The sequence below is a fragment of the Rutilus rutilus genome (genome assembly GCF_951802725.1).
Source record: "Rutilus rutilus genome assembly, chromosome: 16".
NCBI classification, from domain to species: Eukaryota; Metazoa; Chordata; class Actinopteri; order Cypriniformes; family Leuciscidae; genus Rutilus; species Rutilus rutilus.
Window position 1 is genome coordinate 18847802 of NC_140224.1, and position 138285 is coordinate 18986086.

A 138285-nucleotide genomic window follows, 5' to 3' on the forward strand; every position below is an offset into this window, starting at 1 on the left:
CACCTCTACCGACAACCGAGATAGAGAGCGTCCGAGCCGCTCACAGTTTCACTTTCATTCCCACCATCACGTCATCCGCACCCAGATAAATCACACCTCCAGGATACTGCAAACTTCCGTCATACTTCTCTCCCAGGCAGGTCAATTTCTCGTACCGAAGCACGATACTTCTGCACGTTCCCCGAACAAACAGCACCTTCCTCGAACCAGCAACACTTCACTTCCCCATTACCAGTTCACTTCCGCTCACAATTCCCCTCCTTAAATAGTTTGTCACACTGATCATCCTCCTCTGATTGGTTAAAAAAAAAAAAGAAAAAAAAAAAAGTGGCTAATGGATTCCGTTCTGCCACAGTACTTAAGTATCTTTTTGGCTACTTTGTACTGTACTGAGAATCAAATGTATTAGCAACTTTCACTCTATACTTGACTACATTTTTTAATAAGTATTTTGTACTCTTTACTCCAATACATTCATGATGAGTAATGCAATTAATGGTTACATTTTGCATGTCACCTTACTTTTTCTGCAGCAGTTTATTTCTATATTTTCACAGGGGAGAGACTAGTTGACACTTCAGGACTGCGTTGTCGTCGCGTCCAGGCGCAGGTCTTTCATCAGATCTGGATACAGCCTGGATCCGGAGGACTGCGGTAAAACAGAGAGACTAATATTAGCGTAGACACCATTCTTCTTATGATGTAACGAGTACATCAGGATTTATGGGAAGTGTTCCCATTTCCGGCTGACCTAATCTATGCAGCCTATCATTGAATTATAGAAGTCTATAATGTGTTATGTGTATGCCTACACATGTGGTATGCCACCACATAATGTGTTGACCTACAAAGAGAAGTGTTTTTAGTCTAGCTTTGAACTGACACAGTGTGTCTGCTTCCCGGACAATGTTAGGAAGATTGTTCCAAAGTTTTGGTGTTAAATAGGAAAAGGATCTACCGCCTGCAGTCGATTGTGATATTCTAGGTATTATCAACTGGCCGGAATTTTGAGATCGCAATAGACGTGAAGGACTATAATGCGTTAAGAGCTCACTCAAGTACTGCGGAGCTAAACCATTTAGTGCTTTGTAAGTAATCAGCAATATTTAAAAATGTATACAATGTTTAATAGGGAGCCAATGCAGTGTTGAGAGAGCTGGGCTAATATGGTCATACTTTCTGGTTCTGATAAGAACTCGAGCTGCTGCGTTTTGGACCAGTTGTTGTTTGTTTATTAAGCGTGCAGGGCAACCACCCATAAGAGCATTACAATAATCTAGCCTTGATGTCATAAACGCATGAACTAATTGTTCCGCATTTGTCAATGACAGTTGATATGACGCAATTTAGATATATTTTTAAGATGGAAAAATGCATTTTTACAGATACTAGACACGTGACTTTCAAATGAAAGATTGGTATCAAAGAGCACACCCAGGTTCCTAACCGACGACAAAGACTTGACAGAGCAGCCATCAAGTGTTACAGTATTCTAGATTATTACGTGAGGGAGTTTTTTGTCCAATAATTAGAATCTCTGTTTTTTCAGAGTTAAGTAGTAGGAAATTACTAGTCATCCAAATTTTTTTTATCACCTAGCCTATGCATTCTGTTAATTTTGTGAAATGTAAGTCTAGAGTAATACGTTTAGGTAAAAAGGAGCAGAGCTTATGGTTCTGTAGAAAAGCATCAGTGCCTTGAATTTGATGTGAGCGGCAATTGGCAACCAGTGCAATTTTGTGAGGAGAGGTGTGACGTGTGCTCTCTTCGGCTTGTTAAAGACCACTCTAACTGCAGCATTCTGGATCAGTTGCAGAGGTTTAACAGTGCAAGCTGGAAGATAGAATTACAATAGTCCAGTCTGGATAGAACAAGCATGCTCTAATAGGAAGGGCCTGATCCTCCTAATGTTGTATAAGGCAAATCTGCAGGACCGGGCAGTTCTAGCAATGTGGTCTGTGAAGTTCAATTGATCATCAATCACAACTCCAAGGTTCCTGGCTGACCTTGATGGAGTTATGGATGATGAACCTAGCTGAATGGAGAAGTTGTGGTGTAGTGTTGGGTTGGCCGGGACCACAAGCAGCTCTGTCTTCACAAGATTTAGTTGAAGGTGGTGGTCCTTCATCCAGCAAGAAATGTCTGTCAGGCAGGCTGAGATGCGAGCAGCTACCGACGGATCCTCTGGTTGGAATGAGAGGTAGAGTTGTGTGTCGTCAGCATAACAGTGATAGGAAAAACAATGACATGTAGATGGAGAAGAGAAGTGGTCCAAGCACTGAGCCCTGAGGCACCCCTGTGTCAAACGCTGCAGACATCTTGCAGGATGAGAACTAAGGATTTGGAAGCTGCTCTTGCCAGTCCCAGAGCTTCAATAACCGAGAGCAGGGCAGTCTCAGTTGAGTGTCCGCTTTTGAAACCAGACTGGTTGTTCTGTGTAAGAAAGCCAGAGATCTGGTTGAAATCAACTCGTTCAAGTGTTTTGCGACAAATGGAAGGGATACCGGTCTGTAATTTTCCAGATGTGCTGGATTTAAAATGGGTTTCTTAAGCAGTGGTGTTACCCGAGCCTGCTTAAATGCTGTGGGAAAGGTACCAGTGTGAAGAGAGGTGAGATGATGTGAGTGAGTGCCGGTACAACTGAGGAAGAAATGGCTTGAAGTAGATGAGTGGGAATAGGGACACGCGGACAGGTAGGGTGATTGGAAAGGATGAGTTTGGAGACTTCTGCCTCTGAGAGCCGAGAGAAGGAGGGGGGGATGTGTGTGTTAGCTGTTAAGATGTGTGTGTCAGTTTGTGGTGTGGCAAATTGGCCGCTGATGGTGGTTGTTTTATTTACGAAGAATGTGGCAAAATCGTCAGCTGTTAGGGTTGATGGAGGAGGAGGGCTGAGAAGAGAGGAGAAGGTTTTGAAAAGCGTGTGAGAGTCAGAAGAATTGTTAATTTTGTTGTGATAGTAAGTCATATAAGCAGTAGAGATAAAGACGGATCAGTTAGTCAGTAGGATCTTTCGATTTGCACCACCTCTCTGCAACCCTGAGTTTAGAACAATGTTCACGGAGAATATCAGATAACCAGGAGGCAGAGGGGGTGGCCTCCTGAATGAAAGGGGCCTGGATGAAAGAGGGCAGAAGTTGTCCAAGCACAATGTTAGAGTGGAAAAAAGAGTATCAGTTGTGCTGTTGGTATCTAGTGTTGAGAGCAGATTATGGGGAGGAAGTATGGATGAGACCAAAGAGGATAGGCGGGAGGGTGAGAGTGAGCATAGGTTTCGCTGAAAGTTGACCTATGGAGGAGTGTGTGTTGTGTTCTGAGGCAGGTTGAGGTTAAGAGTGAGGAGGAAGTGATCTGAGGTGTGCAGTGGAGTGACCATTTTGTGGTCAGTGGAGCAGTAGTGCGTGTAAAAAAGGTCCAATTGGTTACCTGATTTGTGAGTAGCCGCAGTAGATACTCATTTGAGGTCGAATGAGGCAAGCAGAGTGTGGAAATCAGCAACCTGAGGCTTTTCTAGGTGGATGTTGAAGTCTCCAAGAACTACGAGAGGAGTACCATCCTCAGGGAAGGATGAGAGTAGCACATCAAACTCCTCCAAGAACTGCCAAGCAGTCCCTTTTAATAGGACTGGTGATAGTAATTGAATGCAATTCAAATGAGCAGTTGTCACACAGAGATGGTAATGGATAACATTTCCAATCGTTGGAAATTAGCAGACCAGTACCTCCACCCCTTCGGGTCAGGTGAGAGGTGTGTGAGAAAGTGGAGAAACATCACTGAACTTACTTAAGCTGGACTGCGACGCCATTTTCTTCTGGAAACAAACTTTGTTGTATTATTTTCCTATTATCTCTGTAAAACTGCTTTGAAACAATCTGTATTGTAAAAAGTGCTATATAAATAAATGTGACTTGACTTGACTTGACTTGGCAGTGTCCTCTGGTGTGATCCAAGTCTCAGTCAGGGCCAATAGGCTGAGACCTGAATGACTAGAATTAGATGTAATGAAATCAGCTTTGTTCACAGCAGACTGGCAATTCCAGAGACCAATAGGAAAAGAGAGTAATGTACTAGAAGACGCAGGAAAAGTAAGCAGGTTGTCAGGTTGCTCCTACGTGTGACATTTGATTTACGTGTGTTAGTATTAGTAGGGATAAGCACATAGTGAAGAGAGGTCACAAACAGAAAGAAGAGAACAAGTTGTGTAGAAGAGGAAGGAAATAAGAAAATAATACTAAAGTGCCTTGTCGGTGTCTTTGCTCCGTGAGTCGCTGGTCTTTACACTCTTCGGTCTTCACACGAGGGCTGCTGAGGTTTACTACTTGATTTTATACTCACCTGAAATGTTATTGAATACAATACAATACAATACAATACAATTTTTATTTATAAAGCACAATTTAAAAACAACCGAAGTTGACCAAAGTGCCGTACACAAAAAAGAATAATAATAAATAAAAATAAAAAAGTAATAATAATAATCTAAGAATAAAACAGCTGGACATGCCTCACTACCGAAACTGTTTACCAACGTGAACAAACGTGAATAAACAAGACTTCACCAACGCGATTCTAGCACATGAGCACAGTAAACAATATCTCCTAGTAACTACAACTGCGCTAAAATCAAGGGGGGTAATCTTTCAGAAAAAGCTTCCCCAGGGGCCGCCATTGATTAGCAGACCATCACCTGCTGTTAGCATTCCATTGACTCCCATTCATTTTGGCATCACTTTGACAGCGAATAACTTTACATCTGAGGCGTTTAAAGACTCCATTTGTCCATTACTTATTTCTAAAGAAACACGAAAATGTATAAAAGGCTTCATTACCTTGTATCTTACGTTATGGCCCCGTAGAAGCAGTTTTTGTAAAAATAGGCTAACGATTGCGTCATAACCACGCGACTCTCTGTCGCACAGTAGAGAAATTACCGTATGGACAGGAGGAGAAGCTCGGGGGCAATCGGGGGGACGTGGAGGCAAAATGACAAAATAATTAATCAGAATACTTAGCAAAAGTTTCTCCTGCTCCTAGCTCATGGACACCTCCTACTCACACTCTCCGTCTCTGCAAGTTTCAGAAGGGAATGATTCAGATTTCTCTTGGCACAGCTACTAGAAGACAGACAGGTTGCACACGTCACATCTATGTCGTCAAGCTCAGTTTGAGTCTGCGCAGTACGGTCAGCCATCAGGAAGTGAGTGCTTCTAATTGACTTCACTTTTCTCCATTGAATCCAATGGGGGTCGCTGTGTCCATTTCTTTTACTGTCTATGGCTAAAATCAAACACTTACAGTTACTGTCACCTCCTGTTGCTTGACTGCTTCTTTCTACATTTCTGCAACTAAACAAGTGACATCGGCATCTACAGGGCATTGAAGGTTCTATATCTTGTGTGTTTTGCCCTCACCCACCCAAATTTGTCAACAACTTACTACTTTGAATGTGAGTGCATTAGCAGGTAGTTGCTGAATCACATGCGTTTCATATATGAGATGAGGACATGCAGCTGGTGATGAGGCCGAAACTTGCACGTCTAGTGCAAGTAGGCTTTGACTATTTAATTTTACTTCACTTTATTTGATCTATCCATTATATTGAACGATAATGGTTCACTTATGCACTTTTTGAGCACTTGAGCTCAACTGAGACGTTTAAGAGGTTGTTGCGTCTACCTTCATTTATTGCAATTTAGAGGTGTTACATTTTATTTCGATTTTAGAAAATAAACTTGATTGGTCTCAGAAATTCAACTGTTTCTTGTTTTTCACTTGTTTTTTTTACAAGTAAAATACTCAAGTATGATTTTCAGGTTCTCTTTACACCTCTGGTTAGGAACACCAGGTTTTTGTACTGTAAGTACACAACATTGTCCAGAATCAGGCGCTGCTGATCAGCTCCTGCCATATCACAGTGAGCATCATTAGAGGAGAGAGAGGAAGAGGACCAGTGGGGGGATGGTGATAGAGCAAGAGATTGAAGAGGGAGGGCTGAAGATTGTATGAGAGAGAGAGAGAGAGAGAGAGAGAGAGAGAGAGAGAGAGAGAGAGAGGAAGGAAGGAAGGGGGGAGGTAACGAAGAACCGAGACACACTAAGCCAGTGTAGAAGGAATCGCCACAGAGATGCCGAGGGTCTTTCCATGAAAGCGGAAATGCTCTCACACACACACGGGCGGTAAAAGGTAAGAGATACGGAGTACGGCATTCTCCCTTTTGCATGCTGGCTGTATAATCCGCTCTGCAGACAGAGTGAACAGCAGGGTGGAAGGATCCTGCACTTAAAAGGATCTCAGCATCCTGTGATGCATTTTTCACTGGCCACATTCCATGACAGACAGTTTTGGAGAGACTCTGGGATGCACGTCTGCTGGAATGAGGTAGAGGAATGTGGATTGTCCCTTAATTTTTCTCAGATTCTCTTTAGGTTGTCACATTAAATGCATTCAGAAAGCATTACTGAATTGAGTGAATTGAAAAAATAGTGATGTAAATGTTGTATTTTGTGTGTTTTCTATTTGTTCCTCCTGAGCTTCTGCTTTTATACTGTCTTGAGCCATCTTGAAGGTATTCCCTTGCACCTGTGATTTGTTGTCATGACTGTGTGTGTGTGTGGATCAGGTTTTACCAATATTGTGGGTATTAACCAGAACAATGTTTAAATAAACATACTAAATAATATCTTAGTGGCAATATAAAATGCAAACAAAGGTTTAAATGAGGTGTAGTAGATAGCAAATATAATTTGCTCTCTATAAGACCAATCTAACTTCTAATGCAGTTAGAAGTTAAAGTTGTGTGTGTGCACTGGCATGCATGATCATGTGCAAACTGTCAACTAATCTGCTTGTAACACATTTGCAGGTGCATATACAGTATTGTGACATGTTTTGATTTGATGGACAGGCTGTTTTCTGATCATTTGCTGAATTTGAATGAATTTGGCTCTATAGGGCTCAGTGACTCCTGCTGATGTCAATTGTGATAATCTTCTCCAAAGAGATTTAATTTGATGTCTTTGCTGCCCATGCTTGTGTCCATACAAGCTTTCATGTGCACAATGCACACACACACCAAGAGAGAGCCAGAACTGCCAACACTAATGGTGGCCTTTAGCAGTACGTGATAGTGAAAGGGACAGATGGTGCAGAAGACTGGCTGATTGACCTTGTCCCCCAGCAGGGCACGGTTTCAGACTTTCATGAATCATTCTGTAAGGGCGAAAACTGGGCAAAAGACCCCCTGTTCTTCTGGAGAAAGAGAGGATGATAAAAGGTCAGACAGAACAGGCCCAAGGTCTTCAGACTGCAAAACAAAAGGTGGTTTCACTGGGGAGAATAATTTGCAATTTGGCATTCATAACAATTAGGTTTTGTGTTTGGTGGTGTTGGGGTGGCATTTTGCATATGACACTTTCACCGATGGTATTTTCAAATGGTAAGCTGGGCTGCAAAGTACTAGCGAGATGACCCTGATCTGACCATATGTCTGGTGAGAATCCCCATAATGCAGCTGCAGCATGTGAGGAAGATGGAGAGACACACAGAGCAGCGTAATCTTTCCATCACGCACGTCATAATCAGAGCGAATGGGAAAGAGAAAGTCTTTTGAGAGAATCAGCACGGATTAGAGGGCTTAAAAAAAAAAAAAAAGTCTGTAGTAAGGTTTCAGCTGGTCTGGAACAAGCTGTACCAAAATTTTAAATCATGACACCCCTCAATATTTCATCCACTGTAGGGTTTCAGCTCCTTTTGTGAAATATTCAAAATTCAGAATGTCTCTCAGATCTAATCTTTCATTAGCACAACAAGGTTGTGATTTCTGAAACCATAGGCCTCTGTTTGTAATTTAAGCCATTTAATGCAGTCACTTTATATAAGAACTTTTTAAGGGCTTAATTTGTGTAAGGATGAATTAAGACCTGCAGAAACCCTGATATAGTGAAAAACGGTAAATGGTTTAACAGTGTATTATTTGTCATTTTACTGTAAAATACTGTTAAAGTAATGGTATTTGCAAGTAAAATCTATGAATTATCATATCATTTATAGTGAAAACCAGTAGGCCTACATTCCAGGAATTTATATTTTATTTATTTAAATAAATGTATTTATTTAATAGCGTTATTGATTTATTACTTATTTATTTAAATACATTTAAAAAAATCTGATTTTTGCTATCAGTAATGTACAATATGGTCTTTTGTGTTACATTTCCTGTTATTTAGTTAATGTTGATTGCATTATTTTAGTGTCACGTTTTCTATTGTACCAACTGTATTATAATGGTGGTTATCAGTACATTTTAAGGTACAAAGCAGATTTTGTTATTTTAAGTACTATTGGTATATTGGCATTATTTAACTTTTATATATGGTTTAATATTATGTTTAAATATATGGTTTTAAGTTGTACAATATACAGGCAACAATATGCCTGTCACAATTACGTTAGTTTGGACTCGTTATGTTTCGTCATCGTCTGCCTTCGTCCTTCATTTGTTGTCACAGACACTGTTCAGCTGTGCACTCATCAATCACCATCATTATCACCTGTATATGTTTAGTACTGTTTCAGTTCAGTGTCCGCCGGTGTCGTCAGTGTTATGGTTGTGTTTGCGTGCCTGTCTATGTTTGGATTTACCTGTGGATACTATTAAAGCCTGTCTTGGATCTTCATCTTCTTCGTTGTGTGCTTAAACAACCAACCTCATGACAGAACACCGGACCAAACAAAGTAAATAGTGACGTGTTTGAAAGTTTTCTTTTCTTTTTTTGTGTTCAGTGTTTTTTTCCATTGTCACCCCTTCTTGCACCATGGACTTTCCAGCAGTGAAACTTTTGTGCCTTGAGCAGGGAGAACGCTCCCATGAGAAAAAGAGTTTTTGGATCTCGCCCATCAAACCACATTCCTGGAAGACTGCCTGTGCATGTTCCTGCGTGTCGGTCTCAACGCTGCCACGCGTGCACGGTTGTCCGGGGAGGTATTTTGAGGAAGCTTCGCAACATATGTGGAGTGGGTGCTGGGGTCCTGCGGAGCAGCATTCACCGTCGAGGATGCTGCCAGCCCTACTTCCCATCCAAAACCACCCAGACGATAAGGATCGAAGGCCTGAGCCCACGGCAGATAGCGCAAAGGTGACCAACGCGACGTACGAGCAGGGCCCATCGCAGAGGGAGTGTTGGTGAGGAGTGAGCCCTGCCCACCCCGTCCGCTATTGAGAGTGAGTTTCTGTTGACTTTAAAGGACACTTGTTTTGCATTTGGAGAGGAGGATTCCCCGTCCCCTTTGATCCTGCCTGAATCAGAATCAGAATCTTCAGACCTGCTAGCCCCTCCCAGCCCCCCTCTTCCACCACCTCTCCAGACTATTTTGAATGCTCTATTAATTATTATTATTATTATTATTTTTTTTTGCATTGGTTTTCAGTCTCTTCCCCAGTCTTCAGCCATCTGTGCCACCCAGTTATCACAGTCTCCTTTAAGTCCCTTGGTACCACCTCTGCCTCCTCTCAGTAGCGTGGCACCACCTCGGACCTGTCGGGAGCCATCTCTTCCTGGGCATGAGGAGCCCTAGGCTCCACCTCTAGCCTCGGTGCACAACGCTATGTCTCGACCCGTCACCCTGGCTCCTGCGCTCCTTCCGCCCTCGACCTCAGCGTAGATCATCGGCCATTCTGCCCCTTTCCCTCGGCATGTTGGCTCCACCTGGGTCAGACATCGCTCTGTTTTCACTGCTCTCTGGTCCACCACCCCTTCGGCTGTGGCTTGCTCCACCCTACCTTAGGTTCCGCCTCCATCCTCGGTCGCTCCAACTAGCCCTCAGACCTCTGGATCCCCTCCTCTATCTCAAGAGATCGTCGCTGCAGCTCCGTCGTGGCCGCCATTGCCTTCGGTCATCCCCCATGGCAACCCTCATCAGTGTTCCTCCATGGCTTCTCCCTCCATCAACGCCACCGTGGAGCACTCCCCTGGCTGTGGCCTAGATGAAGAACCATCATACCCTGCTCAAGGTCATCCCCTGGCTCACTCCATCATCACCACCCTGAACTTGGTGGTTTGTCCTCCTCACGGTCGTCCGTCCACCTCCACAGCCTCCTCCTGCCTGTCTGTGCCATCCCTTCGCCAGCCCTCTTCACCATCCCTTCGCCAGGCCCCTTAACTATCTCTTCGCCAGGCCCCTTAACCATCCCCTCATCCTCTTCGCCGCCTTTTCTCCATGGCGCGAGGTCGCACCTACCCAGGAGGGGGCGTTCTCACAATCACATTCGTTTGGACTCGTTATGTTTTGTCATAGTCTGCCTTCGTCCCTCATTTGTTGTCACGGACACTAATTATGTTCAGCTGTGCACTCATCAATCACCATCATTATCATCTGTATATATATGTGAGTGACCCTAGATCACAAAACCAGTCCCAAGTCGCACGGGTATATTTGTGGCAATAGCCAACAATACATTGTATGGGTCAAAATTTTCGATTTATCTTTTATGCCAAAAATCATTAGGATATTAAGTAAAGATCATGTTCCATAAAGATATTTTGTAAATTTCCTTCCATAAATATATAAAACATATATTTTTTTGTGAGAGAATGCAGCACAATCGCGAACATAAATGGACAACTTTAAAGGTGATTTTTTTTTTTTCTTTTTTTTTTTTTTTTTGCACCCTCAAATTTCAGATTTATAAATAGTTGTATCTCGGCCAAATATTTTCCTATCAATGGAAAGCTTATTTATTCAGCTTCCAGATTATGTATAAATCTCAATTTAAAAAAATTGACCCATGTGACTGGTTTTGTGGTCCAAAGTCACATATGTTCTGTTTCAGTTTGGTGTCCGGTGTCATCAGTTATGCTTCTGTTTGCGTGCCTATGTTTGGATTTGCCTGTGGATACTATTAAAGCCTGTCTTGGATCTTAATTGTGTGTTTATACAACTAGCCCCGTGACATTGCCATTCCATAATACCAAATACCCGTCACCACTGTCACACATTTTAACTTAAAAAGGGTTCTCCAATGTGATCATGGGAACATAAAAGGATATTGTATGAGAAATGTTCTCATATGGAATCTGCATTGCATTCTCAAGAAATCCTGTTTTCGAGCACTACATTCACAGAAATGTTTAGGGCTGTTTTATTTGATTTGTAAATGGGCTAAATGATTTAACCATGCTTGCAGTAAAACCGAAAAGCATCAGTTTCAGACTCTGTTAACGAGACTTTAAAGTAGTGCAGCGTACACTGTTTCCTGTGATGTATCTCTGGATGAAAAGCAGTGATAAAGTATTGATTGTTGTTGCCATGGGGATTATTTCCCGGGGACTCGTTTTCAAGAGAAGTGATCATATTTCTACTTACTTCACTCATTTACAGGGATCTGTGTAGACCACCAGAATCTATATCCCCTCTGAAGAGAGATGCTTTTCTTCAGTTGACTCATCACAGCAAAATCCTATCCGGATTAAACTGAGATGACTAAGTGTAATTGAATTGAATGCCATGCCTAATGACTATTGTCACATCTTTCATTCTCCCCCTTTCCTCTCTTTTTTTCTCTTTGTTTGTGTTCCACCTTTCTATTTTGTCTCATCTTTTTTTTAAAGCAAAATTTCACCTAATGGTGGTTTGTTATACTTCATAACATAGCAAACCTCACCATGCAAACAGCAATGGCATTTAAAGCCAAAATGAAATGATCTAGTGAGCATAAAATATTATTACCCACTAATTGTCATTATTTTGGATTTGCCTCATTGATTTGATGTGCCACATAATTATTGATGTGCCATATAACAGCTATTTACCATGAAATCCACGAAAGGAACAATTAAAATGTTAACGTGCCAATTTTTTTTCTCTCTCTTAAGGTTTTGTGGATAACAGGCTTTTCAGATGAGCCTGCATTTTGAATGAGGAGGAGAACCCCTTTTCCTGTGTCTCTCTGTCCGTCTCATGAGCAGCCATGCCTGTTCTCTCACCTACCACAGGTACTTCATACAGCAACTGTGATGCTCTCATTCAATAAACTCACTTGATCATCATATTAAAAAAACACAAAAAATATTTATACATAAAGAAATGAATAGTGAAAGATTTTTTTTTTAAATCATGTAATTCACGTTTTATTTTACGTGGAAGCAACTGAATACTTTAATATTATAAAACATATTCTGAAATGGTATTAATGGTATTGGTGACTAATATTTTAAACATGGCTAGAGTATGTTTTCAATGGTATTGGTGACTAAAAATATTTGTTTTTGTGTGATGTTACAGTACAAACACTAATAGGTGTCAGTAATCCTGATGTATCGGTCAACGCAACAACTATTATATTATTCATTATTCAAACTCTTGCATGCTGCAGGTTTACATGAGATGCTAGCCCTCCTCACCTCCCAGCTGCATCCAGAAGCTAATCATAAGGAGGACCTGGTCTTCCTCAGGGAGGTCTTCAGTGAGAGGAGCCTCAGCTATCTTATGAAAGTGCGTAATGCTGGAGAAAATGTCTAATATCTTAATAGTGTTTCTGTGAATGATTATCAATCTGTACTGACCTGTCTTGTAGATTCATGTGCGACTGAGGCAGTTCCAGCTCCAGAGTCTGACCCCAGTGTTCCATAGCGCATCCTGCCTGGCCGAAGACGTACGTGTGTGTCATCTCTACCCTCATACTGCAATCAATCAAATCCTCATTATAACTAATATACATATGTCTTCATAAGATTTTATACAATATACACCCGTTCAAACAGATACTTGACTCAATAGTCAAAAGTATTATTGTAAAGGAGGTGTCGGGAAGGAGACCCAAACTTGTGACCTCTGAGAAGGACTGTACTTAGGGTTGATACAAAATCTTCAATCTCCCCAGGTTGTCCGGTCAGAACAATAATGATGACGAATTTAACACTCTCATGCCACTCTTTAATGAAACAGTTTGATATAGACAATGTGAGTTTTGTTCATGGTTTCTAAAACAAAACAGAAAAAAATGGACTCATGAGTAATAAGTATTCATACACAATTGTAGCAATAAATGCAGTTGAGGTATGAAAGAAGATTTCTAAATCACTACAATGAATATAATATAACAATAGACAATATATCTCAAAAGTGCAAAATATTATACAACTGGTACATATAATACTGTCTTGAAATTGCACAGACATAAATGATTAAACTGCCTGGTTGGCTGAAAACCACCAAAACTCAGTGTTATAACATTTGGCTGAGAAGGGGTTAAATCGCGCCACATCCGAAAACATGCAGAGAGTCACGCATGCTGGTGTCACGTGATCAGAGTTAAAGCCTAAAACACGGTGAAATCGCTCTAAACACCATCAAAGATATGGGAAAAGTGTGATACTATCATGTAACCTAAATTTTGGTTTGGTTATTTAGCTCCAGGAATGCACAAGTAGATAGGCAAAGTAAAGTGTAAGGAATCGTACACATACTACATTAATCTAAGCAAGGAACAGGTAACAATATTTACACAGACTTACGTTCTCATGGACGCATGAAGCAGAACTGAAGAATAAAGATATTTCCCCCTAGATATACCGGATCGGGGATGGAGCGAGTGTCTCCGATGAAAGTTACATGCATACTAACAACAGTCCGGAGATGCGCTAGTGGAGACTGTCTGATTGGTGGAGAAAAAAAAAGGGGGATTGCTGATTGGCCTAACTGTTGCTGGGCACGTGCAAAGTGGAAAGTGACACTACAGTAAACTAGATAATAACTTATAATAACACAAACACAAGATAAAGTCAGAACCTTATTAACAGCCGCCCCCAACTTTGGGCAGCAAAGTTGAACACGAGTCAGTCAGGAATGTCTCGAGGAAGTGCAGGCAGCTTGATGAGCTTGGCGACAGGTCTGGTGTAGGATTTGTCTTTGATCTGGATCTGAGCAATACGAATCCTGCCATCAGCTCCAGGGAAAACGTCTGTGACTTTGCTAACAAGCCACAAGGCACGCGGAAGCTGCTGGTCAACAACAAGAACAATGTCATCAATACAGATGTCCTCTTGGTCTTGTTGCCATTTGGAGCGGCTCTGGAGAGATGGTAAGTAGTTCCTAATAAAATGGATCCAAAACTGATCCGCTAAGACCTGGCAGTGTCGCCATCTGCGGCGATTGAGGAGCTCTGTACCTGAGTAAACAACCTGCGGAGTAGATGGGTCCAGCTGCCCCATCAGCAGCACATTTGGAGTGATTGGATCTGGGTCTGCCACATCAGAAGAGGTGTAACCAAGCGGTTTGGAGTTGATAATGCTCTCCACTTCTGTAAGGATGGTTCTGAGGACCTCCTCGGTGACCGTTTGTGATCCCAGTATGGCATGCAGCGCTGACTTGATGGTGCGGATTTCTCGCTCCCAGGAACCCCCAAAATGAGGAGCACTAGGTGGGTTGAAGCGGAAATGGATTTGCTGGCTAGCGAGTTGTGACTGCAGAGCGGGGGCAAGGGAGTTGAAGGCCTCTTGAAGTTCTGAGCTGCCACCTTTAAAGTTTGTACCTTGATCGGACAGCAATTCGTGAGGCTTTCCCCGTCTAGAGATGAAACGGCGTAGACTCATGAGGAACGAGTCAGTGTCCATGCTGGCCAGCAGATCTAGGTACACTGCATGTGTGGTGAGGCATTTGAATATTATGCCCCATCGCTTCTCATTGCGCCTCCCTATTTTAATGAAGAAAGGACCAAAACAGTCCATGCCAGTTGAGTAGAAAGCTGGATGGTGTAACCTTAGACTGGAAGGCGGGAGGTCGGCCATTTTGGGGATAATGGGTTGGCTGCGCCACTTGCGGCACTCTGGACAGTGGTGTTGCTGCTTGCGGACAGCCTCTCTGCCTCGCAAGATCCAGAACCTTCTGCGTAGCTCAGCGAAGACTCTCTCAGGGCCTGGATGTGCAAGCTTGCTGTCGTAATCAGCAATGATCAACTTTGTGATGGGATGATGAGGGTCTAAGACAAAGGGATGCAAAGTGTCTGAGCTGAGGGATTCACAGTGTCTTAGTCGACCCCCGACACGGATTAACTGAGTCTCTGGGTCGTATGCTGGGGCTAAAGTGATAAGCCTACTGCTGGATGGAATGGGCTTTTGTGAGGAGATGAGAGCAAACTCCTCTGGGAAACAGTCACTTTGCACTTGTCTGAAGAGAGAGAGTTCAGCTTGTCTGAAAGACTCAGCTGTGGGTTTAGAGTCTGTGGCCGCCCCGTGACATGCTCGAACTGTGGCTTCCAGTAGCTCTTGGAAGCTGTTAAACTGGCTAGTGTCAGGTAAAGGTGGATGAGGGGGAGTAGAGATGACGCCACAAAACTTGGCTTTGCGCAGCTCTGCTGAATCATCAGGGCATGTAATGTCTGGACAGGAAGACCAGGTTGACTCACTTTCATGAAGGAAGGCAGGTCCACATCTCCAGCGGCTGTGACTCTGGATCTGTGAGAGGGTCAGTCCACAAGTTATATCGTCAGCAGGATTCTCACTGGAGTGGACATAGCGCCATGAGCTGCTCTCAGTTAATTCCTGGATATCCGCAACTCTGGCACCGACGAACACCTTGTAGCGGCAGGAAGGAGACAGCAGCCAAGCCAACACGGTGGTGGAGTCGGTCCAGTAGGTGACGGAGAAGATGGAGACTGTGAGCTCTCGTTTCAGGACTGCACCAAGCTGGGTTCCGAGGTGGGCAGCGCAGAGTTCCAGCCTCGGGATGGACTGCTGGCGGACTGGAGCAACACGGGAACAGGCCGCTAGGAACGCTACATGGACATCATCATCGGCGCTGACAGTACGCAGGTAGGCGACCGATCCATAGGCCCTCTCTGAAGCATCTGAGAAAATGTGGATGCTCTGGGAGGCCGCTGAGAGGTCGGTATCTGAGTGGACATAACAACGATTAACAGTAACGTTAGGAAGTAATGGAAGTTCACTCACCCACGCCTGCCACAGCTGGAGCAGATCCTCGGGAAGATGAGGATCGTCCCAGTCCCGTTTCTTTCCCCAGAGGCTCTGCACCAGGATTTTGGCCCGAGTGGTGTAGGGAATGAGCAGCCCTAGAGGGTCATATTGTTGAGCTAGGACTCGGTAAATGTTGCGCATTCTGGGCTCAGATTGCTTTGTGTGGTGAAGGCGATAGGTGAGAGTATCTGTTCTGCAGTGCCAGTGCAGCCCGAGGGTCCGTTCTGGGGGATCTGCACCCTCCATTGATAGCCACAGATCTCTGCTCTCAGATTTGAGTTCAGGTGGCAGATGACTGATGATGTCTGGAACGTTGGTGGCCCATTGACGCAGCTCAAAGCCACCTGATTGAAGCAGAGTCTGAAGTTTGCGGATGAGCTGCTTTGCTTCTGAGATGGATGAGAAGCTTTGAAGAAGATTGTCCACATAAAAATAGTTCTCCACTGAAAGCCGAGTATCTTCATCAAGGCTGCTGTGGTCAATGACGTGCTTTTGGAGGGCAAAGGTCGCGCAGCAGGGACTGCAGGTGGTGCCGAAAGGGAGCACCTGCCACTGGTAGATGTCAGGCTTGTTGCTGCGGTTCATGTCCCTCCAGAGGAAGCGGAGGAAGGGCTGATCCTCAGACAGGAGGCGGACCTGATGAAACATGCCCTTAATGTCGCTGCTCACCGCAGTGGGATATTGCCTGAAATGGAGCAGGACACCGAGGAGACTGGAACCTAGGGTTGGCCCTGGAAGTAGATGTTCATTCAGGCTGGTGTTTTGGAAGGTGAATGAGCAGTTGAAGACGATGCGGTCTTTGCCATTGTGATGGACCATGTGATGTGGGATATACCATGATTGGCTGCTCTGGTCTTCAGGTGATGTGAGCTTCTTTATGTAACCCGAATCCACCAGTTTCTTGATTTCTTGGCTGTATGATGCAGCCTTGACTGGGTCTTTGGCGAGACGACTCTCTGTGCCTCGTAGGTGACTCAGGACAGCTTCCTTTGGGGCACTGAGAGGAGGAAGACCTTCCTTCCAGAGCAGTGGGGTGGCGTATCTCTGCACGTTGTCAATGTTAACTCTGACTGTCTTCTCCTCCAGAAGTTTGATGGCCGCCTTATCCTGTTTTGACCTGGTGATGAGCTTTTCGTTACGATAGGGAAGAATGTCCATCTCCCATAATCTGGACACGTGACTGAGAAGGTCAGTAGAGGAAGTGGGAGTGTTAATAAGGAGACACTGGGGGGTGGAGGTCTGGTGCAGCAGGACTTTGGCAGGACCTTGCAGAGTCCAGCCGAGACGAGTTTTCAATGCTGCGGGGCCCCCTGGTGGACCTAGGTGCACAGGCTCAACTGGAGAGAGAAGATGGGGGTAGTCTGAGCCAATGAGGAGAAGTGGCTGCGCTTGGCTGATTGAATGTAGCGGGAGGCCTCTGAGATGACGATACGTTTTCCGTAGGGCCTCGACAGGATGAGAATGCTTGGAAAGGCCAAGCTCTGCCGCAGTGAAGGCTTTGTGGATGCAAAATTGTTTCTGAGGATGGGCAGATGAGGATATGGAGAATGACACTGACTTTCCTGAAACAGTCTTCACATCTTGACGGATAGTTCTGAGCGCCAAGTCCTCACTCTGTCCCTTGAGATGTAGCTCTTGAGCGGCACTGTGAAGCAAGATGGTGCGTTCAGAGCCATCATCGAGGATGGCATAAGTCTCTAGTCTGTGTTTGCCATTGTGGAGAAGAACTTTGACCATCTTCAGCAATACACAGCTGCCCCTGAGGTCTGGATCGAGGTAGTAGGTAGCTGGTTGTCCAGTCGCTGCGGTTGGATGGGCTGATTTGGTTGCGGGAGTGTTTACCTCATGCAGTATATCAAGGTGTGTCTGATTACACTGCTGACACTTAGCCTTGAGATAGCATTGAGCAGCAAGGTGATTTCTGCCACATCTCCAGCAGCGCTTGCCAGTTTTGATCCATGACACTCTCTGATCAGTGGAAAACTTCTTAAACTCTGGACACTGATTGAAGTAATGTTGAATGTCATCACAAAAGGGGCAATACTTCTTAGGTTTCTCAAGTTTAGCGCTGACGTGAGGTCGAACTTGTGACGAAGACTCAGGTGACTTAGGAGAAGGATCAGAGCCGAGCAAAACTGTGGTAGGGCGTGCACTGGACTTCTGCAACTTGGGCTTGAAGCCCTTCTGGTGTTCGTCTCGTGGAGACCGTGAATGGTAAGGTTGATAGTCCTCATCCTGAACACGGACCTCGTATTCAAGCCAATTAGAGAAGTGCACCAAGGTAGGTATCGGAGTGCGGATGGGGTCTATGTAACGCTTGAATTGTGCTCTGAGTTCATGCGGCAACTTGGACAGAAGTTGTGAGGTGTGTGACCCGCAATCCAGCTCAGTCTTGCCCTCCTTGCCCAGTTGATCTAACATACCGACCAGAGCTCTGACTTTGAGGCCGAAGAGGCGAAAACTTCGACTGTCCCCACTTCTGATTGGAGACTCAGCCAGGACTTCATTGATGCGCTGCAGGGCTAGTTTGTGAGGTTGCCCATACATTTCAGTCAGTGAGGCCATTGTCTTCGAGTAGGGAGTTGGACTATTACTGTAGGAGTCTGCAATGAGGAGCGCGTCTTCGAACTTGAGGTGATCAACTAGTATTTGGTATTTGAACCGCTCAGTTGCATCTCTGGGCAAGAGGTTGTCAAGCGCTATCTTGAGGCGGGCAAATTGACGTGGATCATCATGTGTGAAACATGGAATGTCCGGCTTTGGCCCTCTGTATGTCGCCTCCACAGAGTATGTATTGTGAAGGAGAGTATACGGCTCTACATACGCTGGAGTGGACTGAATCCCTGCCTCATATGAAGGTAAATATGACACCGGAGGCGGCGGAGGAGGTAGCGGCACGTCAGCTGGAGGTGGAGGAGGTAGAGGCTCGCTCCAAGGAGGAATTGGTACAGCGTCAGGCCAGGGCGGAAGATCATCCACTACTGCTTGAAGATTGCGATTAGGAGTGGATGTTCTCTCAGGAAGATGATAAGGCATATATGAGGTGGCGCTGTCCTCAAACTGAGCAGAATGCCTGGGATCGAGGTGTTGAGGCTGAGGCGCTGATCTCAGGGAGAAAGAATTGAAGAGGCTTTGCATATCTCGCCTGAGCTGGTTGTTCTCCTCTTTCATCTCCTGCAAAGCTGACATGACTGCTTCGGAGCTGAGGTTATGAGGCGCAGGTCCAACTGGATCTGGAGTGATGACTGGAGCAGGAGGTTGAAAAGCTGCTCCCTCGTTGGAGTGGCCATGGAGTGTGAGAGAAGAAGGACGACGTGGCGGAATATTCACCAGGAAGTCATCGAGGTAGCGAGGCCGACGGACATCACGATGCGGACGATTGTGATCCATTGTAGAGCTGAGGAAACTGAAGATCCGGCTCGAAGGACCATGTAAAGGAGGTGTCGGGAAGGAGACCCAAACTTGTGACCTCTGAGAAGGACTGTACTTAGGGTTGATACAAAATCTTCAATCTCCCCAGGTTGTCCGGTCAGAACAATAATGATGACGAATTTAACACTCTCATGCCACTCTTTAATGAAACAGTTTGATATAGACATATAGATGTGAGTTTTGTTCATGGTTTCTAAAACAAAACAGAAAAAAATGGACTCATGAGTAATAAGTATTCATACACAATTGTAGCAATAAATGCAATTGAGGTATGAAAGAAGATTTCTAAATCACTACAATGAATATAATATAACAATAGACAATATATCTCAAAAGTGCAAAATATTATACAACTGGTACATATAATACTGTCTTGAAATTGCACAGACATAAATGATTAAACTGCCTGGTTGGCTGAAAACCACCAAAACTCAGTGTTATAACATTTGGCTGAGAAGGGGTTAAATCGCGCCACATCCGAAAACATGCAGAGAGTCACGCATGCTGGTGTCACGTGATCAGAGTTAAAGCCTAAAACACGGTGAAATCGCTCTAAACACCATCAAAGATATGGGAAAAGTGTGATACTATCATGTAACCTAAATTTTGGTTTGGTTATTTAGCTCCAGGAATGCACAAGTAGATAGGCAAAGTAAAGTGTAAGGAATCGTACACATACTACATTAATCTAAGCAAGGAACAGGTAACAATATTTACACAGACTTACGTTCTCATGGACGCATGAAGCAGAACTGAAGAATAAAGATATTTCCCCCTAGATATACCGGATCGGGGATGGAGCGAGTGTCTCCGATGAAAGTTACATGCATACTAACAACAGTCCGGAGATGCGCTAGTGGAGACTGTCTGATTGGTGGAGAAAAAAAAAGGGGGATTGCTGATTGGCCTAACTGTTGCTGGGCACGTGCAAAGTGGAAAGTGACACTACAGTAAACTAGATAATAACTTATAATAACACAAACACAAGATAAAGTCAGAACCTTATTAACAATTATTGATTTGACTGCACTTACACTATTGGATGAGAACTGAGCTGGACGATGACACTGTTTTCTGCAGAACTGCTTAAACGATGAAATTAACTTATTTAATAATTGATGATCTTTACAGTGGAACTGAATCAACACTGAACTTCAGCTGAACAATGCCACTATTTTCTTTTAAGTCAAGTCAAGTCAAAATTTATTTATATAGCACCATTTATACAGACAAGCTGACCAATGTGTTTTACAAAGCAATATAATATCACACAACAGACAGAGCAAGACAAATTAAAATACAAATTACAAGTTATTAAAAGCAATTGAATAAAAGTGTGTTTTCAAGCGTGACTTTTAAAGCTGCTGTACAGCCGAAAGGAATTCTGTTTGCATCACTGAATCATTTTCCTGTCATTTTCGCTGTAAAGCTGATTTGAAACAATCTGTATTATATAAAACACTATATAAATAAAGGTGACTTGACAAGATATTAATTAAATTAAAAAATTTAAAAAACAGCAAAACAGTAATATTAATTTTGTACTGTTTTCTATTTTAAAACGTTTTAAAATGTAACTTATTCCAGTGATTGCAAAGCTGATTTTTGATCAGTCATTACTCCAGTCATCAGTGTCAGTGATCCTCCAGAAATCATCGTAGTATGCTCATTTGGTGCTCATGAAACATTTATTATTATTATTATTATTAATTGGTAACAATCTTACTGAACCCAAACGTTTTAATGGTTGTGTGGCCTATGTAAAACAGCAACACATTTTTAAGCAATAAATTTATAAAATTGAGTATTTATTTTTTACTGGATAACACAATATGAATAAAACAAAAACAAAAACAGTTGCTTAATTCAGAACTATTTCTATGGCAGAAATAGTAATAGTATGCTAGTATGCATTTTCAAATTCAGCAAGTGATTAAGACATTTTTTTGTACAGGGGCGGATCTAGAAAATAATTTATTGAGTGGCAAGGTGGTGGCATGAGGACTGTGAGCGGTGGCAACACCAAAGCAAGCAAGCATTTAATTATCTACACTAAATCTATTGTCAGGGGGAATAACTAAACAGTTAAAAAGTTTAAGACAGCAAAAACAACACAAGAGAGTCAGGATGTCATGGGTGCAGATGTCAGATCCTCAGCAGCACCTGAGACTGCAATGGATGAGATGGAATAGAACCCAGGCAAAAAGTCCAGTGAATAAATCCACAACTGGCGAGGAAAGTATTCCAAGAACAGGCAGGAACTGGAACACAGGAAACAGGAGAAAAGAACTGCACAAGAAAAACAGGATGTGAGCACCACAATGATCCGACAAAGACAGAGTAAACACAGCAACTATAAATAGAGGAGCTGACGAACCACAGCTGACGCCGATAGCTCATCAGCGATAATGAGTTGTCCAGAAATGCAGGTAACGGACACACACACAAAACCTGACAGGATGAACTCACAGCTGTGATGAAATCTAGCGCAATATTGGACCAAGGTCTCAAAGGGACAGACAACGGCTGAAGGAGTCCCACCGGGGGCTGATTGGAAGTCTTACAACTAGCACAAACTGAGCAGGCCAAAACAAAACTACGAATGTCACGAGCCATAGACTGCCACTAGAACCACTGCTTAACCAGAAAAATCTTACGATTCACCCCTGGATGGAACAATGACCCCACCAGATGACATCAGACTGCAAACTCTCAGGCACAAACAAACGGCCCGGTGGGAAACCAGACAGAGGCTTTACCCCTTGTAAGGCATTACGAACCTTCGACTCGATCTCGCAGGTGACCGCAGAAACAATCAGTTTCTCTGGCACAATATAATCGGGAGAGGACGGACATTCGTAATGATCAAAAATGCGAGACAAAGCATCAGGCTTGATGTATTTAGAGCCCGGACAGTACGAAATGGAAAAATCAAAACGACCACAAAATAGAAACTTCCACTAAGCCTGCCTAGAGTTTAAGCGTTTAGCAGATCTAATGTACTCTAGATCAGTATGATCAGTCCAGACGATGTAAGGCACCCCCGAGCCTTCCAACCACTGACGCCACTCCTCCAAAGCCAGCTTGAATGCCAACAACTATGTTACCAATGTCGTAGTTACGTTCAGCGGGTGACAAACAATGGGAATAAAATGCGCAGAGAGAGTCAGAGAGGCGACCAGTTTGCTATAATTAAGAATAAAATGGCAGTAGAAATTGGCAAAGCCCAGAAACCTCTGTGGGTCTTTGCGGGAATCTGAGGTTGGCCAATCCACCAAAGACTGAATCTTGTCGGGATCCATGCGCACCCCCTCGGACAAGACGAAACCCCAAGAAAAGGACTGACTGTGCATGAAAAACGCATTTCTCCGCCTTGACAAAAAGCCCTTTCTCAAGCAGCCTCTAAAGCACCCACCTGACGTGCCTGAACGATGTTCCTGGAGAGATGCAGAAAATATCAATATGTCATCCAGGTAAACATATATGAACTGATCAACAATGTCTCTCATGTCTCTCTCCCAATAATTGCTTGGAAGACCGCAAGGGAGTTGGACAGCCCGAACAACATGACCAGATACTGGTGTCAAATACAGGTATTAAAAGCGGTCTTCCACTCATTCCCCTCCCTGATGCGGACCAAATGATACATGTTGCGGAGATCTAACTTTGTGAAAACGGAAGCCCCATGCAACAGCTCGAAGGCTGAAGTCATTAAAGGATATGTATTCTTTGCCGTGATGCTGTTCAAACCCCGATAGTCAATACAAAGGCGCAGGGAAGCATCCTTTTCCACAAAGAAGAATCCTGCACCTGCAGGGGAAGAAGAAGGGCGGATGAGTTTGGCTGCAAGAGAATCAGAAATATATTTCTCCATGGCCTCCATTCTGGAAAAGAAAGCGAATATAACCTGCCTTTAGGCGGAGACATACCTGGCAATAAATCTATAGCACAGTCATATGGACGATGTGGAGAAAGAGAAGCAGCCTGAGACTTACTGACTTACTTCCTTCAGGTCCAGGTACTCAACAAACAGCGATCTGTTGCCAATTTATGTGAGGGTTATGGAGGGAAAGCCAGGGGTGACCTAGTACTACTGGAATGAGAGGAGAATTGATTAACAGGAAACGTATTCAGTATGATTACCAGATGTGATGAGCTTCATCGAACCTGTAGAACGAGTGATGGATGGCAGAGCTTGACCAATGAGAGAGTTGACAGATATGGGATGAGAAAGTGTAACCACAGGAATCTTAAGCTGCTGAGCGAGAGTGACATATGAAATTACCAATGTCTCTAGAGTCCAACAATGCTTACCTGGTATGGGAAGTGGTGGCCCATTGCAGTCTGACCAGGAGGAGAGTGGCTAAAGAGGATTTTTCAAAAGTCACACCACCCGTCAGTAACCTCGGGACCACCTGCATGGGTTCCGGATCTAGACTGACCATAATACTGGAACACTTAGCTCCTGGAACAAAATACTGATGCACACGCTGATCACGCCGTTATAGACGGGCATCAACTCGAATAGCCAGCTTGATAAGTCCATCCTGATCAGTGGGTAAATCCAGTGCAAATCGATAGCATGGTCTGTAACCGAGCGGTTACCTTGATGTAAATCCACCAGCACCTGGGCTGTGAAGCGCTCAGTCAAACACCCTCTTCATCTCGTCGACGAAGGCCTGTAACGAGGAAAAGCCTGGATGTTGATTCTGCCAAACCTATGCTGTTGCAAGGTTGTTAATGAATGCTGGGAAAACGGATCACGCGACTCCTTTTTTTACTTTTTAGGATGGCTACCAGTACAATTTAGGATACAGTATAAGATTATGATGTATGTTTTTAAAGCACTTCACGGAATGGCGCCAGAATGCTTAGCTGAGGTTATTAAACCCTGTAGTCCAGGCGTAATACTAAGATCATCGAAAAAAGGTTCTTCTAACTATTCCATTTATTTCCATTCAAACTAGGGATGGAAACTGATATAAAAACATTAGGCTTAAAAGATTCCCTATCCTGTGGCTCCCTCTAATCGACAACATTAATCACAGCCTTCATATTTCAGTTTAAATGGCTGATAGTTTAGAATTTGCAGTTAGCATCATAAATTCATTAGGGGTTCAATTCACCTTTGTTGCTTGTACCCCTAATAACAAAATATCAATATCCAGGGCACCAAGTCACTGTCTATTAATCACTTCAACACATTCTAAAGTTCATTGTAGGTCTATCACTACTACATAAAGGAGAGTTTATTAATATTATGTGGGCTATGGATGACATAAAAATCTGAAGTTTTAGTGCCTCAAGTTTACAAGGCCATACAAATTTCTTTATGCATGCATAACATGTTGTAGAAGACTCCACAACAACATTAGGAAACTTTAAAATAGCATAATAGGGGTCCTTTAAATTAGTTAAATTAAGTCTTAAGGCAAAGACTTGTGAGAGAATGAGATGCGTGTGAGATCAGTGTCTCTTGTCAGCAGCGGCTGGTTTTAAAGGGCCCCTATTATGCTATTTAAAGTTTCCTAATGTTGTTGTGGAGTCTTCTACAACATGTTTGCATACATCAAAGGTAAAAAAACTGTTTAATTTCCTCATAATATACATTTGCCCATCATCACATTTTCAATGACTCTCAAACCACTCGTCAAATGAATCAAGCGATATTCTCTGCTCTGATTGGCCAGACAGCTCAGTCTGTTGTGATTGGCCTGCTGTGTACAGCGCGTCGAAAACAAAAACGCCCATTGCCACGTCAGCTCTGCTTGTCCTGAGGCTTCCTACACTGTAAACTAAACACAGTAACGAACAATGACGTCGATTTTACCATATCAATGCGAGCGCGAGTCCGATGATGAAACATTGGAAGAACTAGTTATTCAACCCGAACCTCCATCGAAAGGACGACTCGAGCAGGATGCTACTCAGTGATACACTACTGAGGTACACTATGAGATGTTGCAACTTTCCTCACCATCAGCATTAACAAGTGAATGTCCATCAACAAACCGATTATTTTACTTGTACTATTTTATTTACAGAGTATTTTTCTAATATATTGCGGTGAACACGTGGAAACTGTATCAATAACAGTGCATGTATACATAAGCTCAGCTCTAGCGTGAATGATCTGATGTAACATAAATGTTGGTAAAACAAATATTTCCTCAAAGTAGTGAGAACGACAGACAATCTGCATTAATAGACACAGTTTTAGGTAATAGTGGCCCACAACTGATTAGCAGGAGTATTTCAGTAAGACAGTGATAACGTGAGTTAGCCAGTTAGCAGGAGACCTACAAAATATAAAACTCAAAACTAAGTATTTTGAACACCATCTTTCAAGAGCCACCGGTTTGCGAATCCTGCATTGAACTCTGAGATTTGAGAAGCAGTCGTCAGTGAAATAAAGGGAACACAGCAAAAGTTTAGGATTATACTGCTGTGATATCGTGGTAAAGATTAACTTTAACCACTGATTCTTCACATGCTCGTCCTTGGGCAGTGAAAAAAAAAAACTGGCTTTACCTTCACATTGTAGAGCACAGCGCCGTCTTCTCGACATGATGCTATCCAGCATCCACAGCAATCAACTGCCGGTTTGAGGTTCAAGTTTTCCCTGGTGTCTGCGCACGCAATAAGTGGGCGGGCAATATTCTAATGTTTCGTCTTGACATCACAACGAAATGTCTCAGGTTACGACTGTAACCTATGTTCCCTGAGAACAGGGAACGAGACACTACGTCATAGACACTTTGGGGAACGCCTCAGGCGTGACAGGTGTCTGAAATCAAATATCAACTCACAGCAATCATGTTGACCGGCGACAGCCCGTGAATCATCAGCTTGATTGATTAACGCGCGGCCTAGATGTATAAAAGGGAGCCTTGAAAACATGACAACATCCTATCGTCTGAAGGGACTGTTGGTAGGCAGGCCCAGAGGCATGGCAGGGAGACGTAGTGTCTCGTTCCCTGTTCTCAGGGAACATAGGTTACAGTCGTAACCTGAGACGTTCCCTTTCGAAGGGAACTCGACACTACGTCATAGACGCTTTGGGGAACGAAATACCCACTCCGCCATGCTGAGGGGAGTGCATACCCAAAGGCAGTGGCAACTGTCAGAAACAGCAATTCAGTGAACGCTAGAACCCCCTCAGGTCACACTGGGCTGTCAGTGACAGCACTCCCTACGGTCATAGCCCAAGCTATATGATACCACAGAAAACCTCCATAAACATAGTTTAGTGAAAGGTCTACCTGGGCCTGCTCAAGGGCCTAGGACCACAACTTCAACTTCTTAGAATGTGAATACATACATTATACAATATTCTAGGGAATGTGGCTAAGGAACCCGAGGGAACCCCAGCCAGTCACTATTCAGGGGAACGTGCCACCTGAAATGCCACCAGGCAGGCCTGACCTGGTGTCACTACATAAGACACTACAGTCTGGCCACTTCCTGTCTGTCTGAAGACAGAGCCTCTGGACGCTTGCCTTTAGGTAAGGCATCCAACCCGAGGGACTGCAGTGAACCACTCGGCCTGGATCTCAGAGACGGGATATCCTGGAGAGTATGACTCAGCATAGTGCTTTACAACCCTTGCCAGCGAGGGGAGTTTCTCTACTCGATCCACAGATCTACCCAGTGTTTGTGTTTCAAAACACTGAGGAGGCCTGTGAGGGCCTAAGGACTGATCTAACTGGGAGGCCTCATGAGAGGCCTACGACCGATAGTACATGGGAGTTCACTTACAGAGAGGCCTGGAGAGGCCTACTACCTGTTACCAGAAAACCACCTTAAGTGGAAACTCAAAGTATGTTGGAACTCAACTCCAGGGAGGCCTGGTGAGGCCTACTACCTGACAACCATGACATGAGGGAGCTCACTTTCAGGGAGGCCTGGAGAGGCCTACTACCTGAAAACCATGCTAAGTGAAAACACACAGTATGAGGGAGCTCACCTCCAGGGAGGCCTGGTGAGGCCTCTGACCTGATAACCACAATATGTGGGAGCCCATATTCAGGAAGGCCTGGTGAGGCCTATCACCTGGTGATAAGCCACATTATGTGGGAGCTTACCTTCAGGAAGGCCTGGTGAGGCCTCTGACCTGATAACCACTGTATGTGGGAGCTCATACTCAGGAAGGCCTGGTGAGGCCTATGACCTGATAACCACTGTATGTGGGGCTCATATTCAGGAAGGCCTGGTGAGGCCTATAACCTGATAGCCACAGTATGTGGGAGCTCATATTCAGGAAGGCCTGGTGAGGCCTATTACCTGAAAACCACAGTATGTGGAAGCTCGTATCCAGGAAGGCCTGGTGAGGCCTATCACCTGGTGATAAGCCACATTATGTGGGAGCTCATGTTCAGGAAGGCCTGGTAAGGCCTCTGACCTGATAACCACAGCATGTGGGAGCTCATAATCAGGAAGACCTGGTAAGGCCTATAACCTGATACTTGATAACCACAGTATGTGGGAGCTCATATTCAGGAAGGCCTAGTGAGGCCTATAACCTGATAACCACAATATGTGGGAGCTCACATTCAGGAAGGCCTGGTAAGGCCTATAACCTGATAACCACAATATGTGGGAGCTCATATTCAGGAAGGCCTGGTGAGGCCTATCACCTGAGTACCACAATATGTGGGAGCTCACCTTCAGGAAGGCCTGGTAAGGCCTCTGACCTGATAACCACAGCATGTGGGAGCTCATAATCAGGAAGGCCTGGTGAGGCCTATAACCTGATACTTGATAACCACAGTATGTGGGAGCTCATATTCAGGAAGGCCTAGTGAGGCCTATAACCTGATAACCACAATATGTGGGAGCTCATATTCAGGAAGGCCTGGTGAGGCCTATAACCTGATAACCACAATATGTGGGCGCTCATATTCAGGAAGGCCTGGTAAGGCCTCTGACCTGATAACCACAATATGTGGAAGCTCATGTTCAGGAAGGCCTGGTAAGGCCTCTGACCTGATAACCACAGTATGTGGAAGCTCATATTCAGGAAGGCCTAGTGAGGCCTATAACCTGATAACCCCAATATGTGGGAGCTCATAATCAAGAAGGCCTGGTGAGGCCTATCACCTGAAAACCACAATATGTGGGAGCTCATGTTCAGGAAGGCCTGGTAAAGCCTCTGACCTGATAACCACAGCATGTGGGAGCTCATAATCAGGAAGGCTTAGTGAGGCCTATAACCTGATAACCACAGTATGTGGGAGCTCATACTCAGGAAGGCCTAGTGAGGCCTCTGACCTGATAAGCCACAGTATATGGGAGCTCATTCATATGTTTTTTTTTTTTTTTTTGGGGGGGGGGGGGGGGGGGAATACTCCTTGACAGCCAACTCCTGGGAGCTCACCTCAGGTAGGCCCAAGCGCTGTCCAGTTGCAAGATGGGGACTGTCTGGTCAAGGAGGCTTGCTAAGGCCTACCACCTGACCATGCAGCCTCCGAAAAAGCTTCGTTTTTTTTTTTTTTACTTTCTTACCCATAACATGCCCCAAACTCTATACAGGAGACGCGGTCTGTAAGAGAAACAGAAATATGTTATTTGCGCACAAAAAACATTTTACAAAAAGACCAGACAGTACACCTGCGGCGTGCGGAGTGAAGACACGTCAGGAATCCTCTCTCAAAGAGCACCTGGAGCTCACCACTTACATGCCTGAAAGAGGCGCTCCTACTAACCAAGCCGAGGAGGGCCATCAGACAGGTTCTCATCATGGGCCCAGCCCCAGGCCTGATGTAAGAGACGCCTGGGGGAAGTTAGAAGAAGGCTCCGGGGAGATAATCCCTAGCGCCGTTGATCACGCTTTTTCTGAATAACCTCCCTCAGATCCTGCTTCCTGCGGGAGTTACGTCTCCTCTGCGTCCTGCTCCGGCCAGGAGGGGGCGCACGAGAGGCGACACTGGCTCTCTGAGCCTGTCTATGGTCCTCAGACCAAGACGGGCCAGGCCTTTCTGCCTGCTTGGGCGCGGACTCGGATCTCAGCGGTATACAACTTCTAAAAGCAGCTGAGCGCGCCCTCGCCTCCTTGAACTTTTCAACCACCGTCTCAACGGAAGGGCCAAAAAGTTAAACGGGCGAAACCGGCAAATTGAGGAGAAAGGTTTTTTCTTTCTCTCCGATGTCAGCCAGGTTGAGCCACAGATTCCTCTCCGTGGCCACCATGGCCGCCATCGACCGGCCGATCGCGGCAGCAGATTGTTTGGTGGCCCGGAGAGCAAGGTCCGTGGTGTGGCGCAGCTCAGTGACAGGGGATAGTCCTGTCCCCTGGTCGAGATCCCGCAGCAGGTCGGCCTGGTGCGCCTGTAACACCGCGAGAGTGTGCAGAGCAGCACCGGCCTGACCCGCTGCTGTGTATGCTTTGCCATTCAAGCGCGACGTTGTTTTTAGCGGCTTGGATGGCAGGGTAGGAGCTCTCAATGTCGACGCCTGCCCAGACACGAGATAGTTAGCCAACGTCTCGTCAATGGGCGGCATCGACACGTACCCATGCTCTGCGATTCCATCCACAGCAGCGAAACTACCCCGCTGATGTGGATGAATACGGGCAGACTATGGGTTCTTCCATGCCTTCTTGATCTCAGTATGGAGATCCGGAAGGAATGGAAGGCTCACCTGAGCTGGTGGCCTATGGCTGGGAAGACAGACTGGCTAAACCGACCGTCTGCTAGCTGTCTCACGTCACCAAGGTCAGATAAATCCCATCACATAGAGCCTCTTTCACCTAGATATCATCACATAGAGACTGTGTCTTTTCCCCGAATGTGGAAATCCAAAAAACATTTCAACCCATCTAAAGTTAAAAATTTAATTGATGTTCAACAAATAAAAAACAGCTATAATACAGATGAGCAAATGATAAAGCTTGGGTTGCTGAATATTTGATCCCTTACTTCAAAAGCACTTATTGTTAATGATATGATTACTGACTATAATCTAGTTGTGCTGTGTTTGACAGAAACCTGGCTAAAACCAAACGATTACATTACTTTAAATGAGTCCACCCCGCAAGATTACTGTTATAACCATGAGCCTCATCTGAAACGCAAAGGGGGAGGTGTCGTTGTAATTTATAGTAATATTTTCAAAATCACTAAGAAATCTAGTTTTCTGTGCTAGAAAAGTGTTGGTGCTTAATGTAAAAATATATAGTGTAAACGACAAATCACGTTTGAGATTTGTGCTGGCTACTGTATACAGGCCACCAGGGCACCATAAAAATTTTATCAAAGAATTTGCTGACTTTCTATCAGAGTTAGTATTGGCTGCACATAAAGTACTAATTGTTGGTGATTTTAATATACATATAGATAATGAAAAAGATGCATTGGGATTGGCATTTAAAGACATTCTGAACTCTATTGGAGTTAGACAACACGTGTCATGACCTACTCATTGTCGTAATCATACTTTAGATCTAATATTATCACACGGAATAAATGTTGATGCCGTTGAAATTCTGCAGCAGAGCGATGACATCTCAGATCATTATCTAGTCTCGTGTCAATTACATTTAGCCAAGGCTGCAAAGCCGACTCCGTGTTACAAATATGTTAGACCTATCACTTCTGCCACTAAAGATTGCTTTATTAATAATCTTCCTAATCAGTTTCATCATCTCAGCATCCCAGATAGCTTAGAAGAACTCAATATTGCAACAGAAACCTTTAACTCTCTCTTTTTCAGCACTTTAGACACAGTTGCTCCGTTGCGCTTAAAGAAGATTAAAGAAAATAGTCCAACGCCGTGGTACAACGAGCACACTCGGGCACTAAAGAGAGCAGCAAGAAAAATGAAGCGCAACTGGAAGAAAACAAAACTAGAGGTATTTCGCATTTCATGGAAAGAGAGTTCGATTGCATACAGAGAGGCCTTAAAAGCTGCTAGATCTGATTATTTTTCAACCCTATTAGAAGAAAATAAACAAAACCCTAGGTATTTATTTGAAACAGTGGCTAAACTAACGAAAAAAGAAACCTTCAAGCCCAGAAATTTCCAAGCAACACAGCAGTAATGACTTTATGAACTTCTTCACTTATAAGATTGATAATATCAGGGACAAAATTATAACTATGCAACCGTCTACTACAGTATCGCATCAGGGAGTGCATTGTAGTCTCCCTAAGGAAAAATTTGATTAATTTATTGCTATAGGAGAGGAAGAATTTGCTAAACTCATTAAATCATCTAAACCGACAACATGTATGTTAGACCCTATACCGACTAAGCTACTGAAAGAGATGATTCCAGAGGTCATAGATCCTCTTCTTACTATCATTAATTCATCTTTGTCTCTAAGATACGTACCAAAAACCTTTAAGCTGGCTATGATTAAACCGCTTGTTAAAAAAACGCAACTTGATCCTACAAAATTAGTCAATTACAGGCCGATCTCGAATCTACCCTTTCTGTCAAAGATACTAGAAAAGGCAGTATCTTCACAACTATGTTGCTTTTTAGAAAGAAATGATATCTGCGAGGATTTTCAGTCAAGATTTAGACCATACCATAGTACCGAGACAGCTCTCATTAGAGTCACAAATGATTTGCTCTTATCATCCGATCGTGGTTGTATCTTTCTATTGGTGTTACTCGATCTTAGTGCTGCATTTGACACTATTGACCACAACATTCTTTTAAATAGACTTGAAAATTATGTTGGCATTAGTGGAATTGCATTAGCATGGTTTAAATCATACTTATCTGACCGTTATCAGTTTGTAGCAGTAAATGAAGAGATGTCTTATCGATCACAAGTTCAGTATGGCGTACCACAAGGCTCAGTACTAGGACCACTGCTGTTCACTCTGTACATGCTACCATTAGGAGATCTCATTAGGAAGCATGGCATTAGCTTTCACTGTTATGCTGATGATACTCAGCTCTATATTTCTTCACAACCTAACGAAAACTACCAATTCACAAAATTAACGGAATGCATAGCTGATATAAAAAACTGGATGACTAATAATTTCCTACTACTAAATTAGAACAGAAATTCTAATTATTGGACAAAAAACGTCCTCACGTAATAACCTAGAATACTGTCTGACACTTGATGGCTGCTCTGTTAAGTCTTCATCGTCGGTTAGGAACCTGGGTGTGCTCTTTGATACCAGTCTTTCATTTGAAAGTCACGTGTCTAGTATCTGTAAAACTGCATTTTTCCATCTTAAAAATATATCTAAATTATGCCATATGCTCTCATTGACAAATGCGGAACAATTAGTTCATGCGTTCATGACCTCAAGGCTAGATTATTGTAATGCTCTACTGGGTGGTTGCCCTGCACGCTTAATAAACAAACTACAGCTGGTCCAAAACGCAGCAGCTCGAGTTCTTACCAGAACCAGGAAGTATGACCATATTAGCCCAGTTCTGTCAACACTGCATTGGCTAGGCTACCTATTAAACATTGTATACATTTTAAAATATTGCTGATTACTTACAAAGCACTAAATGGTTTAGCTCCGCAGTATGTGAGCGAGCTCTTAACGCATTATAGTCCTTCACGTCTATTGCGATCTCAAAATTCCGGCCAGTTGATAATACCTAGAATATCAAAATCGACTGCTGGTGATAGATCCTTTTCCTATTTAGCACCAAAACTTTGGAACAGTCTTCCTACCATTGTCCGGGAAGCAGACACACTCTGTCAGTTCAAAGCTAGACTAAAAACACATCTCTTTGACCTAGCATACACATAACACATTATAGACTTCTAGGTTAGGCTGCATAGATCAGGTCAGCCGGAACCGGGAACACTTCCCATAAATCCTGATGTACTCGTTACATCATAAGAAGAATGGCATCTACGCTAATTTTAGTGTTTTTGTTTATCCTGAGGTTTTCCCGCAGCCTGCCGGATCCAGGCCATATCCAGATCTGATGAAGGACCTGTGCCTGGACCCGGTGTCATAGCGGGGTGCTAAAGTGCCAACTAGTTTCTCCTTATGGAGGATCCCTTTACCACTCTACAGATAAAGCGTTGTTCGCGTATCTACCCCGAAGTGATAAAATTCTGTATCAAAAATGTTAAGGCCAGACAAGTAGTTTTTTAAGGCTTGGTTTGTAGGGAATTACAAACCTGCGCACATATATTCAAACGCGCATACCAATAGACTGAACTCGTAATACGCATGTGCACGCCATGAGCGTTCTCACAGGTTTCTTGTTTAAAGTCTGTGTAGTAGACTTGTAGTCAAGACCGCCTAAACCGAGACCAAGACACTACCAAGACCAGAGGGTATCGAGACCAAGACAAGACCAAGACCAAGACCAAGACAGACCAAGTCAAGACCAAGACCAAGTCGAGACCAAGACCGAGACCAAGTCGAGACCGGAGGGGAAAAAAAACAGACTAGTGTTGAAGCTAAGCAATAACTTGTATGAATTCAAGAACAGCAGCATACTAGGGTTCAGCCGCAGTTTACATTCAATACATATTAGACGGTATTACTTCAACTACACAGGCAGAACAATACAGAGACAGACCATGTCATGTGTGTGACTGTGAGCTCACTGTAAATGTTTTTGCAGACTGAGTGAGATCAACTATGTTGGGGTGTAGGGGTGGTGGTGGCGCAATGGATAAGACACATGCCTTTGGTGTGAGAGACCCGGGTTCGAATCCACTGTGAGACACCAATGTGTCCCTGAGCAAGACACTTAACCCCTAGTTGCTCCAGAGGCGTGCGACCTCTGACATATATAGCAATTGTAAGTCGCTTTGGATAAAAGCGTCAGCTAAATGAATAAATGTAAATGTAAATGTAAATGTAAAACTATGTGTAGCAATTGCATGACGGCTGTTACTGCACTATTAGAGGATTGAGACTCCCTTAACTTTTGTGTACTGTTGAGGACTGACATGACTGGTATTGACTGGTTCATCTGACAAAACATCAAACACCTCCAACACCATCTTGCTCCTCCAACAACTGTCTAAAGAATGAGAAATATGTAACCAATTGAAATTATACTTAATGTGTAGATGAAATCGTAACATCAAATTAAAGATACACAATTATAAACTTGGATTAGGCCTAATGTTTAGTCAACACAACGGAGATATGCAGATGATATTTAAAAGACCATTTATTTAGTCTAACACCATCTTAAATAAAATACTGTAATCAAACAACACACACACACACAGATATCAAAGACACAAATTCATCTAAGCAAATGCCTGCCTATCTCTGCCGATTTCGGAGTCTCCAAATGAATCCATTCTGCAACTTTTAAATACATAATTACATTTTTTAAAAACGAAATTATAGGCTTAAGTGCAGGATCCGAAAGTTGGTAGTTTTGTCGCTATGGTTACACACACACACACCTTTGGCGGTGCGCTCAAAGTCATCTGTCAGTTGTGCAGTTACCCAAAATCTCCTGAATGAAGTTAAAACCCATCATGTCACTGATAGGCCTATGTGTTTTTTAAATCAAGTGATCAAAGTGCTCGTTGCCGCTTCTCGTGTGGCTCGCGCACGCGCCGCACTGTCTTCACTCGGATGCGCGCTTCAATCCGTTCCGTTGCGGATAATAACGGTGCGTGTCCACTGGCACGGTGCGAGCGGAGCGGAGCGAGCGTTTTCAATTCATTCCTATGGAAGTCGAGCTTCACGCTCGCGCAGTGCATTTTGGGGTTGACAGCGGACCGGAGAAAGCGTTGAGAGCGACCGAGAGCGTCAAAAGGTTGGGCAGTTCTCGACTTTATGCAAATATCAAGCGAAAAACGCGGTCGGCAGCCAATTGCTGTGAGGTTCGGGATTGCTGTTTTGAGAGTTTAAAAATATGCAAATTATGCCGGAGTTTATGCTGGATTTAGTGCGTAAATCATTTTGTTTACAAATTAGACGCTTTGTTATGTTAAATATTTTAATTTGGATGTGTTTGTGATTATATTGGCTGGGTTTATAAAATTGAAAGGATCTTTGCTTGGTGCATTTGGAAACAAAGCTTGTCTATTTCTAAATGTAATCGCGTGCATCGCTGATGATTATACTGTCCGTGTGTTGAAAAAAACTTAGATTAAACACTCGCAACAGACACACCCCAAAGCGGAGACGTTACAGTGTTGCCAGCGGCACTGAGCGGAGTTTTGCCACTGTAGTGGACACGCACCGCGAGGCCGTTAACATAGTCAACGTGAGCAACGCGAGCAAGCAACGCGAGCGACGCGCTCCCTTTCATAGTCAAAACAGTGGACGCAAGCGTCACGGGCGATGCATGAAATGCAATACACCGCTCACGCAACAGGGGGTGGGTCAAAATCACCATAAAGTGCCTTTGAGACTTCACAATTTCCACAAAAAAAATCTGAGATTTTCCATTTAACTTCATATGTGTTGTATTAAGGAGACATTAGGCTGTTAGAAATGCATATTGGTCAAGCTCCAGCACTTTTTATAAATTAACTGCAAGCTGACAATATACGAGCAAACCATAAAATATGTCCACCCTGTCATGGACAAACTCATAGTAGAATAAATACATTTTCATTGCATAGTGATTATAAAATGTAGATCTGAGGAAAGAGAATGTGTCCCTTTCCCAACAAAACATTTTAGTTAATGGTAAAAGTATTTTGATAATAATGAAGTTACTGCTTAAATATGTATTGCCCAATAAAATATGCGATAGTTGCACATTCTATTCTAAATAAAATCTAACAACAAAGATATTTATTCAAACTTTAAAACAATACTAACTGGCCCTCATTTGTTTATTAAGAAATCACACTCAAGGTTTTGTTAACTTGTTAAAATAATTAGTTTATTTTCATCATAAAAGTTGAAAATGACAGGGTGGACAGCAAAATGACAGGGTGGAACTTGGCATGACAGGGTGGACAAATGCTTTAATGGGTGAACTAGAATGGGGGAACATTTTAAAAACAACAGGACCTTCAAGAAACCCTTAACCAATATAGAAGAAGGAGGGGCCTGGCTCAGGCTGATTTCCAGGAGTTGCAAATGTCCACCCTGTCACGAACCATGTCCACCCTGTCATGTGACAGGGTGGACATTTTTTGGCTAAAGTTAGTATTTAATGAGCACATGGTGTGCAGCAGTTAGCAAAGTGATTCACTGTTGAAGCTGACTGTGCACTGTTTAAAATGTATATTTATAATTTCTGAAAAGTTTTAATATTAATTAATATATCACAATGACAGGGTGGACATGTTAAGCTTGACAACACGCAACTACAAACACAATATGATGAAAATTAGGAAATATAAGTGTAGATACTTTCTGTGTGTGTTGCAGATGTTTTAACCTCCACTGAAGAAAGACCAAATGGGGGAGGGGATGTCACGGAGTACATCAGTTGGTTTCTTAAAGGGGAGTTTACCCCATAATGACAGGGTGGACAGCAATTTCAAGGACACATGCGAACTGCTTAATATTATTATGAAAATAAAATATAAATAATCAAAATGACTTGCTGAGGACAATAAGTACATTAAAAAAGTATTATAATTTTATGTAATTTAACCACTTTTTACACTCACTGAAGTTAGCTGAGCAGCGTGTGGGACATGCCAAAATCACATACATCCAATCAAAGAAAATGGTATAAAATCAGAAAAACACATTTCAAGAGACGTATCATTGTACTTGTATGTGTGTAAGTGTTTGGCCATTTATAATAAAACCTCAGAATTTCATTATTTTGCATTATGTTCATGATGACTGAGCGATTCTGATGAGGACACCAAAGGCACTTTATAGTGATATTGACCCGGGTAATAAGGTCATAGTAGAGTCATAGTTCTGAACCTATGTTCTGAACGCACGTCTATTTCGCTTCAAACGCTCGCTTTCGCTTTGGATGCGCGAATGGATTCAAAATGTTCAAGCGTCGAACTGCGATAGACATAGACTTAATAGAACTAGACTTAATAACAGTCTCCGATGTCAAGATTGCAATGCTGGAATGTGTGTGTGCATTTTGTTCATACAGGACATCATTAAAACTGCAAAGTGTTTAGCCTACTTATATTTATGTAAAACACAATATTGTGCTTTTGTCAAACTGTAACCTACAACTGTCACCCAACCAAAATCACACACACACATTGTAGACGAGATGTATGCGCATAAGCTCGCATAATTTTTTCTCTTCGCCCACCATTGTATTCAAACCTTCTTCTGTAAACATAATATACTTGAATTAATGTACAATACTTGCAATGTTGCCCCCGCCGACAACGCATAGTATTGCGTGCATCGGCGCGTCGTGTATCAAAAACTAGGACGACACATTTGGCTCGCATCGACGCATAATGGCGGCCGAAGCATAGCGACGCGTAGCCTTGTGGACGCATATGCGATACCGATGCGTTGACTATGTAACGGCCCTAAAGGCCTCATTATACTTCTGCGTCGTTGTCCGTGTTGACGCGCACCTAGGGAGCATGTGAAACCCCGAGGGAGGGGTTCTGGCAGACCAATCACAGCGCTTGCGTCCGCGTAGAATTGACGCGTTGTTACATTTTTGGAGAGGTGCACGTTAGGGTACGCGCGCTACACACAGCCTACGACGTAGCTACGGCGACAGTTCGACGCAGAAGTATAAATAGGCCTTATTGTTGCATTATCGAACGTTGTGTCGTCGTGGATATTGTAGTATTGTATTGCTAAATGCCCCGACCACTATGTCGGTCTGAGACAGCGAGACCTAGACAAGACCGAGAGGTCCGAGACCAAGACAAGACCAAGAGGTCCGAGACCAAGACAAGACCAAGACCAAAGACCGTCAAGGCCGTGACAAGACCGAGACCACGTAAAAGTGGTCTCGAGACATACATCACTACTGTGTAGAGTTTCCTGTTAAAACGGTGTCGTGTTAGCGGCCCCTAAGTTAATAACTAATGATCGGAAGTGAATCAATCAAATTAACTTTAGCTGGAAAATATCTTTATTCAAGAACTGCTATAAAGCCAAAACAATCTCTGTTACTTTAAACTATTCTCTGTAAAGCCGCTTTGGAACAATCTACATTGTTAAAAGCGCTATATAAATGAAGATGACTTGACTTGACATCATGTTATAAAACTGGTAGCCACGAGCCTAACAAGTCGTGGCCACGAGAAACGGATGCCGTTCCCTCAACATATTAAGTCGTGGCCACGAGAAACGGATGTCGTTCCCTCAACATTAACATATCAACATATATGTGGGAACCGAATCTTCACACGTGATACGGGCTCCTCCTTTTACCCTGGTCATAATTTACTTTATTTGTTAATTTAAGTTTCTCATAATTTGTTTTTGTTTATTGCCTTAAACGGGATTTTATTTGTGACCCGAGTATTTCATTCAGACGAAAAAGCCCATTCAACTTAAGAATGCGCATCAGGTGTCTTTCACTTACATACCCATGTCTTAATGCCAGAGACCGCACTATATCTTTATATGACATTTCTAATTCAAAGTAAAATGTTATCATCAGTCATCTCCATCTCCGACTGCTGTATATGGTTACAGTTTTGACTGGTGTGGTACCCTCAACATAACTCGTGGCCACGAGAAATGGATGTCGTTCTCTCAAAATATGAAGTCGTGGCCACGAGAAAATGATATGATCAACATATGATCTCGAGGCCACGACTTTACATCGCGTGGCCACGACATGATGTCGTTACCTAAACAATTTGTTATCACGTTCCCAAGACTTAATATCTCATGGCAACAACATATTATCACGTTCCCACGAGTTTATATGTTGTGGCCACGACAAAACTAAGTGATCCGAACATGTCCCCTCCCGGTCACCGTAGAAACGAACCAGGCAAACCGAACTACAAGTGTGAACTCACCCTAAAATGTTTGAGCTGTTTTAACTGAAAGCAACTTGCACTGACATAATTATCTTAAAATATGTCACTGCCATTTTGTCTCATGATGCATACCAGTTATGTTTTTTAATTTTTTTTTAAGGCACGTTTATAAAAGCTACTTAAATGTCTTAATTTAACTAAGGCTTAATCCTGGTTTAATCTAAGACCTGTCTGTGAAACCAGGTCAAAGAGATCGTAAAATTAATCCAAATGAATTGAGCGGTTTAGTCCAAAATTTCTGAAGAGACACGATCGCTTTATATGATGACCAGATTTAATTTAGGCTTTAATTCACATATAATGAATAAAAGCGTAAATTAAACCAATAAATTCCATTTCTTTAGTCAGATCGGAAGGCAAATGTGCCTATATCCATGGCAGTCGGAGAATCTGCACGCCACAAATAGTTACAATGCAGTTAAAAATAAATGAGAAGTGTTGTGGAAAACAATACCTCCAATTTTCAAAATTCACAAACACAAATGGAAAAACAATTGAAATGGGCTATGTATCACCTGTTTATGAAGTTGACTAGCATACACAGCACGAGCAGCCATGCAGCAGACGTGTTCTCTTACGAGAGGTTCTCTCGTATTGTGTAAGCTGCTTACGCTACGGGTAAAGTCATCTTTTCTCGAGATATGAAGCCAAAAAATTATCCTTAATTTTTGTATTTATTGTCAACGCAGTGCAGCAGCTAGCAGACCTAGAGCAGCCTGTCTAGTGCGCTCATAGGCTGCTGTGACGTCACACCCAATGGTGGGCGCCCGCGCCCTCACGCGTCAGAGCCCGCCAGAATGGGAGTGGCTTAGCGTATATAAGGAAGGGCTTGGGGGCTGCTACCCTGATTTTAATTTATTCAGCGAAGCTCTACGCATCACTGAATCCTGAGAGAAGCCGCCGGCGTGGAATCAAGCGGTCGTCTTTGCCACCGTCAGCCATCCGTGCCTGCCGCGCTATCCGGCTACAAGTATCCTTTTTTTGCTCTCTCTGTGCGTGTTCGCCGCCGCGACACACACTTTCTCTAAAAGAGCGTGGGCGTTTTTGTAAAAATGCCTCGCAGTTCCTGTGGCTCTTGCCGAGCCCCGCTCAGCGCCGGAGACCACCACGTGATCTGCGCTCTCTGCCTGGGTCGAGAACATGCAGCCTCCCAGGTTGACGGCGCCGCCGAGAAGGGGTACAACTCTATCCCCCCAGTGGAGGAGGTGGTAGCAGCGCACCTTTGTCCGCCCTCTGCGGGATGGCGTTCAAAGGCTGCCCTCCCCGTCCAAAGCCTGCAGGACCACATCAGCTCTAGTCGGCCGCGCTTTTTCAGCCACCGGACAGGCTGCATCCGCCCTGCACTCCATGGCAGTCCTGCAGATCCTCCAGGCCGATCTCCTCTGTGAGATGGACGAAAAGGGCCCGGACCCGGCCGCCATCACGGATTTACGGAGCACGACGGATCTCTCCCTCCGCGCTACTAAATCCGCGGCCCAGGCGATTGGAAGGTGCATGTCGTCACTCACCGTCACAGAGAGGCATCTCTGGTTGACGCTCGCCGACATGAGGGAGTCTGAGCGCGCTGCCTTTCTCAACGCACCGCTCTCCCCTACCGGCCTCTTCGGCCCAGCGGTAAACGGGATCGTTGACCGCTTCTCGGAGGTGCAAAAGACCACGCAGGCCATGAACCTTTCCTGCCTCGACGCTCTAGCTCAGATGCAGGCCGCTCTCGAGATCAGCCTCCTGCGCGAAGCTCTAACCAGCGTCCAGCCCAGCCTCCGTCTTCGCAGCGACGACAGGGCGGCCGCCCTAGATCGCGCTCAGCCAACCGTCACAGACCACCTCCCCTGCGGGGACCCCGGCCTAAGATCGTGCTGAAGCCCAAGCAGGCAAAGTCCTCCTAGTGGCCGCAAGGAGGAAGAGACGGTTAAGCCCCGCTGCGGCCGGACCACCGCCAAAATACCCCACTTTGTCAGTCCCCTTAAGAAAGGCTACTGCAGAAGTGTATTTGGCAGCCAACGAGCCGGTAAAACTACCCGCTCGCCTGCACGCAACAGCCATTTTTACGGCGACCCAGAGAAATCTCAAAAAGCGTGTAATGCCTGGTTATCCGGCTCAAGCCGCTGGAGTTTTAAGTGTAGAAAATGTGCCCACGTCTCAGTGTTCACCCCTACACACAAGCACGATAACCCCCGTGTCTCTCACAAAACCCACTCTCATAAAGCCCGCGAATGCCGCTCGAGTGTTAAAAGTAGGAAATGTGCCCACGAACCCGTGCCCATACCTGCTCTACCTGCTCACTGCCCACTCTGTCACACGGCCAGAGTTACCTCTTACTGGTCATGTTATGAATGTAAGCCCTGTGCCCGCTCACGAGCGCTCACACTTACTGACAAACATTTTACCCCCGGCGCTGCTCGCGCGTCCCGGTTTTCCCACAAAATGTTCCCCGTCCAAAGCAACCGGGACATCGTGTGTAAAACGACCAGCCATCGCTGTCAGCGAGCCGCCGTATTCAAGCACCGAGAGCGCGCGCTCCGCGCTCATACCTCCGACTCAGGTTCTCGATCCCGCGAAGTGCGGCAATCAAAACCCGGAGGCCATTCTGCCCTTAGCTGTATATGCAGAAGCATGGGAAGCTATTCCAGGTGTGTCAGAATGGGTGCTGAGCACAGTAAAACAAGGCTATTCGCTGCAGTTCGCTCGCCGTCCCCCGCGCTTTCAAGCACGGGCCGAGACGACAATGAATACGGAAGTAGCACACCTACTTCGCGCAGAAATAGCGAAACTGCTGTGCAAAGGGGCCATAGAACCGGTACCTCCTTCTCTGAGCGAGTCAGACTTTTACAGCGGTTACTTCCTCGTACCCAAGAAGGACGGAGCTCTAAGACCTATCTTAGATCTGAGATATTTGAACACAGCTCTCATGAGAAGACCGTTCAAAATGCTCACAACCAGACAGATACTCGCGCAAATTCGCCCGAGGGACTGGTTTATTTCACTCGATCTGAAAGACGCGTACTTTCAGATTCAGATAATACCCCGTCACAGGCCATTCTTGAGATTTGCCTTCGAGGGTCAAGTGTATCAATACACCGTCCTTCCATTCGGCCTGTCTTTAGCACCCCGTACATTCACGAAGTGCATGGACGCGGCTCTCGCTCCCCTGAGAAATCGGGGTATGCGAATTTTTAACTATCTGGACGATTGGCTGATTTTGGCACAGTCAGAGATAGAACTCATATCTCACAGGACAATGCTTCTCAGCCATCTGGAAAGCCTGGGTCTTACGGTCAACTGGACCAAGAGCTCATTACTGCCCAGTCAGTCAGTCTCTTTTCTGGGAATAGAACTGGACTCTGTGGCTATGACGGCCCGCTTGTCGACACAGCGCGCACGCCGTGTTCGACACCTGGCCGCGTCTTTCCAGAAGGGCACCACCGCTCCTCTGAAAACATTTCAGAGAATGCTGGGCTGTATGGCGTCAGCTGCAGCAGTGCTTCAAGTGGGCTTATTGCGTATGCGCCTGCTGCAACGCCGGCTGAACGCTCGAGTGCCTCACCGACCTTGGGCTTCTGGCGGCAGACGAATCAGAGTGACTCAGAGCTGTGTTTCAGCCCTGCAGCACTGGTTAGCGGCCGACTTGTACCAGCGAGGAGTGACGATGGGAGCTGTCTCGTACCGAAAGGTCATCTCGACGGACGCCTCCAACTCAGGTTGGGGCGCTCTCCTCGAGGGCAGACCGGTCTTTGGCCTGTGGTCAGACCGAGAGAAACGCCTTCATATAAACTGTCTAGAAATGATAGCGGTCGAGAACGCGCTGAAGCGCTTTCTCTCATACATACGGGCCACCACGTTCTAGTCCGTTCGGACAACATGTCTGTGGTGTCCTACGTGAACCGCCAGGGCGGTGTCAGATCCAGGAACCTCTGCGATCTAACGCAACGCCTCCTCGTTTGGGCTCAGCACTCGCTACGCTCCCTGAGAGGTGTCTGAATGGTCCCTGCATCCTCAGACAGTCCAGCTACTGTGGCGCCTCTTCGGCAAAGTGGAAGTCGACCTTTTCGCGTCAAAAGACAACGCTCACTGCCCAAGGTTCTTTTCAAAGAACGAGGACGCGCTGGCCCAAACCTGGCCCAGCCGCCCACTGTATGCTTTCCCTCCGATCTCGCTGTTACCACAGGTAATGAAGAGAATCAGGGAAGCGTGCCACTCGGTGCTGCTCATAGCCCCGCGATGGGAAAACCAGACCTGGTTCCCAGAGCTAATGCGGCTGTCACATGTGGCCCCATGGCCGATTCCGGTGAGGAGAGATCTTCTCTCTCAAGCCGGCGGCTCGATTTGGCATCCCCATCCAGAGCGCTGGTCTCTGCATGCATGAATAATCAACGGATATCCGTTGTCCTGCCAGAAGGGGTCGTGAACACGATCGCGCAGTCTAGAGCTCCTTCTACGAGAAGGCTATACTATGGCATCTAAATGGTCTTTGTTCTCCGCATGGTGCGCCGACAAAAATCTAGACCCACGTACTTGTGGGGTCTCGTGGGTACTTTGCTTCCTTCAGGAGCTGTTGGACAAGGGCAGGTCCCCCTCCACGCTCAAAGTGTATGTGGAGGCTATTGCAGCGTTCGCAGTCAATAGGAAGGAACGAGCTCATCATCCGCTTCCTCAGAGGAGCCAGGAGGATGAATCCCCCGCGGCCCCCATCGGTTCCTATTTGGGATCTTTCTCTGGTCCTAGAGGCCCTGAAAGCACATCCCTTTGAACCCTTAGATTCTGTGGATCTAAAATACCTTTCGCTCAAGACCGTTTTTCTGATAGCCTTGTCATCAGTCAAACGTGAGGGGGATCTACACGTGCTGTCTGTTAGCGCTGCGTGTCTCGAGTTTGGACCGAATTACTCTAAAGTCATCCTCAAACCAAGACATGGTTATGTCCCCAAGGTGATTGGCACTCACTTCAGAGCGCAGGTCATCTCTCTATCGGCTCTGCCAGCATCCGGTAGCGAGGGCGATAATAACCTCCTCTGCCCTGTCAGGGTGCTGAGAGTTTACATTATGCGCTCCGCCGCCTTCAGGCGCTCGAAGCAGCTCTTTGTTTCGTTTGGTGGGCGCACCAAGGGTCTCGCCGCCTCGAAACATAGCCTGTCCAGATGGATAGTGGACGCTATCGCAGCAGCTTATGCGTCGAAACACCTACAGTGCCCTCTGGGCATCAGGGCTCATTCCACTAGAGGCATGGCCTCTTCGTGGGCTTGGTCCAGCGGGATTTATATGCATGACATTTGTATGGCGGCAGGCTGGGCCTCCCCCTCTACATTTGTTAGGTTTTACAACCTGGAAGTTCCCGCCTTGCAGGCTAAACTTTTGTCAGTCTAAGCGATTTGTATGTTCTGCCCAGAGTGTTTGTGCGCAGGCTACTATCACATGACTTAGCTCTCCTGGTTGAGCTGCACTACAAGGGTTGATGTTCTTGATATAGACCGGCAGCGCCGCTCTGTATTCCCCTACGGTGTGCTTATGTAAAAGTGCTGGCCCGCGTTGCTGGCCACCTGATTCCCACTTATTTGTGTTCCCCGGGTTTCTCCTGGGACTCATGTAGTGGATGCTCGGCGCGTACGGCGTTGACAAGGGATTCCCGTAGCGTAAGCAACTTACGCAATACGAGAGAACCTCTCCTAAGAGAACGTACTCGGTTACCTAATGTAACCTTGGTTCTCTCTAGAAGAGGGAATGAGTATTGCGTAACATGCCGTGCTCGCGCCTCGAGCTGATTTCACTTCAGTCGATGAAAACCAGGGTAGCAGCCCCCGAGCCCTTCCTTATATACGCTAAGCCACTCCCATTCTGGCGGGCTCTGACGCGTGAGGGCGCAGGCGCCCACCATTGGGCGTGACGTCACGCGGGGCTCAGTGGTTGGCTGCTGCAGTTGCCGCACGGCAGCCTATGAGCGCGCTAGACAGCCCGCTCTAGGTCTGCTAGCTGCTGCACTGCGTTGACAATAAATACAAAAATTAAGGATATTTTTTTTACTTCATATCTCGAGAAAAGATGACTTTACCCTTAGCGTAAGCAACTTACGCAATACTCGTTCCCTCTTCTAGAGAGAACCGAGGTTACGTTAGGTAACCGAGTACGTTTTCTTGCCTTTTTTTTTTTCGCGGTAGGCTACATCTTTTTATGTCATCATATATTGAAGCGCAGCTGCTAAAATGAGGCACAGAAAAAACTGGTTGCTTTTATTTTTATACTGGGATAAATCTGGGATGGCAGATGGGGTGGCAATGCTTTTTTGAGAGTGACAGCCCGGTAGATCCGCCCCTGAATTGTTGTCAGGTTTTGGCATTTTTGATTACACTAGTCTTGTGGTTTGCACTGACAGGTCGCAGAGGAGCTACAGAACGGGCCACTGGAAGACGATGAGAGAGAGCTATTAACACTTCTTACCACTCCACATGTGAAGGTGTGAAAGTCACTTGTGCCTTCTGTAGAGATTTCCCTAACTGTGTGTATGTGTCTTTTTGGTGAATCATCTCATCTCTAAATACAATTTATGATATTTTTAGAAATAAGGTCAGATGTATATAAACAGTTGCTCCTTTAAATCCATTTGAAAGCCTCAACATCGGTATGCAGATTCTGTTACATACAATTATTCCTGTTAAATTGGTATTTAAAATAATCTTGGCCTAATTAAGCTTAATTCATTATAATTGTATTGTGTGCAGCATGACAAAATAGAATCAGATTTGCATTTTACGACGTTCTAATTGGACTCTATCATTTCCTCCATGTGCCCCAGGCATCTGTTTTCTCTATTCTCTCTCTTTTTTTATTAATACTCTTAAGTCAATCCATCTCTGTCTGCATATTAATTATCTCTCCCCTTTACACACATGCACATTGTTTTTCCTCAGCACTAGTGGATCATCCTGTCATCTTTTGTTATGATTATTCTCTCCATGACCCATCAGGCAGTGCTAACAGTACATGACACGGTTGCACAGAAGAATTTTGAGCCTGTGCTCCCCCCTCTACCAGATGATCTAGACGATGAACTGGAGGAAGAATCAGTGAAGATTGTGCGTTTGGTGAAGAACAAGGAGCCTCTTGTGAGTTTCAGAAAAAAAAGAAAAAAAATCCTTTTTGCATCAGAACAGGTTACATAAAATGTATTTTACAATGGTGGAGCTGTTTTGTCTATAAAATGGCTATTCTGTCCACCATCATCAACACATACGAAATATAGTCTTATATTACTTTTGCAATCGATTGTGTCTCTTAGGGTGCGACCATCCGCAGGGACGAGGTAACTGGAGCGGTGGTGGTTGCTAGGATCATGAGGGGCGGGGCTGCAGACCGCAGTGGTAAGTGACAGCCTGGTCCCTCCCCTTCTCAGAATTTTTTTTTTTTTACCCTTGCCAACTATGTGTTTTTACACTGTGGCCAGAAAACTATCTCAGCAGATTTGATGTAACATAATCTGTAATGACGCAATCAGGGACCATCTAAGTCAAAAACTGTTCAATCTGTTAAACCATGACAGACAACTCAATTTTCAATGGAGAGATAAAATGAGGGAATTGAATAACCATTTATTCAATTGTTATGCAAATAATTTACTGAGAATCTCTCCTATTAGAAATAAAAAATGATTTAAAAAAATACAAATCGAATGAAATGAAAATTAGAGCAACCAAGGAGACCGTAATCACAGCAGAATCATGATTTTCTTGATATTAATAGCATTCATAGCGGATTTTTCTGATCACAAGCAAAATATTGACTAAAATCCTTGAGATTATGATTTGCTTTGGGATTACAGATTATACTGAAAATATACAGAGCAGATTTCATGGTTGCCATGGAAATTCTGATGAAATATGATGTGTGCAAAGTTGTCCTATTGAATAAATCTGTTAGAATGCATGCAATGTTATAACATTCAATGAAAAACAAAAAACAAGATTAAGAAATATTTGTAGATAATATGTTTTTCTTGTAGATAGACAGTTTTAGGATTTACCAAAACAAAGTTTCAAACAAAGAAATGTTCAAATATATAGGCTACCTATTGTAATTTTGCACTATTTATTTGAATTATTATGAATTATAAAGATAATATATAGTTTATAAAGTATATAATAATGTATAGTATAATGTTATGAAGATAATTTATTATGTAAACTTTAGTATTAAAGGGGCACTTCACCACTGGCCACTGGCAAACTTGGCTGCTTATACAGTAGAAAGGCGAGGGAATAAAATGAAAAAGGTGCTTCCTGACTAGAGAAAATAGAGAAAAAAGGCTGTTGTCGTCCCTTTTGCCAAATCGGTAGAAAAAGGTCAATATCCATAATGCACTGGGCTTGTTGCCGACCATGGCCACTCCCACCAGTCTAATAGGGTATGTTTACCACCACAGTCAAATACAACCTTGCTTTAGTAGGAAATACTTCTTAGCAATTTTTTTGTCATAATGGTGTGAACTTGTGTTGTTCCTGGGTGCAAGAATTCAAAGAGTAAACGTTTTTCGTATACAGTGAGTTACTTTCTGTTCCCAGTGAAGAATCCACCGCAGAGATAATGTTCTGTCAGTTCCACCCAACCCCCCAAGCAAAACGCTGTTGCGTACTGGTAAGAAACCGAGATAAAGTTGGCTTGGCGTTTGATATTTGTCAGAGAGCCTCGGAAATCTTCAATAGATTGTTAACGATTAAGCATAATGACAAGAACATGCCGTGTTCGTTTTTTAAATTTTTTTTATAGGTTTTAAGGTTTTAGGTCTTGAGCACTAGTTGCAACTGATATGTTGCAGGATAGGGACCATCTTTAAAGTATAAATCGAAGAGCATAAACACACAATTATTCCATCCAAATGTTTCACTCTTGAAAAAAGCTAGCAAGTAGTGCACAAAGACACTTGAAACATGCACACAAATACACACAACTCTTACATGCTAACATGATAGCATAACTTTAAAAAAAGTGGTACAAATAATAGTGTTCCCTTTCGTATACAGTTCACTTCGCATTGCATCAGAGAATCTTCTCTGATCGTTATGGGAAAACTCAGTTTTTTCCAAATACAGAAGGCTGATTGGTTCATGCCGGTGAATTTCACAGACAAATGGCCTTTCCCAGCTCGCACTGAACGGCTGTCTAGTCAGATTTTCTCGACTGAAGCACGAAGATTCATCTCCTTGCTGACTCTGATGCAGCGCCATAAATGTGGCTTATGCAGTGCTGCCCTGCATTTCAGGTACATTGTACATTGAGCACTCCAGCCAATTCAGGCAATCGGAGCAGCTTTTTGTGTGCTTCGGAGGCCGCTCTAAGGGGCTGCCAGCTACGAAGCAGAGACTGTCCCATTGGATAGTGGACGCGATAGCGCTAACCTACAAGTCCCTGATCTTGCAGTGCCCCATAGGAGTGAGGGCCCACTCCACCAGAGGGATGGCCTCCTCTTGGGCATGGTCTAGTGGAATATCCATGGCTCACATCTGTGCGGCAGCCGGCTGATCATCGCAGTCCACATTTATCAGGTTCTACAGCCTAGACGTACTGGCCCTTCAGGCACAAGTCCTGTTGGCCTAGACCAGGCTCCACCCTCAAGGGTTTTTCTAGACTTGCCATACCCTCAGACTCCGGTCAGTAGAGATGCGCGGATCAGCTCCAACAACACCCGAATCCGCAGCCAAAAACAAATCATCCACCCGCCACCCACTCCCACCAATAATTTTCTCTGATTTAGACATCCGCACCCGATAGTCAAATTACAATTATTCTTATGTGTTAGGCGTGATGATAAATGGATGCTCACCTTCAACAGCAGACTATGCAACCCTAGAGAGCTGATGCGCGCATCTCTAATTGTAACATAATACACTGAGGAATGCTGCTTTTAAATGAACATTTATTTAAAACTAATTTTATTTGACAATTTAATTTTCTTAATGGCATAAACACAGGCTTTACTCCCTTGAAACTTAAACTGGAATGTCACTGTTTCTCTCACACACACGCACACACACACACACACACACACACACACAAACATGTTCACTGTTCAGCCCAGTTAATGGCTCGATATACAGTAGGGTAATTTATTAGCACTATCTGTTTGAAATTCATATTTATATTATATAACTACTGAAACTTTTTTTAACAAAGTCTTTGCTTCTAAAGCCTACTGATATACAACAAAAACGGGCGTCAACTCAGCCTAAATGCAAACTGTTAATGGCCTAGTCTTACTTAGACTTTTTCTTTGCACTGCAAAAACAGAATTGCATCTACTGTGCCAGGATTGAGGCGATTCCACCTCGTCTTTATATCGCGGCCTGCTGCACTAAATGAGCATTCGCTCACAGCGCTTGTTGCAGGAATGCACAAGATTCTTATAGCAAGGCACTGGGATGCTCATAGCAGCTGTGGGGATTACGTTTTAAACATGCTCATATTTTGGAGAATGTAGTTAATATTTACATTATTAATTATATCATATCCACCCGCGACCCGTCCGCAATTAATCAGAATGTTATTTCTATTACTTGACCCACCCTATCCGCGGATGGCCATTCAGTGCGACCTATATAGGCAGTCGGCCCCATCCATTCTGGTGAGCTGAAAGGCCAATTGTCTGTGAAATTCACAGACGTGAACCAATCAGGCTTCAGTATTCAGAGATGACGGAGTTTCCCCATAGAGCTGGTAAGTCCCGCCCATCCGTAAAACCCCAAGTGGACCTCTAGGTAGAAAAATCGTCAATGCAAGTGATTGTGAGAAAATAATTATTTTCTGGTCCCGTTTGAATTGTGCCATGAATGTGAACATATGTTGTCTGTGAATTTTTTATATAATTTTTCATGTTACGAGTTTGACAGTATATTGTATGATTCTTTGGCTAGCAGTTGTGGAAAAGACATAACGAGAAAGACTACATGTCGCCTATGTGACGTCACCCCATAACACATTTTCCCTCCACTTGTCAAATCACGGTGCTAATGCTGCGATAATCTATGGAGACAGATGGAGATGCCTGTGTGTTTTGTACCCAAATGTCACCATTCAAACCAAATGGGCTGTTCTTTCTTTCAAACGCGTTGAAAGCAGCGAAGAGTTGTAGTCCACAAAGTGCTCTCACACAAAGTCTAACCGTATCAAACTTCTACCCGCTAAATTGTAGCATTCTTCACACAAAAAATTATATTAAAAATTCACAGACAACATATGGTCACATTCATGGCAAAATTCAAACCGGACCAGAAAATAATTATTTTCTCACATTCACTTGCATTGACGATTTTTCAACCTAGAGGTCCAGTGGGGTTAGCGGAAGGGGCGGGACTTACCAGCTCTATAGCGATCAGAGAAGATTCTCTGATGCAATGGTGTTCCCATATCTCAGGGAACCGATGTTACATGAGTAACTGGAGCTTTATTAATAATAACTTTCATTTTGGGTTAAACACATAATATTACATTTGTGTACAATTCAATCACAAAACCAAAGGGTGTGTCTTACCACTAGATCTACAATGAACTACTTTCAGTTGGATTTACTTTCATAAGTGATGCAGGAAAAATGCTATTGATATTTAAATGTGCTAATAAATCTATGTAAAATACATCTAAAACCCTAATGGGTGTGTCTTGTTACTGGTTCCTAGATGAACCACCATTTAGATGTTGGTTTTATTCACAGAACTAAAACACAACACTTACTATTGAAATGCAACAATTGAGAAAAAGCTTCCAAAGCTGTAAAGAGTTCTAAAACGCTAAAGAGTTTTACGTTCTAACTTTTAATAAATTCATGCAGTTTTCTCTCAACTTCTAATAGTGTGTCTTGTTATTTGGACCTTAAGAAACATTTCCATGCATGCAGGTATTTCTCTCATTTGTAATTCAGGATAAATGCTATTGAATTAAATTCCAACCTGTTAATAAATTCATTTTAAAATGCTTGAAGTTTTCCATCCGACTGTCTGTGGCCGGGGATATAAAAATGAGTTGTCAAAAGTCTTTTGCTAAAAAAAATAAACAAGAATTTTTCGGTTTAGGTAACACGGAATACGAGTAAACATTGTTTATTTACATATACTACCGACATTGTAACAATACAAAGATTGTAACAATACAAAGCAGCTAAAAATCAGTTACACTTTAAATTTAAGTTACACTTTAAATGAGAAAAGAACGTGAAATAAGTGTTAAGTATCAGACCTTCGGATCCCACTGTATTTTAAATGCACCATGATGACATGTTGACTGAATTCTCCTTCAGGTCTGGTGCATGTTGGAGATGAGTTGAGAGAGGTCAATGGAAATCTCATTATACACAAACGTCCTGAGGAGATCAGCCAGATTCTGGTGTGTTCACTATTCCTCTGTTGTTTTACAAAAGCTGAGTCATTCCCTTAAGATTCCTTATCTGAAAAGGCACTTGCGTGATTTATTGTCCTTGATTATTGTTTGTCGGGCTGCAGTCTCAGTCTCAGGGCTCGATCACTCTGAAGATTATCCCTGCCATTAAGGAGGAGGACAGATTCAGTGAGAGTAAGGTAAATGTAATCACTTTATTTGAAAGTCATTGGACAGAATAAATAGCAGCTGCTGCAGGTAATGTATGCAGTGTTATGTTATGACTCTTTAAGGTTTATTTAAGAGCCCTGTTTGATTACACGCCATATGAAGACAAGGCCACACCCTGCCAGGAGGCAGGACTGCCTTTCACATGTGGGGACATCCTGCAGGTGGTGAGCCAGGACGACCCAACGTGGTGGCAGGCCAAAAGAGTGGGAGACAGCAACCTGCGTGCCGGCCTTGTTCCTTCAAGACAGTTCCAGGAGAGGTACACAACAAAAATCATGTCAACAGTTGGTCTATATATCAACAGTTGGTATATATATATATATATTATTTTTTAATTAAATTCTTCAGAGAAATGAATTAAAACCACAGTTGATTTATTTTGAGTAAGTATTTTTGAGGACACACACTCTCACATTCTGCCGCTATGATTCTTCTAAGAGAAACTTTTTTATTGTAATTATATATTGTCTCTTTCCTAAATGTGCAGACGACTGTTGTATAGGATGAAAATGGGAACACACCAGAGCCCTAAATCACCCAGAGCAACACCATGTAAGTTCTCAGAAACTACTACTGGGTAGCTTAGAGAAATAGGGTACCTACTAATTAACTAGATGTGAATTGCTTGTAAACTTTAAAACAAAATTTCTGAAAATGAGGCAGATATTCAGAAGCCAGGTGGAAGACTTGCATCTTTTTTGAGGTGTGCTGACTAAACCCTCAGAGAAAATGTGAAAGCGTACCTGTCAAAGCCAAATGGAGAAGAATGCTGGTATATTCAGATTAATTCTTTAGTTTTTTAATCCCTTCCTGTTAAATTACCCAGGAAATAGTGTTATTTGCAAGAATTTTTTTTTTTTATGTTCAGACGCTTTCAAATGTTTAAAATGTTTGTATCGATTCAGGTTCACAAACTCTCAATTCGATTCCATTTTTGATTTTATCCATTTAAGCTTTATAATGTTCATTTTGCATACATATTTTTTATCTGCTAATGCTGTAATTTATACAGGCCAGTCCTTTTAACAGTACATTTAAAAAACAGTGCATAGTTCATTCGTTTCTGGAATGGGACTATGCTGGTTGAGCTCTATGTTTTTGATTCACACAAAAAATCATAAGACTCATAAGAGTCACAAGTATCTCATCACATTCAGTACTCAATTCACATCTCACCCCATCTGCAAGAAGTGCTGTACAATTCACTGAAAACGTTTGTAAGATTTTAAGAATATATATCGGCATAGGTTAAATGAAGGGTTAGAATTTATACTTTTGACCAGGCCTATCAGAATTGACAATACTAGTTGCAATATTCCATATTCATTTGCTTTTCATACTTGTTCATGTTACAGCAATTGTGTTTGTTTCCTCATTCTGCTTACCCGAGGTGAACAATCTTGTGAAAAAGGTAGGTGATTTTGACAAAATGTCATTAAATATGAAATGTTAAAAGGTAACACTTTATTTTACAGTGCCCTTGTTACACACTTGTAGCCTACTTAGTATAGTAGTTAGAGTAAATTTTAAAAAAGCAACTAACCATAAACCTAAGCCTGTAGTAAGTACAAGTTGTTAATTAGTTCAAATTACTCTAAAGTATTACTTTTTTGTGTGTAATTAATTACACTGCAACCGTGACACCTTAAAATAAAGTGTAACCTAATGAAATCCAAATATTTATAAATTCTTCTCAAATTCATTCTTAAGTCTGTAAAATGGTATGACGGGTATTAGTTACTAACTTATAATCATGGCTAGTCCATGAAAATAACTACAAGACTCAACATCTGAATACCCAGTACAGGTACTGAAATCACTGCGCTCAGTGCTTGCTGCTTCATTTTGCTGTTGTGGTTCTCTTTGCCTCTCCAATAACTCTGACCTTTGAGTTTCTGACCTACAAAATGTCCTTGTAAAATGTATATATCCCGTCACCCCACTGATTGTCCTCTCCTTCCTGTACCCTTTCATCTGTTGTGTTCTCCTGACCCACCCACCCTCCAGAGGACTGTGACAGTGAGAGCAGTGTCAGTGGACAGCACGTAGGTGAGAGATGTACCCTACACACTGAAATACACTCCATATGGCTTTGGCTCTGGATGATGCTTTGTTGTGTGGTGTTGTGTGGTGTTAATCACTTTAAATATCATCTGGGTTCATTGTGAGCTCTTCGGTGCACTTCACCACAGCAATCAAGCGCTTGGCACATCCTAAGACCCCAGCCATTGGTCACATCTTGACAATCCGCTGCTCCGCTGCTAGCTTTGGACAACTCCCTCTGAGTTTTAGTCTCAATGGTTTTTAGTGTGTGCTTTTTGCTAAGAGGAAGATTTTTCTGTGCTTACTCTTTGTGGTGCTTACTACTTAAAGGGACAGTTTACCCAAAAATTTAAATTCTGTCATCTTCATGTTGTTCAGTTGAGCCTGAATGCCTTTCTTACTTCTGTGGAAGTAATGTGGAAGAATATGCTTGCTGTTTTTTCCCCCAAGGATTCTGAAGTCATATGGTACGTATCTGTGAGGAACACATTTAAGTCATGATTCACACACATATATATAATATAAATATACAGCAATTATTATAGTCTACCCCTTTGCTGTAGATGTCATGTCTCAATATGCTTACTTTCACATATTAAAATTTCAATGATTTGTCATGTCACTTTGACATAAAACCTGACACATTGCGTCTAAAGGCACCATATTTTGCACACAATGGTGCTTTTTTTGTCATTTTGGATTTTGATTGCCGCAGTCCCTATCCACTTTTTTCTTTTTATGGAAAAAAGCAGCCAGTACGTTCTTCAGCATTTCTGTTTTATTGTTCCATTTCCGCCACATAAGAAAAAAAGTCATAATTATGGCAGTTGAAGTTATGAGATAAAAAGACAAAAAAAATGCATTGTATAAATACAATGACAAAAACATTTTGAGAATAATTTCAACTTATCTCATAGTTATGATTTACCAAAGCATGTATTTTTTTTCTTTTGTGATGGAAATGGCCTTCCATAGGAAAAAACAAAACAATTTGAAACATTTATTTTTGGATGAACAATTAATTTAAGTATAAAGCACAGGTGCACTGCTATAGCCAGGGAACTATTGCTTTGGGCTAATGGCTCACGCAGGCTTTGGCATGGCTGATAGCTCATGATAGTCTTTATAGAATTATACTGGATGTGTGATGGTCTAACATTAGTTGTAGTTTCTCCAAAGTGTAAGGCAGTGGCTCCGTCCTGTGGCCAGGCCTTTTCCTGGGAGTTTTACTCAGGTACCACGTTTCTTTCATACTTGTAAGGTAAATGGATGCATTGCTGCTTTAACTTATTCAGGGCATATTAAATTGTACAAAGCAGATGAACAGCGTGCTGCTATTTGACCCTGAGATAAAGCTGTGACATAAAATCAGCTGCAGTGTGAGAGACATGATATTTTTTAGTCTGGAGGATGCACCTCTTTCCACCCTTGTCTTTTTGTCTGATCTTTAATGCATCAATTCTGTCATGTCTATTTCTGATCTTCGTTTTTAGATGTTCTTTTCCTATTTTGATCTATTGGAAAATCTCTCTGCTCTCACAGCTGGTCTAAGGAGAAGCTTCAGGCTAAGCCGCAAGGATCATCAGGGTTCTACCAAAGAGTCTCATTCAGCGGAGTCTGCAGAGAATGAGTTCCTCATATATGATGAGGTGACCCTACATCAGATGAGACCTCAAGATAAACCAAGACTTGTGGTGCTGATAGGTAAGATTCGAGGGATTTCAGAGCAATCTAAATGACCAAATCTTTGCTTGTCTTCAGAATGTAATTTCCTTTGGGGGTTTCTCTCTCTCTCTCTCTCTCTCTCTCTCTCTCTCTCTCTCTCTCTCTCTCTCTCTCTCTCTCTCTCTCTCTCTCTCTCTCTCTCTCTCTCTCAAATTCAAATTCAAATTCAAAGGGGCTTTATTGGCATGAAAGTTTTTGAAACAATGTTGCCAAAGCATATACAAAATATACAAATAAAATATATACGTAATATATACAAATATAATAAAACAGTTATATGAACAATAAAAAATTAAAAAAACTTTACTATATATAAGTTATGAAACTTAACACAATGTTTGGATATATTTGTGTGTGTGTGTGTGTGTGTGTCGGTCACTCACTGCCCCTCAGGTTGTGGCATGTTTGTACATATTGGGCAGCAAGATAAGTTCTGTCTCCTTCTCCCAGGAGAAAGTTTAATTTAGAAATTTCATTCAGGTCTTTGAAATTTGGGATTATATAGTTAAATTTGTTAAAGTAAAGGTTCCTTGTGTCTTTGAACGCTTCACATTGTAGGAGAAAGTGCATCTCTGTCTCAACCTCACCTGTCAAACAGTGATCACACGTTCTGTTTTCTTTTGGTTGCCATGATTTTTTGTCTTCCTGTTTCAATTGCCAATTTGTGATCACTGAGCCTGTACCTGGTTAGGATCTGTCTCTGCTTTCTATCTCTGACAGTAGAGAGATATTCTGCTAATTTATAATCTCTTTTTAGGGTCAAATAACATTCTAGTCTACTTTGGCTTTTAGTTTCTTCTTTCCAATGTTCCAGATAGGTTTCTTTGCATTGTGCTATGATTTGCTTGACTCTGATTGGTGTTTGGAAGGCAGTGTTGTTCTGAGGCTGCTCAGACTGTCTCTGACGTGGGTCAGTTTGCCTCAGTACCAACTGACATAGGGGACTCTTTTCTGGGCTCAGCTCTTGGGTTCGGAGGGCTTTGGAGTGAAGTATGTCTTGGGGGCTGGATTTCAGGTGGTTAAAAAAGTTGAGTGTTCTCTTTTGGATGTTAATTATCAGTGGGTATCTGCCTAATTCTGCTCTGCATGCATTTGTTGGTGTGTTTCTGTGTACGTGTAAAATGTATCTGCAAAATTCTGCATGAAGAGATTCTGTTGGGTGTTTGTCCCAACGGGTATAGCTCTGATGACTGAGTGGACCCCATATTTCACTACCGTACAGCGCAATGGGCTGGATGACAATGTCAAATATTTTAAGCCAGATTTTAATTGGAATTTGGAAGTTATACAATTTTCTCTTTATTGCATGTATAGCTCTTCGAGCTTTTTCTTTTAGTGCATTCACTGCCATGTTGAAACTCCCTGATGCTGATATGGTTATACCAAGGTAGGTATAGCTCATGCTGTGTTCAATGACATCATTATTAATGGTGAATTGATGTTTGTTCTCCTGACATCTTGGGCATTTTTGGAAGATCATGATATTAGTTTTCTTCATATTTACAGCCAGAGCCCAGTTCTGACAGTATTTTTCGACTATGTCCAGCTGTTGCTGTAATCCTTGTTTAGTAGGAGACAGTAGAACGAGATCGTCAGCATAAAACAGGGACTTCACCTCTCTATCTAGAAGGGAGAGGCCAGGAGCAGCACATTGATCTAACTCAACAGCAAGCTCATTGATGTACATATTAAATAATGTTGGACTTAAATTGCAACCCTGCCGAACACCTCTTCTCTGGGTGAAGAAATCAGTTTGTTTGTTGCCAATTTTAACAGCACACATATTTTCTAAATACATAGATTTAACTAGATCATACATTTTGCCCCCTATATACCACACTGTAGAAGTCTGTAAAAGAAACCTTCATGCCAAATAGAATCAAAAGCTTTTCTGAAATCAATGAAACAAGAGAATATTTTACCATTTTTAGTTTGGTGTACATGTTTATTAATTAAGGTGTGAAGGGTATATATATGATCAGTGGTGCGGTGTTTTGGGAGGAAACCAATCTGACTTTTACTTAAGATGGAGTGTTCCTCAATGAAATCTAGCATTCTTTTATTTAGAATGCTACAGAATAATTTGCCTAGACAGCTGCTGACAGAGATGCCACGGTAGTTATTAGGGTCTGATTTGTCCCCACTCTTATGAATGGGGGAAATGAGCCCTTTGCACCAGATGTCAGGAAAACATCCTGACTGTAGAACAATATTGAACAGCTTCAACACTGCAGCCTGCATCTCTGGGGTGCTGCATTTGAGCATCTCGTTTTTAATGCTGTCTGGACCACAAGCTTTCCTCGGTTGGAGAGATTTTGTCTGTGTGATCAATTCTTCCCAAGTAATTGGAGAATCAAGAGGGTTTTGGTTGTCTTTAATTGTTTGTTCTAATGTTTGGAGTTTTTCTTTTATAATATTTTGTTCTGGTCTAATTTGTTTAATTGGTATGTCTTTGTAGAGGTTTTCAAAATGTGCTTTCCAGATATCACCATTTTGGATGGGTAATGTCTGTTGTAGTTTTGTGTTGAACTTGTTCCACATATTCCAGAATTGATTTTGATTAATGGCGTTTTCAATATCTTCAAGTTTCATGTGGGTATAATTTTGTTTTTTGTTCCTAATTGTACATTTGTATTTATTTAAAATGTCATTGTATCTAATGCGTAAGGCCGGGTTGTTTGGTTGGCGGTGTTTTTCATTTGCTATATTTCTAAGGTCCTTTCTGATGGTCTTGCATTCTTTATCAAACCATTTCTCAACATTTTGTCTTCTAATAGGCTTATGTTTCTGTTTTATGAGGTCAGCTCTGATAGCTGCCTTATGGAATATCGTGTTGATGTCATCAATCGCCTTGTTTACACCGTTTTTGGTAGGGACATATTGAGTTTGGTCATATATGAATATGTCATTCATCAGATCAGGTGATTTCAGGGCCATGATGAGTTTGTCTCCACTGTCTGGGGCCCATCTGTAGCCAGGATTTAACTCATACAGCTTACTGGGTTATTTTGTTTTGGGATTTAATTGATCTGGGAGTTTAAAGAACAGATTTATTCGGTTGTGGTCTGAAAGTGGGGATTGCTGTCTGACAGTGAATGCACTGATAGTTGAGGGGTCCATGTCAGTGATTGCATAGTCTACTACACTAGATCCATGAGCTGAGGAGTAGGTGAATCTCCCTAAAGAGTCCCCTCTGAACCTACCATTAACTATGTACAGGCCTAAAGCCCGACAGAGATGCACTATCTCCCTGCCACTTTGATTAATTTCACAGTCGAGGTTGTTCCGATGGGTGATGGTTGGTGTGGTAAACAAGGGGGCCTGATCAAATACATGGTTGTGGCTCTGTGGGTCGATGACATCAGGTTCAATTCCTGTTTGTGCATTCAGATCGCTAGTTAGAAGAACATTTCCCTGGGCCTGGAAATAGGCGATTTCTGAATGGAGAGTATCAAAAATATCTTCTTCAAAATAAGGAGAATCAACTAGGGGTATATATATATTGCACACAGATAGAGATCTCTATCAGTAATGCCAAGGGTTTGATCTATCCTCAACCAAACATGGGATTCACCCTGTTTTACTGTTGAGATCTGACTGCATAGGCCTAGATCTCCTTTGTACCACACCAAGATCCCCCCCCGATGTTCTGCCCTTACGTATGTTTTTAAATTTTATAGATTTTATATTTTAAGGGGGGGCTGTGGCAGGGGGCGGGGCTACAACTGAAGAATAACTCCGTTGACTCGGTCGAAGTCCACAGTAGTCGATTGTCGAGTTCACGCGCGTGATCATAGGTACTAAACCTATGCGCGTGAACTCGACAATCGATTACTGTGGACTTCGACCGAAAACAGGATGTAAATACAGGTATGTGCGCTGGCTGAATAAACATCATTTTTTATATATTTTTTATATATTTCTTTCACATCTACTGCAGTCAGATTCACCTGCGTTCACTCCGAAGGAATCACTCACATGACCTGTGCACTTGTAATGACACATCAAGGATGTTAAGAGGCTAAAAGCAGGTTTAAAACTTGCCCCATTGAAGTCAACAGGGTGCAAATTTTAAAACGAGGATAACACGGTGTAGGCAACACCGATTTTTGTCGTTGTTCTCTGTACTGACAGCACTCCAAATGTACAAAAAAATGAGCTCAATGTTAAAATTTACCAGAGTTCTCCTTTAAGGAGGGGGAAAGTAGCCTTCTCTGGTTGTGTTTCACCATGGTTAGGTGGTGGGCGGGTGGGGAGGGGGAGGTCCAGGCTGAGCTGTTGTGCCTCCTGGCAGCAGGGGGGATTTTCCTGGGGTGGTGGGGAGGAGGAGGTCTGGGATGATCACTGAAGCGTGTAATTGAGGAGAGGGTAGAAGGACTGCGTCCTAGGGCCGTGTCTTTGAGGGTCTTCGCAAAGATCTTCACCTTCTCTTTGTGGAGATGGAGTCCATCATAGAGGTCCCAAATGCAAATGGTTGGGTGGAGGGCCAGGTGGACATTGGGTAAGGTGGCACATCCTCTTCTGATCTCCATATTAATGTCATGGATGGCATGAGGGGGGATGTCTGTCCTAGACTATGACTCTCTCTCTCTCTCTCTCTCTCTCTCTCTCTCTCTCTCTAGGATCTCTTGGTGCTCGGATCAATGAGCTGAAGCAGAAGGTGATTGCTGAGAATCCTCATCGGTACGGTGTCGCTGTACCACGTGAGTTTACTCTTTCGATTAGTTCTATATTAGAGACTGTGGCTGATACATTAGAAGCTGAATCAAAGTAGAACTTGTTCTTGCTTCAGTTTGATGGCCTGAAGTTGAAGAGCTTCTAATCTCAATAACTACATGTCATATATTGCAAATTCAAATATGTGACATTAACTGAAATGATTGTATACTTTGTATAATCATTTTCTAACAGACACAACAAGACCCAGAAAGAGCCATGAGAAGGAGGGCGTAGAATACCACTTCATCTCCAAGCAGGCCTTTGAGGCTGACATACAATCTAATAAGTATGTTATATGAAATAGTTTTAATATGTTGGATGCAGTTTTGGTCAGTATTGTAACACATCTGTGTGACATTTTGTTAAGGGCATAGTTCACCCAAAAAAGTTCACCGTTTCTTGTGTGTTCTGAGAAAGAAAGTCATACAGGTTTGGAACGGCGAGCGTGAGTAAACAATGAGAGAATTGTCATTTTTCGGTGAACTATCCCTTTGATAAGTGTTATAAAATTTTATTTTACTGGCGTTTTAATTGATGACAAATGCATATTGTGTCCAGGTTTATTGAACATGGTGAATATAAGAATAACCAATATGGGACGAGTCTGGAGTCAATTCGGACTGTCCTGGCGAGAAATAAAGTGTGTCTGGTAGATGTTCAACCTGAGGTAAATGTAGCGTTCTCTTATTTTTACTATTGTCAGTTTATTTGCTTTTCTCTGTATTTCTGATCCTCAGATCTTGTGATATGTTGCTATTTTGCCAATTATGCTATTTTAAAGTCTCCTAATTTTGTTTTGGAGGTTTCCTACAACAGCATCAAAGGTCAAAAAACAGTTTAATTTTCTCATAATATACATTGCACATCACCACAATGTTCAATGATTCTCTAATGAATCGATGGATGAATCACTCTCTCTAAATCCCTCCTTTCCGTGAGCTATTCTGCTCTGATTGGCCAAATGGCACAATCTGTTGTGACTGGTCTACCGCATACAGCGCCTGTTGGAAACAAAAACGACCATTACCATAATAACTTTAGCTCCGTCCTGAGGCTTCCTACAACTCAGCGATTGTAAACTAAAGACAGTAATGATGATATCGATTTTACCATATCAATCCGAGCACGAGACTCGAGAGTCCGAAGATGAAACATTGGAAGAACTAGTTATTCAACCTTAACTTCCATTGCAAGGACGACTTGAGCAGGACGTTTCTTAGTGAAACGCTACTCATTTTGAGGTACATTTATAAGATAATTCCTCAGCATTAACAAGAGTATTTCCATCAACAAACTGATGTGAATTTATTGCGGTGCACATGCGGGAACTGTGTCAATAACAGCGCATAATTTTAATTAGTCAAGTCAAGTCATCTTCATTCATTTATATAGCGCTTTTAACAATGTAGATTGTTTCAAAGCAGCTTTACAGAGATAAACGTATAATTTAATATAACAGAGATTGTTTTGGCTTTATAGCGGTTCTTTAATAAAGTTATTTTCCAGCTAAAGTTAGTTTTGATTGATTCGCTTCCGTCGCGACGATCATTTGTTATCAAATTAGGGGCCGCTAAGACGACACCATTCTCTCTACACAGACTTTAAATGCGAACCTGTGAGAAACGCTGATGGCGTTCACATGCGCATTAAGAATTGGTTCTATGGTTATGTGCGTTTGAATATATGTGCGCAGGTTTGTAATTCCCTACAAACCAAGCCTAAACAAAGCACTAGTCTTTTCTTATAAATTTTGATACAGAATTTTATTTTATTTTGTCACTTCGGGGTTGTAACGTCTCAGGGTTGATGAAGAAGATGAAGGTAGGCAAAGATACTAAATATTCAATATTTATTTAAACTGAAGAATATACAGAACAGTGTGCATGCACAAACACAAACGGGCTCGGCTGGACTGGCGTGAAGTGCAGGCTCGGCTGGACTGGCATGAAGTGCAGGCTCGGTAGTGCTGGTGACTGAATTCCGGATGATGGGTGGCGTGGTGAAGATGGCTGGTGTGTGTGGTTGAGTGGTGATGTCATCTTCAGCCTCACCAACGGTGAGGGCTGACCCACTCAACCACAACACATGATCGAGGTAACTGGCGAAGGTTCCTGGAAAAGCTGCTGCTGGGGCTTGCTGGTACAGATGATCATCTAAGCCCAACCAAAAGACAGATTTACAGACATCATCTGACCAGCTTACCCCAGCAGAGAGTTCCAGGAAATCGGCGATGTAATTCTCTATTGGAAGTCCGTCTTGAAAAGTGGTGAGTAGTGAGTGAGCTGGGTAAACCGGGGTGAGAATGATTCCCATGCTGACTCCTTTCTTGGTCGGTTATTCTGTAACGTCTCAGGGTTGATGAAGAAGATGAAGGTAGGCAAAGATACTAAATACTCAATATTTATTTAAACTGAAGAATATACAGAACAGTGTGCATGCACAAACAGAGTGCTAACACAAACAATAACCGGCCAAGACATGGGTGAGAAGGGGAACTTAAATACACAGACAGATGAACACAAGACAGGTGATGCAGATGATGATAATAACTGGAACACAGGTGAGGGAGATGATGATAATGATGAACAGCAGGTGCAGGTGATGATGAAGGAGGATTCTGGGAACTGTAGTGCAGAGACAGACGGTGAAGAATGTGACAGGGGTAGGTACGCGAAACGAATTTCCCCGACAACGCTTTATCTATAGAGTGGTAAAGGGATCCTCCACAGGGAGAGACTAGTTGGCACTTCAGCACTGCTTTGTCATCGGGTCTAGGCGAAGGTCCTTCGTCAGATCTGGATCCGGCAGGCTGCGGGAAAACCTCGGGATAAACAAAGACACTAAAATTAGCGTAGATGCCATTCTTCTTATGATGTAACGAGTACATCAGGATTTATGGGAAGTGTTCCCGGTTCCGGCTGACCTAATCTATGCAGCCTAACATTGAATTATAGAAGTATATAATGTGTTATGTGTATGCTAGGTCAAAGAGATGTGTCTTTAACTGACAGAGTGTGTCTGCTTCCCGGACAATGGTAGGAAGACTGTTCCAAAGTTTTGGTGCTAAATAGGAGAAGGATCTACTGCCAGCAGTCGATTTTGATATTCTAGGTATTATTAACTGGCCGGAATTTTGAGATCGCAATAGACGTGAAGGACTATAATGCGTTAAGAGCTCGCTTAAGTACTGTGGAGCTAAACCATTTAGTGCTTTGTAAGTAATCAGCAATATTTTAAAATGTAGGCAGATGTTTAATAGGCAGCCAATGCAGTGTTGACAAAACTGGGCTAATATGGTCATACTTCCTGGTTCTGGTAAGAACTCGAGCTGCTGCGTTTTGAACTAGCTGTAGTTTGTTTATTAAGCGTGCAGGGCAACCACCCAGTAGAGCATTACAATAATCTAGCCTTGAGGTCATGAACGCATGAACTAATTGTTCCGCATTTGTCAATGAGAGCATATGGCGTAATTTAGATATATATTTTAAGATGGAAAAATGCGGTTTTACAGATACTAGACACATGACTTTCAAATGAAAGATTGAGCACACCCAGGTTCCTAACCGACGACGCAGACTTAACAGAGCAGCCATCAAGTGTTAGACAGTATTCTAGATTATTACGTGTGAACGTTTTTTGTCCAATAATTAGAATCTCTGTTTTTTCAGAATTTAGAAGTAGGAAATTAATAGTCATCCAATTTTTTATATCAGCTATGCATTCCGATAGTTTTGTGAATTTGTAAGTTTCGTTAGGTTTTGAAGAAATATACAGCTGAGTATCGTCAGCATAACAGTGAAAGCTAATTCCATGTTTCCTAATGATATCTCCTAAGGGTAGCATGTACAGAGTGAACAGCAACGGTCCTAATACTGAGCCTTGTGGTACGCCATACTGAACTTGTGATCGATAAGACATCTCTTCATTTACTGCTACAAACTGATAACGGTCAGATAAGTATGATTTAAACCATGCTAGTGCAATTCCACTAATTCCAATATAGTTTTCTAGTCTATTTAAAAGAATGTTGTGGTCAATGGTGTCAAATGCAGCACTAAGATTGAGTAATGTTCACTAATAGCGAGATACAACCACGATCGGATGATAAGAGCAAATAATTTGTGACTCTACCGAGAGCTGTCTCGGTACTATGGTACGGTCTAAATCCGGACTGAAAATCCTCGCAGATATCATTTCTTTCTAAAAAGGAACACAGTTGTGAGGATACTGCTTTTTCTAATATCTTTGACAGAAAAGGCAGATTCGAGATCGGCCTGTAATTGACTAATTCTGTAGGATCAAGTTGCGGTTTTTTAACAAGCGGTTTAATCATAGCCAGCTTAAAGGTTTTTGGTACGTATCCTAGAGACAAAGATGAATTAATGATATTAAGAAGAGGATCTATGACCTCTGGGAGCATCTATTTCAGTAGCTTCGTCGGTATAGGGTCTAACATACATGTTGTCGATTTAGATGAATTAAAGAATTTGCAAAATTCTTCCTCTCCTATAGCAATAAATGAATAAAAATTTTCCTCAGGGAGACTAAAATGCACTGCCTGATGCGATACTGTAGTAGACAGTTGCATAGTTATAATTTTGTCCCTGATATTATCAATCTTATAAGTGAAGAAGTTCATACAGTCATTACTGCTGTGCTGCTTGGAAACTTCTGGGTTTGAAGCTTTCTTTTTCGTTAGTTTTGCCACTGTTTCAAATAAATACCTAGGATTATGTTTATTTTCTTCTAATAGGGTTGAAAAATAAGCAGATCTAGCAGCTTTTAAGGCCTCTCTGTATGCAATCGAGCTCTCTTTCCATGAAATCCGAAATACCTCTAGTTCTTCTAAGCTATCCGGGATGCTGGGATGATGAAACTGATAAGGAAGATTATTGATAAAGCAATCTTTAGTAGCAGAAGTGATAGGTCTAACATATTTATTACACAGAGTCGGCTTTGCAGCCTTGGCTAAATGTAATTTACATGAGACTAGATAATGATCTGAGATGTCATCGCTCTGCTGCAGAATTTCAACGGCATCAACATCTATTCCATGTGATAATATTAGATCTAGAGTATGATTACGACAATGAGTAGGTCCTGACACGTGTTGTCTAACTCCAATAGAGTTTAAAATGTCTTTAAATGCCAATCCCAATGCATCTTTTTCATTATCTATATGTATATTAAAATCACCAACAATTAGTACTTTATCTGCAGCCAATACTAACTCTGATAGAAAGTCAGCAAATTCTTTGATAAAATCTTTATGGTGCCCTGGTGGCCTGTATACAGTTGCCAGCACAAATCTCAAACGTGATTTATCGTTTACACTATATATTTTTACATTAAGCACCAACACTTCAAAAGAAGTATTATTTAAAACTTGATTTCTTAGTGGTTTTGAAAATATTACTATAAATTACAGCAACACCTCCCCCTTTGCCTTCCAGACGAGGTTTATGTTTATAACAGTAATCTTGCGGGGTGGTCTCATTTAAAGTAATGTAATTGTTTGGTTTTAGCCAGGTTTCTGTCAAACACAGCACATCTAGTTTATTATCTGAAATCATATCATTAACAATGAGTGGTTTTGGAGTAAGGGATCGAATATTCAGCAACCCAAGCTTTAGCATTTGCTCATCTGTATTATATCTGTTTTTTTTATTTGTTGAACATCAATTACATTTTTAACCTTAGATGGGTTTGGACGTTTTTTGGATTTCCAAATTCGGGGAACAGACACAGTCTCTATGATGATATCTAGGTGAAAGAGGCTCTATGTGATGGGATTTATCTGACCTTGGTGACGTGAGGCCGCTAGCAGACGGTCGGTTAAGCCGGTCTGTCTGCTTCCTGACCTGGTGCCCAATTTGTCATTTTTTATCTCTAAGACTATGAGCCAAATTACTAGAGAGAAGAGCAGCACCGTCCCAGGACGGATGAATACCATCTCTTTTCAACAGATCAGGTTTGCCCCAAAAACTTTGAGTGAGGACCATTGAGTGAGGACAATCTACTAACTATCTCATCACTCCTGCGAACAGGAAGGGGGCCAGAGCAAATTACAGTGCCTGACATCGTACTTGCGAGTTCACACACCTCTTTAATATTAATTTTGGTGATCTCCGACTGGCGGAGTCGAACATCATTAGTGCCGACGTGAATAATGATCTTAGAGAATTTACGATTAGCATTAGCCAGCACTTTTAAATTTGCTTTGATGTCAGGCACTCTGGCTCCTGGCAAACATGTGACTATGGTGGCTGGTGTCTCTATTTTCATGTTTTGTGTGATCGAATCACCAATTACTAGGGCACAATCAACAGAATTCTCAGTGGGTGTTTCACTGAGTGGGGCAAATCGATTTGTTATGGTAATCGGAACGGAAGAGTGTTTTTTTGATCCGCGACTAGAGCGATCCCTCACTGTCACCCATTTGCCTGGCTGCACAGGCACTAATTCAGCCAGAACCGAATCATGTAAAGTAGAGATGGGGAGTCGACTCCAAAAGAGTCGATTCCTCGACTCTCACTAGCCCTAGTGTCGGAATCGACTCCAGGTCAGGAATCGACTCCCAGTGTCGAGTGTTTTTTTCAAGTTCAACACAGCAACAGTTCATTATAACGAAAAGATTATAATGAATGTAAAGATACGGAAATTAAAACAAAAAGATAAAGAAATGAGAGGAAAAAATAAGTAATGCCAGGAAAACAAAGAACAATAATGTATAGATAGTTTTTTTCTTTTGGGTCTGTTTTGCGGCTCAATCAATCATGATGTGGTTCAATACAGTCAATTGGTTGTGATTGGCACAAAACACTGCAGTAGGTTTTACGAACCAATCATGTACCAGTCCTCAGGGTGAGAGTGGGACATGCCCATAATTGGTAAGTGGTGGTTGATTGAGTGATACTGTTGAGTGATGACTGTTTTTGAATCCAGTAACGTTAACTTATAATGGCAACCCCGACCTCAACCGTGTGGAAATATTTCAACCAGACCGAAGACAAAACTAAAGCAACGCTGTGTTTATGAAATGCAAAAACGGCAATAAAACTGGTAATGTGTTGCAATCAGTCATTAAATATACTTTTTATTTCATATAGGCATTCTTAGAGGTGATTTTTGTTTCTTGTCTGTGTTGATTAATTTTTCAATATTAAACATTTTAATAATGACCTTTACTTATTTGTATACAAAATTAGACGTTTTCTACAGAAGAGCTTTGATATCTATAATTTCCAGGTAATGTATGTAATCATGTAGGTTATCCCTAAATAAGACATTAAAAGACAAGTGCTGTGTAAATAAGAGTATAGTGTTTAGTGTTGTACTTCTGAAAACTGAAGGGAGTAAATTAAGTGTATAACAAAAACTATGTAATGCTTTGTGTGCTTGTCAATTCTTATATATGCATCCTTGTTTCCTTTCCTCTTACCTCCATCCCCTTAGGATGCGAGGATGGAACATTAACATTAGTGAAATGGCATGTACTCACTCTATATGAGTTCATTTTCTATTATTAAATGACAAGTGCATTAAAAACTATTATTAAACAACAGTTATTATTGGTAATAATATAACTAATATTTTTCAATGTTAAACAAAAAAAGTTAAAAAATAAAGTTAAACATGCTTAAGTTAAAGTTCATAGCTTCACTACATTAAAATTATATAAAATAATATACAAAATAAATAGATAAATACACTGTCTAAAACAAGTCTGCTTTTACAAGTTTAATGATTAATACTAACATATTGCACATAAATATGATTTGAAGAAGCTGCGATGTGAAAAGGAGGGGGATTTATAAGGTTTAGTTGATTAAACATTTTAGTATAGGAAACATTTGTATCCTCGCTCTTGACTCCTCAGGAAGCCTCCTCGTTCCTCGCCCTCCTCCCGGTGGAATTAAAGAATTTAGATGTCCTACATGAGAGCGGAGCTCGATCGGTTTCAGGGTCGTAGGACATACGAGCGAGAAGTGAGGAAACGAGGAAGCATATTGAGACGCACCTTCTGAATCCTGACCCTATTTTAATTCAAAGTAAATGGAGTCGAGGAGTCGATTCCACCGACTCCAAAATTAGGAGTCGGGAGTCGGAGTCGACTCCAAAAAAAACGGAACCGAACACCCCTAATGTAAAGAGTTCACTATGCTACGCGCATCCAAAATAGTATCTAAAGCTCTAGCACTCTTACTATCCTCAATTAAAGTTTGGATGCGTGTCTCTAGTTCTGAAATCTTCTCCGTCAGCCTAACTGTCTCCTTGCATTTATCACATATAAATCCTATATTGCCGACAGAGAAGGCTATGCTAAACATGTGACATGAAGTGCAGGTGACAATAAAGGCTAGTTCACACTACAGGATTTTAAGCCTGATTTAAGCCCGATTTGCAAGTTAACGAGCTCACCGACCGGTCGGGCTGTAATCGCGTGCAAATCTGCGGGTGATCCGCGCTGGCCAATCTTTAAGTGTGAAATACTTAACGACGCATCAAAAACGCTCGCTGACACATCGCCGACGCCAGAAAAATATCTAGCATGCCAAATGTCTGGAGCTGTCGGCCGACTCGATAGCCTGTGGTGTCACATGTCGCGACGAGCAACAGCCAATGATCAGCTTGTTATGACATTACAAAAGCCTTTTGTATTTGTAACCATCGTTGCCAAACCACAACAGGCAGCTGCTTTTTCATTATAATGTTTTACTCACTTCCAGCTCTCTCTGACAGACAATCCCTGCTGCCCGCATGTGCTTATCCATCCGTTCACCCATATTCTTTTTTTTTTTTTGGGGGGGGGGTTCTAAACAGATCATTGCGCAAACAATAAATATATATATATACAGTATATATATATATATATATATATATATATATATATATATATATATATATATATGTGTGTGTATATATGTGTGTGTGTGTGTGTATGTATATATGTATGTATATATATATATATATATATATATATATATATATATATATATATATAAATATGTATATATATTAGGGGTGTGCCGGTTTCAGAATTGGTGTGATGGTTATGACGTGAGTCAAATGACAAAACTCATCATCCGCACCAACGTTTTTTGACAAAATTTCAAAGCCTCACCCGTCCGCCATCCGCTGATTGTTTTGCGGTCTATGGACGATGCAGTGCTTTGCTGATGTGAGCCGTAAGAAAGCCCTTGTCTGTTCTAGAAAGGATGCAGCAAAGATATTTAATGCTAATGTATGAGGCATAGGCCTACGCTGAGTTTCATTCATTTACGATGAGATGCGCTCTAGTTCACAATGCAATGCAAGTGAACGCGGCACGCCGGCGCCTCCATGTCACGGTCTATTTGCTTTTTATTTATTAAATACATGCAATTGGTTGATGAAACATTTATTAAGTGCTTGCTGAAAGCAGCACACTTATTGTTCTTCTTAAGTTTTCTAATTATTATTATTATTATTCCCGGGAGATAAATTTTGGCCAGCTCCTGCGCCTAGGCCCTTTGAGACAGAGACACTGTTCCAACTTTAAAACGTCCGGTCAGTACCGGTGTAAGTTGCTCGTGAAGATGACATCACAAGTCCATGTCGTTCATCCGCCATATTGGATTGAACAGAAAGCGAAACTAAATTTTCACAGGTCACAAATTTGGTCCGAAATTCACGAAACTGGACGTACATGATCCTTGGACCAAGCCTCACAAAAGTTACTAGAAGGATTTTTGATATTCGGAAGCGTTTGCCCGTCACAGCCAAACGAAATCGGCGGCGTAGTCGCCAAACAGGAAGTCGTCCATATCTCAGGAACTCTGTCACGTATCGAAACCAAACTTTGTACATGAACTCGGGACTCACATGCACAAGATTTGAATTTTTTATTTTATTTTTTTATTTCAGGCTAATTGACAAACCCATTTACCTATGTCTATGCAAAAGAGTTTCACCTCACACTTTTAATGTTAATGCATTTAGACAGTAGGTGGCACTGTTGTATTACATTTCACAGAGCTGCCAAGTCAGTGTATAGACTGCATTCGTTTTTACTAGGTTTGTCTTAATAAATGCAGGGCCTGAATTTCGTTTTTTAAACTGGGAGGGAATTCCCCGCTTACATGGGTCACGGGGGGATCTAAAGATTATGGGGGGGGGGGAATAACTTTTGATGCATCGGTCTAATTTAATCATCTTCATTTATTAATATCTACAGATTTGTATGCATGAATTTGTGCATTTCCAGTTCTCAAAACAGTTAATAACAAAACAAAACAAAACTTTATACAAAATACATCATCATGATCATGCTCTTCTTCGCTAACCGAACAATTCATTGTTTGTGCGCGCGGGAAATATGCTGCGCATAACAATAGAAAACAAGGAGAAACGCGCAGTCACATGCTCAAATAATCAACAACGTCGCTCTAGATGTGTAAAAACAAGTGGAAAGTGCGAGCGCGCCGCTGTCTCCTTTCCACAAGCGCTTGCTCTCCCGTGGCGTCTGTCGTTGCTATGCAACCATGAACTGCGCTCTCCATGATGACAAGGAAGTATCAGCCCTTGCATTAGCTTTACTACTAGATATACACTCACCTAAAGGATTATTAGGAACACCTGTTCAATTTCTCATTAATGCAATTATCTAATCAACCAATCACATGGCAGTTGCTTCAATGCATTTAGGGGTGTGGTCCTGGTCAAGACAATCTCCTGAACTCCAAACTGAATGTCAGAATGGGAAAGAAAGGTGATTTAAGCAATTTTGAGCGTGGCATGGTTGTTGGTGCCAGACGTGCCATTCGGGTCTGAGTATTTCACAATCTGCTCAGTTACTGGGATTTTCACGCACAACCATTTCTAGGGTTTACAAAGAATGGTGTGAAAAGGGAAAAACATCCAGTATGCGGCAGTCCTGTGGGCGAAAATGCCTTGTTGATGCTAGAGGTCAGAGGAGAATGGGCCGACTGATTCAAGCTGATAGAAGAGCAAGTTTGACTGAAATAACCACTCGTTACAACCGAGGTATGCAGCAAAGCATTTGTGAAGCCACAACACGCACAACCTTGAGGCGGATGGGCTACAACAGCAGAAGACCCCACCGGGTACCACTCATCTCCACTACAAATAGGAAAAAGAGGCTACAATTTGCACGAGCTCACCAAAATTGGACAGTTGAAGACTGGAAAAATGTTGCCTGGTCTGATGAGTCTCGATTTCTGTTGAGACATTCAGATGGTAGAGTCAGAATTTGGCGTAAACAGAATGAGAACATGGATCCATCATGCCTTGTTACCACTGTGCAGGCTGGTGGTGGTGGTGTAATGGTGTGGGGGATGTTTTCTTGGCACACTTTAGGCCCCTTAGTGCCAATTGGGCATCGTTTAAATGCCACGGCCTACCTGAGCATTGTTTCTGACCATGTCCATCCCTTTATGACCACCATGTACCCATCCTCTGATGGCTACTTCCAGCAGGATAATGCACCATGTCACAAAGCTTGAATCATTTCAAATTGGTTTCTTGAACATGACAATGAGTTCACTGTACTAAAATGGCCCCCACAGTCACCAGATCTCAACCCAATAGAGCATCTTTGGGATGTGGTGGAACGGGAGCTTCGTGCCCTGGATGTGCATCCCACAAATCTCCATCAACTGCAAGATGCTATCCAATCAATATGGGCCAACATTTCTAAAGAATGCTTTCAGCACCTTGTTGAATCAATGCCACGTAGAATTAAGGCAGTTCTGAAGGCGAAAGGGGGTCAAACACAGTATTAGTATGGTGTTCCTAATAATCCTTTAGGTGAGTGTATTTATGGAGATGAAAAATAATAAGGCGCCCTGTACAGCTATGATCAGCTGTTCGGTCGAACATTCAATGTTGTTACGCTGCAAGCTGATCAGTTGGTTCGTTGCTGCCGTGCTCTATCACTCGCACACCATAAAGACCAAATTGTTTTTTGTTTCAATTTCGTGATTAAAATGACATAATTTGGAAGCGGATAATTTCTTCACAAACAGCTTATTATGACTCAATGTTAGAATGCTGCACCTACACTCGATAGTGTGAATAAGATCAGCGCAACGCAGACCACTGCATTGACAGCGTGAAACATATGATCTGTCTATGGCCAGGGCTCAGCGGAAGACAGAAAATACCGGTCCAGCGCTGATTGAGGAATTAAATTCGAAAATAAAAGACAGTTTGACATCTTTTTTCTCACATCTGTGAATTTATTTTTTAATCATTTGCTCTGAGATGAAGCGAATATATTTGTGCGGGAATTTCTCGCACTATAAAAGCTAACCTTGCGGGAATGGTTTAAATTATGCGCAATCCCCACATTCCCGCACCGAAATTCAAGCCCTGAAATGGCAGCGGGATGTGTAACTCTAGCATATGGCGCATATGTCATATAAAATTAGGCAAGGCCAAACAGCGTTATCCATGTTGTTGCGATTGCATCGCTAGAGTAAGCTAATAGTGAAACTGATAGCGTTTTTCGTTTAATTACAATATGAGGACTGACGGTAGGCTATAAAAATCAGCGTTTCTGTGTAGGTGATGACAACCATCTTGACAGCAGCAATCAAAGCATCGCGCTAATTACGGTAGACCTTAATTTGAGATAGTAAATTTGTTCCTAATCAAAGGGAACACTCAACCACAGAACAGCTGGGTGAGTTTTGTATTGGCTTATTGGATACAGTAAATGAAGACTGTCAATTTCTTTTCAATACTATTTCATCACCCAAAACACTCCCACTCTCTGCTGTATAACCAAATATTTCAAAACCAACAACCAAGCCACATAAACAATGCCATTGGCACTAGTCTACATTGCAGACATGTCTCTTAATGCACATAACTTTTCACCTTTTTGCACAATCTTGAAAAAAGTAGGCCTACTATTGTTGAAATTCTCAGATCAAGCAAACTTCAACGCACCCTTAATCCACTACCTGCTCACGTTAGTGAACCGCACCCGAGCAAGCACACTTCGCAGTTCCTCTGGAAATGCATTCTAGTTAAAATTAAGATACAATTTGTACAAAACGAAATTCGCTTTAAAGAAATGCTTTCTACAAAGCAAAACTTAATGAAGTGGTTAAAATCATGTCTCACGATTTACAAAACAAAACTTCATTAAGTGGTAAAAACCCAATATATTGCGCATCTTATGATCCCATCTTTTATTACAATTGTTTTTGAGCTAAAATGTAATACACATCATATACACACTGTATATGTTTCTTTTATCAAACATGTTTGGGGCCAGTCAAGGGGTAATTAAACTGCACGATCGGTTATCGGTAATGATACATTGTTTATTATTGCAAATGTTTATTGCTACTGTTTATTATTGCAAATGTTTTTCATTTGTTTAATAAATCTCATAATGATGGCACATCACTATATCATAGTCATAGCTTTTATTTCTATCTCAAATGATTTCGGTCAGGGGGTACTTTGCAAAGAATCAAATACAGTTGGAAACGACGTAGACCAATAATAACACAGACTGTCAACAATAGTTTTTAATTAGTATTTAAACATTCTCTATGATAGAAAATATTTGTAAAAAATATTTTAATAACACGGTTTTGGCAGTTATAGAGTTCTAATGATGGTGTTCAACTATAACCGTCACACCCCTAATAATAATAAAAAAAAAAAAAATATATATATACACTGCTCAAAAAAATTAAGGGAACACTTAAACAACACAATGTAACTCCAAGTCAATCACACTTCTGTGAAATTAAACTGTCCACTTAGGAAGCAACACTGATTGACAATCAATTTCACATGCTGTTGTGCGAATGGAATAGACGACCGGTGGAAATTATAGGCAATTAGCAAGACACCCCCAATAAAGGCGTGGTTCTGCAGGTGGTGACCACAGACCACTTCTCAGTTCCTATGCTTTCTGGCTAATGTTTTGGTCACTTTTGAATGCTGGCGGTGCTTTCACTCTAGTGGTAGCATGAGACGGAGTCTACAACCCACACAAGTGGCTCAGGTAGTGCAGCTCATCCAGGATGGCACATCAATGCGAGCTGTGGCAAGAAGGTTTGCTGTGTCTGTCAGCATAGTGTCCAGAGCATGGAGGCGCTACCAGAAGACAGTCCAGTACATCAGGAGACGTGGAGGAGGCCGTAGGAGGGCAACAACCCAGCAGCAGGACCGCTACCTCCGCCTTTTTGCAAGGAGGAGCAGGAGGAACACTGCCAGAGCCCTGCAAAATGACCTCCAGTAGGCCACAAATGTGCATGTGTCTGCTCAAACGGTCAGAAACAGACTCCATGAGGGTGGTATGAGGGCCCAACGTCCACAGGTGGGGGTTGTGCTTACAGCCCAATACCGTGCAGGACGTTTGGCATTTGCCAGAGAACACCAAGATTGGCAAATTCGCCACTGGCGCCCTGTGCTCTTCACAGATGAAAGCAGGCAGCAGAACGTTGTCCATGGCGTCTCCAGACTCTGTCACGTCTGTCACATGTGCTCAGTGTGAACCTGCTTTCATCTGTGAAGAGCACAGGGCGCCAGTGGCGAATTTGCCAATCAGTTTTCGTGACAAAATGTGGTTTTGGGACTGGATAGAGTCGTTGGGTGACAGAGTTGTTGTCAGCTCGTGTAGTGTGTAACCCCCGTTGCAGAAGATTTACGTAGTGTCACATAGTGTGAACACCACAACGACTTCAAGACTCCAGAGCAAGTCATGTAGTCTGAACAGCACAGCGATCTGCCGACGTTTAAAGTTGTGTAGTGTGAACTAGGCATAACAGGACAAGACATTACTCACCGTGTTTGTTGACTGATTCTTACTCAACTGGGCTTTTTATGAACTCAAAAGGCGCGGGTGCGCGAGAGAAAAATAAATAAAAAATAACTGAGCGCATGGGTGGCGCGTTAACAGGCTAGCAAATCTCTAACGTGTTGTACTAATAATAACGGAAGCTAGCGATGTCAGGCTAATCTGAGATGTTGGGTAAGCTGTTTTTAGTAGTATAAACAACTAGAAATGATAGTAAATGATGGTTCAAAACAGAGAGAAATACGAGGCTAAGACGGAGCTTACAGCACCGAAGCAAACAAACTCACAGCAGGCAGACAGGAGCAATCGATCAGCGATCAGCGATCTCCGAGTGTAGGGGAGCAAGAGGGCCAAATTAGCCGAGCACTAACGTGAATGACTAATGTAACATAAACGTTTGTAAAACAAATCTTGCTCCATCCTTTATCTTTACTCAAAGTAGTAAGAACGACAGACCATCTGCATTAATAGACACAGTTTTAGGTAATTGTGGCCCTCAGATGATTAGCAGAAGTATTTCAGTAAGACAGTGTTAATGTGAGTTCCCTATCGTCCGGTCACTACGACGTACATCGTGGTGATCGACGAATAGGAATCTCGCTAGAGAGGCCAATCTACTTCGAGTGAAACTAAACGAGCCAATGCATATTGGCGTGCAATCATTTGCATCAGCTGTGCAGCCTCGTAGCGTGGGTATTTAACGAGCAGCTGGTGCGATTGCACTTCAGCTTTTTGCTTCGGAGCCGAGCGTTTCGATGCTGTTTAATCTACTGAGTGATCAAACAACGAGGAAGCTCTTGCAAGATGATCTCTCGTGTCTGGCGCATCACAAGTTGTGCAGCTTCTGGATGGGATTGCTGGTCCTTCAAAATTGGAGAAACCTAGCGTTTCATTCAGGGCTCCAGCTGAGGGCAGATGTAGATTGCTGCATCGGAGAGAGGGCCTGTTTCGTTCTGGAAATGAGGGTGATGCTGAGTTCCCACTGTAATAGTGTGTGTGCTTATGCTGAATCAGATTCAGAACTGACAGCCATGCTTTCCCGGGTCTTTCTCGGATGTGCACTGAAAACTTAGCAGTATGGAGCTATATTGGTGCCAAAATATGGAACGCCAAAAGTGCCAAATTCTGCATAAGTTTTCACCTCTCTCGCTACCCACGATGGTGGGGTGGCTGTGCCCTGGCTTTGCTCTGTCCCGTTCGTGCTCTGCGTATGTACGTGGACAGAACTCAAAGCGTCAGGACCTCAGACCAGCTCTTTGTCTGTTACGGAGGCCAGCAGAAGGGAAAGGCTGTCTCCAAGCAGAGGATGGCCCACTGGATTGTGGATGCCATCGCCTTGGCTTACCAAGCTCAGGTTGCATGCACACTACACGAGAGGCGTTGCATCCTCCTGGGCGCTGGCACGTGGCTCCTCACCAACAGATATCTGTAGAGCTGCGGGCTGGGCGACACCTAACACGTTCGCTAGATACTATAACCTACGTGTAGAGCCCGTGTCCTCCCGTGTTCTCACCCTAAACGGGTAGAAGCACTGTGAGTACCGGCTCTGTCGGCTTGCTGCACCCTACTGTGCATCCTTATTGCTCCAGAGTCAAACCTGTTGAGTCCTCCAACACCCTCGGCCCGGACATGGCGGAGCCTCCGGTGCCAGGCCTTTATCCGCTGAATCCTTGAGAACCGGGTCTAGGCTGGGTCCCATATGATTGACCCTACGGGGATCCCATGTGTGTATATTCTCCACGGCTGCTCCTAAACAGAAGCTTGTGTCTTCCCCTTGGGCTAAGTCACCCACTATTCATATGCAGTACAACCCTCGGGTTAGTCCATATGTGTATTCCCACATAACTCTCCGTAAGAATGTGGCTCCCGCAGTGTTCCCCTCCCTCAGATATGGCACGCTTTCCCAGTGTTATCCAATAATCTCACTGTATGGGTTATCACGGAACAACAGTGACAGATACTCTCGGTGTAAGCCCTCTTCTATCGTCCTTCCAGGCAAGAAGTTGTGGAGGCTTACACAGGGTGCTGGATGGGGTGCAGCAGCTGTGGCGCTTTGGTAGGGATTCCTATTCGTAAATCACCACGATGTACATCGTAGTGACTGGACGATAGGGAACGTCTCGGTTACATATGGTAACCCTCGTTCCCTGGGGGAGGGAACGGAGACGTACGTCCCGTCGCCACATCTGCTGCGACCCGCCAGGGCAGCCAGCTCACCTGCTCGGCTCCTCAGCAAAAAACTGAAGTGCAATCGCACCAGCTGCTCGTTAAATACCTGCGCTACGAGGCTGCACAGCTGATGCAAATGATTGCACGCCAATATGCATTGGCTCGTTTAGTTTCACTCGAAGTAGATTGGCCTCTCTAGCGAGATTCCTATTCGTCAATCACCACGACGTACGTCTCCGTTCCCTCCCTCAGGGAACGAGGGTTATCATATGTAACCGAGACGTTACCCGGTTAGCCGGAGACCTACACAATATAAAATACAAAACTATCTATTTTGAACACCGGTAGAAAATACATCAATAAATATTCATACTTACAGTTTGTGATTCTGAGGAGGAAGCTGGTCCAAATAAACTGGGTACTGACCAATCTTTCAAGAGCAAGCGTGTCCATGTCTTTCTTTCTTCAGTGGAATAGAACGTAAGTTTTTTGAGGAAAACATTTCAGGATTTTTCTACACACAACGGAGTTCAATGGGAACCAGTATATTGAAGTTCAAATCAATACAGTTTCAAAGGGCTTTGAAGTGCTTCAAAGGGCTCTGCGCAATCCCAGCTGAGGAATGGGGTCTTATCTAGTGAAACGATCGGTTATATTCAAAAAAAAAATTACAATTTATATACTTTTTAACCACAATTGTTCATCTTGTGCTGGTCTGCGATTCGCCACGCATTGCATCATCACGTTGGAAAGGTCACGCGTCACATCATCTATCTAAGTTATTTGTCTGTGTACTCCGGTTCAAAAAGGTAGGGAAAGGCGAAAAATCCCATCTAATTTTCTTTTCCAACTTCAAAATCGTCTGACATCTTTGTTTTAATTTATTATTATTATTTTCTTCTTTTTTTTCATAACCTTTCCAACGTGATGACGTAATACGTGGCGCGTCGCAGACCAGCACAAGGCGAACAATTGTGCTTAAAAAGTATATACATTTGTATTTATTTTTAGAAAATGACCGATCGTTTCGCTAGATAAGACCCTTATTTCTTGACTGGAATCGTGCAGAGCCCTTTGAAACTAAATTGATTTGGACTTTAATGTCTTGGTTGCCATTGAACACTGTTGTGTGTAGAAAAATCCTGAAATGTTTTCCTCAAAAAACTTAATTTCTTTTCCACTGAAGAAAGACAGACATGGACATCTAGGATGGCATTGGGGTGAGTAAATTATCAGGAAATTTTCATTTTGAGGTGAACTAATCCTTTAAGAAGCAGTAGTCAGTAAAATGACATTTGAAGGCTGGTCAAGTTGTACGCGGGTGGACAACGTACGACATAGGCGGGCATTTTGCAAATGTATCTTCTAGTGACGTAGAACCGTAAAGCAGTTGGATTCGAAACACAAACAACTCGTAAAGGTGGTTCAGAGCTGATTTTTTCTTTTGGGAGACAATAACTTTATTTATCTTGCACTTTCGACTTTACAACTTTACAGAACGTTGACATTCACAAACAGCTATATTACACACTGAATCAAAGGGAATATTCGAAAAACCATAATAGTGGCACTTTAAGGTGCTTAGCAACCAAGTTGCCTATGGTGGGCTCTAACCATCTGGGGTGGTTATCACCGTCTTACCACTTCCAAAGCGTCCACTAGATTCTTTAGTGCTTCCCTTCCTTAGCTGTGCAGCATCAAGACTCCTCTCCCAAGTTACTCTTTGCAGTAATAAGGTTTATTAGCGGCCAGGAGTCAATTCAGACACAGCAACTGTAAGACCAGAAAAATACATACAAATTTATACCTTGCAGGTTATGTTAAAAAATAAGCAAGTTACACACGGTTTGCACAAGCTGAACAGTTTCTTAAATTTGATTGGTTATACTCATCTGGGCTGACAGTGGCAGCTGACACCTTCCTGGTGCCAAACAATGATGTGTAGACTATTTAATCAAATCAGATTTGATCAAATAGACTATTTAATCAAAATTACATATTTAAACTTTTTTTTCTGTGAAAATAATTTCTTCATGGCTTAAAATAGCTTGAATTTAACTCTACACCCTTGCTTCATGTAGTATACGCCAAACCATGAACACGCAAATTAGCTTTTTAGTGATTTTAAGAAGGGATGTGATTTTTCTGTATTTATACAGATTTCCGTACCTGAAAAGTATGACCCACGTGAATGCGTAAATCCTCACGTAAATTGCATAATGCATTTGTATTGTATTGAAAAGAATAGCTTTGATATTTTGAAAAATAACTCATGTGGTTTAGGGGTAGATTATTGTAGATTATTGTATAATATTCAGATTTGTAAGTCACTTTGGATAAAACTGTTTGCTAACATATAAATGTAAGTGTAAATGGTGATCTCTTCCACAATGGTAAGGTTTCTGCTCAACCTTATCTGGATTTGAATCTACAATTTCTGTTATCAGCAGAGACTCTGGTCTTGATTTTTGCTGAGCACATAATTGAAAACCCATGCTATGATTTTTATTTCCTTTTACTGTAATGCTCAGGCTCTGAAAATCCTCCGTACGGCAGAGTTTAAGCCCTATGTGATCTTTGTAAAGCCACGCATCCCTGAGATTCGTCAGCAACGGAGCTCTCCCACATCACCAGGAAGGGGTGACAATGGACACATCACGGTGAGACTGATTTATATCACCATACTACCCAAATAGTGCTTGTAAATCTCAGTCACTCTTAAATTGTACACAGTTGACAAAAACGTTTTGGGTTACTTGACTGTAACCCTGTTCCCTGAAAAAGCAGGAATGAGAAGCTGCGCTTGATTTAAGCGCTATGGGAAACCATCTTTGTTTAACCGGTTGTGAACACATGTGGCAAACATGCCAAGAATTTGCGACTGATGATGACGTCATCGGAATGCGCACGTCAGAGGCTATAAATAGAGGTATATTTGTCTGAAGAACATCCTGGACAGGCCCCCAGTGCGGCAATAAAGTGCAGCATCTTTTTCCTGCTTTTTTTAGTGAACAGGATTACAGTCAAGTAACCTGAGACGTTGCCTTTCAGGCTACTCTCAATGCTGCACTTGATTTAAGCACTATGGGAACTAGAATAATTATAATAACGAATACCAACGTTGCCGCACTGTACCCCTCAAGGTTGTGTAGTTTGTGCGCACAAACACGAGTAGGGCCTCGGACATGAACTTGGGATATCGACTCATGGACATGTAAGCCATGTAAGACATGTAAGCCAAGATCTACAGATCTATCACAGGCTCAGCTCCCTCCTACTTTCACTCACTCCTACGAGTCTACATCCCTACCAGAAGCCTACGATCGGTCAAAGAGCGATGTCTCGTGGTTCCATCACAGAAAGCCACAAAATCACTTTCCAGAACATTCTCATTCACAGTTCCATGCTGGTGGAACGCTCTCCCCACCCTCATCCGGAATGCAGAATCCCTGACAACATTCAAAAGACAGCTGAAAACCCATCTCTTCCGTGAGCACTTAACCTAAAAAAAAAAAAAAAAACCTTGCCCTTTAAAACCTCACTTATCGGGCTTATGCTACTCTGAATAATGCCTGAACTTCGTATTTTGAGCACTTCTTGCATTGTTTTTGCTTAATTTAGTCCTAATTTGTAAGTCGCTTTGGATAAAAGCGTCTGCTAAATGACTAAATGTAAATGTAAATGTAAGCCCGGAGTAACATGAACATCCAAGCTATAAAATCGAATAAATGTGTGTGGAGAGTACCAGCCTGCTGCATCACATACTTGCTGCAAGGGGGCGTCTCTTGCTAAAGCCCTGGAAGATGCAACCCCCCTGGTAGAATGAGCTGTAACACCTAGAGGCAAAGCTTGACCGCGCATCATAGGCTAGAGCAATAGCATCCCTTACCTAATGTCACATAGTCTGCTTTGTGGCGGCCGCCCCCCAGTTACAGCCCTGAACAAGTATTTTAGAGCCCATAACAACTGAACAGCGGCTCTGACTTACGCCACTGGCTTGTGCGGTGGACATAATTCTGAAGAGCATGAACTAGACACAGTGAGTGCAAAATAGCCTTGACCAATCCAGGGGCAAAGTCTAAGCAGGCTGGCAAAACCGACAGAGCCTGCAAATCCCCAATGCTCTTTAGTGAGAAGATAGCGATAAGGAAAACCATCTGTAGGAGCATTAATTATTTGATATATATTATTGGTTATTCACTGTCACGTGGGCACAGGTGATCACTTCCATTTTCTTTATTATTTCCTTTGGCGGATTATTTGAGGCTGTGTTTGGAAGGGGTGGGATCCAACTTTCTGTTGACCGTATTGCTTTGTTTTAATATATGTCAAGCTGAAATAAAAGTAAAATCAGATAAGATCGCCAGTCAATTGTTTTGGTAATGATATGACGACCGAGTGTGAGCGAGTCACGAGCCATCCCGCTACATAGCCTCTATGTGGCTATTGGATGCCTGAACACCATCTTTAGCGTTAGCCCCTCAAGGACCACGTCTAAATCCCATGAGGGAACTTTTACTCCGACCGGTGGTCTCAGTTGCCCAGCGAGGTAGGGAGCTCTAGCACTGGGCCATGGCGTCCAGACCCAGGGGGTCTGGAGGAGTCAGTGAGAAGTAAAGGGGACATTGTTTCTTTTGAAGCGAAGAGGACCACCTCTGCTTCATAAAATCTTTCCCAGATCTGACTGACCACATCGGAATGGAGCTTCCAATCCCCATGTATGACCTCCTTTCTGGACACTAAATCTGCTCCCACATTCATGCTTCCGGGAACCATTTGTTCAAGCAGCATGAACGCAGTCTGTCCTGGCTATTAATGTAAACAATTACCGCCGTGTTGTCCACCTGCATCAGGACATGGTAGCCCCTAAACTGCCGGAGGAAGTATTTCAGGGCCAGAAATACAGTCAACAATTCAAGGCAATTGATGTACAAATCAAGATGGCATCTTTTGACCCCTTGGGCTGGATAGCCATCTAAGACCGCACCCCAGCCCGTCAGGGAAGCGTTTGTCATTAGCATACTGCGACAACAGCATGCACCTAGAGTGGGACTCACGGTGAAGAACCGGGGTATGAGCCACCTAGAGAGGGGACAAAGCCTGCAGCATGTAACCCTTACCATAAAAATGGATTTTAGAAATGGCACGAAGCACTCGGCGTGTGCCCTTACTCTTATTTGCCTCTGGGGATTAGCCCTTGGATGAAATCCCCTGGTTCTGAGCCACAGCTGAAACAGTCTCATGTGCAGAAGGCCCAAATGTATCACAGTGGACAAAGCTGCCATAAGACCTAGAACTCTTTGAAAGTGTTGGAAAGTAATTTCCTGACCTAGCCTAATATCGCTCAGGTTAAGATGGACTTGACGCATGCAGGGGACAGCTGTGCCCGCATGGTGACCAAGTCCCATACAACCATTAAATACGTTGTCCTCTGGGCAGGAGAACAATGCTTTTCTTGGCATTGAGTCTCGACCTCAGAGATACAAGATGAGTGAGAATGACATCCGATGACGAAGCGCAAGTTCTTGAGACCGGGCCAAAATCAGTCAGTCGTCTGTGTAATTTAAAATACGTATGCCCTGGAGTCGCAACTGAGCCAAAGCCTGCATCCATGCATTATGTGTATGTGTGGGGTGACAAGGCTTGGCCGAATAGAAGAACCCGATATTGGTAAGCTTCGCCCCTTAAAGCAAACCTCAGGACTTCCTGTGTTGTGGAATTTCTAAATGAAAATTGAGGTCAATAGTGACAAACCAATCTTTGTGTTAAATTTGAGACGCATATCATTTTGACTGTCAACATTTTGAACATGTTGAACAGACTGCGAAGGTCTAGAATTGGTGACGTGGAATGTGGAGGACGGTGCACAAACTGTATTCCTTTTCCTACAGTTCTCAATACCCAAGCAGATGTTTGGCAGTAGTTTCCACGCTGCCACCTTCTGCGAAAGGAGCACCAATTTAGATGCAACGTCTGGTGACGCAATGATGGGGGAATGTTAAATATCCTGTGTCCTGGAAAACGGCAGGAAGCAACCAAATATTTAACATTTCTCTGGAAACTGCTGCCCCACGAAACACAGTAGATGGTAGGGATGGAACAGCGGTGTAATGAGGGTGTTGGGAAGGAGCTACTTGGTATATTTTTACGTGCCCCATCTTGCGGGGCTTTTTTTTCCTTTGCAGGTCAGCTCGGTGTGCCTGCCATGGTGTGCAGAGCAGCACCAGCATGACCCAATGACTTCCCTACCACCGTGAATGTTGTTCTGCACGGCTTGGTGGGGAGAGCTGACTTTTTAAGTGTCGATGAGCTCTCAGGAGAGATAACCCACGAGCGTCTCTTCCAACTGGGGCATCATCGTATAACCACGTGCCCTTGCATCCACAATAGTTGAATAAGTCGACGTAGAGTGCACAAAGATGTGAACAATCAGGTTTCCCCCATGAAATTGGGGTAAGTCATCATGAAGGTCCTTGAAGAAGGGGAGAGAGCGTTGCTGAGGCCCCTGGCCACCGTACAGAAATCTGCTCTAACTTCGAGTGCTTGCTCTTTCTCCTGTGGCCAGTCTAGCTGTAATTTGGCCACTGCATGAGTGACCACCTCGGGTAACTGCTCATGTGTTTCATCACCGTGGGAGTAGCGCTCAGAGGTGGCGTTCTCAAAGTCCATCTCCAGATGGCTATTTCAAACAGCCAGACAAGATATTAATACAAGCATCTAACTTTTCAAATCAGATAAGTATTACATCATTTCTCATAATTAAATGCAGCCAAATATCAACCAGACAAGTAAAAACGGTCTGGATGTAAGGCTGAATATAGTTATTTTCATATTAGAGCAGTTTCAACAAAGAATCATGAAATCATAGCTTGCAAACACACACAATTTCTTTGAATGCGATCATAGGAACGAGAGAATGGGAATCTCCCGTCTACTCAATTCCCTTATTTACATATATTTACATATATTATTTACATATATAGTGGACCGGTTATCTGTGCGTTGCTTTGGTAGACGCGAGATCCGAGCCACTAGATTCTTTATTGACAAGAGAACCCACATCCTCAGCCCGCTCTTGAAGAAGCGCCGTCTTCAGCAGCGGACGAGAGCATGTCGCGATCCTGAGAGAGAACGAGAGAAAGGGAAGGACCCGTCACCCTCTCCTCAGCCAGATCAACTCGCGACATGATTCTCTTTTCTTTTTGTTTTCAGAGAAAGAGGAAGAGAGTGAGAAAAGTATTTTTCCTGCTTGACAAAACTAACTCCTAGCAAAAGGAATAGTTTGAGAACAGTTTTGAATAGCACACACAGCACACAATGCTGTTCTGAAGACAAAGGAAACCAATGAGGTTATTTAAGCCAAATTCTTGGTGTGTTTGCCACATGTTCACAACCAGTCAAACAAAGATGTTTTCCCATAGCGCTTAAATTAAGCGCAGCATTGAGAGTAGCTTTTAAAGGAGACATATCATGCTTTTAAATTGTTCCTTTTTACATATAAATCATACATTTGTAGTGTATATAAAGCGGAACTGCAATGCTTGGGTCTGAATTCTTCATTATTATAGCTCCACAGGCCCCTTTTCTACCCCTTTTCTGATGTGCGTCTGAGAGCAACTCGTTTTGGTGCGGTCTCTTTAAATACAATTGAGACACTTCATACCCCGCCCCCTCTCCAGGTTGCAGAGGTTCAACTCCACCCCGTTCGGCCATTTTTGTAGTTTGATAGCAGAGATACGATTATCTAGCGGCACAGAAACTTTTAATTCACACGTTATTAACAAAATGTCAACAACGGAAGACTTGTCCAGCCAGCCTTACATGTTCGAGCCAGAGTCGGAGCAGGAGCGAGATGAAAATGAAGACGACGAACCTGTAGAACAACGTCTTCATATGGATGTATCGCACTGGTGTGTACTGTATTTACACATGAAACTTTGGTCTTCCGACCTTTTACCACCGTGTCGATTTATTTAGATTAATATGTGCGAGGGAGAGAGAGCAAGACAGCAACTAGACGGTGATGTCTTGTTTACACTTTCGCCTGGCTCTGAAGAGAGAGAGTGAGCGCGCGCGCGACCGGGTCTCTCTCTCTGCTCGTTCTTTCAGTTAAACATGCGCCCTTGTCACAAGCGCGGCAGTTTATCTACATTAGACGGTGTAATGAAGCGTGTGGGTTACTACATCCAACAACCGAACATTTTAACTTACCCTCTCGTAACTTCTGCATCCTTTAGCTTGGACTACAAAATTGCAGCGAGAAATAAAAATGGCGGATTGCTCGAAGTGTTGGGCCGGAAGTCAATGTCCTTATTTGGCAGTTCCGTTGCAAATACTGTGACGTAATAGTTCAAAAAACGTCATAGATAACAGAAAAATCGGAACAGGTTGAAAAATATGACCAAAACAGAATATAAAGATATCAACGAAGCACCTGAAGAGAATAATTTCATATTTTCTGTACTTCTAAATACTCCAAATATACAACAAAATGCATTTAAGGGCTAAAAAAGTGCATTTGGCATGATATGTCCCCTTTAAAAGGGAATTATTATTTTTTCTATACCTCTTTCTCTCTCACATTGTGAAAAGGATGAAGACCTGCAGGAAATGAGGCAGTCAGCCGAGCAGATGGACCAGCAATATGGCCATCTAGTGGACAGGGTCCTAGTAAAGGAGGACTCTGCCAGCGCCTGTGTAGAGCTGAGGAATATTCTGGAACGACTTGAGAGGGAGCCACAGTGGGTGCCTGTCAGCTGGGTCCGATCATGATCCTCCCTCCCTCCTTCCTTAAATTTAAACACTCGCATATGGTGTATTGAAAACATAGACCTCTCTGCCTCTTTCTGAGTCTACTGTCTGCCAGTTTCTGTTTCATCTTGTTTGACATAAGTAATATAAAGCAAAATAAAAGTGCCGTCTGAATTGTTGAAAGTGCGCTACTAAGATTTCTGTTGATAAGATTTTGCATGAAAGTACCGTAGCATTGACAAGAAATGTTTGACTATTAGCTGAAAGAATTAATGTTCTGTGGAAAAATAATGGTTGTCCTTATTTCTGTCGAGTGAGCTGCACAAATAAACATCAAATGAGGACAGGACCACTTGAATGAGAGGACAACACTGACTCAGGTTTACTCACTGTGTCAAAGGCTGGTTTCTGCCAGGCAAACCGTCTAGTGTGAAAGTCTATTGTTTTATCTTCATCTTATACTGACTGTGTATGTTTAGTCAAATGTAAATGGGAATGATGTAAAATAGCATACTGTATATTTGCAAAAGTGTTTATACCTGTGTAAAATAAAATTTCGTATTTGGTCACAGACTGTCATAATTTGGTTGTAATTGTCAATGTTTTTGTATAAAACTGATGACTGTTGATGTCCGTGTAATTCATTTGGCAAAGTACACATTAAAGTTACAGAGCATGTCAATGTTTTTAGGGCCATACAGTACCGTTATGAATGTGTACCATTTTTGAATGTGAATTGTTATAATAAAAATAAAGACTGCATCTTTTGAACTTTTGAACTTTTTTATCAGGGAGAACAACATAAAAAAAAAAAAAAAAAAACATTAAATAATATTTAATTATATTATTAAAATATATATTAATATATATTATTTCCAAGGAGGAAAGACATCAGCAATGATCTTAGAGAAGCAATTATGGCTGCCATCAATCTGAGAAGGGTTGTACACTGTACAGCCATTTTCCTACAATTTGAAGTCCAGTATTCTACAGTAAGGAAGTTTATTCACAAGTGGAAAACATTCAAGACAGTTGCCAATCTTCTCAGGAGTGGATGTCCCAGCAAATTTACCCAAAGGTCAAACTGCAGTGCTCAGAGAAATCGCACAACACCCAAAAACTACACTTCAGACTCTACAGGCCTCAGTTCATGGCAGTACAACTAGAAGAAAAAAAAACAGGACAGTGTAACATTTTGGTTCATGTCAGTCATGTTTCATGTTCTTGTCATGTGATTCCCTGTTAGTCATGTGTTCCCGCCATGTGTTATCTTGTCTGATGTGTCATGTTGTCATTGGTTTATTGTATCATTGTTCACATGTGTCCCTTATCTTGTCTTTAGTCTGTGTATTTATGGTGCCTTCACGTGCTATGGTAATTATGGTAAATACCAAAAGCCGACGTAGAAAATGCACATGAACAGCCCCTCGATATTTTCCACTGGGCAACTCGTAGAATATTTTGATGCACGAGTTGCCGAGATGAGATAACCTTTGACCTTTTCAAAATGGCGGAGAGCAACGCAAGAGTCGTGAATAAGCATTGCACACAACTAAACGTTTTTTGCTACTGTTGGCGGATAGTTTTTGTAGCCTATACAATGTTGTGTCATTAACAATTGTAATATAATGCATTAACACTCAGTGTCAGTTTTAAAAATACCGTTATGGTTTGGTGTTACCCAGAGCAGATGCTAGCTAGCAGTCAATAGGAGCCTCCTAGTAATGAGCAGTCAGGCAATTTACTCACGTGAATGTATTTTGTCTGTAGTGTACGCCAGCGACACCATGATTTACTGACTTAAGCAATCTAAAATTGTTTTAGCCAAATAACAGGTCTGGATCTGTGAGTCCAATTTTTTTACCTACATTACGACAACAAAAGCACTTGAACACAACACACTGGTAAATACCAGTTCAAAAGTGGAAAATATCATCTTTTCCATAGCACGTGAAGGCACCATTAAGCCCACGTTTGCCATGTGTCTTTGTTTTGTATTTTGTTTGTTTGAGTAGCCGCTGTTGGTGAGTCTTGTGTGCCATGCCATGTCAAGTCTTTGTTTTGTAGATTGTAGTTCGTATTTTGTTTTGTTTTGGATCTTTGAATAAACTGCTCTTGGGTTCTACAAACTTGCCTCCAGTGGATCCCTACGTTACAGACAGGTATGGCTTCTTTGGAAGGGTTGCCACGAAAAAGCTTTTACTCTCTAAAAAGAACATGGCAGCACAGCGTAGGTTAGCAAAGTTGCATCTGAACAAACCTCAGGACTTCTGGAACAATGTCAAGTCACCTTTATTTATAAAGTGCTTTTAATACAAATTGTTTTTAAAGCAGCTTTACAGTGAACAGGAAAATAATGCAACAAAGTTTGTTTCTGCTGTACAGCAGATCTAGAAGAAAATAGCGTCATAGTTCAACTTAAGTTCATTGATGGTAGGCTAAATTTGTTGTAAACTTTATTCGTTTAGTTCATTTATACTGTAGCCGCTCTGGAGTAAACAGTAATGTGATCGTACAGCTCAGTTCAGTTCTCATATAATGGTGTCAGTGCAGGCAGATCAAAAATATTGTTGAATATTAAGTGTCCCCAACTAACAAGCCAAAAGCGACAACGTATCGACATGACAGCCATTGACAGCGACAGTAGTAAGGAAATAAAACTCCATCAGGTGACAGAATGGAGAAGAAAAAAAATAGTTGTCCTCTGGCCAACGAATGAACAGTGTATTGGCGCTTTCCACTGCATGGTCCGGCTCGGTTCGGTTCGACTCGGCGCGGAACGGAACGGCTCGCTTCGCTTTTCCACTGCGTGGTACGACTCGACTCAGTACGGCACGGCTCGCTTTAGCTCGGTTGCTTTACCACTGCAGTTAGTACCGCTTCAAAGTGGGTGGGACTGATCGTTATAGGTGCCGTCTCTACTACCATGACATCATCATATTAAATGCGAATTTTTCATTCCGTGTTTCCCCATCCACTCCTCGGCAACCAACGAGAGGAACGTCTGCACCTCGTCCACTGACCACGATTCAGCCATTTCTTTTTTTTTGGAAGTTTATACTCTTTTTTTGAAGCAAATACTTTTAAAACAGGTGCTACAGCGTTGGCTGTTGTCTACTGGCTATTTAAATCTAGCGGGTTTAAGTGTCTCGTGTCGTAAATACAATGACGCTGGTAGAGATGATTCTGTCTGACCAATCAGTGATCTGCAGTGTTTTCACGTCACATTTTAGTATCGGTACGGTACGCTTGGAACCTCAACAGAGGTGGTACCATTTAAAGCGAGCCGAAGCGAGCCGTACCGTACCGTACCATGCAGTGGAAATGCGCCATAAGTGAGCCGTACCGAACCGAGCCGTACCATACCATGCAGTGGAAAAGCACCAAAGCGTGCCGTACCGAACCGAGCCGTACCGTACCATGCAGTGGAAAAGCGCCATATGACTATTAAGGCAGCATTATAGGTCAGAAGTCAGATTGGATTGGAACATTCAGAATATTTATCCAGTTCTATCTGGTTGAAGATCAGAGTCATCATGCTGGTATGGAGACGGGTTTGTTGAGGATCAGTGCCAATGGCTGTCGTGTCGATGAGGCCATCACAGGGGAGAGTCTAGTTGACAACCTCTGCTGACACTTCAGGGATGCATTGTGGTCGTGTCTAGGTGCAGGTCCTCCATCTGTTCTGGATACGGCCCGGAACCAGCTGATTACATCATGCGTTAGGCTAAAACTAAATGCAGCATATCAGCACAAACACCTCATATCAACTGTCTATCACGCTAATGGAGGGTTGATTATTTTTGGCTTGTTTTGCAGCCACAAGACCTGTGCACATTTAAGGCAATGAGTCGACCATGAACTCCTCTGTATACCAAAGTATTCTTGAGTCAAATGTGAGGCCATCTGTCTGAAATTGTCATGCAATAGGACAATTATCTCAAGCACACCAGCAAATCTACAACAGGATGGCTGAAAAGGAAAATAACACTGTGGGTGTTACACTGGCCCAGTCAAAGTCCAGACCCCAACGTGATTAAAATGCTGTAGCGGGACTTTCAAAGAGCTGTGCATAAACAAATGCCAGTAAAACTCAATGAACTGAAGCAAAGTTGTAAAGAAGAGCGGGCCAAAATTCCTCCTGTTACTGTCACACAGAAAAGGATTCCTTCAACTTATTGCTGTTAAAAGTGGCTCTACAAGTTATTGAATCATAGGGTGTACTTAGCTTGTCACCCATGCTTTTCCATTTTGGCTTTATTTTTGTTAAATAATGACACGGTGTAATATGTCATATGTTGTTGTTCATCTGAGGTTCATCCGATTTCTCTCCATATCCATTCCCCACCCCCACTCCTGTTTTCGAATGCGCATGCGTCGCGTCTGAACGCGTTGTTGTCTTTGGAGCTCCATCGATTTGATTTATAAATCTTGATTTTATTCTTTAAACTTACAACAAACATTTTCTACTTTACCTCACTGAGAAGCACTACTGCTCAACCCTCATAGTTACAACGCGGACTGTTGAGCAGACGCGTCTCAAGCCTATTAGTGATCCAACGCTGGATACTCCTATAGGTTACTCCCGTGGATCACGGCTGAACGCGTCTTCTCAACACTCACTTACAAACATTTTTCGCCTATCGTGCGTCTACTCTACACCCGTACCACTAAAAAGACGGATTATATCTAAAACTTCAGTCATAAATTAGTATTAATATTGATAGCATCACTGGTAGCTTCGTTGCTAACTTACTGTCCATCTGTTAAAATGGCGAATATATCAGATGAAAGTAGTCTACCTTTTGGTGCAGGTGAGGACACATTTGAGCTGCACGCACTGCAGTCTGAGCTGGAAGCTGTTGAGAAACAGATCCACGACCTTTTATTGAGACAAGCCGAGCTGATAGACCGGCGGTTAGCTCTTGAAACATCACGCGCCGATGCACACAAATCAGAGATTAACGTTACTAACCCGCTGACTCCGACTTCGTCTACTCCGTGCGTTTCTCAACATCGGTCCCGAGCGCCGAGGTTGCAATCAGCCATGGTCTCGTTCACTCCGGCTCCAACACGCCACCACGAAGCCTGGGTGGTTCCGCAGCGGAAGACGCGAGTCAGGTCTAGACCAAGACTCTCTCCGACCCTCCCGGTTTTCGAGTTATCCACACAAAACCGCTTCTCCCCTCTTCGCGAAACAGAACGCGATGCTGTGATCATCTGCGATTCCATCATTCGGCACGTACGCGCAACGTTAGGTAAAAGTAAGGTGCACAGTCACTGCTTTCCTGGTGCTCGTGTTTCTGAAATCGCTACTCACGTTCCCGAGATTCTGAACGGTGACGAGCGCGTCGGAACTGTTGTCCTGCACGCGGGAGTGAACGACATCAGGATGCGCCAGACAGAGATTCTGAAGAAAGACTTCAGGAATCTGATCGATACGGTACGCAGCACATCGCCTGAAACAACGATCATAGTGTCAGGACCGCTTCCCACGTACCGACTAGGACATGAAAAGTTTAGCAGATTATTTGCGCTAAATGAATGGTTAATGTCATGGTGCAATGAGCAGAAACTGCTCTTTGTAAATAATTGGAATCTGTTTTGGGAGCGTCCTAGGCTTTTCCGTGCCGATGGCTTACACCCAAGCAGATTCGGAGCAGATCTTCTGTCGGATAACATCTCCAAAATGTTAAATACCTTTTGACTAGTAACCAAAAGTCCAAATCATAGTCTCTGCTGCACCAATTTAACTGATATAAATACTAGTGTAGAATATTGCATAGAAACCGTGTCTATTCCTCGTTTAGTGAGATCAAATAATAAATCTACTGCAGGATCTAGGAAAAATCTAATTGTTATTAAAACAGAAAATGTTGCTATTAGTAAACAAAAACAATTTCTAAAGCTAGGTCTTCTAAACATTAGATCACTCACACCTAAGGCAGTTATTGTAAATGAAATAGTCACAGATAATAGCTTCGATGTACTTTGCCTAACTGAAACCTGGCTTAAACCAAATGATTATTTCGGTCTAAATGAGTCTGCTCCTCCTGGACACTGTTATAAGCATGAGCCCCGTCTGATTGGTCGTGGCGGTGGTGTTGCGACAATTTATAGAGATATTCTCAATGTTACTCAGAAAGCGGGTTATAAGTTTATTTCGTTTGAAGTACTTGTACTAAATGTTACGCTCTTAGATGTTAGAAAAAAATCCCTATTATCTCTAGCCTTGGCTACCGTATATAGACCGCCTGGGCCTTACGCTGATTTCCTAAAAGAGTTTGCAGATTTTCTCTCAGACCTATTAGTCAATGTCGATAAAGCATTAATTGTTGGAGATTTTAACATACACGTAGATAATCCAAATGATGCGTTAGGGGCTGCGTTTACAGATTTATTAAATTCATTTGGGGTCAAGCAAAACGTCACCGGACCAACTCATCGTCTTAATCATACACTCGATTTAATTATATCACATGGAACCGATCCAACCGATATAGATATTATACCGCAAAGTGATGAAGTCACTGACCATTACATGGTAACTTGCATATTACGTACTGCTGTAATATGTCATGCGGCGCCGCGTTATCAACCAGGCAGAACAATCCTTCCATCCACCATAGATAATTTCTCAAATTGCTTATCTGATCTGTCTCAGCTGCTGCCTGAACCCAAACAAACAGATGAACTAGAAGAACTAACTAGCACTATGAGCACTATTCTCTCTAGAACATTGGATGTTGTTGCACCTATTAGATTAAAAAAGGTCAGAGAGAAAATTAAAGCACCGTGGTACAACAATACTACGCATGTTCTAAAGAGAGAAACCCGTATTTTAGAGCGTAAATGGAAACAAACTAATTTAGAGGTCTTTAGAATCGCGTGGAAAGACAGTATGTCACGTTATAAAAAGGCCCTAAAAGCAGCCAGGGCTGAGCACCTCCGCAAACTAATAGAAAATAACCAAAATAATCCAAGGTTTTTATTTAACACCGTGGCTAGACTAACAAATAAACAGACATCAACCGAACAAAATATCCCGTTACAGTTTAGTAGTAATGATTTTATGAAGTTCTTCACTGAGAAAATAGAAAGCATCAGAACCACAATTGTAAACGTTCAATCTTCAGTTGCGCCTTATAATTCAGCCTTAATTATCACCCCGCAAGAACAATTACAGTGCTTTACAACTATAGAACAAATAGAGTTAAATAAACTTATCACTTCCTCTAAAACAACAACATGTTTATTAGATCCGATACCAACTAAACTACTGAAAGAAGTGTTACCTGTAGTGGAAGAGCCTCTCCTTAATATTATTAACTCGTCTTTATCTTTAGGTCATGTTCCAAGAACATTTAAACTGGCAGTTATAAAACCTCTCATTAAGAAACCACAATTAGATCATAATAACCTAGCAAATTATAGACCCATTTCAAATCTTCCATTTATGTCTAAAATATTAGAAAAAGTGGTGTCCGCTCAATTGTGTTCTTTCTTGCAAGAAAATGATATCTATGAGAAGTTTCAGTCTGGTTTCAGGCCGCACCATAGCACTGAAACTGCGCTCGTTAAAATCACAAATGATTTACTTTTAGCTTCTGACCAAGGCTGTATCTCAATACTAGTTTTACTTGATCTTAGTGCTGCGTTCGATACTATAGATCACACAATACTCTTAGATCGACTACAAAATTATACTGGTGTTCAAGGACAAGCATTAAGCTGGTTTAGATCATACTTATCTGACCGCTACCATTTTGTCTATTTAAATGGAGAAAAATCGATCATAACTCCAGTAAACTATGGAGTGCCGCAGGGATCTGTGTTAGGCCCTCTATTATTCTCAGTATATATGATGCCACTTGGAAATATTATAAGGAAACATGGAATTAGTTTCCATTGTTATGCTGATGACACTCAAATATATATTTCATCACGGCCAGATGAAAACGCTAAATTATCCAAATTGACAGAGTGTGTTAAAGATATAAAAGATTGGATGACGCGTAATTTTCTTTTATTAAATCCAGACAAAACAGAGGTACTACTTATCGGTTCAAAAAACCGCCCACAAAACCTCTCGCAATACAACTTTAATATAGTAGGATGTCCTGTTACTTTATCCTCTACAGTAAAAGACCTGGGTGTTATACTCGATTGCAACCTGTCTTTCAAAAATCATATTTCATATGTTACAAAAACCGCCTTTTTCCACCTTAGAAACATTGCTAAGCTACGTAATATGCTATCAGTTTCTGATGCAGAAAAGTTAGTTCATGCATTCATGACCTCGAGACTAGATTACTGTAATGCTTTATTAGCCGGTTGTCCTGCATCCTCAATTAACAAGCTACAGTTAGTCCAAAATGCCGCCGCTAGAGTTCTTACTAGATCAAGAAAATATGATCATATAACACCGATTTTATCATCACTGCATTGGTTACCTATAAAGTTCCGTATTAATTACAAGGTATTGCTACTGACTTATAAAGCCCTAAACGGCTTAGCTCCAGTCTATTTAACGGATCTTCTATCGCCCTATAATCCATCGCGCTCTTTAAGATCACTAAATTCAAGGCTTTTGGTCATACCTAGGATATCCAGAACCACCAAAGGAGGGAGAGCATTTTCACATTTAGCTCCAAAACTCTGGAATAGCCTTCCTGATACTGTTCGTTGCTCAGACTCGCTCTCCCAGTTTAAAACTAGATTAAAGTCGCATCTCTTCAGCCAGGCATTCATATAATATTTTTAATCTTACAGTTCAAATTACAATCCGGCCTCTAGTTAATAAACGCCAGAGGAGAACTGGCCCCCGACTGAGCCTGGGTTCTCCCAAGGTTTTTTTTTCTCCATTGGGTCACCTGATGGAGTTTTAGGACACTATTAGGTCACTTGATGGAGTTTTTCGGTTCCTTGCCACTGTTGCCTTTGGCTTGCTCAGTTGGGGATATTCTGGGGATATCTAATTTGATTTTATCAATAAATTCCACTAGAAACAAACCTTGTTGTATTATTTTAATTTAATACTGTGAAGCTGCTTTGATACAATCTGTATTGTGAAAAGCGCTATACAAATATACTTGACTTGACTTGACTTGACTTGACTTGACTTGAGGTTGTATTTACCTAATTTGAAGACCAGGGGCCTGTTGCACAAAACTAGGATAAGGGATTAAGCCAGGATATCTTGGTGATCCTGGCTCAATTGATCCGTAATCCGGTTGCACTAAAGCTGGATAGGGGGCAGGAGGATATGTTATGGTATAAATTACCATGGAGATTTATTCTGTGGAGCTAGCCTGCTCCAGACCAGGCTAAATTCCAGGATCTATTTAATCTCATCCCTAATGTTAGTCAGCAGTCACCACAAATGGAAACCAATAGTTATTTCACTGCTCACTATACATTGTTATCACATATAACTAGACCCACTGTCATTATTTAAACGTTTGTGATCATTAATTTCAATCATTTTGGATAAATAATGATTTTTAGATGATGTTGCTATCATTAGATAATTTACAGTTTCCCATAGACTATAAGGCTATATATAAAATGATAGAATATTAGGGCCACAGAGGGAAAAAAAAGACAAGTCATAATATTGTAACCAGTTGTTTTAAAGGAGGACAGTTGTTAAAATGACAGATGTGGGGCATTTCGTGAAATTGTACTTCAGTATGGTTTCATAAACAAAGACATGCTGATGTGCCAGAATATTAAGTATCACATTGTCATAAGTATCAAAACTGTAAAAAGAATATGTAGCTTTTCTGCAGAAAGAACCAGCCTCATAAATGTATGACTTTATCCTTTTTCCTCAGTGTGGCCCTAGTACTCTGTCATATAAACAAATACACAAATACACATTCCATATGAATATAAAAACACAATGTGTAACATTATGTTCCTTTATTGAATAAGGACAAAACAAAGCAGGTAAACCATCAGCTCCTTTCGAAACTGAAGTCACAGTGACTCTACAAGATGGAAAGCACAGAATCAAAGCATATTATACAAAATGATACATACACATTCAAAGGTCTGTATATAACACACCCTGCATGTCTGCACACTAAAATAAATGCAGGACAAATCCATACACATCAACTGAACAGACAAATGAATGGATGCAGTAGCCTCCCTGCAGCCTTGTATTACACACAGTATACCGCACAAACATCATAAGAGGCCAAATTCGTAAAAAAACGAACCCAAAAAAACCCAAATTCCTCTGCAACCACAGGACATATTTAACCAAAATTGAAAGCACACATACTAACTAAAATAATTCAACACATATTGGTCCCTCAGCAGCCGACCACTGTCGTCATCAGGGAAGATTGCTGGATTGTCCCAGTCCATGGCTGGTGGCACTCTGGGGGCCCTCTCCTTCCTCAGGCAGGCCACATTGAGGAGGACAGCACAAGCCACAGTAATATCACATGCCCTAACAGGGCTGACCCTTAATTTGTGAAGGCAGTGAAAGCGTGCCTTCAGGAGGCCAAAGGTCACTTCAACTCTGGCCCTGGTCCTGGCATGGGCATGGTTGTAGGCCTGCTGTGCTTCCTGGGGGTCTGTGAAAGGTGTCAGGAGAAAAGGCTGGCAGCCATACCCCCTGTCTCCCAGCAACACACCAGAGAATTCACCTGTCAACACAAAATCTCATCATTACTACCTCATAAACACAGTGATATTCTTGACACAGCCATGATGGTTATAAATAGGGGTTGTGTGGCTTACCTTGTGATAGGCACTGATAGATTTCAGAGGCCCGAAAGATTCTGGAGTCATGGACTGAGCCAGGCCATTTTGCCACAACATTGCTGATCACACAGTCAGCATTGCAGACCATCTGAAATCATGAGATGAGGAATATTACACCAATCAATGCACATCACTGGCAATGCAGAGTGTTCGTCAATGGACAATATCAAAAAGTTATGTTCACCTGAACATTAATGCTGTGAAAGGATTTCCTATTCACAAAATCGGCCTCATGGGCACCTGAGGGGGCTTTTATCCTTATGTGTGTGCAGTCCACTGCACCAATGACATTGGGGAAACCTGTCACACAAAGTAATGAGTATCCTACTATGTGTTAACAGTTGTCCTGTAATTTGTAGATCCTCTTACCTGCAATCCTATAGAACTCCTCTTTGATGTCACAGAGTCTTCTGTGGCCAGGGAAGGAGATGAAGACATCTGCTAATGCTTTGATAGCCAGACACACACTCCTTATTGTGCGGCAAATTGTGGCCTTGTTCAGCTGTTCTGCATCCCCCACTGAGTACAGGAAGGCTCCACTAGCAAAAAAAGCGCAAGGCCACACAAACCATTTGCTCCACACTCAGTGCATGGCTCCGTGCAGTGCGGTGCTTAATCCTGGGACCCAGTAGTCTGCATAGATACCTGATGCCATCTGCAGAAAACCTGTATCTTTCATATAGATGGTCATCAGGGAAGGCCAGTGGGTCCAACCGGTCCCTGAAGACCCTTTCTCGCCTGAAGGCTCTCCTCAGCACAAGTGCTTCTTCATCCACCACATCTCGCAAGAATGGGCATGCCATTGTCAGAGCAGAAAGGAACACACAATTTTGGGCCTTCATATAGGCTAGTGGCCACACATGGTGCTGGGGGGGTGGGCAAAAGAGGCCGGTGCCTTATAACGATGACTTGTTTGTACTGATTGCTGGGAAAATAAAAAAAACCTTAGAAAGATGCCACCGTCCTGTGTGCTCACAATAAGAGCTCATATGTCATGGCTCACTTGACTTTACGAGAATATACCTAATTTTTATTTTGAGCTGTGTCATCTTCTTGGAGCTGGGGGAGGAAAGAAAAATAATGATTAATACATTTGTGTTACAGTTAGCATACAGTGTACATTGAAGGCATATCTCACCTCCCTCTCAAGTTTTTTTATTTCAAGGTCCAGTTTCCTAATTGTCCTCTTTTTTATTTCGGACTCCAGTGCAAGATTTTCCATCTTTTTCTTCTTGTACTGAATGTCTATGTCTGCCAGTTCTATTTGGCGCCGGAGGTGGTTGCCATACAACTTTCTGATAGCTTGTGAGCTCTGTGAACACAATACAATTAGCGCAGCTGGAATTTGGCAGGATGTGGTGTCCTTTTATTAATACGCACTATGTTGCCAGGCTGGTTTTCCCACTGTATAGCATCTGGGTCCTGTAAAAGAAATGAGATTTTTTGATTTTGATGAGGACTCCTCACCATTGTAGAGTAAATAGTACTTTCACAGTCTTAACATGTGTGATAGAAATTTTACATTTAGATGTGTTCTTTTACTTTTAGATGTGTTTTTACTTTTAGAAGTGTACAACTTGTATTAACATCTTTCACTTTATTTTTACTCATGAGCATTTAAAGAAATATATTCATATAAGCTAAAGCACGTTATTAAAGATATGTAATCAAGTGTTTAAGGCATAAGTTAAGACAAGCTTGCAGGGACAAAATGTTCTGAGTTATAGGAGACTTAGTAGCAAAGAGACTAAGAGTACTCAAGTGACCTATTGTTGGACTTCAAGTGTGAAAATATGTGCGCAGCTCAGATCAAAATAGAGATAGACAAAAGGTGTGAATTTTGAGCTGCAGCTAAAAACAGGAACTTGTATGTGTCATGATATTGTTCTGTCTAGATAGAATTTATGTCAGACAAGAGATGTTTTCCTTTTAAGGTAAACGAATGGTGAAGCCTAACCAGGATGTGTTTTGTGTATATAAGCTGGGCAAAAAGCAGAAGTCGGGGCCTTCTCATACCAGATGCGTTCTGTATGTGAACAGCCTTTCTTATAAGAAATAAAGATCTTTATAACTTTTGAAATCTCCAGCTGTCTTCTAATTATTATTTAAAGTTGAGAAAGAATTTCCACGACACATGATACCTCATGCCTTCTGGAATCCAGAGAGATGGTCTCCTCCTCATCATCGTCTCCAACTCTCCATGTGCTGTAGCTGCTGCACTGGGGCTTTAACCCTATCACATTTAATCGGATTCATATTGAAGCTAGTAGACAAGACATGCCAGGCCTACAGTATGCCTTTGATGGAGTACTCACTGGATCAGCATCGTCTGGTGCTTGTGCTGGTGGCTCTAACAGGAACACAGTGCTGCCAGACACTGCAAGGCAATAGGTAAACCAAAGTCAGACAGTCCAAATTGATTCAATATGAATGTGGTTGTATCCCATGTAGAGATGGAAGGACATACCTTGAATGAAGTGGGTGGCATCTTGGGAGGAACCTATGCTCGTCTCTTTCCCCCCAGGGATCCCCTCTAAGACGGGCCTGCCTTTATTTAGCTCCAAGGCCATGTCCTCTGCTGGGGTAAGGTCAGCCTTTGGTGACCCACCACCCGTGCCTTGTCTGTGGGTATTCTTTTTCACTGCTAAAACAGTACAGACAATGTGTGAGCAGGCACCTTCTGGGTACAATATATGCTTGTGCTTTGTTAAATATTAGTCAGGGACCATACCATTCTGCAGAATGTTCTTGTATTTGATTTTGACCTGCTGCCATGTCCGTTTTGGCCCGTTCATGTTTAATCTACATCACACACACACACACACACACACACACACACACACACACACACACACACACACACACACACACACACACACACACACACACACACACACACACACACACACACACACACACACACACACACACACACACACACTCTTTATCACAAGAACATTTAATGGAGTCACACTGCAAAAAATGACTTGGTATTTTGTCTTGTTTTCAGTAAAAATATCAAAAAAAAAATAATCTTAAATAAAGATGTATTTTCTTGATTTGCTAAATGACCTAGCAAAATAAGTATAGTTTAGACAAAAAATATAAACTTTAAGTAAATGTGTGCTTAAAACAAGCAAAAAAAATTAAAAATCTGTCAATAATAATAAGAAAAATTCTCTTGAAATAAGTTTACTTTTTCCATAAACACTTAATTTTAGAAAAGTTCTCTTGTTTCACTGGCAGATTTTTTTGCTTATTTTCCTAGGTAATTTTGCTCAAGAAAATATTTAAGATTTTTTTTAGATATTTTTTTTTTTACTGAAAACAAGACAAAAATACTAAGTAAGAAAGACATTTTTGCAGTGCAGTGAGCAACCGACCTTGGGTCCTTTGAAAGGCGCTATATAAATTAAAGTGATTATTATTATAGCTCATCTATTTATTCAATTAAATTTTATTTATATAGCACTTTTCACAATTGTTTCATTCTGTCAAAGCAGCTTTACATTAATAAAAGCAGGAGAAACACACAAAAAAACGGTGGACAACATAAGAAGCAGAGTACAACGGCTAAGATTAAACCGTACTGAGCGTAGTAACGTTAAATAATAATGTAAGGCTTTAATAATAATTTATCATAGCTTTATACAGTGTGATGGAGTTACTTTACACAATTTCACTCATATCTGCAGTGCATTTCAATTAAAAATTTAACCGTTTCATAATTACAGTACAACTGCGTTTTTGGTTTTTGGAGATGTGAATTAAATATTTGAATTGTAATTGTGATGTCAACAGAAAACAGATCTAGACAAAATCTGCCCTCTCTCCTCCAGGCCAGCACGCGCTACTCCTTCTAACCCCTGGCTATCTGAGGTTCTCCGTGAACACCGGACCGAACTCAGGGCAGCGGAGAGGAAATGGCGCAAATCAAAAGACTCATCTGACCTGAGTATGTATAAATCTCTCCTCTCGTCCTTTTCTGCTGATGTTCATGCTGCAAAATCTTCTTATTTCCACAACAAGATCAACAGCTCCTCCAACGCACGACTACTCTTCAAGACATTCAACTCACTCCTCTGTCCACCTCCACCACCACCCTCCTCCTCCTTAACTGCCGATGATTTTGCAAACTTCTTCACCAACAAAACAACAACTATCAGCAGTCAATTCTCAGCTCCACACACACAGGAACCCAGACCGACCCCTTCCACAGCCAATACCCCTCTGTCCTCCTTTTCGCCGCTAACAGAGGAAGAAGTATCTACACTTCTCCTCTCCAGTCACCCTACCACCTGCCCTCTAGACCCCATCCCCTCACACCTTCTACAAGCCATCTCTCCCACACTTCTACCAGCACTCACACACATCATCAACTCATCCCTCCATACTGGCACCTTCCCTACAGCATTCAAGCAGGCTCGGGTCACTCCACTGCTTAAAAAACCAACGCTAAACACATCTTTTGTAGAGAATTACAGACCCATCTCTCTCCTACCATTCATTGCAAAAACACTTGAAAGAGCTGTTTTCAACCAAGTAACATCCTTCTTGTCTCTAAACAACCAGCTGGATGTCAACCAATCTGGCTTCAAGAAAGGGCATTCAACTGAGACTGCATTACTGTCGGTCACAGAAGCCCTACCGATTGCAAAAGCTGCTTCCAAATCTTCACTCCTCATTCTCCTTGATCTGTCTGCTGCCTTCGACACCGTGAACCATCAGATCCTTATGTCCAGCCTCTCATCACTGGGCATCACAGGAACTTCACTCGACTGGTTTGAATCCTATCTCACAGGTAGGTCCTTCAAAGTCGCATGGAGAGGCGAGGTATCCAGAGCACATCAACTGACCACAGGGGTTCCCCAGGGTTCAGTTCTTGGTCCCCTCCTCTTCTCCATCTACACTACATCACTGGGACACATCATACAGGCACATGGTTTCTCCTACCACTGCTATGCTGATGACACACAACTCTTCCTCTCATTTCGACCAGATGATCCCACAGTAGCTGCACGGGTCTCAAGCTGTCTGGCAGACATCTCCACATGGATGAAGGAACATCACCTGCAGCTCAACCTGGCAAAGACTGAGCTGCTCGTCCTCCCTGCCAATCCGTCTCTACAGCACGACTTCACCATCCAGCTTGATTCATCATCAATCACCCCATCAAGGTCGGTCAGAAATCTGGGAGTAACGTTTGATGACCAGCTGACCTTCACAGATCACATTTCAAAGACAGCTCGATCATGCAGGTTTGCGCTGCACAACATCAGGAAGATCAGGCCTTTCCTAACTGAGCACGCAACACAACTCCTCGTCCAGGCCCTGGTCATTTCTAGGCTTGACTACTGCAATGCTCTTCTGGCCGGACTTCCAGCATGTGCTACCAAACCTCTTCAGATGATCCAGAATGCTGCAGCTCGTCTTGTCTTCAACGAGCCCAAGAGGGCCCACGTCACCCCTCTGTTAATCTCTCTGCACTGGCTACCTCTCGCTGCTCGCATCAAGTTCAAGGCATTGACGCTTGCTTACAGATCTATCACAGGCTCAGCTCCCTCCTACCTTCACTCACTCCTACGAGCCTACATCCCCACCAGACGCCTACGATCAATCAACAAGCGACGTCTCGTGGTTCCATCACAGAAAGCCACAAAATCACTTTCCAGATCATTCTCATTCACAGTTCCATGCTGGTGGAACACTCTCCCCACCCTCATCCGGAATGCTGAATCCCTGACAACATTCAAAAAACAGCTGAAAACCCATCTCTTCCATGAGCACCTAAACCTTAAAAAAAAAAAAAAAAACCTTTCCCTTAAAATCCCACTTATCATGCTTATGCTACTCTGAATAATGCCTGAACTTCGTACTCTGAACACTTCTTGCGTTGTTGTCTTTTGCCTCTTCATGATGACTCGCTTAATTTAGTCCTGATTTGTAAGTCGCTTTGGATAAAAGCGTCTGCTAAATGACTAAATGTAAATGTAAATGTAAATGTAATTGTGATGTTTCAGCGGAGCGGTGAGTGTGTAATTGTGCACTACTTACGCATTCAGGCGGTCTGCAATACTTTGCCACGCTTTTTCTCTTTGCTTTATCACTGTGGCGGTGTTGCCTTTCTTCTTAATTATATCTTTTACCTCCTCGTATGCCTCCATGAGGATTTGTGCTTCCGACGGGGAAAAGTACGCGGCTCTAGTTGCCATGGTAAATCAGTTAATCTGTGATCTGTGGCGGGGTCTATTTGAGTGAGCCGTGAGCGCGCACCTATCCAGGATGGTTTCACCTGGCTTAATGAATCCGTGTCTGCTCATCCTGGCTTGGTCTTTGTGCAACCAATTAAGCCTGGACGCACATGGTTTGGCTTCATTGAGCTCAGCTGAGTCATTTATCCCGGATGTCTTAATTCTACTTTTGTGCAACAGGCCTCAGCTAATGAACAGAAGATTTTTATTATGTTCTGATACGTAAAACCATAAAATTATAAAGGGTGTCCTTTCTTTGTCCACATTATTGTGTGTGTGTGTGCGTGCGTGCTTTTCTCTCTGGTTTTGATATAGCCTCTATAGTTCAGTGACTGCTAATACAGCCATCGAGCAGCAGATGGTAGTAACAGGCTTTAGAGAACTTGTTAGTTATAAGTAAACCTCAAAGCAAGACAGGCAGATGATAATGAGACAAAATGGATCATTTTAAATACCTCTTTTTGTTTACTTTTGAAGTTGCAATTTTTCAAAGATACAAAAGTATCTTCTGTCAATTCAAGAGCTGTTGTAACTTAATTAAAAAGATCATTTGAAAACAACATTTATAAACACTTAAAATACCATTTAGAATTCATTTGTAATATTTCGGGCTCATAGGAGTCTAATGGACACATTACACATTCTGATTCGATTACACTGGTTGCTTCTCTAAATACTGCTATTCTTGCAATAGCTCTGTAAATATTGCCACACTATGCAAAACTACCCCCACTTCAGCTGGTCTACCTCAGGTCACTGAGGAAGTGACTACGTAAAAAAAAAAAAAGTAAAAAAAAATTAAGAAAGAAAAAATAAATGACTGAAATGACTAAATCCTTGCAAGCTCTGTCTTGTTTTGGACTCTCTTTGGCTGAATACATGTTTGCATGACTGCTGATATCAAGCACACTCCCTGCATTGTTCAACCCACCTCAGGAAATCATCTATAACCAACACCAATCGCTGTGAAAACAATAAGCCTGAAAGTCAACCCAATACTCAAAATGTTAAATAAAGCCCCTAATATAGTTATAGTCCTGTTTATGTGAGGTAAATTAATTCTTACTGACCATCATCATTAACAGTGTAAAGAGAATGTGATTTGATTAGTGTATTTCAGCATTATGCTGATGGCCAGCTGTAGCTAAATTGATTGTGAAGGCTGTCTGTGCGCTTCCTGTTTTGCAAGTGTGCTTAATGGACCAATAGTTGCTTGAAGTTTCCACTCTTGAGATAGAGACTACAGTATTGGCAAAACTGTCTCAGATGTATCAAAAGGAGTAGAGGACCTTCTTAAAAGGTAAAAAATATATTATATTTTGTCCAGACATCAGTTTTTTGAATGAATATACTTGCAGTGGACTCAAAACGTTTTATTATTATTATTATTATTAATATATTTGTTGAATATGTGTCTTTCATTCCAATGGATTTTGAAAAACTTTATATAATTATGAGTTGTCTTTTTCTGGCTCCTGCACTTATCCAAAGCATTAACTATAATAAAATATTGACCAAGCAATAATTCTTATATAAATTGCCTTCAAAAATCATACAAAACAATAACATAATTGACAAAAAAGGCTTGCTCATTCGTGTGTGTGTGTGTGTGTGTGTGTTTGTGTGTGTGCATATTTGTGTGTGTTTTCCCGGAAGATGGCAATATCCGAAATCCTTGTCCTTGTGGGGACATTTTTTTGGTCCCCATGAGGAAAATACTTTATAAATCATCATGTGATGTTTTTTGAAAATATAAAAATGCAGAAAGTTTTCTGTGATGGCTATAGGTTAAGGTTAGCAGATAGAATATACAGTTTTTATAGTATAGACATCATTATGTATATGGAATGTCCCCATAAAACATGGAAACCCAACGTGTGTGTGTGAGAGAGAGAGAGAGAGAGAGAGAGAGAGAGAGAGAGAGAGAGAGAGAGAGAGAGAGCTTTTAGCTTTTATTTTACTTGTTTAATATTATAAGTTTTATAAGTGTTTATAGCCCAAGTCATAGGTGTAGTGGCCCTATGTGCAATACATACCCACAGTGGCACACCTAAAAATAGATGCAGAATTATTTCTTAAAGTCTTACTAAAAAAATAAAAAATTCTAAACTCGGACAATTGTTGTTTGCTTACAATATCTGTAAATTTAAAATGTAATTTATTTTTTTAATTATTATCGTTAAAAAAATATCTGCCGACATTCGGACTGCCAACCAATCCGCAAACAGCCGCTGACTGATGTGCTGTTGAGGCTCCCGCAGAGGAGAAATGGCAAACAATTGAGCGCAGTTCACACAAAGAAACTTAATGAACATACAGCGGTTAAAAAATTAATGTGGAGTTTTTATATTTATAACATATGATATAATACAGTTAAGCAACATCACATGACCACGAGTGCTGAATACCATCACGATTGAAAATGTGACACTGATTTCATATAACAGTTCAATAAACAAGTAATTAATATCAAGTCACATACATTTTAGACACAATATTGACTGTTTTTGTTCTATTTGTGCAGCGAAAATAGTTTCAAACAAAGATCACAGCAGAACCACAGCGCATCTCACCGGAACACATAACCGCATTACTTAGTGATTCAGCGCTTTAAACGAATCGGTTGAGTCAAAGATTCAATGACCCCCTAAACAACTGCCTCATTCCTGAACAATTCAGCTGTTTGAACGAATCATTTGAATAAATGATTCAATAACTCACTCATCACCTCTACTGGTGGTTTAGTTTCATGTTTAGTAGCTATCATTCTTTCCAATATATTCAAAAAATATTTAAAACAATCTCATAACATTATTTAATGCAGTTGTCATTTTTTCAGTGTAAATTTATTAATTTGATTGGTAACAGCCATATAGTCTTATTATTCCAATTGAATTTATTGATCAAATTTAAGAATTTAAAATGAAAGGATTAGGGAGAAATGCTCTTTATAAAGGTTAAAATATCATAAATATGCAGATTTAAATATGTAAAAACTGACTGAACACTGATGAGAATATTGCTTCAGAATAAATTATTTTTACAACACACAAAAAACAAATCCTATTTTTTCAAGTGAATGACCGATTTACTTGTTTGAAGGACAAGCACATGAAAAGGCTTACTGTTGATCCCTGAGTTATATTTTATATGGGCCTAGTATTATGGTTATGTGAGTATCTGAGTATCTGAGAATCTGAGTATAGTTTTACACATCAGCCCAGTCTATTCTGTAAAGTTAGTGATACGCCGGGTCGGGTTTTTTTTTGCACATTAATCTGACTAAATGTGGCACACCCAGTTATTCTTCTGCACATCCAGAGACGGTTTTCTGGCTATACTAGTGAATTAACCTTATCAACATCATGAAATACTGTACTCTGTATTTTGTTCATTCTTATCATAAATAATAGCCATCTTGTGATAATAATGCATTATACACTTCGTAAACTGTTGTGATATGGATCTGGCTAATGTAGGTCACATTACTCAATAGACTGCTGTCATTGCAACATAGGCCTACAGTATATTGACCATCCACAGTGACAGCAATAGAGCATGACAGCTTCATAAATGTTTAACACCCACAAATGACAGATTGGTATGAATGCTCTGTGAATAATCTTTAATACCAATACCTTGATCTCGCTTTTATGAACAGGGTTCCCACTCATTTTGACCAATGATTTTCCATGTTTTACAGACATTCATGATTATGGGGTAATGTTTCTAAAATATATATATATATTTCAAAGTGATTACACTCACAAAGAGAAATTTCTAACACAATTAGAAAAATCTGAATATCCCCCCATTTCCCTGATATTTTTCCATTCATGAAGATTTCTACCTAATTTAAATCAGTGGATTTCTACTTATTTGCATGTAGATTATAAAAGTGTAAACTTGACAAGCTAAGGGGAAGGGAAATGACAGGCCAGATTCAAGCCTGCATCTCCATTACGAGCATATGAATTACCGACTGTGCCACAACTCAAGCAGCAGTGTCCTTGTTGTGCCACAAGTAGGCTAAGCCTTGTAAAAATGTGACAAACTAACAACCACCTTATATCTAAATGTGTGAAGACCATAGCACTTCACAATATATTTATACTATTTATAATCCTACAGTGACACTCATCTATGCAAAATAATAAAGCAAAGGAAATTACTCTGATCCACAAACCTCGCGTCATCGAATCTACAGGCTATCTAAATTTGGGTGAATCTCTTCTCCCGCAGCTCTCACCGCTGGGCTGATCTGCCAGTGCCTTGCACGCGCGCCATGGCTGATTTTTTCCTGAGCGCTGATTGCTGGAGTACTTCGCTCTCGTGCTCTCCTATTGGCTCTCAGGATGGGTTACCGTGAGCCAATGCGCTGAGAGGCTTGATGTACCAGCTGAACGATCGCTTGACTTTTGCAGTACAGCTGGACCGCGAAGGGGGCGTGCCGGTGCCGCAGTAAGCGACTGTTCGTCAGCGGGTTTTTAGTTATGGTGGTCGTCACGTTTTTAAATGAAGTTTAAAAGCACGTAGGAAAAACCTGTACTTGTTCAAACTATAGAAGAACAAACGTCTGTCGTTTGGGAAACAAACCACGGGTTTCAATGAATTGCACCAGGTAAGAATACAGAGTGCGTCATAGTGCAGCAAGGGGGTTTATCACTTCCTACTGATCGCTGGAAAAGATTACCTCTGAATATCACTTATAATTTAGATTCAATGTAAAATATAATTTTTACTTAATTAAATTATTATTTGGACATTGCCAATGTTAAGCTGTTCTTACTAGTATATGTTTATGTTGTAGTATTTTTTTAACTGCTGGAAAAATTGTAATAGCTGGTGATAATTGTTAACTGTCTTTTTCAATTCCTCTAGTATCTATAGATATTTGTAAATTCATCAGATACTAGTAGGCTATTTGTTCCAAAAGTGACTACTAGCCTGCTACTAATCTATTTGTCATTATACTTCATATTTCATTTACTAATAGTTACTACCCTATAGTCACAAGGTAACTATTCTATTCTATTTTTATTTTTATTTTAAACAAATTTTACCAGTGAACTCTATGGGGTTTCATACATTTCACTTCTATTCATGTCTAGACTAGTATTGCATATGTTGTTTAAGTATGGTACTTATTCTACTTTCTAGTACATATTCTAGTTTCTAGTCTCTGTTATAGCTTTACTAGTACTTGTTAGATACTAGTACTTATTTATGAGACACTGTCTATCCCAAATGTAACCAGTAATATTTCTTATTTGAAGTAATGACTAGCCAGATTGTCTACGTTATAGGTAAAAATCGCTGTCTATCCCACATGTAACCAGTAATATTTCTTATTTGAAATAATGACTAGCCAGATTGCATACGTTATAGGTAAAAATCAGACAAAAATGTAACTAGTAACAATTGAAATACACACTAGTGTCTAACAAGGTACTAGTGACTTTGAGTGAAAACTGGAATCGATATTTTAGTTTTGTATATTTTATACTTTGTTGCTTTTGGATTTATCCCAATTCTTAACTCTACATCTGGTATTTTTTCATATATTAAAAATAAATATTTTATAATTTGAAAAGCTTAAATCAACAGCTATGGTTATTTTATTTTTTTAAATAGCTTAATCTAGCTGCACAATAGTGGTTTTGTTTACTCAGTCTCTAAATTCTGGGCAAGTCTTTATGTGACTGTCACATCTCCTGCTTAATTGATCTTTGTAATGTTTTTCACCATTGTCTTCATGACAGGGTTCTGCAGATACTGAACCCCAGGCCAATGCCAAGTCCAATTATGCCTGTGGATGTGGCAATGAGAATCTGTCTGGCACACTCACCGCCTCTTCGCAGTTTCCTCAGTTCATATGAGGACTGCAAGTCCAGGTACTTAGTCAACCAGTACAAACCTCTGCGATCCTGCATCAGCTCCAAGACCGATGTGAACACTGCCAACCTAGGATGGAAGAGTCCCGAGACCAAAGCTAAAAAGAAAGTGGTTTTTGCTGACTCCAAAGGCATGTCTCTGACAGCAGTTCATGTGTTTAAGGAATTTGAGGAAGACCCCATGTTAGACCTGCAGTTTGAATTATCAGACCTGGAGGATGCCATTGTGGGCCTAAAGGCTGAGGAGAAGGAGAAGAATTTTATTTTGGACTTTCCTCAGCCTGCCGCAGACTATTTGGACTTCCGAAATAGTCTAAAGAAGAACCTGGTATGCTTGGAAAACTGTATAATTCAAGAGAGATCACTCACCGGCACGGTCAAAGTGATCAATGTAAGCTTTGAGAAGGTTGTCCATGTGCGAATAACATTTGATTCATGGAAAAGCTATGCTGACATTCCTTGTACGTACATGAATAATGTTTATGGATGCGAGGATGTTGACACCTTCTCATTTTCCATCGACCTTCCAAGTTCTGTGGCCCCACATGAGCAGATGGAGTTCTGCATATCCTACAAAACGCATGATACGACATACTGGGACAATAACGATGGGGAAAATTACAAGCTGGTACATACAGAGAACGACCCCAGCCAGGCTAATGTCACCCAAACGACGACAACAGATTTTAAGAATCAAGGCAAACGGCCAGAGATGGAGTTTGATCAGTTCGGGAGCCCGAGAACATCTAGTGGATTCTTCCCCGAGTGGCAGAGCTGGGGTCATATTGAGAACACCACCCCCTACTGGTGACAGTTCAAGACCCTCTGACGAATTTGAAGTAAATCTTGTAACAATGGCAAATGCAAATGGAGCGCTTGGTTCGTTTCAAAATTGACTTCTGAAAAGTCGAGTAGAGTAGAAAGAAATTAGCAATGACACCCTCAAAAGAAAACTCTTTTAGGCCATGTTTGTCCAAATTATTTCATTGTTGGTGTATGTTTTTGAGATACACATTTAGTTTAAAATTAGATGTTTGATCTCTGAAATTATGCAAATTTGAGACTAACCATGTTAACCATATGGCAGTTACTCAGAATGAAAAATGTTGGTTTATGTTATTTGTCTAATTTTGTAGCACACTATGTACGCTATTCTGTAGATCTGACATGAGGTAAACCAACAATTTTCATAACATAGATGCCTTCCTTTGTGTTGTTCTGTGATTAACTGTAATACAATGGCATCATTTCGGATATCTTTACAAATGTCCTTCTATAAAGTGAACAACTAGCACTTACTCTGAAATAGATTCTTCAAAACACTATTTTGTTACCTTGAGCTTGAAGGGTAATCATTTTGTTGTTACCCATCTGAAATCACTGAATTTTGGGAATCCTGCTTCTGAAATGTAACTGGACATAAATATGTAATTTAAGTCATCCTTAAAATGATGGAAGTCCTGTCATTTACTCAACTTCATTTCATTCCAAACCTGTATGCATTTCTCTCTTCTAGCACAAAAGAAGATAAAATATAATGATATATAAAGAAAGTAAATGGGGTAGAATATTGTTTTGGACCCCACTGACTCTCTTTGTCATTGTATGGACAAAAACAGTTCTTCAAAATATCTTCCTTAGTGTTCCACTGAAGGAATAAAGTTGTTTAGGTGTAAAGGTTTAAAGGTTTAGGAGTAAATTGACAGAATTTTCAATTTTGGGTGAACTGTCCCTTCAAGAGCAGCACTGCATAAAACACGTTATTCTCAAATTATGGAAGTGGAATAATCTGGTACAATATGAGATTGCTTCATATTGAAGTTTTTGTATCTCATTTGATAGTACCAGTTTATCGGTCACTTTTTAGTGCATGAGCATGATGCATTATAAGGGAGTCCATGAGAGATAATGATACCCATTAAGTGCTAAATCCCTGCTGTTGCACTTTCGATTTTTCCTACATCTGATCTACTTTTTTAAAGCTCCACTCTTAATGTATTTTACACTTCTTTCCTACAACATTTTTGCTGCTATGGTTTTTGTGTGTGCTGCATTGTGATTTATGACCCGTGGTGTGTGGAAACTCTCCAGTGTTATTTGGAGGATAGAAGATGAGGGACTTTTGGATGTAACTTTAAGGAGGTTGTAGTATGTGAGGAAGATTGGCTAAGGAGAACGATAATATTGAATGAGATTGTTGCCTTTTTCAGGATTATGTCCCCCCTTTTCACTGAAATAGAAAAATCGGTTGAGGTTGACGCCTTGAACAAAGGTGATGGTGGACTGTGATGAACTGTAAGCTGCTGTAATTGCGGAGAGGGATCATGTAGGTTGAATGTAAAAAGGGGCCTACACAAGCCACAGTGTATGCCTACATATTTTTCTACTGCAAAGAAAGATGTTTGTTTGAAAGAATGTTGTACTATACTCTGTCTTCCTATTAGAAATAAAACCTAATGTTTCTATGATGAATGAACTTCTGCTTTTTTTGTTTGTAAATATGGCATGTTTTACTTCCACTTCTTCAGATTAATACCATCACTCCACTATCAGAGTGAAATATAAGACGACTCAGAATATACAAATATTAACTTCCAGGCCTCTGGTTTAATGACTGTAAATGTTATGTTTTGGTTTGTATCTGCATGTTTTGACATTTTAGGGTCTATCAATCCTGAATGTGAGGAATAAATAGCTGTTTGCCTCAAAAAGGAGAGAGAGAAAAAAGGTGTCTAGTGAGCAGGTTGCCAGTTAGCACAAATTTGTTTAAATTAATGTAGAACACACGTCCAGTAACATACTGAGTGCTGTTAAGATCGCTGACAAACATTTGCTCCCATATCTAGGGGAAGTTCAGTTGGAAATAAACCAATTGTTTACTCTTGATATACACAATCATTTACCAGATGTTGTATAACATGATGTTTTTTTGTGGGAAAATGTCAGTGCAGCCTGTATGCTGGTGTTTAGCCAAATGTTTAGTTTTGGTATTGATGTTCAGTAATTTACATTCTTGTCCAGATATGATTTGCCTACTAATTTGACTAAAAACTGAATCCTGTTAGGTTTTTAAGTGTCACTCTGCACATTAAAAATTATATACCTAGTGGAAATATATAAAGTATAGGGTTAAAAAGTCTGAGACCACAATTTAAATCTGGGATTTAAAATCTAATTTAAACCTAGAAGTAAACTTGGAGAATATTTATTTAAGGTTCTGTAGCACTATGTCTTGGTCACTAATCAAATAAGTAAATTTGTGACATTGATCATGTGATTCTTTTATAAAGACATGTTTGAGGTAAGAAGACTAAAGTCATGCTGGAGTACACAATGATCAGGTTTTACACAAACTTGTGGAGTTCATCCATGCAGCTCCAGTGCTACTGTCATTAAACTTGCTGAAAAACTTGCTTAAACCCTGCTGAAAAATTCTGCATTGCTGGTCACCAGCATAAGGTATGTTTTGCATGCTAAGACCAGCATGGGATAATGGCTACTGGTTTGCTGGTCACCAACATGGGGGGCGAGAGTGCTGGTGAACTAGTGACATCAGCTCAGTTTTGCTTGAAAACATGCTTGTCCACCAGCTAGAACAACACTATACCAGCTCTATCCTGGACCAACATGGAATTCATGCTGGTTTATGCTGTATTTTTCAGCAGGGAAGACAATGTCAATGTATTAATTCAACCTTTCACTGAAATTGCACAACAGATACTATATGGCCAATTTTTTATAATGCAAAATATGTTGCAATTGCATAATTTTCACATGCATCACCTCATCAAACCAATAAGCAAAATCTGTGGTGTCAGGATTATGCACTCTGATGAGTCATAGTATTATTATTCTTGAAATCAAAAAAAGAAGTTGCAGAGCTTTATCGTCAGTTAGTAACTCAAAATTATGTGAAGTCATAACCCTAGAGGGCTTACTATTCTACAACATGTTTGAACCAAATTACAAACGAGCAGCAAAGCATTATTTCACAATCATGGCATTGTGTTCAGTGTAGGTGATGCAGTAATTTAAATCGTGTGGTATAAGAAAAAGAACACTATGGGGAGGCATTCTGTGTAAAAGGGCCCTTTCAGTAAAGAGCTGGCACTGTGCTCTATTACAGGCTTCTTCCATTAGAAGCATCACAGCAAACCAGACTTCATTAAACCAGAGCTGCTGAATCTCATGATCCAGAATCATTAAACTTCTGCCACAAGATGGAACAATAGTTACTTTATATTGTGTACAAATAAGTGGTATAGAATATTAGCATTTTTATAGGGTATTGCGGTGTAGAGGTTAAAAGCTCAGGGCTAAAAGCCAGAAGGTTGCTGGTTTGATTAACATAAGGATTGACCTATGAATTGTTGCCATGTGCCCTTAAAACAATTACTTCACACAGGCTGCTAAAGGGGAGATAATCCTCATAATAAGTTTGCTGTAAGATTATCCTCGTAATAAGTCTGTTGCATTAAAGGGATAGTTCACCCAAAAATGAAAATGCTGTCCTCATTTACTCACCCTCATGTTGTTCCAAACCTGTATGATTTCCTTTCTTCTGCTGAACACAAAAGAAGATATTTTAAAGAAGGTTGGTAATTAAACAGTAGCTGGTCCCCATTGACTTCCATAGTATTTTTTTTTTTTCCTACTATGGAAGTCAATGGGGTCCATCAGTCATTTGGTTACCGACTTTCTTCAAAATATCTTCTTTTGTGTTCAGCAGAAGAAAGAAAGTCATACAGGTTTGGAACAACATGAGGGTGAGTAAATGAGGACAGCATTTTCATTTTTGGGTGAACTATCCCTTTAATCAGATGATTGACAGTGCTTTAAGCTAATTATATGGGTTTATTACTGAAGTACAGACCTGATTAATGATAACAAGCCCTCCACATTACATCAACTAGTCCTGTCATTCTCATCCTATCGTTCTGACATGTTGCTACCCTGATATATTCTCGTGGGTATTTACCTGACAATTTTGCAAAAGACTACAGATCAGTCTGTTGATTTAACAGTAAAACACCACCATTAGCACCTATTTATCTAAGCCTCTTTATTAACACACATATTTGGTCTATACTGTATGTAGAATAATGATTCAAATAATGAATGCCTAGGTATATTAGCATGTGCTAATAATAGGTACCTGGAGTTCAACCAACTAAATGTCAACCTCTCTCACAGTCTCTTATCTGTAACAGGTCTTAAAACTTAATGTAGAGATTTTTCGGAAGTAGGCTATGCCTGTTAAACCGACAGCATTGTGGCTCTCTGATTAAACATGACACACTGGCAAACAAGTGCCTGATTAAAATTCCAGCTTTCGTTATACTGCTTGTCTACCACAAATAATTTCAAGTAAACAAGTATATTTCTTCACTAAGAGATTGTATAAAAATGATAATAAATCCAGGTCAATAGCAATACATAATGTGTGGCCGTTTGGCTACTTTGTCACCTTAATTTCTATAGCGTTTTTTATAATACAGATTGTTTCAAAGCAGCTTTACAGTGATAATAGGAAATTAATGCAACAAAGATTGTTTTGGCTGTACAACAGCTCTATAATAAAGTCAATGTTCAGCTTAACGAAAAATAAGTTTATCCAAGTGTTCTATTAGTATACTTCTTTTAAACTAAAAATAAGAAAGTATACTTTCAGTCTACATTTTATATACTTCTTAAAAATATACTTTATGTACTTCTCAGAAATATACTTAAAATTACACTTAAGTGTACTTGACTTATACTGAGAGAAAAGTCCAAGTATATTTGTACTTGTACTCAATATTTTGATCGAGATATATAAAATTATAAAACTATAATTAAGTATTCAAAGTATAGCTTGGCTTGTAGTTGTGTTAACCCTTATGATCGAGAAGTCTATTATACTTTTTTTTTTTTTTACATAGTTTTTCATATACAGTCTTATGAAACGTACGTTGTTTGAAAATATTGATTAGAATATTGATATAAAACAGATATGTTTCTAATTATGCGTATCTGAATAGGCTAGTCCACTGGTAGTGTATAGGAATTTACTCCAATTCTACTTTCCCCCACCATTGACTGAATATTCCAGCTATCCATGTTTTCACTGTTATACAGTAACAGTATACAGTTATCATCTCCATGTAAACTTCAAAAAAGGGAATCTAGTCTAGTCTAGTTAACACGGTGTCTGCTGACACTTCAGGGCTGAGTTGTGGTCGTCTAGGCACAGGTCCTTCATCTGATCTGGATACGGCCTGGGTCCGGCTGACTACGGTAAACCTCTGGATAAACAGAGAGACTAATATTAGCGTAGATGCCATTTGTCTTATTCATTTACTTAAAGAGTAAATCAGGTGTTATGGGAAGTGTTCCTGGTTCCGGCTGACCTAATTTATGCAGTCTAACAATCATTTTACATGATTTGAATTATAGAAATTGATGATGTGTTATGTGTATGCCAGGTTAAAGAGATGTGTTTTAGACGTGAAGGACTATAATGTGGTAAAAGCTCGCTCAAGTACTGGGAAGCTAAATCGCATTTAATGCTTTGTAAGTAATAGTAAGATTTAAAAATGTATACAATGTTTAATAGGGAGCCAATGCAGTGTTGATCATCCATCAAGTGTTACACAGTATTCTAGGTTATTACGTGCGGTGGTTTTTGGTCCAATAATTAGAATCTCTGTTTTTTCAGAATTAAGTAGTAGGAAATTATTAGTCATCCAATGTTTTATATCAGCTACTGTATGCATCATGTCAATTTTGTGAATTGGTAAGTTTCGTTGAGGCACGAAGAAATATAGACCTGAGTATCATCAGCATAACAGTGAAAGCTAATGCATGCTTCCTAATGATATCTCCCAATAGCATGTACAGAGTGAAAAGCAACGTTACCCTAGTACTGAGCCTTGAAGTACCCCATACTGAACTTGATTGATATGACACCTCTTCGCTTACTGCTACAAACTGATAACGTTCAGATAAGTATGATTTGAACCATGCCAATGCAATTCCTCTAATGCCAACATAATTTTTGAGTCTATTCAAAAGAATGTTGTGGTCGATAGTATCAAATGCAGCACTAAGATCCAGTAACACTAACAGAGAGATACAACCACAATCGGTTGATAAGAGCAAATAATTTTTAACTCTAATGAGAGCAGTCTTAGTACTATAATATGGTCTAAATGACTAGAAATCCTCACAGATTCCATTTATTTCTAAAAAGGAACATAGTTGTGAGTATACTGCCTTTTCTTAGCCTGACGTCGTCATACTCAGATTCTAGTCAGAATATGGCCGTTTCTCAATATGCATTCTTGTCTGTACTTGTGTTCTTGTGGATTTGTGAAACGTCATCAGTCGCTGCCCAAGTACTGTTCCAAATCAAAGTTCACATCTAGCCAAGTCCAGTTCAAATCCCCAGATGTGTTCTTGATCCGCCCCTTTTATCGAGGATGCATCGAGAGGTGACTTGTGCCAGAGCCCGTCTACGGAGAGCCTTGGCACTTCCTATTAGCCCCATTGTATCGATCTTGGTTGCAGTTCCATTAGAATTCTACTGGAGGTGATTGTGGGCGAGCGCAGACTGAATGGGAGTCTATGGAGCTAGATGGCTAAATGTATCTTTTCTCCTGCTTGTCGTTGAATCAACGTAGATTTTATTGTTGATTCCGCAAGTTCAATATAGATTATAGTCCAAAAGTCGAATGAATGAGTACTTATGTCCTTTCAATTTCTTACAGGTTGGACCGTTGTTGGCCGGAACACGCTAGCATTCTGCTAATGAATGCTGATTGGTCAGTGACGGACTTGCGACTGATTACGACCAGAGACCCTGTTTGATGGCACCTGAAGCTAAAGCAGAATCATTATCTTAAGGAGGACTTTCTGTCAAAGTTAATTTTTGTGTACTGTATTTATATTTTCCTGCGGGCACTTTTATTTTCATATCGTATATGTATTGTAAAAAGTACATGGGTATAAATGGAATTTGAGTGTTTTTTCTATTCTTGTGTTAATTGTTCAATGTGTATACATGGTACGGTATGACAACCTTAAATAATCCAGTCAATATCCCGCTCAATAACATTTCATTGATCATAGCATAAATTAGAAATAAAGATTGAAAATGCCTCGTAGGTAGGGGTGTGCGATATCACGATTTTTGATCGTGGACGATTAAAATGTCTCCATGATCTGCTTTTGAAGAAATATAGTAGTATCGTGGATTCTATGCTGTTCTGACGCCTCTGTCCCAATACTGTACAACGCGACGTATATTCAGATAAAATGTTAACACTGAGGAACGGGACACTGCAGTTCACAAAAGTTCATCATTTTCATGTGCTTTAATGCCTTGTCGGTTAAACATTTAATTTGCGTGCTGATGCGCTGTTCTAATGTGCGCGTACTAATTTGAACTAATTCTGAGCGCATACAGGTGAAGCTCACAGGCACTAAAAGCCTGTCTAACAGCGCCTATTACTGGACTAAGTTATCTTTCGAGTGTTATTGTGCTAATACTGTCAAATACACACAAGGTTTACATAAACAAAGCCGGTTATGTCTAAAGTGAAAGCAAACAGAGAAAATTGAGAGAAAATCTGCTTGTCAAATGCGTGTATATTAGACGCGTCGCGTGCAGCTCTTACCCCTCATTTACACTGCACACGTCTGCGTGCATTATGTCTGCAACAAGGTTTTATTCCGTCCTCCACGCAGTGCCAACTCACACCAGGAGCACTTCAGAAGCGGAGCGACTGGATGCGCGAGACCACGTGATTTGCCTGTCCGACGTGGTTTTTCTTGATTTTTGGGTTTCTACCATACAGTCAGAGGCGGACAGAGTACACAGCTTCATTACTTGAGTAAAAGTACAGATACCCCTTGCTAAATTTTACTCAAGTACAAGTAAAAGTACTACAGTCAGATGTCTACTTAAGTAAAAGTACTGAAGTACTTGTTTTTAAAAGTACTTGAGTATCAAGAGTACAAGAGTACATTTTCTAAATATTGCATTACTACTGCCACAGTGCTTACATTGGAATCAGAGCAAACATTTGAAGCGAAAACTATCATTAAATTGTACAGAAAATTGAAATAGTCTGGCGAGGTGGGGCCACGGGTTGGCACATTCCCGGGAGCGATATTTTTTTCCCAGGATGGTAGGGGAAGACTCATGAATATTCATTAGGGAAGTCATCCCTGATTGGTCTGATGGCCTACCCCTAAACCTACCCATCACTGGGGGTCTTATGACCTCCCTAACCCCACCCCTAAATCTACCCATCACTGGGGGTCTTATCACCTCCCTAACCCCGCCCCTAAACCTACCCATCACTGGGGTTAAGACCAATCAGGGATGACTTCCTAATGAATATTCATGAGTCTTCCCCTACCATCCTGAAAAAAAAAAAATTGCTTCCCGGGATGGACCTGCTGCGTCTTCATCCATTGTTTCATCCATGGTTTCATCTCTTATCTAAATCTGACCATGGAGTTGACTTTGGCGGAAAGCTGAAGGTGATTGCTGATAGGCTGTCCCAATCAGTGGCGCCTGCACAATCCAATCACGTTTGAGAGGGAAACAACAAATGTAGGGTTTCTGAGATTTTTCTTTTTTCCTTTTTTTTTTTTTTTTTTTGAAGAAGTAACGGGTACTCACGGTTATGGATAGAAATGTAGTGGAGTAAAGAGTACAATATTTGCCTCTCAAATGTACTTGAGTAAAGTCATGAGTACTCCCCAAAAATGATACTCGAGTAAAGTACAGATCCCTCAAAATTGTACTTAAGTACTGTACTCAAGTAAATGTACTCCGTTACTGTCCGGCTCTGCATACAGTCTATGGTTTCTACCAAGGATATTGGTGTGTAATACATTTGGGTTTTTGCACAGGGTGTTTATTTTGAATTTGACAATGTTTTTTTTTACTTTTATTTTGTATTTCCGGTGCGACTTGGACGCGAGTCCGTCAAAAATAGACTAGGCGCCTATATTTAGCGAAGCGGCGCGGAGAGCCGCTTCTGGGAAGCTTCTGAAACGCGCCGCGTCGCGGCCGGTGTAAACACAAGCATTGACTAGAATGGGCGCGATCAGCTCCGGTAGCCGTGTCGCAGCCGTAATGCGCCGCAGACGTGTGCGGTGTAAATGAGGGGTTATGGTGTGTTCACACCAAACGCGAATTTAATTGTTTGCGCGAGTAGATTACATACAAAGTCAATGCAAAGACGCGAATAGCCGGGCGGCGCGAATGACGCGAATTGGGCGACGCATTTGCCGCGAAAGCTCGATAATCGCCTCAATCGCGTCTTCCGCGCAAGTTGAAAAATTTCAACTCGAGCGGAAGATTCGCATGACGCTTTGTTGCGCAAGCCAATCAACGAAGAGCTCATTGATACGTCCGCTGGAAGCGGCTGTCATCCACATAGATATCATATATAAAGGCTAGATGTCTTATGGCGCAGTCACTTCCGGCATCATCGTTCGGCCATCTTGTCACAGTGCTCTGTGCATTAAGGTGAATGATCAGCACGCACACAAATCCTCTTATCTCGCTGAAATCTTGACGGATTTACAAACGGTTTGGTTTCTTACAAACGGTTTGGTTTCTTACAAACGTTATTAACGTGGCTATAATTCCGAATGCTTGAACATGTATGTTATAATTTTTCATATGTATGCAGTGTATGTATGCAGTGTCATAACTACATCTCTGACGTTTATAACAAACCAAACCGTTTGAAAATCGGTAGAAAAATGAGCAAGTTATGGTTATTTAAAAGTACATGCACCATTGAAGTAGTGAGCGAGTACACTGTGGCAAGATGGCCGCCACGTGCGGACGTCGACCTCCATTGGCCAGCAGTGCGCACGAGACATCTAGCCTTTATATATGATATCTATGGTCATCCAGGCGCAGTTCCTGGAGAAGACGGTGAAATTCACCGAGTTGAGTGCGCCTCTGGATGGTGCTGTGAACCCAGACACGTCGGCGTTTTGCTTTCCTTCGTATTTGGGACTTCCACAACAAGTACAGAGCAGCAATATCTTTTATTTCAGACATGACGGAAACATATGGCAGAAAGAAACTGTGTTGTTGTTGTTGATGATGATGATGATGATGATGATGATGATGATGATGACACTCCTTTTCGCGGGATGTTTATTCGCGAGTGACGCGGACGCGCGAATGGACACAAAGTGGTCAAGCGTATAACTAGACGCGATAGATGCGAATTTGACGCTCTATTCGCGTTTGGTGTGAAAACACCATTAAAGAGGCAGCTTAGCCTAATAGTAAACATGCTGCCGCTTGTCCTTAAAGAGATAGTTCCCCCAAAAATATATACTATGGAAGTCACTGGGGTACATCAACTGTTTGGTTACCCACATTCTTCAAAATAACTTTTATTTTCAAAAGAAGAAAGGAACTTATTCGAGTTTAAAACAACTTGAGAGAGTAAATTATGACAGAGTAAATTTTGGGAGAACTATCCCTTTAATGATGATGTTTTATTAACAAAGTTCGGGAGGAGCAGGTTCAGATAATTAACCAAATTATGCACAGCTGGAGATTAATCAGTAATCAACTCAATGACAGAGTATAAATTCACAGCAGACCTATCTCTGTTCATTGAAAGTTTGTCAGCATCCCTCCTCCACCCCATCTCCTCACTTCCAGTTCCATCTACACTCACCAACTGGGGGGAGTACTCTGGGTTCGGGCCTAACTCCGAGCTCGGAGCCCTCTCCCCGGACAGCACGCCAAATACGCATAAACCTATTGTACTAATTATATGTAGATGTGAACTCGTGAATTAAACAACAAAACGCAAAGAGGAAATCACTCACTGCTCTTGACTGTGAACTTAAATAGCTTTTAAGTATCAATGTATAATTTATACTTAATCTTCCTATTAGACTTTGGCCGTTTCTCAGTATGCGTTCTTGTCTGTACTTGTGTTCTTGTGGACTTGTGAAACGTCATCAGTCGCTGCCCAAGTACTGTTCCAATTCAAAGTTCACATCTAGCCAAGTCCAGTTCAAATCCCCGGATGTGTTCTTGATCCGCCCCTTTTACCGAGGATGGATCGAGAGGTGACTTGTGCGGACTTGAGACAGCCAGGTATCCCAGAATGCATCTCACACCAACCAGCAAGCATCAATAGCAGAGGAGAAACCCCGCGTAATTTAAAAATACTGCTGTAATTGTGTCACGAAATTTAGTTTTAAGAGTATTTCAGGCAAGAATGTAGTTGTTTAAAACTCAAATATGTGGTTTATTTATAAAGATAGCGCCTATTTTACAATTTTATCCAACGTTTTCGGAGTTGTGAGATCCAGGTGATCACCGGGCGCTCAGTGCTCATATACCCCGCCCGGAACAGCCCTTCCTCGGCTAGTCCTTCTGGCGTTTGCCGCTGGCTCTGATGTCTCTAGTCTATAACTTGTAGCCTATAGTCTAGTCTCGAGATAATTCGTTCTTGTGTTTATCTAACAGGTGCTCTTTGGTCTCTTTAATCTATAATTTGTTCCCTTGCAAATCTTTTGTCTGAGGGCAAAGTGAAGTTTCATAACTTTATATATTTAGGTTATTTAACTTTAACGTTGTAGCCTACTAGAGAGGTGACTTATGTTTTACTGAATCGTTTGCGTTATTTCTTATTGTATAGCTTCTTATACCTTTTAGGCTACTTATTCTTTTATAATAGCTATTATTGATCATTAAAACTGACATTTAACAAAAAGGGTTTTGTCATTTTATTTTATATATTTAAAATATTTATGTACATTCTCTTCACTCTGTGTAGGCTACATGTATAATAAAATAAAATTGCACAACCCTGTCTCTTTTTGTTAAATGACAGTTTTAATGATCAATATTATAATGTTTCATATTTTTTTAAATGAAAACAAAAAAAGGCAGGGTTGTGTTTTATAGTTCGTGTGAAGATAATCATCGTAGCTACTCGTTGCCTGAACTGAACCACATTTGTGTGGCTATTAATATGTTTAAGATTTTTTATGAAAAGAGGCAGAGTGGTATTTTATAACATATTTTGTTTTATTGTTGCCTAAATATACATAACCAGCCAGAGCGAGCTGAGTGACACTATCAAGAACCCTGCTGTTCCATTTGCAGAATTACCAGACTTTAGTCCTTCCGTCCTCGGGAGTTCGTTCTCCTGAGTTGAACTTGGCAAGTCCGAACTACCAAGGATGCAAGTCCTAAGTCTGCGTACTTGGTATTGAGAAACGGCCTATGAGTCTGATATGGGCTGTGATTATGGGGCGTGTTTCAACCGAACCAGGAAAGAATATGCCTCTGCACTCAATTGGATAGACCTACAACCAATCAGAGCAACGGAGTATGTTTTTCATTCATGTGTCCGATCGACAAATGCTTTGATCGCGGTTCTCTGTTCCTCTTTTCAAATTAATGCGCTGTCGATATCTTCTATAACAGACGCGATGGCGGAATCAATCTACACATGATGTTTTATAAACAAAGTTCGGGAGGAGCACGTTCAAATAATCAATCCAATCAGCTTGTCATCAAACAATTACCGTCTACCCTATCAGCATGAGAGGAGGCATATATTTATTCACTCTGTCAACTCACCTAACATTCCTTGACAGTTTTCAGCATCCCTCCACTGCACTCACTCTCGGCTTGTTCTTCCACAGCCTGGAATACGGGGGGAGTAGCCTACTTTGGTTTCGGGTCGAATACCAAGCCCGGAGCCCTCTCCTCGGACAGCACGCCAAATATGCATTTATTTTATCTGACTTATTTGTAAGTGTGAACTTGTGAAATCTCAATTCTCCAGCGGCAGTCATCTTTGTTGTAAACGAATTCAACCCAAGCGCTCTTTGGTGACTGTTGATCATCTGTCCATTAAAGTATAAAGCCCGGCCTGACAATTTGATTGGTCCGAACAGCTTTTGTTCAGGCATAATAGCTCCTCAACGGATCAAGTCCAGACCGAACTTCCCGACCTAAAAATGTTGTGGGCGGGACTAAGTTCGGCTGGCATCCAGGCTAGCCTTTTCTAGTATCTTTGACAGAAAAGGTAGATTCAAGATCAGCCTGTAATTGACTAATTCTGTAGGATCAAGTTGTATTTTTTAATAAGCGGCTATTTAGCCAGATTAAACGTTTTCGGTACATATCCTAATGACAAAGATGAATTAATCATATTAAGAAGAGGATCTATGACCTCTGGAAGCATCTCTTTCAGTAGCTTAGTCGTAGTCATCTAACACACATGTTGTTGATTTAGATGATTTAACACGTTTAGACAATTCTTTCTCTCCTATAGCAATGATGAATGAATGGATTTTTTTCCTCAGGGACAATACAATGCACTGTCTGATGTGATACTGTAGTAGACGGTTGCATGTTTATAATTTTCTCTCTATATAATATTATCAACCTTGCAAGTAAAGAAGGTCATATAAAGTCATTACTCCTGTGCTGTTTGGAAATGTCTGGGGTTGAAGCTTTATTTCTCGTTAATTTTAGCCACTTTATCAAATAAATACCTAGGGTTGTATTTTTCTTTTTCTAAGAGGGTCGAAAAATAAGCAGATCTAGCAGTTTTTAAAGGGGATGTCTAATGCTATTTCATGCATTCTGACTTATTTACACTGTTAAAGAGTTGGATTCTCGTGCTGAACATGACCAAAGTAAAAAAAAATAAAAAAAAATGTTGGACGTATGACGGAGTATTTCTGTGCCAAATATACTCCTTCAGGATTTCTATAGGAAAAAAGTTTAGAGTATGGCCTTGTATGATGTCATAAAGGGCGTAATTCCTTGTATGGGCACTTCTCCTGGAAGAGCACTTGCACTCATAAACGTGAGCGACGGCACACATAAACGTGATCGAGGGCAAGTAGAGTAACACCCATCAACGTGCTTCGTTCATGTTACGGAAGCCATAGGCAACGCTGTCATTTTGATTTTAGACCACGAAATCAACAATGTCACCAAAGAAGTGTGTTTTTGGTTATGAGGGAAATATAACCTTGTTCAGTTTCCCAAAGAACCCAGTGTTAGGGGAACAGTGGATGCATTGACAGTGACACAAATAAGGGGGAAGAGGATTCGCCATCTCTTTCCCCAGCATATGAGGAGCTGGTGGAGGTGATTACTCGCGCTGTAGATAAATTACATATTGAATGGCCAGCCGAGAAAAGAGGCGCTCGTCCCAAAAGCAAATTAGACGAGCGCTTCCTCCCATCTAATGTTTCACTTCCATCACGATGCCTTCCATTTTTTTCTGATCTGCAGAGTGAGCTGTCTAGATCGTGGAATAAGCCATACTCGTCCCGTCTTTTCAGCCCCCAAGTTCACGTATATTCACAAATAAGGGGGTTGAAAGAGTATGGCTATGGGACGATGCCACGGGCAGAACAGACGCTTGCGAGCAATCATCCCTGAAGGCCTTGGCTTTGCCCACTAAGCCATTGAAAACAACATCTAATCTAGTGGGCAAAGCATATACGGCAGCAGGTCAAGCCGGAGCCTGCCTTCACACTATGGCAGTGCTTCAAGCATATCAGACTGACCTGCTGGGAGATTTGGACAGAAGTGAGGGGGTGGGGCCCTATGAAATTCGAGAACTTCGTCGGGCCACAGATTTATCTCTCAGGGCTACTAAGGAGACTGCCAGAGCAATTGGGCGGTCTATGGCAGCCCTTGTAGCCACTGAGAGACACCTCTGGCTCAATCTAGCAGAGATAAAATAAAAAGATAGAGCTTTTCTGCTAGATGCTCTTGTGGATCCTTCTGGCCTCTTCGGCGATGCCGTTAATTCGGTTGTCGAGAGGTTCCAGGAAACTAAGAAGCAGGCAGAGGTTTTCAAAAAATTTCTCCCTCGCCGTGTCCAACCCCTTGGGGCTGCTGGGCGTGAGCAGCCCCAGCCGTCTAGCTCCTCATATGTCTCCTCATACACAGCAAAAGGATAGTGTTGCGTCTCATGCCCCTCCGCAAAAATATTGGAAACAGACACAACACTCTCAGCCGAAGCCTTCTAAGTAGAAGCCGGATCTGAGGACCGTTCTTCAGGCTAAGAAGGCTTCGACTCAAAAGAAAAGGTCCTGACGCCACCAGCGTCAGACCAGTGAGGGCAGCCCCAACCGGGATGGAATGGTGTACACCTCAGTATACGGTGACCGTTCCATCTCGGTGCCCTCAGGGGGCCGTTCTGCCAACCCCACCACCCTTGGTGTCTCGGGGCGCAGCGTACTCCAGCGAGCTTCTGGCGCAGTGTCAACTCGACATTGCGTCAGACTTGCACCTTCTGAGGGGGGTTCAAAAACAGTCAGTTCAGGTGTTTCCTGCCAGTATGCTTCAGGTCCCCGAACTGGCTGTCTCAATTACACCAGAGGCCAGCCTCGAGAGGCTGGTTCCCTTAGTAGATTTTCTGGCAGAATGGAAAAATCTTCCAAACATATCTCAAATGGTCCTGCAGATAGTAGAAAGAGGTTACAGAATCCAGTTTGGTTCTCGTCCACCACGCTACAACCACGATAGTGCATCCCGAGCAGGCTCTGGTAATGGAGCAAGAGGTGAAAGCTCTGTTAGCAAAGGAGGCTATAGAGCAGGTGTATTCAATCAGGTTTTTACAGTCGTTATTTCATTGTTCCAAAAAAGGATGGAGGATTGCGTCCCATACTAGATCTTCGTCGTTTGAATCGTACAGTTCAGAAACTCAAGTTCAAGATGCTGACACTCAAACAGATCGTGACTCAAATCAGATTCGAGGACTGGTTTGTCACGATAGATCTGAAAGACGCATACTTCCATGTCTCCATCCTCCCTCAGCACAGGAGGTTCCTGAGGTTTTCTTTCGGGGGCAAAGAATACCAGTATCGGGTACTTCCATTTGGTCTAGCTCTATCACCCGGCACATTCACGAAGTGCGTAGATGCAGCTCTGGCCCCGCTCAGGCTGCAGGGCATACGCATTCTGAATTACATAGACGACTGGCTGATTTTAGCGGAATCAGAACAGTTGGCGGTTCGAGATGTCGTCCTCGCTCATATGCAGAAATTGGGGTTGAGGCTCAATGCCAAGAAGAGTGTGTTTTCTCCAGTACAGAGGACCACTTTTCTTGGTGTGGTCTGGGATTCGGTCACGATGCGAGCCGTTCTATCGCCCGCTCGTGTAGCTGCTATCCTCACAGCCACAAAAGAGCTAAAGCTAGGCCAGTCACGCACTGTGAAACAGTTCGAGAAACTGTTAGGCCTCATGGCAGCAGCATCCAATGTGATACCCTTTGGCCTGCTGTACATGAGACCTTTGCAGTGTGCATTATGCAACTATATGCATTGAAATGGAGAGTTTTCACTTCTTGGTGTCACCAGCGTCAGTGGGATCCGGTTAACTGTTCAGTTAATACAGTACTTGAGTTTCTGCAAGATCGCTTTGCATCAGGTTTATGTCCATCCACCCTTGAGGTTTATGTGGCGGCCATTGCGGCTTTCCACGCCCCGGTGGGTAGTACATCTTTGGGTCGAGACCCCCTGATCACACGTTTCCTTCGTGGCACTTTGGGGCTGAGGCCTGCAACTCGCACTAGGGTGCCGGCTTGGGACCTTTCAATAGTTCTAGAAGGCCTGTCTGGGGCTCCCTTTGAGCCCCTAGATTAGGTTTCAGAAAAATGTCTTACATTTAAGACCATCTTTCTGCTAGCTATTTCATTGCTCAAAAGAGTCGGAGACCTTCAGGCCCTTTCGGTATCTCCCACCTGCCTTGGGATGGTTAAGGCTTTCTTATACCCTAAACAGGGATACGTCCCTAAAGTACCGACCAATATTCAGAAGCCTATTGTGCTGCAGGCTTTCTGTCCTCCTCTGTTTACCTCTTCGGACCAGGAAAAGCTGAACCTCTTGTGTCCAGTACGAGCAGTGGACACTTATGTTCATCGGACTTCTCCGTGGAGAAAATCCAATCAGTTATTTGTCTGCTTTGGATCACCCAAGAAAGGTCTTCCAGCCAGCCTCTAAGCAAACAGTTAGCAAGTGGATAGTTGAGGCTGTTTCTCTTGCTTATGAGTCCTCTGACCAGCCGTGCCCTTTGGTGGTCAGAGCTCATTCCACTAGGAGTATGGCAGCCTCTAAAGCCTTATTATCTGGGGTTTCTCTCCAAGACGTTTGCGATGCAGTGGGTTGGTCCTCACCGCTCACATTCGTGAGGTTTTATAGCCTGGACCTGGATGCTGCCCCAGGGTCTCAGGTGCTTAGTGTTAGTTCTGACAACATGCTGAAACTCAGGCATTTGTAAGTTTGGCGATTTGGGTATTCTCGTTCCCAAAGCGTCATCGACGCATCGCGAGTTCCCTCGAAAGGGAACGTCTCAAGGTTACGACTGTAACCCTAGTTCCCTGAGTAGGGAACGAGACGATATATATATTATTTATATATTTCTATTTCCACCAAAATATTTATCTAAACATAGACCTCTATGAATGAATTATTAACTGAATTAATAATACATTTATAAATGTGTTCAGCATTCTGCAACAAATATTTTTCGGATTTTCGACTATTTTAAGTCGTAAAAGTGAGCAGGATTTATTAAAATGTTAATTGAAATCCGAGCTATATTATTTGTTCATCTCTATTATATCTGTTTTTTATTTGTTGATCAATTACATTTTTACCCTTAAATGGGTGAAAATGGTCTACTTTTGGGGAATTTATTACAAAGCCCCTAAAGGAACATGAAAAAAAAAAAAAATGGAATGGGAGGGGGAATATACCTGTATATATATTTCAATACTTTTGCATTCTCTCGCAAAAGCTTTGTAAAAAAATTTTACAACTATATTTCAATGCAAATGCAAAATGTAGGAGGAATGCAGCGTTTTGGTAAAATAATGCAAAAGTTCTGAGAGCAAATGCAGAATTTCTAGGGGGAAAGTGGCTTCATGGCTCCAGAGACGTCCTATACAATTCTGAGGCCCATTTCAAAGAGAAAGTTGGAGGTAAAAAAAAAACAAAAAAAAAAAAAAACTACTGTATTCAATGAAACTGCAATTACTTTATTATCTCTGCTGTATGTTTACAATGTTATCTCATTTTATCTCAAAGTTAATCAATTTTCACTCTTAATAGTCTATTTATAAACACATTGTCAGGCTTTGTCTTATGGAGAAAGAGGACTCAGATGCAGAATGACCAAGATACTGAATTTTATTGACAAGGCACAATAGTGATGGTTAGGAGTGAGGATGATCCAAACAGTAGGACAGGGCAGTCAACAGGAGAAAGGGAAGACAGATGAGATCCGACCTGGGCAAAGGTAGGCAGGAGAACCAAGGAGATGGAGTAGCACCAGATAATGACAATACTGGAAATCAGGCAGTAGTTTGAGGAACCAGAGGCTGGAAACTTTGAGCTGCAACTGAAGCTGTATCAGTCTTACTGCCTGGTCTAGGGATAGCAGCCAGGGTGGATCAGGATGGAGGACATGAACAAACACAACAAGACAACAACAGCAGCACAGCAACTAGAGAAATGAAAAGAAATAAGCTAATTTAATAGTAGATATAGAATTTAACTGCAGATATATAATAAAACAATGATAAACAAAAAGGAAAATACTAGGAAGAAATAACTGGAACTACAAACAGAGAGAAAAAACATCAAAATAGAAAGCAAAAATAAGGCTTGAGAAAACAAGAATAAAAGACTGGAACTACTACAGCAAACTCAGAAGAATAAAATGTAAAATTATAGAACTGGCAGGGAACACTGTCTTTTATAAATAAAAAATAAAAAATAATAAAAAAAATAAAGATCAGTAGACAAGCAAATCACACACACGCAACAAACCAGTAAAGACACAAGTGAAAGTAGCACAATATAAAGGGATCAGAGCACATGAGGATCAGGTGAGCACAATTAGTGAAACAAGGACCAGACAATGACTAAACAAGGGGGTGTGGTAAAGGGAAACAAGGAGGCAGTACAAGAGGAGCAAATGGTCAACACAAACAAAGACAAAGCCATGTGCTCAGGCACAAGACAAACAAAGAAACATTGAACAGAGACAAGACAAGACTGACAAGACTGTCAAGGGCAGAACCCTGACACACATATTAACCACAATTCCACACATTCTTGTCATTGGTGAAATAGAGCAAAATTAGACAAATTTCCAAGTCTCAAATATAATATTACCTTCTTTATTAAAATGTTGTAAAAAAAAAAATATATATATATATATATATATATATCACATTTGAAATAATTCTGACATCGGGAAAACAGCATTCTTGCTCGTGTGGTATTGCCTAACTATTTTGTCCCATATCTTGAATTTTGGGGACATTTTTATTAATTTTGGTGACATTTTTACTCCAGTAATTTGCGACCCTGACCCCGTGGCATGATGGCAGAGGGAGGGGCTCTTTTTTGAGAGCAAGCTGAAGCCCCTTCTGTTGCAAGGCCCGTTTCAAGTGAAACGGGTGGAACATAGAAAAGGCTGCTATAGACCTTATTCAGAGCAGCACCATGACAGGTATGAAAGCGAGGCTGTGAGGGATAGACTTACCATGTTTTCATGGTATCCACTGTAAGAAGCTGTATAATTTTCCACAGCTCATGTTGTCTAGAGTTTTTTGTCTTCTGAGATTTCTTGGAAAGATATTTTTGCAGTGTTTTGTAAGCAGAACAATCCAAAAACACAAAAAATAACAGTACAACCCACTGAAGAGATGTACTGTAGTCTAGCCCTCACAGCCTCGCTTTCATTCCCGTTAAAAATCAAAGATGGCGCAGCTGTGAAGGTCTATTGTGTGGTTCATAACAGTTACTACTAAAATCCAGATGAAATGGTACATTTAACACAAAAAAGGGCACGTTAAGTACAGCAATTGGTTGAATCTTGAGCTTTTCCTAATCCGTAAACTTGAACATTCTTATCTTCAGTATGACACTGAATATATTATCAACACTGGGTAGCATATGACCTTTTGGAAGAACTCCAGAATTTTCCACTCCCCTTATGACTTCAAGGGTCAAGCTCAGGCTTAAAAGCCCAGTTGAGGACACTGAGCCCAATTTTACTCAGCACTTGAAATCCCATGCATACGTGTATCTCTGATTGGCTTGCTGGGTAAGTATTTGCACAAGGAGAGCTGGGAACCGTTCCTCTCTGTAGATCATATCTATTCTTAGTTCCTAAGCTCATACCTCTTCTGCTTCACATGCCAGCAACTGAACTAAATGTCAGGCATCTTTCATGATATACTACAGAAGTTAAACAGCTTTCAATGAATGCAGGTATAATGACCAAAACAACCAGAGGATGGGAGGTGACATGCATGTCCTAGATTTGGTTGTGTTTATAAGCTTGTGTGGCAACTACACTAAATGTCAAGTATCTTCTATGATATTCTTAAGTGTTATAATACTTTGAATACATTGAATAATTTCAACGAATCGAGGGCCCTGTGTTTAACCAAAAGAATAACTGAGATGTGACACAAATAATAATAATACAAATAAAATAAAATAAAATGTTGGTTTGGGTCTGAAAAAAATATTATTTTAAGTTATCTGATAAAAAGCTTTGCACAAGTTCAGATTAAAATGAACTCAATAGAAGAGAAAAAAACGGTCCAGTTATCAACTGGTTTCGTTGTATACCTTGATTGCAGTTGCGTTAGATAAAAGTGTCTGCCAAATGCATAAATGTAATTGTTTGAAAATTAACAGCATTTTTATTGTATTATTATTTTTATTATTATTATAGTCAGACGGAGACCTAAAAATTATATTTAACCATAAATCAGATAAGCAAAACTTGAATTAAACTATGTAACTGAATACATTTTGAAGTATGTACCAGACTTGAACGATGATTACAGTGAACAAAGGGAGGTGCTGATCACAGTGATAAATGCCAACTATTATTGCATTTGAGTTTAACAGAGATGACAGGCATGAACAGACACACCTGTCATGTTAGCTTGAATTCAGTGAGTCAGACATTTCTGTACACAAATAATCTCACACATTCAGCACAACAGCCAAAAAGAAACTGCATTAATAAACAAATAAATTGTTTATATCTTGAAACTAGTTTTTAATGCAAACATGCAAATAAGATAAACAATTATAATACATGTAATTCCAAAATGTAATATTTTAGCACATGCAGTGAAGCACTTGTCAGTATTGAGAGAAATGGGGAATAACTGTGCTGTCATATGATGATTTGTAATCATGAAAGGTTACTGTGGAGTAAAGTACATAAATCAAATGCCTGCAATGGTCTTTGTTTAAACAATGATGATCCAGGGTTCAGAAAAGTCTAAATCGATTAAATCAACATACTTCTGACCTGTCAGGCAACTTTTCCTATATTTACCTAAAATATACAAGTTTTTGTTTCTTGCATTTCATTAATGCAAAAAATGATGTACTTGTGTAATCAAGAGATAATCAGCTATGCTGAATAGGAATATATTAAATATAACACATGACAGTGGGCAGGGCCTCTAAAGTAGGACACATCCAGGGATTATTATAGCCAGTGTTTATCTCACTAGTATGAAGCCTATATACCCTGACCACTGTAACAGACATGTGTGCGAATCACTGCACAATTCAAAGATATATACAAGAACACATAATCGTGAGATTAAGCAACCATTGTGTGCTGCACATAAGCATATATTTACCACAAAATATACAGATTTTCTTAATCAGTATTTTTGTCACAGTTTTCAGTAAAAATAACTAATCCATAAAACAATATTTACTGTCTGATTAGCTATTAAGAGTTGTTTCCCGAGAATATACCTTGAATTATAAAAAAAATTTCCTCACCCAACTGGAAAAGAAAGAAAGAAAGAAAGAAAGAAAGAAAGAAAGAAAGAAAGAAAGAAAGAAAGAAAGAAAGAAAGAAAGAAAGAAAGAAAGAAAGAAAGAAAGTATTTGCTTGCATTGTTTCTCTGCCTTCTCTGCTATCTAAACACAGACACTGGTTATGTGTACATAATTAAATTTGTGGCTACATAACATTAAAAATGAAATACATTTTTTCCTAACATCCACCACCACCTCTTTGTCGAGGATCACCACCATCTCTTTGTTGAGGAGCACCACCATGTCTTTGCAGAGGAGCACCACCACCTCTTTGTCGGAGCACCACCACCTCTTTGTTGAGGAGCACCACCATCTCTTTGTCGAGCACCACCACCTCTTTGTTGAGGAGCACCACCATCTCTTTGTCGAGCACCACCACCTCTTTGTTGAGGATCACCACCACCTCTTTGTCAAGGATCACCACCATCTCTTTGTCGAGGAGCACCAACACCTCTTTGTCGAGGATCACCAACACCTCTTTGTCGAGGAGCACCACCACCTCTTTGTTGAGGAGCACCACCACCTCTTTGTCGAGGAGCACCAACACCTCTTTGTCGAGGATCACCAACACCTCTTTGTCGAGGAGCACCACCACCTCTTTGTCGAGGAGCACCACCACCTCTTTGTTGAGGAGCACCACCACTTCTTTGTTGAGAAGCACCACCACCTCTTTCTACAAGTCTATCCTGCTCCATGTTTGAACATTGCAAAATCTCACACACAGTTCTACTTATATGATATCTAAATGTGATCATCAGGTGAAAGTAATTAGTATTTGGTCTTTCTTGACTGAAAGCTCTTACAGCAATTTGTAACTTACAAATGATCAGGCAACAATCAGACTAGATGAAAATCTATGGACATAATAAATTATTCACTGATTAAAAATTAAGATCAGTTGAATTAAATCATAGACAAATGTATTAAACTGAGTGATAAGAGATGCAAATCAAAAGTTTGATATTATGAAAGGCAGTTACTGTGAATGAATAGTTGAAACAGATGCAACACATTATGTGTATTGAAAAGGATACTTTGTAATTTTGTGTTCTGTACTTACACGATTGAAAATATGCTGACATGTTTGAAAAAAGTTCACTTTTGATGATCTGTTGTGATATTAGTACTAAAAGATTAGAAAATTTACCAATTGCTTGTGAAAATTGTGCCAAAGCAATAAAAAAAAACCTGTAATATTCATATATTTTGTCTTAAGGAAAAATGCAAATGAAGTAAGAAGAAATTTCTAATAAACTAATATATGATCTGATATATAAAGATTTGCACACACTGACCTTTTTGACCACATGCACTCTTTGATCCCATATTGAGATTCAATTCAATTCGATATCTATCTGTATTTGCAGTCAAGACCCCCTCAGGGTTGATTTTATACCACAAATATTGTGCAATCAAACTATGGCGGTAAAATCACAGAGCAACGAGAAGAACAAATCCTATAAACTTAACCTGCATTACTTGCTTTTGAAATATCTGTATGAGACCTGTATGAAATTGGACTTAGAGAATCCAACAGAATGAAATGCTCTGGGCAGTTTTTTTTTTAATATTCCTGCTAGAAACTTTCTTTTTCCAGCAAGAAACCATAGTTCTTAACAATAACAGCATGGCCTTAATAGAAAACACACAATTCCTTCACAAACACAAACATTTGAAGGCCTTGAAAATGGCGAGCCATTGTAATCTTTAGAAGATGAGACGGAAATTGAAAAGTTGGGCAGTAAAAGTCTTTCCTGAATTCTTATCTTAGTCGCACGCTCCACAGAGGCTTCCCAAATCCTTACTTTAAGGAAAAAAATCTCTCTCCATCACCCTAGTATTTTACATAAAGAGTAACAACCTGTAAAGCCATGCCAAGGAAAAGCACCTGATGGCAGGGCACACAGAGGTCAAAACTTTCCACACCTGCCCCAGACTTTGTTGTGTTTGAAAACTGACCAAACCTAAAACCTGTCTCAACTTATTCTACGATATCCTTTTGTTTCTTCCAGCAAATCAAGGGCACTGTGACCTAGCCAGGGGATATCACGAGATAAGAGAAATAACTTGAACAAAACAAAATAAGGGGTTGTTTATTATGAACTGGGGCATAAGGGAAAAGAAACCACTCTTCTCATACCTCCCGCATACAGCACAGGGATAGTGTTGACATGCATACCCATATCATATGTGACACATACCATGTTTTGACATCTAGATGATTTGACTGATCACAATTGTGTTCCGAGCTGTCAAGCCCACCAGAAAGGGCAAGGTATTTTTTCCCAGGACAACATATTCCAGCCCATCAACTAGCGCTGACCTTACTTGACCTTCTGAAATACAAACAAATGAGGAATGTTACATTGCAGTCATCAGTATCCTTTTGCTATCTGTATGAATGAAGATTAGGAACAGCCCTGCAGGATTTTGCTAATTAAATAATTGCCTGTTGTTGCACACAATAACTTTATTTTTCCTGGCATCGCTTCTCTGCCTGGCTAGCTAAACACTTTGGTAATGTGTGCATAATTAAACTTGTGGCAGCATAACATTAAAAACCCATATATAAACATTATAAAAACTGACATGAGAATTGGTTTAAAAAAAAAAAAAATTCACAACAAAAGGACTGTAAATTATTGGTAATACGAATAGAGAATTAACAACATTCTAATTTGTCCACACAATATTACTGCCATTGCTTATGTTGCTGTTTTGGGCAGTTTTAACAGTACACAAAGAGCGGTCATTTCAGAATTACCGTAATTACGAGATTCTGACTTGTTAAATGCATTCATGTCCACATAGAAATCATAATTGCTGCTTGTAAACTGAGACTTGTACCTGTACTTGTACTGATCGCTGCAACATCAGAACACTTGAAATGGCAACGGTTTCAGCAGTAAAATGTAGTTAAGCAATAAGCAGTTAGTTTGTAATATTTCTGTTGATTAATTCCTGTATTTAGGGGCCAAGCACCGAAGGTGAGTAAATTAGTGTTAGTGTTATTCTTCTTCCGCTCTTGAGTCTATGGCAGTCCATAGTCTCAACATTAACCACAGCAATTTTGGTGTCTCTATTGCAATCACTTTAAAGCCATCGACTGTCCAAAGCTGCACTTATGTTAATGCTACTAATTTTTATGCTAAAGCTACTCTGCAATGCTTTGGCATATTGACACCAAACTTTGTACTGCGTGTGTCATTGTCACCTCACTTTCTTCTTCCTTCTGTAGGACTTAATTAAAGCCCCTTAATTGCTGCATGCAGATATTGGAATATTGTTAATGTCTCAGTAATAATCAAATAATTGTAAATAACCTGCAAATAAACGAAAAACATACAATACAGTTTAATGTAGTTAGCACAGAGTTGAATAAATATATAATGTCCAGCTAAATAAACTATAACTTTCTTAATGCATTTGTATAATGACTGTTATCTATTGATTACTCAAAATACACAATTCATTCATTATAGTGTTGCACAGAAACTCATAATTTCAAGTCCTAGGACATGAATAGCTTTGAGCAGAACGTCCAGGATTGTTTATAAGGAGCCACAGAGTAGCCTATTTTTGGGAGGGTTCGGTTTGTAGACAGTGCCACCTCAGTGCCTGCAGCACTGGCATGGCCAAAATGTGCTGCTTCATTAAACACCAGTACATGATTGAGTCTGACTGTATAGCACTGAGCTCAAAAGAGCTGATGAATGAGGGATGACAACAGCACCATCAACACAGATTCCTCCTGACAAAGGTATTTGTTTACAGGACTCGGTACATAAGAATAAAATAATGTTTTATAAAACTAGAGAAATTTGAATAATCATCACACAGTGTGGATCATTCTGAAAGAATAGATTGTAGCAATACCCATCTGCATTAGCAAGATCATAGTTTACTTGCAGCATTATCGTAGTTATTATCAAACCTTGAGAAATATTCACGAGAAGTTAAATAAAGATGCAAAGTGATTAAATGGCTCTATAGTCCAGTGTTTAAAAAAGAGTCTTAAAGAGAGCTCTGTATGAGCTTTAATTTGACACTCAAAACCTAGACATAAAGTTCAATGCTATCTGTTGATAGACTGATGAAAATGTTGTAATCACGATCAAAAAGCTAGAATGACATCAGTAACCTTAACGCATTTACAACCTTTCAGCTGTTTGCATCTTTCAGTCTTGCTATGTTGATTTTACCAATATGAAGCTTTTGGACGAATTTCATATGATCTCACAGGAAATGTGTTCAAAATCCCCACCTTGCCAGAGGCAAATGACAAAGATGATTTGTGAGGACATTGCTTTGAAGGAATGCATTTCACAATTCAAGCATACATTTCTTTTGAAATGCATCTATTATGGTGTGAAACCATGTCTGATGCCATGAGCATCAGCATTCAAAGCATGTGCTCATTTAACACTACCCTTGTAAAAAAGAAGTGCACTTAATTGTAATGAATGTGCACATGAGGTATACTTCAAGTCTTACAAGTATATTTAATGAAAACTGTACTTGTGATAAAATGAAATAAAAGGCCACGCAACACACTGAAGTACACTTTTAAAAAGTACACTTTGTAATACTGTCAAATTAAAAGTTTTACTTTAAAGTACATTTTAAATCATTGCGTTTTATAATTTTTGTCGTGCTTTAAAGTACAATTATTTTGCTGTGTTGACTAGCAAACTAAAGCACATGTAAGGTGTGTTATTTTATATTACATTTAAAGTTAATATATTTTAAATGTACTACATTGCAACATCATTACAAATGTGTAATGAATTTAAATATATGACACACAAGTTTGAATATAAATGATATTAAAGGATGTTTTAGTTTACCATAAATTCTAAAATTAAATTTTAACCATATTTAAAAGACTATAGAAATAAATATGAAATTACACAAAGATGTACTTAAGACCTAATTAAGTGGCTCAAAAAAAAAAAAAAAAAGGATCTTAATTGCATTTAGTATACATTTTAGCTATAATAAAAAAAAAAATAAAAAAAAAAGATTGCAAATAACATGCAATTAAGAGTCCCGGAATCCTTACATCAAGTTTGCACCTTTTTATTTATTTACTTTCATTAATAAAAGTATGCTAGTGTACTCTTTAACAATAATATGGAAGACCGTTTAGTAGACATGGAGATTCTATAATATACAGAAATTAATAAAGTATCTGTTTTAACAGTTGGTATCCACACAATTGTATCAATCAATCAAATACAGTATAAGCACATACAAAAATGCATCAAATGGATATCTATACTGAGGTGAAGGTGGGATTGGCCCTAAATAGAATGACCACCATGTCACAGGTTTCCAACAGGAGACTCTGCATGTGTTGACATATAGCCATCGCACCATTTCAGACTGGAATTCATGGGGACAGGCATGTACCAGAGAGAGGTTATATAAGTTTGCTCTAAACTTAGACTCGGACAGAGCTGTTTGGTCTGCCAAAAAGTTACATGTTTGACATAATCTACAGGTCTATAATTTAAATACATGTAAAGGTCAATACTTTAAGGATGCTTTAGGACCAAGGAAAATAATGTCCTTGTATCCATATTTGTAGGCTGTATTTGTTCCTGACCAAGTAGGCTACTATTCTCATTACATTTTGAAAAGAAAGGCTACTTTAGTTTTCTATACTCTGATACAGTATCTTCATCAAAAAATATTTATATCTTTTCTAAAAAGTATCATGCATGAACACAGGAACAGCTTCTTATGGTTGTACAATCTCACAGAAGAACCATGTGATGATTAGAAGCATGTGCTTATTTAGCACAGAATATCATGGCCTCTGTAGGTCATGTTTCTGTTATATACATATTTTGCACTCTAATCTGATGTAATGATATGTTAATATATTTAACTCTAATATATATTACAGTAGTGGACTTTAGGGTCAGAAGTCCAAACCAGACTTAAAGCAGACTATTTTGATTGAGCTAGAATGGCTAATATTTCAGAATAACCTTCATATTTGCAGGAGAAATTACCTTTAAAGCCACCCTTGAGCAAAGATCTACACTAAAGCTACAATAAACAGCTTAACCAGGAAAGACGATTCTATGTAAATAAATGACGGCTTTGGTATAAAGCCATATCAGCTACTTTAAAAGCTGCATTAAAAAAAATGCAATGGCACCCTTTTCACATAATGTGGTGAACATAATCTCTGATCTTAAAGAGATAGTTCAGCCTAAAATTAAACTTCTGTCGTCCTTTACTCCTTTTCTTCGTCCTTTTCTTCGTCCTTTTCTTCCAAACATGTAGGACTTTCTTTTTTTTAAAGTGGAATATAGAGTTTGTCTGAATGTCCAGACTGCTCTTTTCCATGCTATTAAATGGGAAAGATATGTTTA

At 41.4% G+C, this 138285-nt stretch overlaps 5 protein-coding genes across 12 annotated transcripts; 3 read left to right on the top strand and 2 right to left on the bottom strand.

Annotated features, from left to right (window-relative positions):
* The first annotated feature begins 5917 nt into the window (after positions 1-5917).
* On the top strand, positions 5918-86848 carry mpp3b (MAGUK p55 scaffold protein 3b). 6 transcript variants are annotated; one of them, XM_084435017.1, is made up of 20 exons: positions 6002-6180; positions 11868-11987; positions 12368-12486; positions 12569-12646; positions 45634-45714; positions 46226-46363; positions 46537-46618; positions 51541-51626; positions 51743-51817; positions 51911-52107; positions 52336-52400; positions 53239-53259; positions 53856-53897; positions 55060-55125; positions 55434-55595; positions 60239-60319; positions 60528-60621; positions 60894-61002; positions 79860-79988; positions 85921-86848. In XM_084435017.1, the coding sequence occupies exons 2-20, from the start codon at positions 11963-11965 to the stop codon at positions 86098-86100; spliced, it is 1830 nt and encodes a 609-aa protein (XP_084291143.1). In that variant the 5' UTR covers positions 6002-6180; positions 11868-11962; the 3' UTR covers positions 86101-86848. The 6 variants fall into 6 exon arrangements, with proteins under 6 accessions (XP_084291145.1, XP_084291144.1, XP_084291143.1 ...); XM_084435015.1 differs by having other exon boundaries at positions 6030-6180; positions 55054-55125; XM_084435016.1 differs by having other exon boundaries at positions 6098-6375; positions 55054-55125.
* A 9521-nt stretch (positions 86849-96369) lies between these two features.
* LOC311306267 (putative nuclease HARBI1) lies at positions 96370-97661 on the bottom strand (the record flags this gene model as incomplete). The annotated part of the gene is made up of 5 exons (XM_084434588.1): positions 96370-96740; positions 96835-96946; positions 97043-97158; positions 97228-97397; positions 97504-97661. 5 exons carry the CDS (start codon positions 97659-97661, stop codon positions 96370-96372), a joined length of 927 nt encoding a protein of 308 aa, XP_084290714.1.
* LOC311306579 (uncharacterized protein) lies at positions 96613-99795 on the bottom strand. Its single transcript, XM_084435069.1, has 11 exons — positions 99590-99795; positions 99326-99502; positions 99174-99235; positions 99000-99091; positions 98239-98280; positions 97997-98170; positions 97882-97917; positions 97228-97783; positions 97043-97158; positions 96835-96946; positions 96613-96740 (listed from the first exon to the last, which is right to left on the bottom strand). The coding sequence occupies exons 1-4, from the start codon at positions 99651-99653 to the stop codon at positions 99086-99088; spliced, it is 309 nt and encodes a 102-aa protein (XP_084291195.1). The 5' UTR covers positions 99654-99795; the 3' UTR covers positions 96613-96740; positions 96835-96946; positions 97043-97158; positions 97228-97783; positions 97882-97917; positions 97997-98170; positions 98239-98280; positions 99000-99085.
* A 1763-nt stretch (positions 99796-101558) lies between these two features.
* On the top strand, positions 101559-103291 carry LOC311306620 (uncharacterized protein). The gene is made up of 2 exons (XM_084435134.1): positions 101559-101659; positions 101858-103291. Exons 1-2 carry the CDS (start codon positions 101593-101595, stop codon positions 102712-102714), a joined length of 924 nt encoding a protein of 307 aa, XP_084291260.1. The 5' UTR covers positions 101559-101592; the 3' UTR covers positions 102715-103291.
* Positions 103292-104213: 922 nt separating this feature from the next.
* ppp1r3cb (protein phosphatase 1, regulatory subunit 3Cb) lies at positions 104214-111475 on the top strand. 3 transcript variants are annotated; one of them, XM_084434174.1, is made up of 3 exons: positions 104273-104409; positions 107352-107730; positions 108872-111475. In XM_084434174.1, the coding sequence occupies exons 2-3, from the start codon at positions 107717-107719 to the stop codon at positions 109812-109814; spliced, it is 957 nt and encodes a 318-aa protein (XP_084290300.1). In that variant the 5' UTR covers positions 104273-104409; positions 107352-107716; the 3' UTR covers positions 109815-111475. The 3 variants fall into 3 exon arrangements, with proteins under 3 accessions (XP_084290301.1, XP_084290300.1, XP_084290299.1); XM_084434175.1 differs by lacking the exon at positions 107352-107730 and having other exon boundaries at positions 104214-104409; XM_084434173.1 differs by lacking the exon at positions 104273-104409 and having other exon boundaries at positions 105022-107730.
* The last annotated feature ends 26810 nt before the right edge of the window (positions 111476-138285 follow it).

What these genes read in the sequence shown, in the direction of transcription:
- mpp3b (XM_084435015.1), top strand. Translation starts at nt 11,963, where the DNA reads ATGCCTGTTCTCTCACCTACCACAG. An exon ending in TCAAGACAGTTCCAGGAGAG is followed by an intron (nt 52,108 to 52,335) that starts GTACACAACAAA and finishes CTAAATGTGCAG; the next exon opens with ACGACTGTTGTATAGGATGA. An exon ending in GCTGACATACAATCTAATAA is followed by an intron (nt 60,622 to 60,893) that starts GTATGTTATATG and finishes TATTGTGTCCAG; the next exon opens with GTTTATTGAACATGGTGAAT.
- LOC311306579 (XM_084435069.1), bottom strand. Translation starts at nt 99,653, where the DNA reads ATGAACGGGCCAAAACGGACATGGCAGCAGGTCAAAATCAAATACAAG. An exon ending in CAAGAACATTCTGCAGAATG is followed by an intron (nt 99,503 to 99,589) that starts GTATGGTCCCTG and finishes GTACTGTTTTAG; the next exon opens with CAGTGAAAAAGAATACCCAC. An exon ending in TGCCACCCACTTCATTCAAG is followed by an intron (nt 99,236 to 99,325) that starts GTATGTCCTTCC and finishes ATTGCCTTGCAG; the next exon opens with TGTCTGGCAGCACTGTGTTC.
- LOC311306620 (XM_084435134.1), top strand. Translation starts at nt 101,593, where the DNA reads ATGTCCAGCCTCTCATCACTGGGCATCACAGGAACTTCACTCGACTGG. An exon ending in GTTTGAATCCTATCTCACAG is followed by an intron (nt 101,660 to 101,857) that starts GTAGGTCCTTCA and finishes CATTTCGACCAG; the next exon opens with ATGATCCCACAGTAGCTGCA.